General features: G+C 35.5%; 1 protein-coding gene, 1 long non-coding RNA gene and 1 other non-coding gene across 12 annotated transcripts in view; 2 read left to right on the forward strand and 1 right to left on the reverse strand.

The window, feature by feature from the left end:
* Positions 1–32,186: 32,186 nt before the first annotated feature.
* LOC103486160 (uncharacterized) lies at positions 32,187–94,789 on the forward strand. Of its 10 annotated transcripts, XR_007823242.1 has the most exons (26): positions 32,189–32,487; positions 32,573–32,673; positions 32,758–32,974; positions 33,104–33,185; positions 33,462–33,747; positions 43,799–43,901; positions 43,987–44,132; positions 45,039–45,209; positions 48,224–48,426; positions 48,558–48,701; positions 48,799–48,887; positions 50,019–50,166; positions 53,813–53,862; positions 54,299–54,346; positions 59,129–59,196; positions 62,674–62,837; positions 71,126–71,310; positions 75,844–75,892; positions 76,024–76,096; positions 84,033–84,134; positions 84,271–84,367; positions 84,443–84,559; positions 84,629–84,870; positions 84,971–85,114; positions 85,944–86,156; positions 94,370–94,517. XR_007823242.1 is itself a non-coding variant. In XM_051089153.1 (25 exons), the coding sequence occupies exons 1-25, from the start codon at positions 32,313–32,315 to the stop codon at positions 94,550–94,552; spliced, it is 3,369 nt and encodes a 1,122-aa protein (XP_050945110.1). In that variant the 5' UTR covers positions 32,189–32,312; the 3' UTR covers positions 94,553–94,789. The 10 variants fall into 10 exon arrangements, 7 of the variants coding, with proteins under 7 accessions (XP_050945113.1, XP_050945110.1, XP_008442244.1 ...); XM_051089153.1 differs by lacking the exon at positions 85,944–86,156 and having other exon boundaries at positions 84,647–84,870; positions 94,370–94,789; XM_008444022.3 differs by lacking the exon at positions 85,944–86,156 and having other exon boundaries at positions 32,190–32,487; positions 94,370–94,789.
* Positions 94,790–130,110: 35,321 nt separating this feature from the next.
* LOC103486159 (uncharacterized) lies at positions 130,111–134,039 on the forward strand. Its single transcript, XR_001762200.2, has 2 exons — positions 130,111–130,656; positions 133,730–134,039. It is a non-coding gene; the product is annotated as an uncharacterized LOC103486159 (transcript).
* A 7,733-nt stretch (positions 134,040–141,772) lies between these two features.
* Positions 141,773–144,179, reverse strand: part of LOC103486157 (uncharacterized) — a 3,150-nt gene continuing 743 nt past the window's right edge. Inside the window, exons 3-6 of the long non-coding RNA XR_537043.2 lie at positions 143,827–143,921; positions 143,286–143,383; positions 143,066–143,167; positions 141,773–142,214 (exon numbers count right to left, since the gene is read on the reverse strand). This is a non-coding gene — a long non-coding RNA (uncharacterized LOC103486157). The remainder of the gene's footprint in view (positions 142,215–143,065; positions 143,168–143,285; positions 143,384–143,826; positions 143,922–144,179) is intronic.

The following is a 144,179-nucleotide window of genomic DNA, read 5'->3' on the forward strand; positions in this document are numbered from 1 at the left end:
CATTAACTTCTCTCACAAAAACTTTATATTATAACGTATCAAATACATAATATTAATTGTATCATATACAATTTATTCCCTTTAATCAATTTGAACAATTCAAATTAAACCAAAATAAATTTGATTCTCATTTATCTTATTGAGCTAACATGGGAACTTTATGAACCTACAGATTGAAGCTCCAATGATATAGGATTAATTAATTAAACTCTATTAATTAAATTAATCTCTATTCATTAACTATCAGTCATTTTACTAAAGACTAATAATTGCACTCTTCTTACTATAGATATATTTTTGTGTCCATTAGATATAACTAATCAACAGTACAATGACCCTTCACAAATTGCTTGTAAGTACAGCTAGGCCGAAAATTACAGTTTTGTCCCTATAGTTACATCTACCTCCTTAAGTACTACTAATTCCTTTAATGAATAATAAGTTATAGTCCCACTATAGCTGAACTCCTCTCGGGCCAAGAGAGGGTGTGGTGTCATATTGTTCAAGCCTTAGAATCAGCCTTTAAGAAAACAATTTATCTACTTACTCTATCTATAGAGAAGGAGTGAATTCCTTCTTGTGTATTTGTGTTCCCAACTCCCAATCAAACGAATCACCAAAATAGTGGCATACTGAATCGACGATATAAACCACTCTCACCCATACAAATCAAAGGACCGCCTTCATAGGCAAGAGTTCACAACTCACTCAGGATTCAGATCACATCACCTATGGTTGTCTTGGTGAAATGTAGAATCAATTAGTAATGGTGTTAATAAGAGAGACTATTCATTTTATAGTCTAGTCTTATACAAACTCTTTGTATAGAATACCTCCGCTCTAATGTCTCAACATTAACGATTAAGATCAAATCATTTGTAGTACTTTAGAATAATTGTAACAACTATAAAACAGGTCATATTCGTAGTGTCACCAGAATAAGGTATCCAGCCTTATCCATCTACTACAGACCATTTAGGTTATCACTTAAACATGATTCACTTGTATGTCTCCGCATACATGTTTAGGTTATAGAAGATAATCTTGGATATTAGTTTATTGGTTTTATGGGTTAATGCAACCAAATGTCAAATAAAATAAAATACTTTATTTTATTAGATAAATAAAATGTTTGTATTAATATACAATTACAAACTACAAAACCACGAGATTTAGGGCATTGACCCTCATAATACCAAGGTAAATAATCTTAATACACAACTCAAGACTCTTTCTCCCTCTTCAAGCATGAACCAAGAAGAAACCCTCTGTCTTCTTTTTCTTATTTAGTTTCTCTCTCCCACAAAAAATAAATCATCATATGTGAAGCTCTCCAGTCGAAATCCATAAAGCTGTGAAGTTCTCCACTAATTATTCATTAGAAATCCTCATGGTGGAGGATGAAATACTCCAATCGAAATTTGTGAAGTTGTGAAGCTTTTCGTTGTTCATTTGTTCGAAATCATTGCGATGGAGGAAGAAATCGTTCGGTCAAAATTCGTGAAGGCCCTCAAGAACAAACAAAACTTTGAAGATGAATGATAAAATCTCCAAACTCCTCAAAATAAACAATGATAGCCTTCAAAGATGATGGGGTTTCAACTTCATGTGGCTAGTTTAAAAATATAAGATTCTTTTCTCTTTTTTCTTTTTTAAAAAAATAAGCAAATGGCTTGGAAAAAACAGCCAACCAATATATTTTTTAAAATTTACATTATACCAACACACCATCTAAAAATATTTTGTAACTGAATAATCAGATATTAGAAGTAAATTAAAGATGAGATAAAATTGTTATAAAAAATAGTATACACAAAATATGAGAGAGAAGTTGTTAATACAAAAATAATGTAAATTAAAGGGTTGACAAGAATAATGGCAAAATTAGAGGTTTGTTTTGGATAAATAGCATATTTATTTTTAAATTTACAAAACAGCAAAACATAAAATTTTAAAATAAAAATTGGGGGAGCAATGCCTTAAATGCCCCTACTTAAGTGACAAATGTGATTCCTAGATACAGTTGTTTACTAATCTCCAATTACTCTATAATTAAATATTAGCTTAGGTGTTAGGAGGAAGCATTCTAGCTCAGTGAGTGACCCTTCCAAAGAAGAACAAAGATTTCTAAAGCTTTTCTTTCAAAACATGTTAGATTATGTTATGTACAATGAAGTCAATGTTATAATTTTGACTATGATTTATAAGGAAAGCATGATCGTTTGAAAGTTTGTTCCTAAAATCAAAGTATTTATAATTAGTATAAAAGTTTGTTCCTTGTAAGATCAAAGGAAGTATAAGGAAGTTCTAAGTGTTGAGTTCTGCTAAGAGAACATCAAGCAAGAAGAGGAGAACTTAAGTTAACTTAGGTGTTAGGAGGAAGCATTCTAGCTCGGTGAGTGACGCTTCCAAAGAAAAGAACAAAGATTTCTCAAGTTTTTCTTTCAAAAACATGTTATATCATGTTATGTACAATAAAGTCAATGTTATAATTTTGACTATGATTTATGAGGAAAGCATGACCGTTTGAAAGTTTATTCCTAGAATCAAAGTATTTATTTTAGGTTGCTTGAATGAAATGTTTGTATACAAGTAAACCATTAGCTTTGTTCCTATCATGAGTTAGTTGTGATGTGCATATAAGAGTCAAGGCAATCATGTGTTGAGGGGTTTACATGGTGAGAAGGTAATTGGATTCGTTGAGAGGTCCCCATTCGAGTTGACCGCCTGAGCAACTAGAATTGAATGTGAATGCTCTCGGGATACTAGTGGTGAAATGAGAATATCATAATAGTCTATTGCTTGTTTTCGTATGTCTATATTATGTTGGCTTTATATTTGCGACTAGGTTAGGCGATTATGATAGGGTCATGCAATAAAAAAGGTTGATACCTACTTAATCATTGCTAATTCTAAGAAAACATCCTATACGTACAAGTTTCCCTCACTCTTGTCCAAGTGTAAGCAAAAAGCGAGGTTTCCTACATAAGCCAAGGTTGAACACAAGAAATTAATGCACTTAAGATATTAATTATGCGATCTAATTGCATATGGTATCTATACATTTTAATTTTATGAATAGTATTATCTAGCCTATGTATACCTAAACTACGTACATTGGAGAAACAAGAAGGACATGGTTGTAGTGATTTTGTGGAATGCGAACTCAATTGTAAACCCCAAACCCTAAAGAAACTTAAGTCTTTTTTAAGAACTCGGAAGATTAAGTGTTGCTTAGAGTTAAGTAAAGAAAAAAGATTCAAAAGTATCATTGAAGGTATGTCATGTTTATTGGAAAAGAGGAAGTTTGGCTAAGTGTCAAGGAATTGAAGACTAAGCAATCGAGTTATCAACTAAGCATCGATCAAGGAGCTAAACGATTGAGTTGGAAGATAAACGATCGTGTAATAGGGTAAATGATCGTATAGGAAACTAAATGATTGTGTAAGAGGGTAAATGATCGTATAGGAAGCTAAATGACCGTGTAAGAGGGTAAACAATGAAGCTAAATGATCGTGTAAGAGGGTAAACGATCGTATAGAAAGAAAAATGATCGTGTAAGAGGTTGAACGTGTTGGTACTGTTGGAATTTATGTCCTAAAACTTGTACTTTATTATTTAATTCAATAAAGTTTATTATTGAATGCTATAATCTTAAAACCAATAAATATTAAGGTCCCGAGGTTATTTTACTAAGTTTGTCAATATACTTGAACTTTATGTAAAGACATAAACATGGTTTAAGTTCGAGTTAATAGCCCAAATAATCTATAGTGTATGAATAAGGTTGGGCGCCTTATTCTGGAAAAACACTATGGATGCGGCCCGCTCCGTAGTTAGTACAAACGATGTAATCCTGAATCGTTCATGTAGAGACATGGGAGTGAGGGCATCCTATGTAAATGGTTTGCATAAGACTGGAACCACGGAATAGTCACTTTTAGTTATAACATTGTAAATTATAAACTGACTATTTCAAGTATGATGACCTAGGTAACTTGATCTTAATCCTGAGCTAACTATGAACTTCTGTTCATTCGGTAGTATCCTTAGATCTGCATAGGTGAGAGCAGCTCATTGTCACTGGCCCAATAAGCCTTCCATTTCAAGGATAAAACCGAGTGGATAGCTAGGTACATAGGATACAAGACGGAATTCACTGCTACCCACTTCTAGGATAGTAGATAAGTTGTTCCCTTAAGGACTGAATCCAAGTCTTGAACAAACAGGTCCCACCTTCTCATTGGCCCGAGAAAGATTCTGGTTTATAGGTTGGACCTTAAACCAATTGTTCAATGGTGGATCAGTGGGTCTTAAGCAGCAAGATGTAATCTTAGGGGTAAAACGGTATTTTGACCCAGCCAAGATTACTAACAACTTGTGAATGATCGACTTACTCATCATGGTTATATCAGGTGGACAGAAATATATCTATAGTGAGGGGAGTGTAACTATGAGTCTTTAGTGGATGACTCATTAGTTAACGAATGTTGATTAAGCTTGGTCTAAAATAGTTTAGTCAGTTAATCTCGAATCGTTGGAACCCGTGATCTATAGGTCTATTAGGTTTCCCTACTAGCTCATATGGATTTAACTAAGAACAATATGTTGAAATAATTCGAATTGTTCGAATTAGGAAAAAGAGAGACAAGCCGACTAGTATATAAGATATAAGTCAGTAGATATAAACTTTAAGCTTTGTGTTTAAATATGATTTAAATAAATATGAATGTAGATTCATATTTAAAAGCTTAGAAAGTTTTAAAACGGTCAAAGTTGTAAAAGTCAACATGTTGACTTTTGACTTTGAAAAACAAAACTTTGACCGGATTTATATTCAAATATGATTTGAATTTTAGAAAAATGAATGTGGATTCATACTCAGGAGGTTAGAATTAGACAAGATCGGTAAAATAGCAAAAAGTCAATTGACTTTTGACTAAGAAAAGTCAAAGTTTGACTTTGACTTAGTTGGTCAAATGACCAAATTGCCCCTTTGACTAATTTCTTAATTAACTAAAAGTTAGTGGGAAATGTGGCAGCTTATTGTGAATTAGAAGCCGCTAATTTCATTAAATAGTTAATGGATTAATTAGATGTTGAGATTGTATGAAATAATTTGCATGAAAATTTTACATATAAACTTCTCATTACAGAATGAGAAGAGGTTGATGTTTTTCCATAAATTACCTAAATGATTCACCTACCTCCTCCCTTCTCCCTAAACGATTTCTTTCACAAAAAACGAGTCCCACAACTCGGTTCTTGGTCCTGAGATTAGTAGGTCAACTTAGTGATTGTCTGTTGCTCGTGACCTTCAGGCAGAGAAGTTTTTTGGAACGAAGAAGAAGTTGTGAACTATAAAGGTAAGCTCATCGTTTACCTTTTATACTCTTTGTTTAGGTCTATCGTGTAGTAGTTGCATGTTGATTTCTAAATTGTTTAGATGCATATAGAGTAAAGCATGATCTTTTCTTCCGCTGCGGCATGCTCTTTGTTGTTTTTCCCAGCAGGCACTTATGTTCTAAAACTTGTAGTTTGTAGATTAAATTACATTCTATTCAATAAAGTAGTTATTGAGGACTTATTAGTAAAAGTGAATACTATGATCTTGAATCCAATAAACTAAGGTTCTGAGGCTATCTAGTAAGACTTGAACTTTAAATAGAGACATAAACGTGGATCAAGTTCGAGTTTATAGCCCAAATAGTCTATAATGTATTAATAAGGTTGGGCACCTTATTCTAGGAACACTATGGATGAAGCCCGCTTTATAATAAGTACAAACGATGTGATTCTGAATCGTTCATGTAAAAACATAGGAGTGTGGGGCATCCTATGTAAAGATTTTACATAAGACTGGAACCATGAAATAGTCACTTTTAAGTTAAAATATTGGTGATTGTATAAAACTGATTATTTTGATTATTGATGGCGTAGGTAACTTAATTTTACTTCTGAACTAACTATGAACTTCTATTCAATTGAAATTATCTTTACATCTGTATAAGTGAGGGCAGCTCATCAGTGCTGGCCTAATAAGCATCCCACTCGCTGTACAGTTAGTAGATAGGTTGTTCCCTTAAGAATTGAATCCAAGTCTTGAACAAAGGAGTTCATCCTCTCATTAGCTCGAGACAGATTTGGTTTATAGGTTGGACCTTAAACCAACTGTTCAATAGTGGATCAGTGGGACTTCAGGAACAAGATGTAGTCTCTGGGATAAAATAATATTTTAACCCAACCGAGGTTACGAACAATCTGTGAAGGTTTAACTTATTGATGATGGTTATATCAGATTGACAGAAATATATTTGTAGTAAGGGAAGTGCAACTACGGGACTTTATTTAGTGGAATGACCCGTTAGTTAATGAATGTTGATTAGCTCGATTTAAAAGGATTTGACTAGTTAATCTTAGATCGTTGGAGCACATGATCTAAAAGTTCATTATGTTCCCTTGCTAGCTCATATAGAATTAACTTAGAACAATATGTTGGAATAATTCAAATTGTTCAAATTAGGTAAAGAGAGAGAAACCAACGAATATATGTGATATAGTCGTCGGTTATAAGTTTGAGGTACAGATTTATGTTTAAATTTGATTTAAATATGAAAAATATGAATATAGATTCATATTCAAAAACTCGAAATTGATGGAAATGGTCAAAGTTGTAAAGGTCAAAATGTTGACTTTTGACTTTGAAAAGTCAAACTTGACCGACTTTATTTTCAAATGTGATTTGAATTTCGGAAAAATGAATGCAGCTTCATATACGAGAGATCAAAATTAGTCAAAACGGACAAAATGATAAAAAGTGTTGACTTTTGACTTGAAAAGCCAAAGGTTGACTTTGACTAGAATAGTTAAATGACCATTTTGTCCCTTGACTAAAGTAGTTGAAAAAATCCAACATTTTGTTGGAGAATCCCACTAATTCTTAATGGACTAAGTAGAAGTTCATTGTCATAATACCAAGCCCACTAAGAGAAATTGGAATGGTGACTAATTCCACTAATTGTAAGTGGAAAGTGAGGTGTTGAATTTGGGTAAAATAATTACAGGCAATAGTTGCATACAATTAAATTATTTAAAGACCTTTTTTATCTAATTTTTGAAGATTTTTTACCTCCAATTTCCAATCTCTCTCTCTTTATTTCCTTCACTGAACGGCTCCCACAGTCCGGTTTTTATTTCGGAGAATAGCAGGTCAACACTAGTGGTGGTCCAATTCGTGTTTGTGAGGAGATTATCAAGGAATCGGAAAATCTTAAAATGTAAGTTTTCTCTTAACCCTAATTTGTTTTAATTAGGGCTTTTTATGCATGTTAAACTCTAAATTAGTTTAGATGCAATTAGAGTGAAATTTGATCTTTTTCTACTGCGCATGTTTTGTTTTCCATCATGTGGTATCAAATCATGCTAACTTTACTTATTTGCATATGGTAGGTATTTTAATTTATTTGATAAATTGTTGTGGTTGAACTAAAATTGTAATTTATGGTTTTGGCCATAAATTAAGTATTTTATTGTATTAATTATTGTAATTAGCCTAGTTTATGGTTTAATTTATTGTTGCAAGGGTCTGTAATTTTTTATTACAGAGATTAGAATCCAAATTAGGTTGTAATTGCTTCAACTTGGAGAGGGAAAAGTGGAAATTTGAAGAAATTTCTTGGACAGGCCCAAATAAGAGCCTCTAGACCCGAAAACCTGGATAATCTGACCTGAAACCCTGTTCACGACCCGTTTTCCCTAGCTCGGCCCATTTCGTGTTCAACCCAGTTGTCCAGCACATGGCCCACACACAGCCCAACCCCGCGCCTGGTTCTGCCTAACGACCCGCGTGCCTAACCCGGTACTTGACCCGGTCCCAATAGTGCGCAAGCTTGCCACGCGTCAGCTTTGCCTGACCCGTCATTGACCCGGTCTGACCCGATTGGTGACCCGCGCCTAATGGTTGCCTGCTGGGCTAAGCCGGTTCAAGCCCATTTGATGGGTTTTTGAGTCGATCAAGAGAGGTTTTTTAGGTCGATTCAAGCAGTTTTGATGGATTTCTAGCCGATTCGAGTTGTTGGAGAGCAGTTTTATGTACTTCACCAAATTATTATTATAATAATTTAGGTCTTAGCTTAATTTAGGAGCCAAAATCGATCCATTTTAGAGTTTTTTTAATTAATTATGTCTGTGATGTATGTTTTAATTAAATTTAAATTGTATATGCATAATGTTTGCCATATAGTTTTAAAATGCCACCATAAATTACCATGTTCATGCATTCAAAGTATGTTATAATGGTTATAATGTATAGTATGTATGTTAATTAATTAATACGATTAATTAATTTTTTAATTAATTAAATTAATTTTGATTAAATATGATTTAATGAAATTATTTATTTATTTATTTATTTATTTATTTATTTTCATTTAGTTTAATAAGATTTAATTAAATTAGATATGGTTTAATTAAAAGTTATATAAATCAAAAATCCATAAAAATTAGTTTGTTGATATAATGGTTATATATTGTTAGATGTATGTCATAGGTTTGTCTAATTTTTTTATAAGTGTTATAAAATGAATTAGACATTTTAAATCTATAACAAAGATAAGTTGCATGCTCACTTAGGTTAAACATATCAATCGTTTTTCATAGAATTCGGTTGATATCTTATAAAGCTGGTTACAAGAGGCTCACCTAATTCGATCTTATCAATAAGCTAGATAAGATAACTAAGGTTTGAGGTTCTTAATTGACGATTTACGGAACACCTGCTACCTAGAGATCGTAATCAGTTCTTGAGCCTTGTTAACCTAGTTTTATGAGCATGCATGAGAGATGTGAGGTAATAAAATTGGTTTGTCACCTAGACATCGTAGATTAAAATCCAATATAAGGGTTATACTCGGATGTCTCACCTAGACTTAGGATATGTTTAAGTTAGCCTAAATATGATCCCAATTTTCTGAGTACCCTTTAAAAACCATCATATAACACTTTAGCTAGAGAAAGGTAAGGTACTTTGAGCTAAGCATCCTTAAGAGTTCACATCGTGAGGTACATGTAGGGCTTTAGGTCATGCATAGGAGCGGATTCCCTTCGGAGAGTGTTTTCATGGATCAATATAAAGGTAAAGGGAAAGTAGTTCATAGTAAGTGAGTGAAGAAATATGTGACAACACATCCCACGATCTCTTCCATTAGGTCGCACCGTGAGATATCTACAATACGCCCGCTTGTCTAACCTGAAGCGACATTCCCTTCGGAGAGCTGTATTATAGGATTTAGAGCACCGTAAACTCCACATATGGATAGAGTCTCTTTGATCAGTTTTCAAATTGACTTTCCATTTTCGGGAGCATAATGATTCTTATCTCTGAGATTCAAAAATGGAAGGTTACACTTCCAAGAATTACTAAGTTATTAGTATATTCTCGATCAAAGTAGCAGTAACTAAGTGCTATGCGAAGATGAGATATTCAAAAGTTAGCATTTGGTCAAGATTGTCTTGGTTCAAAGGAGGAGTAATCGACTACCCTTCGGAAGGTTTTTCTAAACCTTTGAAATATCATTGCAAAACATAATAATTCAGTCTTTTTATGCATGTTAAACTATAAATTAGTTTAGATGCAATTAAAGTGAAATTTGATCTTTTTATGCTTCGCATGTTTCATTTTCCATTAAAACATTCGTGTAGAAAGCTAAACGATCGTGTATGAGGTTGTAGAAAGAAAAGAAAATTTTAAAGAAGTCTTATGGGTTATGTCAGTTCAAGCATTATAATTATCATATCAATGGAGTTGGATTCTAGGTGTGCAGCCATGCAGAAACTTAAATTTGACAAGTTTGAGGTGTTAAGTGATAACTAGTAGAAATACAAGTTATTATGGACTTTTAGGTAGAATAATGGAGCCAAAACGCATAGTAAATGTGTCAAAACACGTAACTACTATTGCAAATTCATAACTACTAGAGAGTGCAACTTACATAAGCCTCCTCGTCAGTTTTACCCTATTTTTAGTGTCTTATCGCATGATTTGAAATAAAAGAAGACATAGTGAATCATAGAGGAGCACATGCAAAAGCTACGTGATAGGAACCTTGTCTGGCAAAATATCTTTAGGAAAGGAATGACGTCATCACGTGAAAAAGGTTTACTAGAAGACAAGAATGGTAGATGGAGTTGATGCGACTTAATAAAAGGCTACATCGACGTTGACATGATCAGAAAAATAGAAGTTTCCGGCCGAAAGTAGCTTATAAAAGGGCTCTATCTCTACCAAGTGAAGCATCTGGCCTGAATGGGTTAAACTCTAGAGAGTGGGCAGAAAGGATTAGCCTTTCTGCAGTTTATAAAAGATATTCTTTTTCTTCTCCAGTTAGCCTATAAGTGAGAACTTAGAGAAAGAATAAAGAAGACTATGTTATTCTTTTGCTTCCCACCATTTGTAGACAATTGACACATTGTTTCTGTTCACCCAAAAGAAATTACAAGTCAATGCTCATGCATCACGTAAATAAAAGCTTCACCATGGTCGATCGTACCATCTGGTAAGTTTAATAAACTACTAGTCAAATTGTTAGTAATAACTTATTAACATTGTATGTTTTGGTTGACCCTACAGTGCAGAGTTTCCTAAGCGTAGCCCAAGATTGTACGAAGAGATTAAGAGGGGCACTCATCTGATTGATGTTGAGAACACCTGGTCAAAGATGCTATTGTCTTGAAATACATGATGGGTAAGTTACCAGACTATAACAAGGCATGGATGGATGTCGACTACATCTGCAAGCCTCACAACACGGGGGATGTCACTAGATTTTAATTGTGCTAGACATGGTCGAGGGACGAATCGTGGTATGGGATTCATTTATTAATTTGACGTCGAATCTAGACTTGGTAAAAGAACTCGACAAAATGAGGTGTGTAGTCCCAGCTCTACTGTACCACGGTGGCATTTTCATTTTAAAGCCTAATTTGCCTAAGACACGGTGGCCACTATATCGCATTCATGATGCACCACAACAAATGGGTTCGGGTGATTGTGAGATTCATTGTTATAAATATTTCAAGTACGGTGTAACGCACTTCTCTTTTTGAACCCTAACCCCAGATAACATCCCCATATTTCATAGACAATTAACAATAAAACTATGGGTTAATAAAGTCTTCTTGTAATTAAAAAACATTTATTTAATTCTTCAAAGTAAATATTTGTTTTAGCTATTAAATGGAGTGTTTATTGTGTGTATTTATCAATTTATGTGGTAGTCTTAATAAATTAGAATGAGATTGACAAACTCTTGTTTTCTCAAAAGGGTGAAAAGGCCCCAAAGCTATTAAGTATTATACATATTAATGTATGTGGAATGTTGAGCTCACCTGCTAGAAGAGGTTATTAGTACTTTGTCACATTTACTGATGATTTCAGTCGATATGGTTATGTTTACTTAATGAAACATAAATCTGAAACTTTTGAATTGTTCAAAACTTTCAAAATGAAGTACAAAATCAACTTGGCAAGAATAATAAAACACTTCAATCCAATCAAGGGATTGAGTATTTAAGTCAATAATTCACTGACTATCTTAGAGAATGTAGGATTGTCTCACAATTGACTCCATGGGGTATGTCGCAATAGAATGGTGTATCTGAAATGAGGAATCCAATATTATTAGATATGGTTCGATCTATGATGAGTCAAATGGGCCTTCCAATTTCCTTTTCAGGTTATGCATTAGAGACTACAACATTCATATCGAACCGAACTCCGCCAAAATTGGTTCAAAAGACACCATATGACCAATTGACTAAGAGATGTCCCAGATTGTCTTTTCTTGAGATTTGTGGTTGTGAAGCTCATGTGAAATGTCAGATTTCTAAAGCTAGCACCCAAATCTAACAAATGTGAATTTATGGGATATCCTAAGGAGACTAAATAAAAGATATTTCTTTTATCTCCCTTCAGAAAAAGAAAAGTGTTTGTTGCTCAGAATGACACTTTCTTGCAAGGAGAATTTATTTCCAAGAGAGCTAGTGAGAGTAAAGTTCAACTTGAAGAAATTTAAGACTCGCAAATAAATGCTAAACCGAGTGAGATTCTTGAAGAAGTTTAACCAATCTCACAATTGATCGTCGTGAATGAACTAAAGCCGGAACTAATACCAGAATTAGAAACACAAGAGATTTGGAGATCTACTAGATCTCGTCATGAACCTCAGAGATATAGATTTCTCGAAACAGTTGATAATAACGTGAGATTTTTCATGATGATGAAGCCACGTCATATCAAGAGGCCATGGCGAGTTCAGATTCCAAAAATAGCTTGAAGTCATGAAGTCTGAAATGCAATCCATGTATGATAATCAAGTAGGGTCCTTGATTAATGTGTTTAAAGGTATAAAAACCATTGGATTCAAATGGGTTTTCAAGAATAAAACTTATATGGATGGAAATGTGGACACTTACAAAGCATGCTTGGTTGTGAAATGTTTCTAACAAACTCAAGGTGTGGACTATCAGTCATGATGCATAAGTCTTTAAGAATTCTTCTTGCCATAGCTACATACTATGATTATGAAATATGGCAATGAAATCAAAACAACATTTATTAATGGAAATCTCATGGAGGATGTGTACATGACACAACATAAGAGTTTTATTGATCCAAAGAATGCTAATAAAGTGTGCAAACTTCAAAGATTTATTTATGGATTGAAATAGGCTTCAAGGAGCTGGAATCTTCATTTTGATGAAATAGTCAGAGAGTTTGGATTTATAAAAAATGAAGATGAACCTTGTGTTTACAAGAAAGTCAGTAGAAGCGCAATCGTTTTTCTTGTGCTTTACGTCAATGATATATTGCTCATTGGAAATGATATACCTATATTTTAGAATGTGAAGTCTTAGTTAGGTAAATATTTTTAAATGAAATACTTAGGTGAGGATAATTATATTTTAGGCATAAAGATCTACAAAGATAGATCTAGAAGACTTTTAGGCCTGAGTCAGAGTGCTTATATTGAAAAAATACTAAAGAGGTTTAGTATGCAAGATTCCAAGGGAGGATTCTTACCAATGGCACATGGCATGAGTATTTGCAAGAATCAGTGTCCAAAGACACAAGATGAGCGGGAAAGAATGCAAAAGATTTTGTATGCTTCGGCTATAGGTTCTATCATGTATGCCAAGCTATGCACTCGACCAGATGTATCATGCTCATTAAGTTTGACTAGTAGATACAAGTCAGATTTAGGTGAAGCACACTGGACAATAGTAAAACATATCCTTAAGTAATTGAGAAGAACTAAGGATGAATTCTTGGTATATAGAGGATATGAAAATGAGATAGTTGTAAATGGTTACATGGATGAAAGTTTTCAGTCTAACAAAGATGACTATAAATTGCAGTATGGATATGTGTTTTGTTTGAATGGAGGCGTTGTGAGTTGGAAGAGTTCCAAACAAGCAACTCTGCTATTGATTCTACTACAGAAGCTAAGTAAATAGTTGCCTCGGATGTAACTAAGGAAGCTATTGGATAAAAAAGTTCATCGAGGATCTAGGAGTTGTTCCTAGTATTGCAAATCTCGTTGCCTTGTACTGTGACAACAACGGGACAATTGCACAAGCAAAGGAACCTAGATCACATCAACAGTTTAAACACATATTTAGGCGATACCATCTCGTTAGAGAAATTGTTGAAAGAGAAGATGTGAAAATATGCAAAAAAAGCTATTATTCTCATTATTATTCAATTGCATGTTATTGTATAATAATATCCATGAATATGTTATTATATTCTAAATGTCTCTAATCTATTATTATTGTGGGAGCAATAATAAATTAAGATTAGTGTGAGTTATAATTGATAATCATAGAATGATTATATATGTAGAGACAATTATAATCATATTTTCTTATTAGAGAATAAGAATAGGACTGACCCTTGTTTAGATTATTACATGGACATGTGTCATAAATAATCTCAAATAATTGATTCTTTTGATATTATCATAGTGCCAAACATAAGAATTAATCTATTGTAATGCAATCAAACGTTATCTTTAATTGGATAATTATATAGGTTGTACTTGAATACGTTATGAATTATGTAGTGGACAATGATTAATCAAGATGGAATTTATCCCTCTTGTTATGGAGAGATATCTCTGGATCCCTCAATTAAGCTTGACGATGGAAATGCATTGTTGTGCTATAAATGAATTAATAAGGGTATTAATGTCATTTATTATTTTAGTATGCTTATTGATCAAGAAAGCAATTGAATTAGATAAGGTGACTTTGTCCATGCCTTATATTCAATTATAGATATCGCATGATAAAAGAATTAAAGCAATAACTATATTATCTTAAGTTGGATCACCGACTTAATTTACTATAGGTAGCCATAATGCCTTGCTAGACACCAATTATGACTTATAGGCCATAAAACAAGTTATGGGTCCATTGCCATATTATATTTGTTGGCATTTATGTCCTAAAACTTATAGTTTGTAGTTAAAATTATATTTTATTCAATAAAGTGGTTATTGAGGACTTATTAGTGAAAATAGAATACTATAATCTTGCAATAAACTAAGATCCGAAGGCTATCTAGTGTAGACTTAAACTTGACGTAGAGACATAAACGTTGATTAATTTCAAGTATATAGCCCAAACGGTCTATAGTGTATGAATAAGGTAGGGCGCCTTATTCCAGGAACACTATGGATGTAACTTGCTCTGTAGTTAGTACAAACGATGTGATCCTGAATTCTTCATGTAGAGTCATGGGAGTGGGGGCATCCTATGTAAAGAGTTTACATAAGACTGGAACCACGAAATAGTCACTTTTAAGTTAGAACATCGTTGACTGTATAAACTAACTATTTAGATTATGATGACCTAGGTAACTTAATCTTAATCATGTGCTAATTATGAACTTTTGTTCAAACGATATTATCCTTAGATTTGTATAGGTGACGGCAGCTCAACGGCGCTGGCCCAAGAAGCCTCGCATTTCAAGGGTAAGACCGGGTGGATGACTAGGGACATAGGGTGCAAGACGGAATTCACTCCTACCCATTTTAGGGTTAGTAGATAGGTTGTTCCCTTAAGGACTAAACCCAAGTCTTGAACAACAGATCCGACCCTCTCATTGGCCAGAGAGGAATTCGGTTTAAAGGTTGGATCTTAAACCAATTGTTCCACAATGGATCAGTGGGACTTAAGGAACAAGATGTAGTCTCGGGGATAAAACAGTATTTTCACCTAGAGAAGGTTACGAACAACCTATAAATGACTAACTTACTGATCATGGTTATATCAGTGGACACAAATATATCTATAGTGAGGAGAGTGCAACTATGGGACGTTAGTGGAATGACCTGTTAGTTAATGAATATTTATTAACTGAGCCTAAAAGCTTTTTTTTGCTAATTAATCTCGGTTCATTGGAGCCGATGAACTATAGGTCCATTAGGTTCCTTACTAACTCATATGGAATTAACTTAGAACAATAAGTTGGAATAATTCGAATTGTGCGAATTCGGTAAAGAGAGAGAAACATATGAATATATATGATATAGTTGTCCATTATAGAGCTTCATGTTTAATTGTGATTTAAATATTAAAAATATGAATATGGGTTCATATTCGGAAGCTCGAAATTGATGGAAATGGTCAAAGTGTTGACGTTTGACTTTGAAAAGTCAAACATTGACTGAAATTCAAATGTGATTTGAATTTAAAAAAAAATGCAAATTCATGCTCGGGAGGTCGAAATTAGTCGAAACGGATAAAATGGTAAAGAGTCAAAATGTGGACTTTTGTCTTGAAAAATTCAAAGTTTGACTTTGACTTAATTTGTCAAATAATCAAAATGCCCTTGGACAAGGTTAGTGAAAAAATCCAACATTTTGTTAGATAATCTCACTAACACTTAGTGGGATAAGTGGCTACATGAGATGTAGACACCTAGTCAACTAAGTTCCACTAATGCTTAGTGGAATATTAGGTGTTGAGATTTAAGAAACTAATTACATGCAATTTTGAATGTCATTAGCCTACTTAAAGGGTTTCTTTTCTATTTTTTTAGAACTTTTGGAAAAATTTTGTTTTTATGAATTTCAAACTATTTTTCTCTCCCAAATTTCAACAAAATTAGACCTCGTTTTTCCATTCCTCTCTCATTTTTTCTTCACTTAACGGGTTCCACAATCTAGTTCTAAGTTCATGGAATAGTAGGTCAACACTATTGGTAGTCCCGATTCGTGATCGTGAAGAGATTTTGACGGTTGAGATGCTTCGAAGGTAAATATTTCTCTTAACCCTAATTAATGTAATTATGGCTTATTAAGCATGTTAACTTCTAAATTAGTTTAAATGCGTCTAGAGTAATTTTCGATCCATACTTCCGCTATGCATGTCTCGTTTTACCAACATGTGATATTAACGCATGCTAATTTTACTAATTTGCATATGGTGGGTATTTCAATTTATTTCAATTATTGAACTAAAATGGATATATTATGGTTTTGACCCTAAATTAGGTTTAAATTTGTAATAATTATTGTAATTACCCCGGTTTGAGGCTTAACTTATTATTGCAAAGTGTCTGTAATTTTATTTGAGTCACTTTGGAAATCAGGTTGTATTTGCTTCATCTAAGGGAGAGAAAAGCAAAAAATTTGAAGAAATTAGAAGACGGACCCGATTTTACTCCCCAGACCTAGATTTTGACTCAGAACCGACCGATGACCAATCGCGTACTCCTTAAGTGATTGTGTACTCCAAGCCCGACCCACTTCACGCGAAGCACACTCAGCGTGCCCACTAGCCCAGTTTTCAGTTTCGGCCCAAGTTCTGTTTGCAACCCTCATTGTGACTCGTCTGACGACCTACGTGCCTAAGGACTTACCCGACCCGTGCGCATTAACCCGTCCCTGGCCTTTCTCGCATGCGACCTACCATCACGCCTTTGATCCAGATAGCACACACTTGGCCCACAATCCTTTTGGGTAGGGAAAGTAATGTACTTTTAGCCTAAATATGATCCTATTTTTCCTGATTACCCATTTAAAACTGTCTTAAAACACTTCAGGTAAAGAAAAGAAATGTATTTTTAGCTTCAGCTTCCCTAAGAGTTCACACTGTGAGGTCTATGTAGGGCTTTGGGTCGTGCATAGAAGCGAAGTCCCTATAGAGAGTGTTTTCATAGATCAATATCAAGATGAATAGGGCAAGTAGTTCATAGTAAATGAGTTAGAGATATGTGACAACACATCCCATGGTCTCTTCCATGAGTCGCATCGTGAGATTCCTATAATGTGCTTGCTTGTCACACCCCCTCCCAGACTACCTGCTAGCTTAGACCACAAGATGGCGTGAAGCCGACGAACAACGCTTTCCTTTACCTGTATCTGTCGACTCTACTTAAAACTTTAATGTGATGAACTTGCCAATCTAGTATATAAACTATTATACATGCAACAAAACACAGCGGATCCTAGGCTAGTCAAACACATACCTGAAGTGTACCTCGGAATTAACTGATTTCACGAGTAAACCTAAAGACACCTTTATCAAAATATAACCAACAAAAATTTACACAACTGCAGCTCCTAAAGCTTATACAAACTGTGGAGTATCTATAACATACAAGGGTGTATATACATCATAACACAACAGACTCTATGCCCAACACGAAACACGTATTGGCAATCGATAACGGAACTTCAGCAGACTAAGGCAGTCTATCAGGCACCAGGAACTCGATCTCTACCTAGAAAATGGGTAAAACATTTTGGAAAGGGTGAGCTATAAAGCTCAGTGAGTGACTCAGTTTAAAACTATAAATTTAAAGATAAGAGCACGTAAAAACTTTACACATATAAATCTGTTTATACAAGTCGTAAATGTAAACGTGTAGTAGTAAGAATAACTTCCTTAAATACTCAGCATGTTCGTCATTGAAATCTAGCAAGGCATATCAAGTATATCGAAGCATTTTAACTAACATGACAAATCTAAGTTGTGTAGGGTACACCCAGTACAACAACGTTTACAAGCTCTACGATATAATGGGGCCCGTCCAGCACTCCCATCGTCTTTGTCGTAGTGGGGTCCGCCAAGCACTCACGACAGCATCGTTGTTACGGAGTACACTCAACGTCAACAACGGAACCTAACCAGTGTGCACATGGTAATCTCTAGCCTCAGGCTCAAGATCTTAGTCATGTAGTTAATGAAAATTTCATAAATCATCTAAAAATATTAAAACATGCCTGCTTATAAATCTTACACAAAGCTCGAACTTTACTCAGCTCTTTTGTGGAAAACTATAGTTCTTAAAACAAAACTTCTTACTAATTCATGCTTTGCTTAAAACATTGTGGTTTAAATACTTTCCAAACATTTAATATCCACGTGCTAGCATAAATTTCTTTAAGAAATCTAGTCTCCAAATGTATACTTGAAAATAGTCATGAAATTAAAATACTGTTCATGGCTTCGTAAATAAACATTCATCGCATTCAATCATAAATAACAGTTATGGAAAATATTTCAAAATTGGTTTTGACACTCACCTTCTTGGGCTAGATCCTTGGTCTATAAGCTGGGTTTAATTCTTCTCGGCCTGCCAATAACCCAACCGAGTATTAGAACTCTAAACATTCTAGTTTTCTAAAGATATACATAACATGTCGCACTAAAGATGACGCTTACGAAAACAAAACTTAAGAAACAAAATCCTATTTCAACAACTCTCTGAAATTTCCAAATTTCTAACATAAATTTCAAATGATTGTAACTTCCTCAATACTTAACCAAAATGAGTGTTCTTTATATCACAATCTTCATTTCGAGGTCCTTTAAAACTTACCTGAAGACATATAAATCTGATTCCCTATGAATAAACTCAGATAACCCTCGAAACAGAACAGCTTTAAGAATTGCACGCACACGACCTCTTTAAATTGTCCCTACCATTTAACTTATTTTTAGTCATTTTTTGTTCATAATTTCTTCATGAAAGTTGTAGTAGATTGAATAATCTTTCCAACCATACTAAATAGAGATCCTAACTCCACCAGTACACTCTAAAATACAAGAAAAACCAGAGACCTCCTGATTTCGCGTGAAAACCAACGACCCTGTTTTCTTCATCAAAAAGCACCCAATGAATATCCGAATTTTCTCCAACTTTCTTCAAAACATTTGTTTGAAAATGAGTTAACTTTCAGTAAATGTAAACTTCACCTCTTAATTCATTTTGAAGAGTTCAAACCGAATTAAAAACTAGTGATGTGCAGAATGAACCAAGATTCAGCCATGGATACACTTTGCTTGAGTTCTCCTTCTCTTCTTCAACCTCAAATTTCTAGTAAAATTCCTCTTCTTCTTCCTTCCAAACTCTCTTAAATGTTCTCGGTAAATTGAAGAAGGAAAAATGGAAGATGGATGAGAACTTTTTCTTCAAAATATGTGGCGATGAAGGGAAGAGAAGAAGAAGAAGAAAAGAAAAAATGAAATTTTCTTCTCTTTTTTTCCTTTTATCCTTTCTTTTCTTTCTTTTCTTTATTTTACTTAATAAAACCATTAAATATATATATATATATATATATATATATATATATTTACACTTAATTTCCATTTTCTTTTCTTTTCTTTTTCCACATTTAAAGAAATTAAACCAAGAAAATATCGGGTTTACATTGCTTGTCTGCCCTAGAGCGATGTTCCCTTTGAAGGGCTATGTTATAGGATTCGAAACACTACAAACTTCATATATGGATACAGTCTCTTAGATTAGTTTTCATATTGTCTTTCAACTTTCGAGAGCATAATGATTCTTATCCAGGAGATCTAAAAAAAGAGGGTTACACTTACAAGGATTACTAAGTTGTTAGTATATTCTCGATCGAAATAATGGTAACTAAGTGCTAAGTGAATATGAGATATTTATGCGTTAGCATTTGGTCAAGATTGTCTTGGTTCAAAGGAGTAATCGACTACCTTTCGGTAGAGGTTATTCTAAACCTTTGAAATATCGTTGCAACACATAATAATGATAGGTACAGTAATAATATTTGCTAAATGAATTGGTTCTTAAAGAATTATAGTTTTTCATTAAATATAATATGTTTTATTTCTCACCATGAATGACTCAACAGTACAACTCTTAGCTTCTGAAATTCTTAAACGACGATAATTATGCGACTTCGAATTCAAACCTAAATACAATACTAGTCGTAGATGATTTAAGGTTTGTCTTAACTAAGTAAAGTCCTTAAGCTTCAACATCAAATACTAACTGAAATGTTCGGAAAGTATATGATTGATGGGTTAAGGCCAATGAAAAGGCTTCGTATCTATATTCTTGTCAACATATCTGATGTTTTGGCAAAGAAACATGAATCCTTAGCCAAGGCTAGAGAGTTTATGGATTCCTTGAGGGAAATGTTTGGTCAGTCTTCACGGTCCCTAAATTACGAAGCTATTAAGCACATTTACACCAAGTGAATGAAGGAAGAGACTTCTGTTAGAGAACATGTCCTAGACATGATGATGCACTTCAATATCGTTGAAGTAAATGGAAGATATGAAGTTGTTTAGATAGATATTTCATACTTAAAATTGTTTTGTATGCTTCTCAAAATGTTAAGAAATTTAATATCTATCTCTTGTATTTCAGAACGAATGTATAGAAACTTTTTTGAAATCAATGAAAGGTTCATTATTCTAGAAAAAGTATTCAATTTTGTTCGGCCATAATTATGAACAACTTATATAAGTTAAGACCAATTGGAGCAAATTTGTCTTTAATACTGAATTGTTTAGCATAAAAGATAAAGGTTTCTTCTAATACCTATTTATGGTACTTAAGATTCAATCACATAAATCTCAATGAGATTGGGAGATTAGTTAAGAGTAGACTTCTAAATTAGTTAGAAAATAAATTTTTTACCTTCATGTGAGTCTTATATTAAAAGAAATAATGACCAAAAGATTTTTTTTTATCGAAAAAAAGGTCTCAGAACCAAAATACCATCAGAACTCATACATTCGAATCTCTATGGACCAATGCTTGTCAACATTCAAGGATGGTATGAATATTCGATCAATTTTGTTGATGATTATTCAAGGTTTGGTCGTATTTACCTATTGCATCACAAGTTTGATTCTCTTAAAAAGTTTAGAGAATGTAAGGTTAAAATGAAGATTCAATAGGTAAAACTGTAAAAAGATACTTCGATCAGATCGAGGTGGAGAGTATGTGGACTTAAGATTCCAAAGCTATTTGATAAAGCATGGAATCCAGTCACAACTCTCGACATCTAAGCAGAATGGTGTATCAGAAAGAAGAAACTAAGTCTTGTTGGACATGGTTTGCTGTATGATGAGCTTTGCTCTTTAATCCTCAAGGAAAAAGGCATTTGTATCGATAAATACAACATTCTTAGACGAAAACCTCACCATAAATCATCAAATCATATAGTAATTAGTATTAGGATTTCCAAAAATGTTATAGATAAACTTAGTTCATCTATTAAAGTAGTTGATAAAACTAGGGAATCTGGTTAGTCACATCCTTCTAAAGAGTTGAGAGTGTCTTGAAGTATGAGGGTTGTTCATCAGCCTGACCATCACCTGGTTTTATTGAACCAAATCGTCATACTTGATGATGGTTTAGAGGATCCATTGACTTATAAAAAGACGATGAATGATGTAGATTATCCATATGAAGTCTAGAAATGACTAGTTATGCACTTTCAAATAAGAGATTTGGAAATGCACAATGTGTTCTAAGGATCCAAATTATTTAGAGCGACAAAAAAAAAATACTAGCCAGTCTCAAGTATCTTATATAGACAAAATGTTGTCTAGATATAAACTGTAGAATTCCAAAAAGGGATGGATTTTCGGTAAGTATATTCTAAAATAGTTTAGAAATTTAAAAGACTATGTACTCGTGTATTGTGCTAAGGATTTGATCTTTATCGGATACACTAATTCTGATTTCAAAAAATGCTAGAAAGTCTACATTGAAATCCATATTCACTATAAATGAAGGAGCAATAGTGTGAAGAAGTGTAAAGTTGAAGTGTTCTACATTATTTGGGTAATTGTGTATCGTAGTGACATTGTAGTAACCTCAATACTTATTGAGCAATGGTTGTTTGGTTTACGAAGTCCTTCACAGATAAAGTGTTATAAGGTCACCTAAATAGTTTAGGTCTACGAAGTTTGTGCACTAGGACTAAGGGTAATTCTCTCATGATTAAATTTAACATTGTTTTCTTACATTAGGAGTTTTAGTCCAAGAGGGAATTTGTTGAAATTTATATCCTAAAACTTGTAGTTTGTAGCTAAAATTATATTCTATTCAATGAAATGATTATTAAGGACTTATTAGTGAAAATAGAATACTATAACCTAGAATCTAATAAATTAAGTTCCCGAGGTTATCTAGTGTAGACTTGAACTTAATGTGGAGACATAAACGTAGTCCGAGTATATAGCATAAACAGTCTATAGTGTATGAACAAGGTTGGAGCCTTATTCTGGGAACACTATGGATACAACTCGCTCTGTAATTAGTACAAACGATGTGATCATAAATCCTTCATGTAGAGACATGGGAGTGGGGGCATCCTATGTAAAGAGTTTACATAAGATTAGAACCATGAAATAGTCACTTTTAGATTATAACATTGTTAACTATATAAACTGACTATTTCGATTATGATAACATAGGTAACTTAATCTTAATCCTAAGCTAACTATGAACTTCTGTTCAAATGATATTATCATTACATCTACAAAGGTGAGGGCAGCTCAACGGCACTGGCCCAATAAGCCTTCCATTTTAGGGGGTAAGACCGGGTGGATGACTAGGGACATAGGATGCAAGATGAAATTCACTCCTACCCATTTTAGGGTTAGTAGATAGGTTGTTCCCTTAAGGACTGAATCCAAGTCTTGAACAAGGGATTCAACCCTCTCACTGGCCCAAGAGGGATTTAGTTTAAAGGTTGAATCTTAAACCAATTGTTCAATAGTGGACAGTGGGACTTAAGGAACAAGATGTAGTCTCGAAGGAAAAACAGTATTTTGACCTAGCCGAAGTTACGAACAACCTGTGAAGGATTAACTTATTGATCATGGTTATATCCGATGAACACAAATATATCTATAGTGAGAGGAGTGCAACTACGGGACTTCAATTGAATGACCCGTTAGTTAACGAATGTTGATTTGTTCGGTTTAAAAGGTTTTTTTTGCCATTTAATCTTGGTTCGTTGGAGCCATGAACTATAGGTCCATTAGGTTCCTCTGTTAGCTCATATGGAATTAACTTAGAATAATATATTGGAATAATTTGAATTGTTCGAATTAGGTAGAGAGAGAAACTGACGAATATATGTGATATAGTCATTGGTTATAGAGCTTGATGTTTAAATGTGATTTAAATATTAAAAATATGAATATGGGTTCATATTCGAAAGCTCGAAATTGATGGAAATGGTCAAAGTGTTGACTTTAAACTTTGAAAAGTCAAACTTTGACTGGCTTTATATTTAAATGTGATTTGAATTTCAAAAAAAGAATATGGATTCATGCTCGGGAGGTCGAAATAAGTCGAGACGGACAAAATGATAAAAAATTAAAATGTTAACTTTTGACTTGAAAAGATCAAAGTTTGACTTGAAAAGGTCAAAATTTGACTTGAAAACGTTAAAGTTTGACTTTGACTTAATTTATCAAATGACTAAAATGCCCTTTAACTAAGTTAGTGGAAAAATTTAATATTTTATTGGATAATCCTATTAACACTCAGTGGACTAAGTGGCTACATGAGATGTAGACACCTAGTCAATTAAGTTCCACTAATGCTTAGTGGAATATCAGGTGTTGAGATTTAAGAAACTAATTACATGCAATTTTGCATGCCATTAGCTTATTAAAAGGGTTTCCTTTCTATTTTCTTTAGAACTTTTGGAAAACTTTGTTTTTATGAATTTCAAAAAAAAATTCAAACTATTTTTTCTCTCTTAAATCTCAACAAAATTTGACCTTATTTTTCCATTCCTCTCTCATTTTTCCTTCACTTAACGGGTCCCAACACCCGGTTGTAAGTCTAGAGAATAGCGGTCAATACTAGTGGTAGTCCCAGATTTGTGATCGCGAGGAGATTTCGAGGATTGAGATGCTTCAAAGGTAAGTATTTTTCTTAACCTTAATTAATGTAAATAGGGCTTATTAAGCGTGTTAACTTCTAAATTAGTTTAGATGCATCTAGAGTAATTTTTTATCCGTACTTCCGTTGCGCATGTCTCATTTTTTCATCAAAATTAACCTAATTGGTCGAACATGAAAGAACTAGGTCAAATTTATCTTTGGACTGGATAAATAAAAAGCTCAATTCGAGAATTGAAAGCTTATTAGGAATCCTTAAGTTATTAAGAGTCCCTAACTTTTTAGAAAACCTAAGAAACCTATAAATAAGACCATAGGCATCTTATTTTATACACATAGCAAAAGAAAAAAATTTGTTTGTCACAGAGAGAGAATTTTAAGAGTCAAAACTCGCACTATGTGAGGTTCTAACAGACCTAAATTTTAGGAGTTGAATTTTCAGTTCGTGTGTGGATACTGTTAGAGAACGCTAGTGATTTTACAGTGTTTTAGTGATACAATTTTAGAGGATCATCCTTATCAATACAGAGGTAATTTGAACTTCCAGACTTACTCAGTCGACAATAAGGTATGTTTATTCATGATTCAATTGTTTATACACATTTTGTTTACATTCTAAGGGTTTAGGGAAAAAATTTATGTTAATTTCGCTGTATCTAGCCCTAGTTCATTTTCCAATATTTAAGTTACCCCTTTGCTGACGTCATCCCGTTTCTGCGTCAATGTTTCCTTTCACGATACCGCATTCACGGCATGCTTTTCGACATCTATTTCTACATCTGTGTAGCTTTTTTCGATGCATTTTTAATTTCTAACGATGCATGTATACGTCGGCAGAACCCGTACTTCTTGTAGTATTATTAGATCTCGGGCCAAAGTGGCCCCAAGATGCCCCAGGATGAAAAATAAAAGCCTTTAGGTTATTAGTTCTTGAGTCTGATTTGCACCTAGATTCCCTGAGATGAAAAATAGAAGGCCATAGTTGTTTAATCTTGAGCCAAAGTTGCATCGAGTTAGACCAAAATGTAAGGTTAAGAGTTGATTCTTTTAAAATATCGATTTATTTCATGCAAAAGTTTACCCGAGAGTTTAAATAGAAAAAACATGTAAAACGTATTAAATGAGATTTTCGTTGCATTCTTGTCTATCAAAATGAAGTGAAAAAGAGAAAGTGAAGTAATTGTATATCATGTAAACACACATACACGTACCGAATCTAAAAATTTACAAATTCAAAATACAATAAAATGTGCAATTGGTCTACAAGTTTAGCTTTGCATGTCTTCCAATTGTGACCTACAGCCTTGCAATGAGAACATTGGTGAAGTCTTTTTCGATTTTACCACTTGACAGGATTTACACGATTTGACGACGATCAACTTGACCAACTATTTGTGGTGGTAAGATGACTTTAGCAACAAAACCTTTTGTAGTTTTTCATTCTGTAACATGGCATATTGGGAAGATAGGTTTATCGTAACTAGCCAACCAGGACATGATGGTGTAGGCATTGGAGCATAATGTTTATGGGTCGATGTTTCTCACCCTACAAGCAGCAAGTGCATGTGAACACAAGATTTTACAATAACCTGTGACACCCATACCTAGATAAGAAAAATAAAAATTTTGATAAAGTGTTGAATAGGCGTTTTGAGAAGAAGCTTATGATAAGAAGCTATCATTTAAGTTTGGTGTTTAAGTTTGCTATCATTTAAGTTTGGTGTTTAAGTTTAAGTATTGTTAGGTGTTGGGAGCTTTTCGCGAAATGGAGCAAGGCAAGGAAAAGTCCAATCTTGATTTGACAAAAGTTTATGAGGAAGGTTAAAAGTTAAGCATATTTAAGGTAAACATGAAGCTTACACGTGTACCACTGAGAGTATAAGCTAGTGAATTATTAAGAGATTAAGGATGACTAATCAAATTTAGGATTAGTATAAATAGAGGATGAAGTTAGATTAATAAGAAGTTTTTGGTCACTGGAAATCAGGAAAAAAAAAAAAAGAAGAAGTGGACATTAGGTGTTCTATGAGAAGGAAAGACAAGTTATTACGAGTGATTTCACTTCTTAAAAGAGTTCCTTTATGTTTAAAGGGTTTTTCTTAAGATTATTACTGATTTGAAATGATGTTTTATATATGTGAATGTTTTAAATAGGTTTCGAAAGGAAATTTTATGTTATGTTCAAAGTATGTTTTATATGAATGTAAAACGAAATTGTATTTAAACTATTAGTTTTCTCCCTACCAATGAGCTAATTGTTATGTGCACATAAGGAGTAAAGGAATCCATGTAGAAAAGAACTACATGGTGGAGAGAAGTTAGACGATGCATAAAAGATGTGTATCGTGCTTAGCGGCCTGAGCAACAAGAGGTGAATTAGGATATTCTCGGATTTTGTTGATGAAAATGACATCACAATAGTCTAAACGCGAGTTGATGAGTCTTGGCATAGCGAATGATTCATGGTCTTGGCGAAAGGATTGTTTGAGACTCATATATGTTTATGTAAATGATGTATTACGCGATATGATATGAAATGATATTGTTTAAGAAAGGTATTCTAAAAAGGGTTTTCTAAAAATTTCCTCATTAAGTCATTTGACTTATTTATAAGTTTTCACTCCCCAAGTGATCAAGGGTTAAGGCCAAAGTAAGGAAAGAATAAGAAGCTGCTAGGTGAGAAGAGGATACCAGGCGTTTAGTTTAAGTTTAGTGTTATTTTCTTGTATCATGTGAAAATTTGTTGTAAAACGCTTGGTTAAAAGTTAATAAAAGAAATAGTTTACCATTTCCACTGTGTAAAGTTGTTATTTGTCGCCTAAAGTGTAGATTTAAGTTTTTGAAGTCACAAGGAGATTAAGCAAAGCTTAAGAACCTAAATGAGTGTTCTGGTAATTCATCTTAGAGTCGCCAAGACTGCTCTAAGTCGTGTCGTGTATTGTATAACAAGTTAGATGCATGCAGGGCAGGGGTGACAAACTGAATTTTTTGCACATGTAAGTTCTTTCATGTAAATTGACGCAAGGATTTATATGATCATTTACAATCCAACTCGTGGTGGTCAATTAGGTGCACTACGTACCTTCTGGACTTTAAATTAACTAACTTCAGTAAAGACTCGTCGTGGTCAAACAATATAGATTATCGGCTTGACGCTATTTCCCTACGTTTGGCGAACCATTCTTAGTGCATAACTCTAATATGGTCCAAGAAAGCAGTGATTGGTAGTGCCCGTGTCTCCTTTAAAACTTCGTTGATGCACTTCGCAATATTAGTCGTCGTTTGATAGTATCACATGCCACCCAGGTATACACGAACCCATCTCAATAACTCTACTTTGGTCAGATACCTGTGAACTCCCCGGTATGGTGCCAACTTGTTCCATATAGTACGGAAACACGCTCTAATGACATGCTTTGATGCCTAGCATGAAATTCACACACACATTATTATTATTGAGTTGTCAAGTTCAAGCTCAAATAATTGATACACAGTGCGTGGAAATTATCAGGGAAGACTAGTGTAATGGATTTGGCAATACTCACATTACCCCATTTATAGTGTCGATAGTTATTAGTAACCTTTTCATGAACCATGTCCAGGATTCGTCATTTTCGTTATTGCCCAACCCAAAAGCCATTGCATACACTTGCTTATTAGCATCAATAGACACCATTACGAGCATAAGTGTCATATGCACGTACTTGAAATGACTATCGGGATCCAACTCCAAATCGTACTAAGTCGTCGAGTTAGTAATCTTTGACACTTCTTCATATAGAGATAATCAATTGTAAGATTCTTTAAGGGACCTCCTTACCATGGATAGTGCCGCTTCTCGAGCCGTTCAAGCCCTCTCGTACGATAAGTTAATGCCAAATTCCTTTTGAAAATTCTGAATTATTTCTTTGAGCTTATAACCACGACTAATATATCGGTATTTGGTCTGGATTAGTTCGGCTATAACCCAACACTTTGCTTGTTTGTTATCTTGTTTTCGTAGGATTTTTTGGCACGTGTGCATAATCTCATACTTCGAAACTTTCAATTGGTCGAAATCTTTTAGTTTGGTATCCCTTAGTTGCCACAAACAGGTAGAATCAGAGCATCTAAGTACATATAACTTATTGTTCAATCTATAAACACGAAACTAAAAGTTCTTTATGATGGCAAACACAACAAGTTTCTTCGCCAAATCTTTCTTATTTAAAAGTCGACCTGTACAGCTTCGAGGTACGGCCCGGTTGAGATGAAAACAATGTGCTCTAACAATTTTCTGACACATTTTCACTTTTTGGCACTCATTGATGGAGGTACATCACCACTATCCACTAGACCATCTGACTCATCATCGTGCTCAACTAGTTTACTAGACTCACTCAATCGTGGACTAGAAGTGCACTCAACCTCTGTAGCCATCGATATATGATCACTATTTATCGAATTGAAATTCTCTCTAGAATGAGTACTGGCATCTGAATCAAACACATCTAACACATCAACATCATGATCTGATTAGTTATCCATTCTCAATTCAATGTCACTGTCATGGAAAACGTCATCTGAAAACTCTACATCGACCATGCTACCCGATCTATTTGTATTGTCTTCTAACTCTAAAGGACACAGATTGGTAGTTAATGGACTCAAATCTCAGACCTCAGTCAATACAAGTGTGTACTTAGGTTGGTATTAAGGGAGTCCAATTTCTTTTTTTCTTGGGCCATTGGAATATCACACACTTGGGTCGTACTACTTCTAGGGGATGATTTTAATACCTTAGAAACCAAAATAGCAACTTATGACATATTTATTTTATTCTTTATATTAATAGCAATTATAAAATAATATGATTAATAGTTTAGGTCTAAGAGTAATTCTCTCACGATTAAATTCAACATTGTTTTCTCACACTAGGAGTTTTAGTCCAAGTAGGAGTTTGTTGGAATTTTAGGAGTTTTCTCACACTAGAAGTTTAAGTCCAAGTAGGAGTTTGTTGGAATTTATATCCAAAAACTCGTAGTTTGTAGTTAAAATTATATTCTATTCAATAAAATGATTATTGAGGACTTATTAGTGAAAATAGAATACTATAATCTAGAATCTAATAAATTAAGGTCATGAGGTTATCTAGTGTAGACTTGAACTTTATGTAGAGACATAAACATGGATCAAGTTCAAGTATATAGCCCAGCTAGTCTATAGTGTATGAATAAGGTTGGGAATATAGATAGTTTTTTTCTTTTTTTAAATTTAAATAATAACTAATATTTATTTTAAAATATATGATAATGTTGTAAATTTAAAATTTGGCAATGGGTAGAATCGTCCAAAAAAAATGAATCTCCCATAAGCCACTTTTAATATAATAATGATAGTGATTAATTACATGACATTTACTAGAAGAATTAATTAGAAGATAAATTACAAGAATTAATTACCAGATATTTATTGCAAGAGTTAATTATAAACACAATTGTTAATCTAACATAAGTATTTATTACTTAGCTATATACTGTAGTCTAAACAATTTCATATTCTTCTGATCTATACAATCATTTAGAAAATTACATACAAGACACTCAACAAATTTAGCACAAAAAATTGCATGATCCAACGACTTTACATATTGTAGCACTTCTCCGCTTCTATTTACTTGCCATGGGCCATAGTTGAATCATGATCTTGTAGTGTCAAGGCCGATGCTATCATGAGTGAGGGAATGACATGTGCGACTGTTCAAGAACTCTTTTAACAATCAAAGACATGTACCTTGCAATGCTTGATTTCAGCCACAATTGTTAATTGGTTTTATATTCTCTTCTCTCTGTAGATCGATTACAAGATGGAGCATGTGGTTTAGTTACCTTGCACCTCATCCTTTTATAAATAATTTCGTTAATTTGTCATTTAAAGTTCTCTTTCTGTGACTTGCAATTCGAGGAAACAAGCTTATGTAACAAAAGGTGCTAACTTTGCCTCTATGCTAGGATCATGCTATAAAAGGTCCATATCCTACCTATGCTTTGCTACTTCTTATAAGTTTGCATTGAGTACAAGTTTTCCTCTCGCTTGTTCAAGTGTAAGCGAAGCGAGAGGTTTCCTTGATAAGTCAAGGTCGAACACAAGGAATTTCTTATCAATCTTAGTTATAATGTCTACTTCCATTTTTAAATGGTATAAATCTATTATATATATATAAATGTATGCTAATTCTATTGTTTACGCTAAGGGGTTTTGTAGAAGGTGGAATGGAATGGTTATGGAATGCGAACTAACTTGCATTAAAAAAGGTGTATGAAAGTCTACACGTTGTAGACGATTTATGCAATATGAGATGCCTTTATGCGATATAGATCATTTAATCATCTTTTAGTTAAAGCAAGCAACCTCTCGGTGCCCAAACACCACACTTGTTCTTCTTTTGGGACACAAGTGATGAAAATGCGCTACGCGATATATATTTAGGTTCCCTTACTTATAACATTTCCTCTCTAATTAAGGAAGCAACCTTTTGGTGCCTAAACACTACACCTGTTCTTCTTTCGGGACACAAATGATAGAGACAAAACACTAGAATGAAATTTGTCTCCAAATTCCTTTCTGTGCGTGTTTAGCTAGGTCTTCGCTACTTATTATCTCGAGTAGTTGGCGACCAGTGCTTGATTTCTTTTCTCGAAGAAAATCAAGCATTGTGATTAAGCTAAGGCGAAACACGATAAGTCTTATAATTAAAAAACCGTTATCAAGTACATAACACAGACTTAAACTACTTATAACACTTCAATAGGATGAATAGTAAAGAGATGAGAGAATGATAGTGATAATAAATATGCATTGTATTGATTAATGTAGGCCTCTCGGAAATGGGAATAATAATATTCAAACAATACATTAAAAAAATACAAAAATGGAAAGTCAAGAAGGGTGTCAAGCGGCAGAATGCATTTTTGTGCATTCCTTGGCTCTTTTACAACTTAGATGAATGGTTTGTGAGCTTCTCTCTCTAATCTCTTTCTAAGCTCTCACCCAAAAGTTGATCGAAGAAGAGGTGAAGGTAGGGAAACTTTTATAGAAGGTGAAGGGGTTCTCAGTTTATGTACACTTTGCTCCATTTCTTCTCCTTTTCAACCCCATTTACATGGTAGAGTTGGAGATATTTATAGGCATATTTGGGTGACAAAATACTCATGCCTTGCTGACAACCTGTCTTTATCCTCTGCAATTGTCAGCGCAAAAAGCAGTTGTTTCACGTCACATCAACTTCAACTACCACTTTTGTCTTTTAGTGAATCACCACACATTCTCTGATGTATCTTAGTCCAATATTGGGCGAAATCATCCCCGAGGTTACCCCACAAAATGCATGCGAAACTCAACAAATCTCGAGACTCATTCAACGAATCTTAGGGCAATTTCATCGATCTCGATTGAGATTCTTCATTTGCACTAGCCTAGATTGATGAAATTGTCGATATTCATCAAATGAAACCACATGCATTAATTTAAAATTTAGTTCTACATCCAACTATAACAAAAAAAACCAACTACATATTTTCCCATCCGCCTCATATTTCACATAAAACACTATAACACAACCTAAAATCCAACCCTAAACTATGGAATCGTCCAAAGTAATTCATATTCACAGATTTAAGTTCGAGGATGACTTCGTCTTGAAATTTTAGGGAGCAAAAATCAGAGAAATATTTTCAATTACGGGAGCAAACTTGTTTAGTCTTGGTCGAAATGAGCATAGGGTTTAGTGAGAATATCTAACATTCGGGCTTGTTAGGGTATTTTGGTCATTTGAGAATACCTTTTATTTTAGAATTTGAAAATAAAAACCCATAATCTCGGTGGCAATCTTGGGCGAGGCGGATCGAAAAATTATGTTGAAATAGTTTTTAAAAACTTGTGAAGAATCTCAATGTTGAGGTTGGCTGAAATGGACCAAAAACAAATTTACAATTTTTTTTAATGTGTGCTAGTATGTAAGACCAGAAGTATGATACTTCTCAAAAGTTAGGAATAAAATAGACCATTCGTACCAAATTCCCCTCCATTTCCATTTTCGCAAGTCCGTTCTGTTCTACTGCACTCCAATGGAAGAAGACGAAGGAGAACTTCTGCTATGGAAGTCAGACTTAGCACCTGAATCTATGGTTTCAGTCACAGTTGGCCGAGTTATGGCCACCTTACTCGTTGCTCGCCCAAAGAAGCTACACAACGCCGTTTCCGGTCTCTCACCCGACCACCGCCAAGGAGCTTCTTCACTAGGTCCGGCTCTCATTTCACTCGCTCATTGCATTCCTCTTTATTCGTTTCCCTTTCAGTATACACCAATTAATTTCACCGTTTCCAGATTCTATTCACCAATCTCTCTGGTTTCTACACCAATATGTCAAGGACGCTGTTCAAAACCATGTCTCTTTAGATGAAATCCTCATCCCCATGATTGAACACGTAATCTCTTTTCATCTTCTTTTTCTATGTTTGCACATAAGATATGCGAATCCGTTTGTAAAAATTTCAAGTGTAATCTTGCAGGCTCTGAGACTCAAGGATAAGAACTGGAAGCGAGGGGGCCAAGTTCTAGTACTTCTTAACTGGCTGTTCCTTGATGAACTTACTTTCCAAACGCTGATAAAAAATATTGCGGATATTATTGTGAGAAAGGATGATCGCTATGTCGCTCTTGGCTGGTGTATCCTTGTCCGTAGTCTTGTGGAGTTCGAGTCTGTCCCTTGTGAACTTCCATTGAACGGTAGTACTATCATTCTATGCCAAAATTTTTATTTTTGTTCATTCAGTAAAATGCTGATAAGATAATAACGTCCCTCTGTTTCTGGTGTTGTTTTCATTCTTTTTGTTATTTATTTTGGTTTATGGATAGGGTTAAGAGAGAGATTCAATGATATGTTGAAGGTACTCTGTTCGTGCATTCCACGTCTGACATGTATTTTAAGTAAAGGAAGGTAAATTCCTTCTCATAGTCTTGCCCGGATTTTAATTTTTATTGGTTTACATTTTCGAATGTCGTAAAAACTGACTAATGCTACAACGAGTTTCATCTTCTGTTATCAATATGTTTGTCATGCCTCGTTTCCTTTTGTAAAAAAATATGTTTGTCATGCTAATTTTCAAGACAAATCAAATCACCCCTTCACTTCTCATTGTGCAAGTCTGTCATTTACTTCTGTTTATGTCAGCTTTATTGGTTTTTACAGCTCACAAATGACTTGATTTTGCAGTATGCTACAGGAAGGGTTTGAGTTACCTTCTCGCCTTGCAGTTTGCGCTGCTGATTGCATCGTGTCTCTCACTAATGCACTGACCAGAAAGGCTGAGGTTCAAACCAGGCAAAAAAGATCAAATGCAAATTCATCGTATCAGCAAGTTACTATCTTTTCAAATACTGTTGATGACCAGCGAGAGAAACCAATTAGTAATGCTTCAAAAGATTCATACTTGGACATGGAGTATTTACTCTGGGATCAATTGAAGGATCTCGCAAAATTAGTACAGAGGCTTCTTGCAGTATGTTTCTGTGTACATGTTATTCTCTTGTTCTGTTTTGCATGGTACAGTTTTAATTTGTTACATGTTACTTGGAACCTAGGCCAGCATGCTGTTCTATCCCGGTTACTGCTTTTTTTGAAACGGAGACAAACTTCTTTATTAATGATTTTATCTTGGTTACTATTAGCACTTATGGAGTAAAAAAAACAAAACATATGGGAAATGATGTATAATTTTCTAATTGTAGATCATAATTACTGAGCTGAATTCCTATTTATAAAACCACGTTAGTTGCTGTAAGTTGATCCCATGCATCTTTATGTAAATATTATGTTGGAGTTAAAAAATTGAAATTAAAGTGTGGTTAAAATGCCATTTTGATCCTTGTACTTTGAGACTTTATTCTATTTTAGTTCATGTACTTTTAAAGGTCCAAATTTTGTCCCTGTACATTCTATAAATCATAAATCTTCTAAATAATGATTGACAAACATCTCGTAGGATTGTTTTGAAAAAAAGAATCTGTCAAATAATGATTGACAAGAACCACTACCTGATTTTGATCAAGTAATTTTTTCAGTGATTAACTCAACAATAATCTGACTAAATTATTGCATTCTACTAGTAACACGCTTGATTGGACTCCTCTCATGAATCCACTAAGCCACGTTGTAGTTGTACTCAATGAATCTTTACTACATTCTAAAGCTTGATTGCTTTGGATTAATGCAATTAAAACCATTCTTTGTGACCTATGGTTGGAAAGAAGTCAACATATCTTTCATGATTAATACCTTCCAGTTATAGAGTGTTTTCAATTAGCTTGTTTGAATGTATCTACTTGGTGCTCTGTTTCCAGATTATTTTGGGGGGTTTCTTTGTTTTCTTTTGAAAAGGAAATAAGAAATTTCATTGATAAAATGAGAAGAGACTGATACTCAAGGTGATAAAATGAGAAGAGACTAACACTCAAGGTGATAGAATGAGAAGAGACTAATACTCAAGGTATAATGAAACAAAGAAAGCCACTATATCCAATTATCCAAAAAAAAGAAAAAGGAAAAAAAAAAGAAGAAAAAATACAACCATTGCATCCAAACGCTACCGATTAAGAACTTGGAAAAACATTTGCATCCCATTGATCAAATATCGAATCAAGGACTGAATTAGCACAAATTAATTAGCAAGCGTTATTGGAAGATAAGGTAAATATGCTCTCTCCTCTTTTCTCTCTCCTCTTCATCAGTGTCTTTGGTCCATTTGTTACCTTTTGTTGATCAATATTTCCACCTTTTCTGGTCAGCAAGCAACCATCCCTTGAGCTCTTGTTCAAAAGAAAATACTAGAGCTGTAGTATTAACAAGAGAATACTAAATAGTATCATTCATTTCGAACTTTCTGTGAACAACAGATTCTATCCAGTCCGAGTCAGTATATGCCTCAATGGTTTTTCTGCCTATCTTTCTAACAACTAACCCTTTACTAGGTGTTGTTTTTGTTAGGATTTGTGGGTTTGGCTCTTAGGCCATTTATGGAAAGTTTACCATAAATCTTTCTTTTCCTTTTTTCTTTGCCCTTGTGCATTCTATTCAAGTTCCCTCATTGTACATTTGTAAATAATCAGAAAATAATAAAACTAAAAATATCGTGGTTTTTCTCCTGGTTCTCGGGTTTCCACATAAGCCTCGTGTTGGTGTTAATTGCTTTCAATATGGTATTAGAGCAAAGCAATAACGAAACCTTAGAAACCAACCTAGGAGAAACCTAGATCGAACTTGAACCCGCCGTCGCCGCCATAGAATAATTGCTCCAAAACCTTCAGAAATCGCAGATCTACCCAATGGGAGTAGCCGTGCAGCCATACGCGCTACTGTCTGACCAGAAAATGCCTCACAACCATTCTAAGGAAATATTTCAGATTTCTCAAATCCTTGATTTCAAACTCAAACCCCCTCTTCTTCTTTAATTGAATGATCTCATTAGTATCATTTCCAGATAGCACAATGTCATCGACATAGACAATCAATGCTGCAATTTTCCCTGCCTTGGAGATTTTGGTGAACAAGGTATGATCATAGTGCCCCTGATTGTACCCGTGGGACTTGATGAAAGTGGAAAATTTGTCAAACCATGCTCTTGGTGATTGTTTCAACCCGTATAAGGATTTTCGAAGCTTGCAAACCTGATTATTAAATTGAGCTTCAAATCCTGGAGGCGGACTCATATATCATTCCTCTTTAATATCCCTAATCAAGAATGCATTCTTAACAACAAGTTGATATAGGGGCCAATCTTTATACATTGCAACAAACAACAAAACTCTAACAGTGTTCACTTTGCAATAGGAGAAAAAGTATCAGAATATTCAATCTCACAGGTCTGAGCGAACCTGTTGGGACCCTCTCTTATGAAGTAACCAGTAAGCTTGCTTTATTGATATTAATGAAAGAATTACAATATCGAATTCTCTTCCTTGTTATTCTGTCTTCCAAGAATGAACATAGGAACCTTCTCTCATAAAACTTCTCCTCCCTAATGAGTATTCATGTGTTATTTATACTTTTCTGCTAACTAACTTTCTAACTATTTCTGTAACAAACTTCTATAACAGCCTAACTATTTATTTGATTGTTTAGGCTAACTAACTTGCTATCTATTTCTTTCCTCTATGGTTGTATTGATGTATTATAGGAGGTGGTGGTCTATTAGAACCCTTTTGCTTCTAACCTGGCCTTACGTTTGTCAATTGTACCATCTGCCTTGTATTTGAGAGCGAACACCCATTTGCATCCCACAGTTTTATGTCCCTTAGTTAGGGGGCAAATCTCCCTAGTCTTGTTTTTATCAAGGACCTTCATCTCTTCCATGATAGCATTCTTCCCCTCAGGACAATCTAAAGCAATGTGGATATTTTTTGGTATCACAGTAGAGTCAAGGTTGGTTGTGAAGGCTCCGAATTGAGGAGATAGGTTCTCATAACAAATGTAGTTATCAATAGAGTGTTTAGTGCAGGACCTGGAACCCTTTCTTAGTGCAATAGGCAGATTAAGAAAGGGATCAAACTTATTGATATTTTTTGAACGATCGTCCCTCATTTTTTGTAACTCTGACCTCATTATCAACATTACCCTATTCACCTATATTTTTAGGAATAGCTATCTTGGACCCGTCACTTTCACTCATTTTACTGTCAATATGTGAGTCAATAGAATCACTCTACCTTGATCTCGTATAGGTTCGAAATCTTGGATTGGAGTTGGCTGATTAGTAGGAGACCCAGCTTCCTTTCTAAGATTCCTCCTATAGTAGGTTTTCCAAGGAACTTGGTTCATAGGTACGATTGTGTAGTGAGGATTTGGGCTAGGTATGGTAATGAGAGTAGGACGGGTAGACTTTAAGGAAATCACCTAGTTAAAGTTAGACTCTTCACTCTCACTCTTCCCCTGAAGAAGGCTAACAGGAAAGAAGGGACGATCTTCGAGAAAGGTAACATCCATGGAGACAAAGTACTTACAAGAAGATGGGTGAAAGCATTTATAGCCTCGTTGATGCAAAGGGTAACAAACAAAAACACATGCTTGAGCTCGAGGAGTAAACTTAGATGGTTAGGGCCATGGTTATGAATGTAGGCTGTGCACCCGAATACCCGAAGAGGAACATCAGAGATGAGGCGGGTAGAGGGATACGACTCTTTAAGACACTCTAATGGGGTCTGGAGATGTAGGACACGAGAAGGCATTTAGTTGATAAGATGGGTTGCAGTGAGAACACCATCACCCCAGAATAGGAAGTAGAAAACATAAGAGAACGAGCGACTTCCAAAAAGTGACGTTTTTGCGTTTGGCTACCCCATTTTGTTGGGGGGTGTAGGCGCAAGAACTTTGGTGGACAATGCCTTTGGAAGACAAAAACTCATTGAGGGTGTGGTTTTGGAACTCTCGACCATTGTCACTCCGTCAAATAGCAATATTTATGTTGAACTGTGTTTCTACGGTGTTATAGAAGTCTCGGAAGATGTAGGTGACCTTAGATTTGTTGGAGACAAGAAAGACCCAAGTAAGACGGGTGTGGTTGTTATCTTGGATGGTTCTTAGACATCACTATGAACAAGAGTGAAAGGGTGACTTGGTTTGTATGGTTATGAAGGAAAAGAAACCTGGTGTTGTTTAGCCCGAATCATACATCACAAGATAATGTCGACACATTAATTTTAAAGAAGAGATAAGGAAATAAATGTTTCATGCATTGGAAATTAGGGTGGCTTAAACGAAAATGCCACATCAGACAGTCTTGTTCAGAAGTAGTAGAATAGGAAAATAAAAAACTAGTCCTAGAAGTTCTACTAAAAGAGGTGTCATCATCAAGGAGGCATAGTCCCTTATTATGTCGAGCGGTGGCAATCATCTTCCCCGAGCTCAATTCTTGGAAAGAGATGGGATCGGGTAAGAATATTGTTTTGCAGTTTAGCTCATGAGTAATTTTGCTTATAGAAAACAAATTATAAGAAATTCTAGGCATATGCACAGGAAGAAATCTTCCACTTTCTAGAAATGGGGCCAAGGAGCCATATGCAATTCTAATTGTTTCGATGCCAACACAAGGAATATACGACACAAAATGTTCAGAGGACCTAGTCAAATGATTTGTGGTGCCATAATCCAGAATCCAGGGGTTCTCCATCAACACTAATAAGACCGAAAGATTGAGGTATACCTGATTAGACAGTGACACCTGAAATAGGGGGACTGGGATCGGTTTGGTTCTATGTGGATCAGGTGATTGAGAAGGTCCAGCAGACTTACTCACATACGCCACCCTATGTTCTGTTTGTTGTTGGGAGGGCATTTCTTACCTCCCGGGGGACGACCATGTAACTTCTAAAACTGTTCTTTGGTTGCCATTGTCTTTTGCAAAAAACTCACAGACCTATTGGTTTCCATTGTGCTCGTCACTGCCACTAGTAGAGGACCTCACACTAAAAGCATTGGAGTCAATAGTTGGAGTTGTATAAATACTCATAGCACTTGTGCGATCTTCCTTGAGGCGAATTTTAGAAGACTTCCATCAAAGAGGGAATCGGTTTCTAGTCTTGTATACGCCCTCAAATTACATCAAACTTAGGATTAAGACCAGCAAGAAAGTCATAAATCCTGTCAATCTCTTCAATTCTATAGTACTGCAAACCATCACTGGGACTACTCCAGACTAGTTCTCTGTATAGGTCTATTTCCTACCAGATAAGAGAAAGCTTATATTTTTTTGAAAAGGAGACGACCTCTTTATTAATATTAATATAACAATAACGAGACAAAAGCTCATAGTACAAGAGAATTATAAAATAAGCATGTAACCATGGATCAGGAGGTGCACCTGAACATCTTAACTAGGTTGACACCCCTATAGCACCCTCATCATATCCAACCAAGCTAAAATCCATAATGAAGGAGTCATGTTCAAAGGCAAAACAAAAGCAAAAGAAGTACAGAGAAATACAAATTCAAAGACAAGACTAAAACAGATTAAACATCCTTCTAAATAAAAGGCGACCGAATAGGCATAAAACTCGCATTGAGACATACTCGAGATCCTTGGAGAAAGAACAGCACGAGGAGGCTGAAATGTGGTGACTCCACTAGGATCTTATGCTAGGAAGTTTGCTCTGAAAATATCTTTGGAATCTTCCCAAGTCATTATGACTGCTAGAAATTGTCTTGCGAAACTTAATTACCTCCAAAAGAGCATGGCTCCAAAATGAACTTTGATAAAGAAATAAGTTCTAGTAAAAAACACCATTTCTTTATGATCATACAGTCTATATTCAAATGTGATCTAGAAATCTTTTTACAAATGGTTCATAAGCATCAAAAGAGCAAAAGATTTTCACAAGGAATCGAGGAATTTGGAATAAAACTTTACTTGTTGATACTTGTACCCAAAACAAAACCGGGGTGATCTTCATTTGCTTCCTAACTACCATTTTTTTTTAACTCCTAGCTCCCTTTAATTCCAGAAGGACTTTCAATGCACTATCACATCCAAGACTATTTACAATGCTGGAGAAAAAGTTTAAAGAACTCAAATTAAAGATATACCACAAGCTTCGATGATGTCATGCAAGACCCTAGAAATGCTTCTCTTGAGCCTTGACTGAACAAACTCCAAAAGACTCAGAATTGAAAAGAGCAGTCCAAACATTGTTGAAGGTAGTCTTTTTCCTTATAAAATGCTTCAAGAAAAAGTTTGGGGGACAATAGTTCTTTTTAGCTTTATTAAAACGAGCAGACAAGAGAGTAGACGTTCTTTTTTCTTTGATGACCGAGTAGAAGTTCATTTTTCTTTGATGACTGACTTGCTTGATATAGTAATTGGAGAAGGAGCAAGGGTGTCAACTTTTGATTAACCGAGAGGAGAGAGATTGTTAAAGGTTGGATAAAGATGACCTGGTGACGCTGTTATCAATAGGAAAGATACAACTGTTTTTCTTTTCTTTTCTTTTTTTTTTTAGAGTTGGGTGACCTTTGCTCTCCTTTTTTTTTGTCTTTTCACTTGCTATATTTTAAAAAATAGGACACTTTGGAGGATGCCTGGGACTCACTAAATTAATGTCACAGCTGTCTTCTACACCTTTTTCTCTCTTCTTTAAAGTCATCTCCTCGTTTTCTTGCGGTTTAAATGCAACTCCCATCTGAATTTATTATTGGCCTTCGTGGTGGTTAATGTCTTGTTGGCTTTCTTGTTCTTAGAAACAGCATAATTAATATCTTTATTGCTGCAAATATGTGACTGTTGGACTCCTTCAAGTGACTTTTCAAATGGAATACAATTAAAAGAAGTCTCCTTTGGTGGGGAAACTAAGCCTCTCTTGATTGGTGGTTCTGATTTTGAACGTCTTTTGGAATTCTCTGACTTTCGTTTGTCTTCTGCCATCTGTTTACCAACGGAGCTACCAATAGCTGGAGGTTGAGGAGGAGACTTCCCAGAAATTGACGTTGCTTTACATTTCCGGTGCATTGTTGTTGGCCTCTGATGAAGATGATTGAACAGCCTTTTAGACAACTTATTGTTCCTTTGCGTGCTTGGGATGGAGTTAGAAGGAAGAAGAAATTCAAACTTGGAGCTAAATGAAACTTCCTCTATACTTTCATCCTTCATAACTTGGTTTAATCTGACAATATTTAATGAATTTGAGAAATCATGAGTAAATAAATTACCTTATACTTTGCTGGGTGGATTGGAAATAGAAATATCCCCAAAATTCAAAAAAGTAGAAATATCTCAATGGTTGCCGGAATGAGACCACACATATTCTCCTTCGCTTGAATCTTGACTTTTGAGACATTAAAATGAAGTTGATAGTTTCAGTTGCAATATTTTCTAAACTTCCAAAATGAGCTCCAATCACTTCAAAAGTTTTATTACACCAATAATCAAGAGGTAGATTTTGTATTGTAATCCACCCTCCATAGCCTTTCGAATATAGCGGTCTTCCATGGATGTGACTATTTCACTTTTCAAACTTTAAATGAAAGGTTCCAAAATATTGCCATTTGCCTGGATTTTCAATGAACTCCTTCAAAGGACCACATTCCAATTCAATTAGAGCATTTTTTGCAAATAAAGGGTTGATGATAACTTTTGAATCGAAAAAGAGGTCTAATGCTTTATTAATTTTTACCCAACTATCAAATTCAAAAAGTTTTGAAACAACCCAAAGATTATCAAAATCTGCTTTGAAGACTATCGAATTCTTAATCCCCCAATATTTGCTTGAACTCTGTGATGCAATATCGGAGAAAGAGATCTTGGATGTCTCTTTTGATTATGCTATCTCTGCATAGCTTCCTTTCATACTTTTAATCGGCTGCTTCGAAATGGTGTTGAACTTGGTTTGGGAGGAGAACCAGATTTTGTATTCATGGATGTCCTTGAAGTCTCCCAACATTTTTCCAAAGCTTTTCCATTCCTGTTTATCTTCACCAATGGGGATATGAATAAATGATCTCCCTTCCGTACTAGGCCATGCAATGCATCTCAGAACCCATTCATTTTTGGTTCTGAATTTGGAAGTTTCAATCCTTCCACACTCAACTTTTTCTTTCTTATAGATATACTCCTTCAGATTTCTTATTCAAATCTTTCACCATTTCAATGAACCATCTAAGTTGAAAGATTGATAAAGTCATAGTAATTTTAGCTTCAACATCTTCAACATGAAAAACTTCATCTTCATGCTAGATGTAGAAAAACAAATTGTCGATTTTGCAGCTTTTTACTTCCATCTTGTGAGTTAAAAATGGGTGCTAGGAAAATGCTAGAGTACTCGGCGATGTCTAGCAGTGTCTACCGGAGAGGGTAATTGGCAATGAAGTTGAAGGGAAGGAGGAGGAGAGAGAAAAGAGGAGAGAGGGAGGGGAGAAAGGGAGAGAGAACTTACCTTTGCACACTAATTTCATTTCTATAAGAGAAAGCTTCTTAAAAAAGGATGTGACATCCGTGGTTTCTTGCTTGCATTCTTGAACCTGCATCCTCAGCGCGTATAGGTGAGAGGCATTAAGAGGTTGGGGTAAAGTGTCTGGGCCGTGTCCCAAATATCTTTGGCTGTTGTAGCATATAATAACGACTTGCCAATTTGGGGTTCCATACTGTTGATTAATATGGATCGAAGAATAGAGTCCTCTGCTTCCCAGTATCATTTCTATGGGTCGCCTGGTGGAGGATGAGGTATTTCCCTCGTCAAAAAGTCAAATTTATATCATCCTTAAAGGTCCATCACTGATTGAGACCATGAGGAATAGTTTTGCCATTCAATTTTTCCCTTGAAAGGTGATATCCTGTAGACTGAGCCGCTCTATTAGTCATATAAGGAGAGGATAAAGTAGGGAATGAGGTATCAGATTCTCAAAATACATGGATATAGGAGTATTGGATGTCGTCTCTAAGGTAGCCTCAATTGCTATAATATGTTGTTGAAGCCCTTCCAGTTGCTGTTGAGCTATTCTCGAGAAAGCTTGCACATTAAGGTTGGAATGTGCCAAAGATTCACCAACATCAAATGTTGAGTGAATCTGAGGATTCCTAACATCAGGATGATAACTTAGGTTAGTGGGTGGCAGTGCATACAAATTTGACGACAGAAGTGGTGGTGGCCGGTCGGAATTAGGTGGCAGTATATAAATTGGGACGTGGGAAGAAGGGGGTGCATAGATGGGATGGTTGACACTGTTTGAGGAGGAAGGACCGGTGTGTAGCAGTGCGGACGACGACGAAATCAATTGGATCACATTTTCCGATGTTGTCTGGAGGCGGCGTAACCATTCGTTCGTGGTAGCACCGATTTGAGCATCGGCGGCGGCGCTAAAAATAGCGGCCGTCTCCTCTATTTGATTTCCATCACTGGTTGTGTCTTATAGGGTTTCTAGGGTGTGTTAGTGCCCCTCTCTCATACCATATTGAAAGTAGAGACAAAGAACAAACACCGATTTACGTGGAAATCTGAGTACCGGGAGAAAAACCATGATATTTTATTCTTATATTTTCTGATAAATTACAAAGGTACAATGAAGGATATTAAATAGAATACACGAGAGTATAAGAAAAAAAGGAAATAAAAGATTTATGGTAAACCTTCCATAAATAATTTTTCCATAAACACCCTAATAGTCGAGCCCGCAAATTCTAACTAAAACTAACCAGCCTGTGAAGCCTCAGGATGAGTATGAGGTTGAAAATTTTCAAATGCCACAAGGAAATCTCTGATCATTTCCTAGAAAACTAACCACCATTTTTTTTTATCAAATCCATCAGGTTCATGAAGATTTTTTCCTCTCCAGTGGCTGGCCAAATTGCACACTCGAAAAACCAACTAGACTGACTTTGGACTTTGCTAGCTGAATCACCCCACTGTCATTTTTCTCTTTCCTTTGGGAGAATTTCTTAATGGGAGATTGTAGCATCTTCACTATTCTGGCTTCTTTTTCTTTTATTTTTTCCTTAAAAAGACCCAAAACTGTATTTCGATCCAAGAGGCAAGTTGATTTAATTGTACTGATATACTTCCCTTGTACTTCAGTGGAGCAAGAACAGTCGGCCTTTGCATGCAAAAGGTCTAGAGCAAGTGCTTAAGTGGTTGGATGAGATAAATTTGCATTATGGTAACTTCCAAGATGAGGCAGGTCCTACACCTAGTAAATTATTTGAATCATATCTTTTTTGATCAGTTAATGTTGTATGTTAAATTATTTGTTTGTTTTGCCATAGGGAAGGTTAAATCTAAGATTCCTCGAACTGGATCCCTGCTACTTTCTTCTTGTTGGAGGCACTACAGCATCTTATTATTTTTGGAAGATCGCCTATTTTCTCAGCATTACAAAGAATGGTTGAACCAGTACTTGTCGGGCATTCAGGTTAAGTATTTACATCACGATTCATTTAACATTTTGATTTTAGGTAGTTCAGTTTGTTAGTTGTTCAAATATTGAGTTTTCTATCTTTAGAGTAACTGATGGGATCCTCGAATTTGTCCTTTTATTTATTTTTTTGTTTTGCTTTCATCAAATATGCTCTTTTTGTTCTCCAATTATTTTGTATATTTGCCTCGAGTGTTCTTTTTCGTTGTCTACTTGGATTTGTATGTAAGCATCATGCAAGTCTATGAAGTTGTTCTTTAGTTAGGGAAGAAACGTAAATGTTTATTTCTTGGTGGATCAGAACTCATCTGATATTTTCTTAATCTTACCCAGGCGGTTGCCTGGTTTGTCCTTTAGTTCCTACATCTGTTACTAGAAGTAGCTGACATTATGGTGAACATCCCTTTCGGTAATTCTCCTCACTATGTTAGATAGAACAGGAGATTCCTATTACGATTGAGCTTATCAAGTCCCATGTCTTTGGAGAAATTTGAAATCAAAAGCACGAAACCAGGCAATCAATTACCCAAATAAAGTTGACTTACGGTTATGATCCAACTAAAGCTTGGTTCAGGGATTGCACCTTTGTTAAGAATTCTATCCTTCACTACTTTTTGCTGAAGTGTCTGATTTGTTGTTCTATGAGACTATGAGCCATTCTATGCATGCCATCGGACATTACAACGTACTAAACAATGGGGTAGAGGTGTCGTCTTACACTAAAAAGCAAAAAAAAAAAAAAATATTAGTGATGCATCTGTTCTACGTTCTTGAGATGTTAATTTGACTATAATTGCTTGCTTGTGGCTTGAGGTTATCTATTCTAAGAGAATCAAAGATTATAGTATTCATTTAATTTCGAATTATGGCCTTCTGAATTTTATATGTTATTTTCTTTCTCAGTATTATTCAGGCCACCACACTGAGGAAACTATAGGAAATAAGAAAGCTAGAGAGACCATGATTTTTTTCTTGAATTGTTTATGCCTTCTATTGGGACGGCTTGACAGCAAAAAAATTGAAAGCACTGTTTCAGAATATGGAACTCAGATTTCTCAGGTTCTGCTATTGCAGGTAGTTTTTAATGCAAACATTTAAGCTGCTAATTATAATGTCTGAAGAAGATAGTATGGAGACTTTCATCTTTTAGTTAAATACATGTTGTATTGGGAACTCTTTTATGGAAAGTTCTATAGTATTTATTATTTTTGGAGATACAGTATTTTTCTTTTTCCTGAAAGCAACCCAAGAATGGGTAAAGATAAAAAGAATTTTAACTGAGGGAGCTAATTATAAAAGGAAAGGACAGCTAAGAATAATTAAAAGATGAACGATTACGAGTTTGTTTGGTAGGCAACTCAAATTTTGTTTTATGTTCTCAACTTCACTGAGTTTATCGAATATGTGTTCGGTTGAAAGTTTGGATTATGTTTTCAAAAATTGTTTATGAATTTTGTAATCTAGATTTGTTTTTTTTTAAAAAGGAAATGAGTCTCATTTACGAGGCAAAAGCTCAAAGTACAAGAGGATTGTACGAAGAGAAAATAATACTAGGGATCAGCAAACAAACCCGGACATCTTAACTAAGTTGACACCCCTTTGCGTCCTCATCATATCCGAAAAAGGAAAAATAAAACAAAACTATAGGAAGATGTAAAATGATGTCAAATGGAGGCCTCTACAGCAACAAATATCAAGCAAATCAGAACAGAACAAAAACCATGATCAATGTCTAATACACCATAGCTGGACTCATTTATCTTGGAAAATAAAAGCCGGCCAGTTTACTTGAACGCCTTGTGTGGAATAATCCTGGAAACCCTTGGCGGTGGAGCACTATGATGAAGCGTTTAGCCGAGCAAACTCAAAGCAGTCGAATCATCTTGAGGCCTTGTTGTGGAAAACTTGCTGATTTCTTTCAGACCATAATTTTACAAGTAGGGCCTTCACTGCTTTGCACGATAATAGCAAAGAAGTTTTCTTCAAGACTGGGCTAACATAGAGTTTTCTGCACGTTATCTCTTAAGTTGCCATCAAAAACCCAACTGAGGTAGTTTACTGCATAAGGGCAATCGAAGAAGATTTGCTGAAGGTCTTCCTGATTATTACAGCATAGATGGCACATATGGGGTGAGAGACAGTGGGAAGGCAACTTTTTTTGCAGAATAGAGGCACAGACTAAATTGACTTATGTGCAAAGTAGCATCAATGGGAGAGGCAGTTGAGAGATGATTAATCAAAGATTTAACAGTGAAGGAATCTTCTGGTTCTAGGGACCAAACTCTCTTATTTGGGGAGGAGTTTACCACTTTTACATTAAATTCGGGGACTTCCTCTTCTTTCAGTAACCTTTTGAAGTAAACTGACCAAGAGCTGGTTTGACTTTCCCAATGCTCGGCGACTGATCCTTTTGGTGTAAGGGCAATATGGAATAATCTTGGGAACTTACTATTTAGTGGAATAACATCCAGCCATGGATCTGTCCAAAAGAAAACTCTGCTGCCATTGCCCACTCTAAGCCAATGCTTCAACTTGGTGCAATTGTCTAGATATACTGATCCATGGACTTCTTATGCTCAAGTACTCCTTCCCATTTGTGTGCCAATGGAAGGGATGGCTACCGTGTATGCTTTTTACCACTTTACACCACTGGGTATTCTGCTTTGACATAAACCTCCAGGCCCATTTTGATAAGATAGCCAAATTCCTTATTTTCACGTTGCTTAAATCGATCGAGACCGCCATCTCTTTGTGCTTTGGTGAGTTTGTTCCATTTAACCAAGTGATTCAGCTTCTCCCCGCTGTTACCTTCCCAGAAGAACTTTCTCATAATTTTTTTCCAAGGTACTGGATATAAAGCTGGCATGAGGAAAGTGGACATGTAATATGTGGGGAGGTTAGAAAGGACTGATTTGCATACCATTCTTCTTTCTTGAGAGAGATTATTTCTCCTCCACTTGCTTAGTTTTCCTTGGCTTTTGTCTATGATGGGCTGCCAGAATGAGAAACTTTTTGGGTAACCTCCAAGTGGTAGACTGAGGTACATGATGGGGGAGTTCCTCTATCTAGCAACTTAGCCTTGAGGCCATTTCAGCAGTCTTTCTTTTCTCAATATTGATCCCACAAATAGAAGACTTTTCCCAATTAACTTTTTGGCCTGAGCACCATTTGAATAAAGACAAAGTCTTTCGAAGACTTTCCATCATTGCCTCGTCATGTTGATAAGTCAGATAACAACTGAACAGTAGGAAAATAATTTTTTAAGTGATTCAGAGGAGTTTAAAATTCAAAACCTTAGTAGACATTCGATTGGTTAGGAATATAGCTGTAAGGACTTTTGTCACCCCAAAAGTGTCTATTCTTTATCGAAGCAATAACATTCTGCTGAGGACTATCACGACATGTGGCTTGATGAACAATACCCTTTTTGTCTAAGAAATTGGTTAATTGTTCGTTGAAATATTCAGTACTATTATCATAGTGAAAGATGCAGATTTTAGTTTGGAACTGACAGTGTTGTAAAAGGTGCGCGCAAAGTGCAACATGGGCGCGCCTTGGATAGGCGAGGCACATTGAACAAGGGGCGTACCTTTGCTTGCCTTCCACAAAACGCCTATTAGGGTTTTTGCCTTTTTTTTTTTTTTATAAATCCATTAAAATGGTGTAGTTCAAGATACAATATAATATATTTGCACGTAAGCTGGCCTAGACACTCACGGATATATATAAAAAAGATATAACATAATATATTTATAATTTTTAACCTAATTTTATAAATCCATTAAAACGGTGTAGTTTAAGATATAATATAATATATTATATCTTAAACTTCTATTTATTCTTCTACCCGCTCCTTCTTCTTTGTTAGTTTCTGGATGGAGTTCATAGTGGTGCTAAGGGGGCTTTTAAGTTGCCCAGCTGCATCTACTGTTCCATATCCGTATGTTTTTTTGTTTCTCATGTAATTTGACCATTAGTTTCGTCTCATTTTCTTAACGAAGAGAATTGTTTCTTGTTAAAATAACAATACTTTAAGTATGTGTTCATGCTTTCTTGGTTACATTTTTTTTTCTTTTTTCTGTTTTAAGTTCCATAGTACAGATGAAGATGTCATTGACGAGGTGGTTAGCATATTTAAGGCAGTTTTTCTTAATTCAAAATTATCTTCTGGAGGCAGTATCACTGACCACAGGCAACTGGATTCTGTGATGCCATTGTTGCTTAACCTTCTAGATGAGCGGGATGTCACCGCTAGAGCTGTCATCATTCTCATTGCTGAATCTTGTTTGATGTAATCTATGCCAATGCCCCTGTCTCTGTCTCTTTCTGTCTCTTTCTGTCTCTGTCTCTAAAGTTAAGGAATTTATGCTTTTTTTTTTTTTTTTTTTTTTTTGTTTTACTTTGACCTGCTGGGTTTATCAGGAGCAGAGATAATCAGTTCCTTTTGGAAGTCTTTAAGAGATTTGATTCTGATAGTATCATGCAGAGGAGGAATGCTATTGATGTGATATCTGAAATTGTTCAGATGTCATCAAATACAAGAAATTTACTTACTCAGTCAGCATGGTACATATGCACCTTGTCTTTTCATTTTTTTCATTTTCCCGTGATTAAATATTTTTAGCACAGTAATAGCTTTTTCTGACTTTAATTGTTACTGCAGGCAAGATATAGCTAACCAGTTAATTAAGTGCCTGGAAGATGAAGAAATTCTGATTCGTAAACAGGCAGCTGATTTGCTTCCTTGTGTTGGTTAGTTTTGATACCACTAATTGTTCGTATTAATCTTCTCTTTACCCTTATGGCTATGTGCTCTGTGAAGTGAACCATTCTATTACTGGACATTTAAGTCTCCGTATGCATAGAGTGTGATGGGTTTATTACCTTAGAGAAATCAATAGGATTAGAGAAATCATTAAGTAATAGGATTAGAGAAATCACTAAGTAATAGGTCTTTTTTAATTAACCGTGGAGCTTCAATTGACTCAATATCACCGAAATTAAGGGAAAAACTTCCTCTTGGAATGTTCTTTATCTCAATGGTGGCTGGTAGGAACCCACATAAATTCTTTCTCATCTGAATTCTGGCTTTAGAACAATCAATTAAGGTTAAGGGTATCTGGAGCTATTTCTTCCAAACCTCCAAAGTACTCACAAATTGCTTTGAAGACATCTTTCTTCCATAAGTTAAGAGGGAGGTTCTTAACCGAGAGCCACAACTTATGGAAGGTTCTTAACTCAGAGCCACCCTCCAAACCCTGTGATATGTGTTGCTCTGCTATGCTTATCATCATCCCATTTCTCAAATAATAGATGAAATTTTTGGTAGTTAACCTTTCCTTTTGTTACTTTAATAACGGCTTTATCGGCATAGAACGGGTTAATGTTGATATTGATGTTGAACAAGTTTTCAAGATGGGCTTTTATGTCCTTCCTTTCATTGAATGCAAATAAATGTGATAATATCTAAAGATTAGAGAAGTCTTCCTTAATGCAATCGTTTGATTTTCGGACCCAATGTCTTTCACCCAAAAACTTGGAGTGCCTTGTAATAGCTTCCATGAACTATTCAAGTTGGAGATTAGACACTTTGAGAATTTTCTTAAAATCCACACCCTCAATATGGAAATATCCTCTTTCAAACCATATGCAGTAAAACGAATCTCAGAATTTGCAGCTTTTCACCTCCATGTCTGAAGTTAATATCTTTGCCGATTAGGGGATGCCAAAGCCGAGGAGAGAGAGGAGAGAGAGGAGGGATGGGAGAGGGGAGAGAGGAGAGAGGACTTACCTTCGTTATTAAATTTCTCCTAGTCAACTTCTATCATTTTGTTTATCGCTGATCTTTGTTTTCTGTTCTTTTTCATTAATTTTATGCTGCAGAGCCAGCTTTGTTTTTACCTTCCTTAGTACGTCTTGTCTACTTGTCAAATGATGAAGTTCTAGCTTCAGCCAGAGAGGCTCTCATTGGGGTGCTCAAATGTCATAATCAGAACATTGGAGCAATTTTGATGCTACTTGACTGTGTTAGGTATTTTGTTTTTTATCATCTTATCATTAAGATCAAATTGGGTAAAAATAGGAGAATCATTTTCTTTATAGTGCTGTTGTTCTTTTTCTTTTATTTTTGTTTCCTTGTAATTTTGGACATCAGTCTCTTTCCATTATATCAATGAAATGTTTTTCTCCTTTATTAAAAAATAAAACTGATGGAGGTTATTTCTTATGTTTTCTTCTAGAACGGATGCGAGCCTCTTTATTAAATGTATTTACAAGTGTGACTAATGCTCAAAGTACATGAGAATTATACTAAGAGCGGAAAAAGTGATCACGAACAAAACTACAGACAAATTGAACAAACAAAAACAACACAAGTGAAACCTAGAGCAAAAAAGAAGAAAAATAAGAACAAAGCAAACTTAGAACTGTCCACAAGAATCCCAAAAACAGCTGAAGATTGCAGACTAAAAGCTTCAAAATGGATGGGAGGAGAACACCAAGGGAGAGCAAATAGCCAAGCAGCTTGTTGATGAAAAATATGCCTCCTAAGTGTCCTTAAATCTTTGAGTGAGTGACTAGAACCAGAATATTTGAGAAGAACTTTAGAGGGCCAAAATAATAAAAGCATTCATCAAACCTCTCTTGATCCACTAACACAACTCAAACCAAAACAATTCCACTTTTCTCAACAATGGACTTCAAGTGACTGGAATTTAACGGTGCTGAGCTTTTGAAAGAAATAAATAGGCCCGCTTCTTAGCAATTAGATCCTCCTCTGATTGAAACATGGTATTGAGATTAGATTCTAAAGGATCCTTAGTCGGCTGGTGATCCTTCCCTGCTGTCTTTGGCATATTTTCAGCTTCCTCGCTGCTCACACTAAAAGGAGAGTCGAAATCTGACTCTTCTTTTTTAATGAAGCGAATGGAGTTTGGGTAGGAGCACCTCTAAAGGTAGAAGAACCTCTAAAAAATTTTACATTTGAATTAGGCAAATAGAAAACTGAGTATTTAGAATGAGGATGAACCGATCTCTGAGGAGCTGACTTATTTGATTACGAAGGGGCTTGCAAAAGGGCACAATTTGCCTCCAAAAAACCAGGGGTCTAATCCAAAATCTTTTTTTTTTTTTTTGTGAACTTTTTTTTAAAGTTTTCCTTCTAACAAAATGCTTTGGGAAAGTCTTGAAGGAATGTGGGAGAACCCTTGATTTTGGATGTTTAAACTTGGCCTTTGGCCAAGATTTGGCCGGGGGAGAGAGGGAAGAAAAAGAAAAGAGCAGCAAAGGAAGAGTTTGAAGATGGAGCTTTTTCAGAGGGGATTTCAGTTGGCACAGAATCTGCAGTGGGGATGAAAGCAAAAGACCTGCTTTTCCATCTGTACTGACACTTGAAATTCCAATTCGTAATAAAATATGCTTAGCCAAAAAATTCTCTTTCCTCTGTAAAGGCTACTCTTCGACTTTCCCTGCTTTTTTCCTTTCACTTTTGGAGACCTTTTTCTTTTTCTCTCTCCTCTTTAAAAATGGCTCTTTAGTGGCCCGTGACTTTTGGACTTTCTTTTGGGGGCTTACAACTGGCGAATTTTGAGAGGCTTTTTGCGCCTAGTGGATTTGTGACCCTTGGACTACTTTCAAGAACTCCTCGCATTGTCCTAGCTTCTCACTTTCAACAAACATGGGTTTGATCGATACCCCTTGAATCTTCCATCGTCGGCAGGAAGAAAGCGGTCGGGGGGAGTCCATATTTTTAGAATCTAGTGGGATCTGAATCTGGTTTTCTTTTTGAAGTATCAACGAACAAGATGTGAATGGATTTGTTGAAAAATTTTCTGGGTTACAAGGGGTAGCTTTACAAGTCCCTTTTAAAATGGAATGGGAAGAATTTAACTCTTCTTCAACCAAAACTTGCTTTAGACGAGCCAAGTCGATTGGGTTGGAGAATCTTTTATAAATAAAGCACCTTGAACTTTGATCGGAGGTTCCAAACATTCAATATCTCCAAAATTCAGAAAAATGTTACCTATTTTTTCATGTGAGATTTCTATAGTAGATGGCATAAAACCACATAAATTTTTCTGAACTTGAATTTCTGCTTCAGCAACATTAACAATGTTCATTGTTTTTTTTTTTTTTGAATGGAGAAAAAACTTCTTTATTAATAAGAATTCAAAGTACAAGAGAGTTATACAAAGAGAGCAATAAAGAAGATGTAATCGAGGGAGTCCTAAGGGGATTAGGAGGCTCACCCGAACATCTCAACTAACAATGTTCATTGTTTCATTTTCAATAGATACTTACCCGAGCATCTCAACTAACAATGTTCATTTTCAATTAAAATCTTACCCTTAAACAACTGGAGCCGGCAAACCTTGGAAGCTATTGTGTCTTATTTCGGCGGACTAGTATCTATTGAAAATGAAATAATATTCGCCAAAATAAGACACAATAGCTTCAAAGGTTTGCCGGCTCCAGTAGTTTAAGGGTAAGATTTTAATTGAGATACACCCGCCAAAGCCCTTCACTGCTTCCGAATTTAATTGCTTGTTCCACCCTTCTAATTTGAAATGAAAATTGCGACAAACTTGCCATTTCCCCGGATATTCAACAAAGTCTTCCACCTCACCTTGATCCAAATGGAGTGAAGCACTTTTCACAGACAAAGGATTCATAATGACATCAGAACCAAAGAAAAATATTAGAGTGCTAGCTATTTCTGTCCATTCATCAAACTCAAACAGTCTTGTAATAATCCAAAGATTGTTGAAATCAATTTTGCAAACTTCTGGGTTCTTGATAATCCAATAATGGTTCATGCTCTGTTTGTTGGGTGCTAGAACAGGGGAAGGAATGTAACTCATCGGCTTCACCTTTTCTGCATAACTATCCTTCAACACCTTAAAAAATTGCTCCTCAATCTTCTTACTACTTATTGATGACCTTAAATGGGATGCGTACCAATTCATGAATTCATGTTTTGACTTGAAGCCTCCTAACATTTTGACGTACAAAACCCAACCCTGTTTATCTTGACCCGAGGGAATATGAATGAAGGATCTACCATCTGTATGGGGCCAAACAACGCAACTCATTACCCAGCCAAACATAGCTCTGAATTTAGAATCTTCAACCATTCCATTTTCAACTTTTTCATTTTTGAAAAAGAATCTCTCTTTGGTTTTTGGCTCAAAACTGAAATGGCTTCTTGAAACCATATAAGCTGGAGGTTTGATAATGACAGTATTAAGTTGGCTTCTACATCTTCCACTTAAAATGATCCATCCTCTTACCAAATGCGGAAAAACAGGTTATCAATATTTCAACTTCCCACTTTCATCTTTGACTATGATTGAAGTGTTCAATAGGGAAAGAGTCCGAAAACACACTCGCCGGAGAGAAGGTCTTCTTGCTGGAAAACTGATAGATGAGTGGTGTCAGAAAGGGGGGGGGAAGAGGAAGGGGAAGGTAGAGAGGAGAAAGAAGAGAGGAGAGAGGGTAGAGAAGTTACCTTTTGGTTATTTCTTACGCTTGGAAAAGTATTCACCTGACTTTCCTTTTTTTTTTTTTCTTTTTTATAATGGGCTATTTCTCTCTCTCATTTTTTATTCTTTCATTCATATAAAAGTTTGGTTTCGTCATCTGAAAAAACACGATAATGATTCTCTTGTTTACCTGTGCAGCGATTTTTCTCTAAATGCAGCTCTTCCAAGTACCGGGGGTAATGGTCAAGGTATATTTTTAAGTTTGCAGCAGATACATGACATTGCAACTTTTCTTGGTATTGTGTTATGTTCTCTATATACGTACACGACTTACGTGGAAGGTTTTGATTTAGATAATATATGCATCTTTTCATATAAAATTATCAGGTCTCAATAATTTTATGTATAGTGTCTAAGCTACAAAAACTGTAAGATTTAATTTGATTCTGATAGCTGGAAATGTGACATTAAGTTTTCCTCATGTCAAGGATATATGGAAAATATTAGATTCTCCAGGTTGTTTTGTTAAAAAAAGCCAGAAGTCCTTGATCGTTCATTTTCTGTTCAGGCGTCAAAGAGCTGGTTGGGTTCCCTGCTTATTTTTTTTTTTTTAAAAAATTGCCGCAATGAATTAAATTCAAAAGAAGTGCAAAGGTTGATAACCTTGTTGTTTTGTATTGTCAGATTGTATTGATCAGGTGGGAGAATTTAAATCTGGCTTTAATGATAAAGGTAACTCTTTACAATTGGCTAACCCCACCTCTGGAAATTCAATAGACAAATTAGCTGAAGAGTCATTTTTAAATAAGGGAGAAATAATTTGAAGCATGGAATGAATAAAGCCGTAGAAGTTGAAGAGGAGCAATTAAGGAGGAAAGAGAATTCGGCTGAGCCTCCTTTATTGATCATGGAATATCCAAAGGCCAATCATGATTCATTTTCTTCTTCTTCCTTCTCTTCTTCGGCTAGATCAGGGAAAAGAGCAAAGGCTTAAAGGCATTCAAAATCAAAGTCTTTCTCGAACCTCTTTGGAAAAGACTCTTTATGCCATTGCCAAAGCACTTTGTTAGAAGAAAGGGATTGGTCTCTAAAAAGAGATATACAAAGGCAAAGTTGATTTTAGATTTTTTTTTGAAACAGAGACAAAAACTCCTTTATTAATATGAAGTCAAAGTACGATAGATCTTTTATACAAAGAGAGCAATAAAGAAGTTGTAATCAAGGGAGTCCTAGAAGGATCAGGAGGCGCAACTAGGTTGACACTCCCATAGTGCCAAGCATCATATCTCGAGTACAAATATAATCAAACAAACAAAGATACAATAATAAAAGCATCTCGTTTGTTATAAGGTCTAAAAAACAATATGGGACTGGAAAAAACAGCAAGAAACAAATGGGGAGACCCAAAAATACATTCTCAAAATTGAAAGCTAAAACAGGGGCAATCCTTCAAGCCTTCAAAATGCAATAGATGGCTTCAGACTGTAATCTGGAAACATTGAATCTGATGTAGCAACGATTAGGCAGGTTGAGAAAGAAAAGCAGCCCAGTTAAGGTAGATGTCTTGGATGGAATAATTAACGAACTCCTTTTTAAGGGAACACCAAGCTGCACGCATAATTTCTACCCCTAGTATTGCTTTATCGTGGAAGATACGTTGATTTCGTTTGAACCATAATTTTGAAAGTAAAGCTTTTGACAAATTTTCCCATATGATACTTGATTTTTTGGGCAAACTTGGACCCGATAGAAGTTGAGCCATACTAGCGCTTAGTGAACGGTCAAATACCCAAGCTAAATTGAACAAGGAGAAAATCCTTACCTAGCAGAAGGAAGAGACGGGACAGTTCAAGAAAATATGAGGAAGATTCTCACTAGTCTTCAAACATAGAGGACAGATCGAGGGGGAGAGACTTTTATTGGGGGCTTTCTTTTGCAAAATTTCTGAACTATTGAGGGATCACGAAGGCCATAATCCAAATCAAAATGTTAATTCTTAATGGGCTGCTAGATTTTCAAATTGCTGAAAAAAGACGTTTATCCATTAGGGAGGAAGATTTTAAGTGAGCCGAAAGAGACTTAATGGAAAACCGGCCTTGAAGATCGATGGACCATGGTCTATAATTGTCGGAGTTAACCACTTTTTTCAGAAGAGAGGAGGGAAAGTAGTGATTGAAAAACTACAATTTCATCGTCCTTCAAACTTCTTCTAAAGGCCCATGATTAAGAAGTATCATGGTCCCAATGTGCGGGAATTGAACCACTGGGCAAAAGAGCAATCCTAAAGAGCCTAGAAAATTGCTCCTTGATGGGGGCATTACCAACCCAAGGATCTATCCAAAAGCCAATTCTAGGGCTGTTACCAAGATTAAAGCAGGCTAATGAGTCAACCGACCTCCAAACTCTAGCAATGCTAACCCAAGGACTCCTTAGGCTATTACCGGACTTACCTTTAGTGAACCAATCAAGCCGTTTTTCCGTTTTGCCCTATAATCTTCCACTGTCTCGTTAGCAATTAATATTAGGTCAAGAGTCTGCCTACCTTTAATAAAAGCGCTTTGGGTAGGACTTATAGTTGCATTCATAACTTGTTTTAGACGTTCAGAGGGAACCTTTGCAACTACCTTGTTTGTTAAGGTAGTAAGGCTGATTGGGTGGAAATCCTTGACTAGAGACACATTTTCTTTTTTCTGAACTAAACAAATGAAGTTTTCTTGAATGTAAGCATTTAATCTTCCACTTCTGAAGAAATCAGCCATTAAGAATTTGAAGAAATTCTTGAAATTAGACTAGTGTTTGATTAGGAACTCTGCTGTGAATCCATCCGGGCCCGGAGCTTTATTGCTAACAAGTGCCTTTAAAGCTTTAAAAATTTCCTCCACTAAAAACTGGGTAACAAGAGCCACATTCTGAATTCAAGAAACACAAGACCAATCGCTATTAATAGGTATGAATCTGTCCCCTAGAATTCTTGTATAAAGTGTCAAAAAATTCTAGCACAAGCCTTTCAATGTCGCGGAATGAAGTTGAAGCGACCCCATTATCGTCTTTTAACTCTGTTTTGAGGTTCCTTCTTTTCTTTGCATTTAAAATGCGGTCGAAGAAACCCGTATTCTCATCACCTAAAGATAGCCAATTGAGTTTATTCTTCTGGATATAATTACATTCTTCATTTTGGTAAATGCTAAGTAATTCAGCTTGCAAAGCTGTTCTAGAACCCATCTCTTCTTCATTTAACCCAATCAACTCAGCCACGTAATCATATTTTTCTAATTTTAACAGCAAGATTTTCTCTCTTTCTTTTAACTTGGCTTGCGCTGCAATATTCCAAGCTTTTACTGCCACTTTAACTGATCTCAACTGCTCATGAAGAATGAAACTTGACCATCCATGGAAGTTTGAACTACTAACTGTTTCAGCAATAATCAGTTGCATTCACTGGACAGCAACCAACTGTTACAAAACCGAAAAGGAGAGGGACCCCAAAGAAAAGCACCAGCCTCCAAGATTAAAGGAAAGTGATCCGAGAAGATACATGCTTTGTGTGATACCCGAGAATTTTCAAAACAAACATCCGACTCCTGATTTATGAAGAATCTGTCTACTAAATGATCTGGAAGGAGAATTATCATCTCTAGACCAAGTGAACCTTCCATTTTGCAATGGAATTTCGATGAGATTAACCAAACCAATAAACTTATTGAACAATGACATTCCTCTAGTGCTCCTGCCAATTGGAAATCTTTCATGGGCCCGACGAGTGATATTAAAATCCCCACTTACACACCAGGCCACGGTCGAACAAGCAACTAAGGAAGACAATTCGGGCCAAACCAATTTCCTTTCTCTGTATCCACAAGGACCATGGACATTAGTGATCTAGCAAACCTTTTTGCATAAAACATGAGGCATTTGATAGACAGAGAGAAGCATCTTTTAATAACCTCTGCTTCCGAGATTTTACTGCTGTCCCACATGGTAAGAATTCCATCAGAAGATCCAACAGAAGCCACAAAATCCCAGCCAATATCCTTTGAACTCCACAGTGATTTTATAAAACCCGAATTCAAGGTCTCCTTCTTGGACTCTTGAATCATGACTACATCCGGACTGCAATTTTTGATAAACTTTTCAAGTGCTGCATGTTTAGAGGAATCATTCAAACCCCTAGTGTTCCAGGACAATCTTCATAATAGCTAGGAGAAGGAAAAGGTAGTTGCACTTCTAAATTAAGCCAGAATAATATCACAATCACTAACTATAGATGCCAAATCTTTAGGTAAATCCAAGGGAATTATTAGGGGTAAAATCCTCATCATTGAACAAAAGGTTCAGGTGCATCCCTTCAATTTGTGAGTCTAATTTAAGTTCAACCTCGTTGTTGGAATCAACTGACTCTTCATTACTAACAATTATTGGAGAGGAATTCAAGCTGGTTTTTGAGAGAAATCATCTTTGCATGGCAAGCCTTGCAGAAAAGATGCCTTTGAAATAGAGATGGTGGATGGAAAATTGACACTTTGAAGAAGAATCAACATTCACTGACCTGATGCACTATGGGACCTGAATTTTAGAGCTGTACACTTCCAGAAGATCCGGGTTATTGGCAGAAACAGAGTGCTTGCTGGGGTGTCCAAAGAGAGTCCGAAGAGGGAATTTTAAGGTCACAAACCCCATTTAATTCAGATTTTGGAAGGGGAGTCCACACATTGTTGAAGGAAGTTTGTTTGTGGATATAATGCTCGAGTATTTTTGGAACATGAGAAGACATACTACCTTTGGCTTTCTTGAAATGGTTAGAAAAACCGAAATCTGAAGAAACTTGACCCCCTGCACTAACAGAAAGTGAAGAATCAGGTTCTGAAACCTTCTGAGATGTTTTTCTCAATAAAACTGTTGAGTTGTCATCTGAATTACTTGGATAAAATTCGTTATTACTCAAAGAGTTATTGAAGTGGGCCCTTCATTCTTTATTCCCTCATTTGATAATTCACAAAAGGCCTCTTCAACTACCGGAGTAATAAAAACAGGGTCATTGAAAGTGGACCCCGCTGCCTTTTTGCTACAACTGTCTGACTTGGGTTCATCAAAATTAAAGAATTGGGCCTGTAGAACTGTACAGAAAAGGTTAGACATGTAGTAAGCTGAGACCTCCATCTAAAAATGATTGATCGACTGTTTTCCACTTCACTAGATGGTTGATCTTGCTACCTTTATGAGCTCCCCAAAAGAAATTTCGTAGAATTCCTCCCAACTTTGAAATCACTCCTTCGGGCATTAAGAAGGTTAGACATGTAATAAGTTTAGGTTGAGATTATATGAATTGAGTCATTAACAAATGCATATTTCTTCTGCTATCCTGCGGGATGAGCCAACAATTTTCAGTTTAAGTTCTCACTTGCATACTTAGCTACGGATATTTGATTGATGCTTTTTCGCCTGAAACTTTTCCTTTCATATGATGCTTCTTGGCATGAAACTTTTCTGTTCATATGATAATTGTACCTTACGTAGAGCTGTCGCCAGGATCAAGGTTGCAAAGTGACCGAGTGCTCAGCCTAATTCCTCAGTGGTCTCAAAGTGTAAGTTTTATCAAAAGAAACTCAGCGTGTGTGTGTATTGTCTGCTAAACCCTTGTTTACTGGAAAACAGAACAGCTAGTGCTAATTTTATTACTTTCTTATGTCTCCTGCAGCTTGAATTTTCGGGTGTTTGTCTCTTTTTATTTTTTCAATGAAAAGCTTTGTTGGCTGTCGAGAAACTTTTATTATTATTATTTTTAATTTTTTTGGATAAGTATCTTCTAAATTTGATTGGAAGGCGGTGCATGTTGATCTGGGTGTTATTATTATCTATTTGGCCAGAAATGAATCTTTTCTTTATTCAAGTGAAGTGACCAAAGCTCAGAGATACTGTAAGGCCTCCTATTATCCATCAGTATAAAAGAAAGGGTAAGAAAGTAACTGACAGGGGACAGATCTGGGAGAGAGAAATAGAGAAAAGAATGATCCTGGTGGGGTCCACGAATGATGAGGAGCATAAATAGAATAATTTTAGGAATTGGTGAGTTAGGTTTTATATAGGAAAAGACTGTTGTCTTTTAGGGGAGGAGTCGACAACCATATCATAAGGGTGGGCTATTTTGGTGTGTATCTCTTTTCTGTTTCTGTGTTATTTTCTTAATATTTCCTTGTATGAACTTTGTGTTTATTGAATATAAGTAAATCACAGAGTGCCGCCTCTGTTTCTATCCTTTGGTTGGGATTTTTGTTGCTTTTAAGAGGGGAATCCTAACATATTTGGTATAGAACCATAAATCTGGGGTTGTGACAAGATAAATGGTGAATCAACAAATGGAAGAACAGTTGGAAGGTACGGAGAAAGAGGTTCTGGGTCTGAAAGAAATGATGCTCGAGTTGAAGAAGGTAGTGGATCGAATGGTTGACGACATGAGAGAAAATAGTTCATACCAGAGGAGAGATGAATCAGGAAAAGGTTTAGTGGCTGTCTTATCTCAAAACAGGCACCTTATTGCTTTCTTCAGCCAGAAGTTGTCTACTCGTGCTCAAATCTTAAATACAAAGAAAATGTGAACAAAAAGGAAAAGATCAACACTCCCCCTCAAGCTGGTTTGAAGATATCATCTATAGGCAGCTTGTCAATTAAGTTATTGAATTGTCACTTTGGAAGATCTTTAGTTAACACATCTACGATTTGTTCGGTTGTCGAAAGATTAGGGATGCGTATTATTCCTTGAACAATCTTCTCCTTTATGAAGTGTTCATCAATTTCAATATGTCCAGTCCAATCATGAATTACTGGATAGTGGCAATGAAAATTGCTGCCTTGCTATCACAATACATGCACATTGGCATTGTTTGAGAGAATCTCAATTCTTCCGAGAGTCTTCTTGTCCATATGTGCTCACAAATACCATGGGCTAATGCCTTGAATTCTGCTTCTGCATGTCTTCTTGCAACCACACTCTGTTTTTTACTTCTCCAAGTAACTAGAATTCCTCCAATAAAGTAGCAAAGCAATAACTAGTAGTGGATCTTTTATCAATTGTGTTATCTGCCCAATTAGCATCAGTGTACACTTTAAACAATATGGCTTTTCCTAGAATACCTTTCAAATATCTTATAATTCTAGAAACAACGTCAAAGTGAGTTGACCCAGAAATCTGCATGAAATGATTTACTATATTTATTGCAAACGTGATGTCAAGACATGTGTGAAAGAGATATCTAAGTCTCTCACAAGTCTCTGGTACTTAACTTTTTCTTTTATTTCTTTTTATTGGCAACTTCCAATTTCAGGTTTTGTTCAATGGGAGTTTCAGCTACCCTATAACCAAGTAAACCTATTTCTTTTAATAGATCAAGAATATACTTTCTTTGGTTAACAAGAATGCTACTGTTGGACCTAGCAAACTGCATGCCTAGGAAACTTTTTTAAAGTTCCTAGGTCTTTGATTTGAAAATCATTAGCTAATTTTTTCTTTATGAAAGTCAGGCATGTCTCATCATTGCTTGTAAGAAGATATCATGAATGTAAACTATCAAAACCATAACCTTGTCATTTACTGTATGTTTATAGAACGTAGTATGATCGCTTGACTTTGACTGTTTTTTCCAAAACGTTCAAACTAGGCTCTGGGAGACTGTTTAAGATCGTATATTGATTTCTTTAACTTGCACATTTTGTTCATCCTGAGATCTACCTCAAATCCAGGTGGCAAGTCCATAAATAACTCTTTTTTAAGATCTCCGTTGAGAAAGACATTCTAAACAGGTAGCAAAATTTTGATGAAATTGAGCAAATGTTTCTTGATAGTCAACTCCATATGTCTGAGTAAATCCCCTAGCAACCAATCTGGCCTTGTTCCTTTCAATACTACCCTCAACATTACATTTTACAGCAAACACGCACTTGCATCCAACTTTTTCTTGTGTTTCCGTTCTCATCATAACCGTTTTGAAGAAGGAAAGCATTGTCCGGGCCACACAGGAATTTCGAAATCTCCTTTAAGAACCATCTTAGTTGAGAGTCCGATAAAGAACAAATCTCCGTGCTTCGACATCTTCACATAAGGAATCGAACAAGATACAATAAGAAGGGTTCACATCTTTGCAACTTTTAACTTCCATGATCTAGAAACCAGGAAGCGAGTTAACGGCAGGCTAAAAGGAGAAAGGAGAAAGGAAGAAGAAAAAGGAGGCCCAAGCAATTTTCTGAAGCAAAAGAGTGCTGGATGAACAGAGAAAGGGTGAAGAGACGGAAGCTGGAGCTACTGGACGGAGGAAGAAAGAAGGCTGAGGGGAGAAAGGAAGAGAGGAGAGGAGAGAGGGCTTACCTTTCTCCAAACAACCTCTTTCTCGAAGTTGTTTCTAGAAATTGTAGTTGACAAGAATTTAATGTTACAGCTTCTAATGCTGTCTTCGCTAAAGGATAATTTATTCTTCAAAAGATCTACTGATGATTCTTCTCTCTCATATCACGTACAAGAATAAATTTAGGAGCTATATTTCGTAGGACTGAAATTGGAAGGTCAAAATATTCGTGGTTTTTTTAATGGATTAGTTTGATTGGGAGTTGTTCTGGACCAAATGACAATTTTTTCAAGCTCTTAGATGCCATGAGACTGATGAATTTGAGTGATGTTTCAAATGGAAACTGGACAAAACGGGGGAGTAGATAGTCAACCAACCATTATAGTTGCTGATGCTCAAAAACGACGTTTATAAACTCTTATTGTGAGGGAAGAATCTGATAGAGACATTTTCTTTTAGAAAATGGCTCATTGACAACATCCAATACGAAACTAGAAATGACAGTCCAAAAAGAAACCCTCAGTTCTTACTCCCCCCAGGTTTGTGTGATGTATTGTAATGAGGAGACAGCAATGCTCTTTTTCCGGTTCTTGTTTTACAATTTCTTCCTTGTTTGTATGAAAATTAATGTTCAAATTGGTTTTTATTATTTGTTATTAGTAAGTAGTCTGCATCAACTGTCAGAAAAGAAATAATGGGCTGCTCCATTCTTTTGTGATTGCTCAGGTTCAAAATTGGAAGTTCTTGATAGGCCCGTTGATGGATAAGATGTTTGCAGAACCATCTAATGCAATTCTCGTAAGATTCCTGAGTATGATAAACGAGCACTTCGTGAAAGCCACTGATGTGGTCCTAGAGCGTATTTTGTCATATGTGAAAGGACAGAAAGAGTACGTAACCCTTACAAACCTTCATTCATACCCTTTAGTCTTCCACTAAACATTTGTATCTTCTTTTTAACAAGTGACAATCTTCATTTCAAAGATGAAAAGAGAGACTACCCAAAGACAATAGATATTGCTACGAAATTTGCAATGAGATATGTAGTTCAAGTTTTATTACATTTTCTCAAAACAGTAGGGATATCAACAAGATTAGAGGTAACAGAAGGCGTTTTCAATGCTTAGGGAGATTACTAGTGAAATACGAGTGGACAGTTAGTTACTTGAAGTGACAAATTATCCCTTGGAGTTTTAGATTGGATTTGTGACGAGTCAGCTACTTGGTCCTTACTCACTAAATTATGCCGTCTTCTAGTAGAAACTTTGTACTCAGGATTTAGATTAATAAGATCCTTTTGCTGTAGTTCTCCCTGGCCCAAACCAGCAATATTAAAACAAACAATATTTGGAAGTAGGACAATTACATCAAAAAAAGTTATCATCCTTCAAATTTTGTTTATGATTTAACCCTTGAAGATAATTTTGGTAAAAAAAGCTTGGTTTTCCAAAAATGTCATGTCCATTCTCACATCACTTTGAATGGCTAGAATCTAGATGATCTCTCTTTTGGCTAGAAGCATGGCCTGAAGTATACGTTTAATGGCTTGATGATCTAACTTCAGTAGCAAAGAACTAGAAACATGCACATAACTAGTACCCCCAAAATCTTTGATGGGTAAATTTGAGTACAAACATGTAGTTGGGAAAAGCATCTTTCGAAACAGCAAGTAAGAGTGTTAAAATCTAGATCTTTAGACGTTATTTTATTTATTAGGTAGAGACACTGTGTGGCCCCAAGTATTTAGGATTGTTCATAGAAAACATTATGGCCTGAGCAACTTCTTGTAAATGCCTATTTTTACGTTTTGCAATACCCTTTATTTCTTACAAAACTCGCTAAAGTTTTCAATGAAATATTGGTACCTATTTTTGTTGAATTTTGAGTTCAATCATATTGAAAAATCATTTAAATACATTATTCGTTCGTGACTTTTTTGTTAATACATAATCCCACGACAAGTGAGTATGCACACCAATGAAAGTCACGACCACAAATATATAGATATTGAAAGCAATAAACCAATGAAACACACCGAATTACATTGAAACCCAAGTATCGGGAGAAAAACCACGATATTTTTATTCTTATTATTTTCTGATAATTACAATAGGTACAAGAGAGGAGAATAAATAGTGTACTCAAGAATTTAGAGAAAAGTGTATATGTTTTCATTCATTTAGAATCAGGATAAAGCTACATATATATAGAGAACAAAGAAACCCTAAGCTGTATGTTCAATTACGATAATGGACATATAATATAAATACATGAAGTGACAATTACGATAATGAACAAAGAAACCCTCAAGTTGGAGCAAATATGTTGATCATGTCTAGCTTGTTGCGGATATGACTTATTCTTACTTCATTTACAGGTTTGGTTATATCTCCCAATTGTTCTCCAGTCTTCACATATCCGGTGAACACCGACCCTTCTTGGATTTACTCACGAATAAAGTGACAATCCATCTCAATATGTTTCGTTGGTTCATGAAATGTTGGATTAGATGTAATGTTTAGTGCAACTTGATTATCACACCATAATTTAGCTGACACTGTAATACTGAAGCTTATCTCATATCATATTTGTTGAAACCATACTATTTCACACACAGATTGTGCCATAGCTCTATATTCTGACTCAACACTCGAACGAGAAACAACATTTTGTTTGTTACTCTTCTATGATACCAAGTTTCCGTCTATAAAGACACAATATCCAGAAGTCAATCTCCTATCCTCTTGAGATTCAGTCCAATCAACATCAGAAAAACATTCACCTCTCGTATGTCCGTGATCTTTATATAAGATCCTAGGTCTATGAGCAACTTTCAAATAACACATAATCTGCTCTACTGCATCTCAATGATCCACTGTAGGGGAAGACATGAATTGACTTACAACACTTACATAATATGCAATGTCTAGTCGAGTCACTATTAAGTAGTTCAACTTCCCAACTACTCTCCTATATCTCTCAAGATTTTTACATAATTCTCCTTTATTAACACGTTGCTGATTCGGCATCATCGGAGTACCACTTGGTTTGGCTACTAAATTTCCTGTATTAGACAACAAATCAAGTACATATTTTCGTTGAGACAAATAAATACCTATCTTGTTTCTCATCACTTCAATGCCCAAAAAATATTTCAATTGGCCCGAATCTTTCGTATAAAACTGATCCTGAAGAAAAGTTTTGAGAGACGAAATACCCGATGCATCATTTCCAGTAATAACAATATCATCAATATATACAACTAGTAGAACTATACTATTATCAGATTGGGATAGAAAACAGAATGATCAGATGTACTCTTTTGCGTACCAAAGCGTACAAGGGCTTGACTAAACTTACCAAACCATACATATGGACTCTGTTTCAAATCATACAAAGATTTTCGAAGGAGACATACTTTATTATTCTCCTCTTGAGCAACAAATCCAGGTGGTTGCTCCGTATAAACTTCCTCTTGAAGATCACCATCTAAAAAAGCATTCTTTATGTCAAGTTGATGGAAAGACTATTTATGAATAGCAGCCATGGAAGGAAATAGGCGGATGGAAGTTAATTTGGCAATAGAAGAAAATGTATATGAATAATCAGTTCCGTAGATTTGTGCATAACCTGTAGTAACAAGACAAGCTTTCAATCGGGCCACTGTTCCATCAAGATTCACCTTGATAGCAAACACCCATTTACAACTAATGGTCTTCTTTCTTGCAGGACGAGATACCAAATCCCAAGTATCATTAATCATTATCATCTGAAGCAGTCATCTTAATCATTGTATTTCGCCAACTAGGATGAGATAAAGCTTCGTGAACAGTGTTAGGAATAGATGTGGAATCAAGAGACGTAATAAAAACATGTGTGGGAGGAGACAACTGGTGATAGGAAACAAAGGAAGAAACAGGGTAAGAACACTTGCGTTTACCTTTGCGAAGAGCAATGGGAAGATTATCACTTGATCCCGGATTACATGATGATGGAGGACATGAATCTGAAGGTTGTGGTGGAGGTTGTCGGGAGTAGACTTGAGAAAGCAATGGGCAGGAAGGAGGCGCAACAGAGGAAGAGGTTGGTGTGGGAGAGGTAATCTCATATATAAAAAGATTATCATCCTCCCCCTGACATGAACTCGATGGTTATGAAGTAAAGGGTGTATCCTCAAAAAATGCAACATCAGGAAAAACAAGGTACCTTTTAAGGGTTGGACAATAACAACGATACCTCTTTCAAACATGCGAATAACCCAAGAAGATACATTTCAAGGATTTGGGATCTAACTTGGTATGATGAGGACGAACATCTCGAGCAAAACAAACACAACCAAATATCTTAGGAGCAATAGGAAATAAAAACTTGGTAGGAAAAAGAATACGATAAGGAATCTCACCATTAATAATAAAGGAAGACATTCTATTAATCAAGAAACAAGTTGTGGAAACAGCATCCGCCCAAAAAGTTTTCGAAACATGCATTTAAAACGTAAAGCACATGTAGTTTCAAGTAAATGTCTTTCCGTTCTGCAACACCATTTTGAGATGAAGTGTCAAGCACATGAAGACTGATGAACAATGCTGTTTAAGACACATCTAGACATTGACCCCAAATATTCGAAGGAACTAACTCAAATGGATCACTTACTCGTTTATTGACTCGGGGACTCGGACTAAGATGATGAAATTTTGCAAATGGACGAATCACAATTCAAAGAGGACAAAAAACCTAAATTTGGGATAAAGCTTCTTCAACACAAACAAAGATGGATGACCTAAACAACAATGGACTTCAAACGATCCAACCAGGAAAGAACAAGACAACACAATTAAGGTCATGAGTAAGTTGACTAATAGAAATTAAATTAAAGGTTAGGTTAGACAAATGTAATGCAGAAGATGAAGAAAAGGATGTGGTAAGGGGAATAGTGCCAGAGCCAAGAACAGAGGATGTGGAGCCATTTGCCAATGTGACAGATGGAAAAGGGACGGGGGACAATAGTCTAGAAAATTGGTGAGAATTATCTGTCATATGGGCTGTGGTTCCAGAGTCTATGACCTATTTGGTAGATGATGTAAGAAGACACTTTGTATTACTTGGCAATAGATGCAATAAGAGTAGAGGAAGATGACGCTTGTAATGAATCTTGGTATTTCTGAAACTTAGTAAACTCATATGCAGAAATAGTAATTGACGCCTCTGGCATATCACTGTGGAAACTATTTGAGCATGTTGAGATCGTTGACTATTCTTATATAACAATTTTCGACAATCATGTTTCATATGGCTTGGCTTACGACAGTAGTTATAAACAATCTTTGCAGAATCTGGTTTTTGATGATCATAACTATTCCTTTGAAAATTGCTATCCATCGCCCGAGGTGCCTGGGGGTTATTGTTCTTGCTAATGAGAGCATTGCAGGATTGAACATTGTTCTTGCTAATGAGAGCATTGCTAATGACACACCAGTCGGAGGTACAGGATTATTAACAATATTCTTTGAATCATTATTAGAAGAAGAAACATTAGAAAGAGAGGGGTTAGTTTGTACCTTCTTTTCTTCTTTGGCATTTGAATCAACATTTTCTAAGTTAGGATCATTTTGAGACAAAGAGACATCATCATTCTTATTCAAAATTTTGCCACTTCTTAAAGTAATAGCACTCACATTTGCATGGTTGGGTTGGGCGGGAAGTTTGTCTTTCCCTTCCGTTTTAAGAACGTGTGTTGTTAATTGATTAAGCTTATCTCCTCTCTCGGAAATGGATGCTTTCATGGTTTCTATATCATTTTTCATGGCTCCAGTTGAATTAACAGTTTGCTCACTCAACTTAACTAAGTTTTTCTCAAAATCAGTTTTAAAACTATTTGAGCTAAGAGCTAACTTAGAGATGATCTCCTCTAAGTACGTACCTTGTGATGATGATGAGGAAGAAGAAGTGTTGGTGGGTTTTGGTTCTTGAGAGCCCCACGTAAGATTTGGATGGTTCCTCTAATCAGAGTTGTAGGTGTTACACTGTGAATCATTTCTTTTGAAACCTCCCATGGCACTTTACTTCTTTTATCTCCGGAGATTGATCATTATAATGACCTATCATGCCACAAACTCTGCAAGAGACAACTCGAGAAACCTCCCCCTTGACAAAAGAAGCAAAAAGTTTAATTAGTAAATTTACTTGTTCTTTAACAAAATTATCACAAGATGACAAAGAATTATTCTACTAGAAAAATTTTGAGAATTTTCGTCCATTCTAGAGACTAACTTCCTTGCTTCAGAGGTGGTTTTATCTACCAAGGCCCCTCCTGAAGCCGCATCTATTGAGTCCCTAACCGATGGCAACAATCCCGAGTACAAATATTGCACAATGTCCCTCTCGGTTAATTGATTATAAGGCAACCTAGCACACAGTTCATTATACCTCTCCCAATATTCAAATAATGTTTCATTATGAGATTGCCTAACACCATAGATTTCTTTTAAAACCGTTGAGCTCTGATAGTTAGGAAGATTTTTTCTAAGAATCTCTTCTTCAGTTGTTTCCAAGTGGTTATGATTTGAGGCTCTAGGGTTATAAGCCATCTTTTTTGGCATTATCAGCAAGGAAAAAAGGAAATGCCCTAAGGTTCAATTGTTCCTCGGTTACCCCATGAGGTCGAAGGAGATAACATGTCCAAGAAAAGTCTCTAAGGTGTTTATGTGGGTCTTCTCCATTGGATCCTCTAAAGATAGGTAAATTTGAGATCAAATCCGACCTAAGGTGAAAGTTGGTTGTGGTAGGTGGAGTCACTATACTTATTGACCTTTGATGGACATCGAGCTCATATAGTTCTCTAAGGAAGGCTCTAAAGGTTCTTCAAAGGATGGTTCAAATGTGTAAATGTGAGATTCTAAAGATAAACTAACTTTTTCTTTTCTTAGTCTTCTTTCATCCAAGGTTATGTCTTCAACAAATTCTAATCTAGATGCATTGGACAACCTAGTCATGCACTAAAGAAAGCAATGAAAAAGAAAATAGCATGCAATTTTTTTTTTTTTTTTTTTTTTTTTTTTTTATATATATCAAAGAAAGACAAAATCTAATATGAATTTCTAAAAATACTAACAAAAAATATGTAAGTAAAGATTCAAAAAATATGCTATGCTATGCCACTCCTTGGCAACGACGTCACTTTTGACAAAGGCGATTTTGTATGCATAAAGAATTATGCAATGTAGGTAAGGTTGTTATTAAACACAAGTATGTTCGAAGATTAAAATTGTTGAAAAAGGGTGCTTACCTATATTCGCTTTGACAAAAAAATATTTTTCGTTTACCCGTTACTCTTACCGTAAATACCAGCAAGCACGGGTGTCGAACCCAAGAGAGTGAGGCTAACTAAAATTTCTTGAATAAAAGCTTAAAAAAGAAATTAAAGATTGAAACTCAATAAGAGAAGTGAGGAATGGATTTAGCCTATTAATTTATTTTTATCATTGAATCATGTTTAATTAAGAATTGAATCATGCTTAATTAAGAATTGAATCATGCTTAATTAAGAAGGGTTCTTGATTCAAGATTCTTCACAAGCTTGGAAGAATTTTGATAAGACAAGAAAAGAGATGATTTACATAGAGAATTAGCTTAATTCTTGCAAATTAACTAATGTCCTTAACTTGTTCTTTAAAGAAGAGTGAAATTTCCTCCACAATTTTGGCAAATCAAGAATTAATTGGGAACTATTTTTGCACTAAAAAAAATGCAATTAATTTCAATAAAAAATGCCTCATCAAGATCATTCGATTTCAAGAATTGATGAGAAACAATAAAAAATCAAGTAAATTATTGTGGAGGGAAAAAGTAATCCAATTAGTTTTGCATTAATTGTCATACCTAAGTATCTTGCATACAAAGATTGAATCAAAATTGAAATCAAGAATGAATTTGACCAGAACTATTGAAATTGAGACATGGGTTTAATTTTTGATACAAAAAATAAATTAGGGATTCCAACAAAAATTTACATCAAAATCAAAGATCGAATCAAACCCTAATTACATAAAAAAAATTAAAGAAAGAGAAATTCTCAAAGAAAGGATTAGTCTTAAACCCATTTACCTCAAGAATTTATCCCTCCATCATTAAGAAATTTGGAAATTAATTTGAAGAGAGAAAAAATGATAGAATGATAGATATGATTTAAGAAATTGAGAGAGTTTTGAGGAAATTTGGGGAAAAATAGTGGATTAATGGTTTTTTTTCTTCTTCAGATTAGGGTTAATACGGCCTTATATAAAAAATAATGGAAGTAACCGTCAAGTGGGCTCGAACTCATCACCTCTAGGCCCAGGCGCACGTGATTTTAATGGAAAAATGGCAAAATTTCGGAAAGTTGGCAAATAATTACAATAATGCCACTCAAAAAATGCGGAAAAAATTGTTTACGTCAGTTGGGTTTCAAACTGCGGATGAGGGAGAGGCGCGTGCGACCAGAGCTCGAGAAGTGGCAGAGGAATACGCGCGTGGATGGATTTGAATAAATTCAATTTTATTTTGCATTTGGTGGGATTCGAACCCATGACGTCTAAGGTACGCGAAGGGAAGGATCAAAATAGTGTCATTTTGGCTTTGAAAAATCCAAAACACATGCTTTGCTTGGGGTTCGAACTTGTGACGTCTGGGTTGTTCGCACGTGTGGATGGCTGACGCGTGTCGCAGGTTTTTGAATATTTACCAATTTGGTCCTAAACATCAAATTGACTGTTCTCCTTCGTTTGAACTCCGTTTTAAGTGATTTTCGTTACGTTGAGTTCGTATCAGAGTTTTCTTTCATATTAAGTATAAAAATGTCAAAATAATGATCATATGCATGATATGGATTAAGAATAAGCTATCTTTAAACGGGTCAATATTTGTCCCAACAAAAGATAAAAAGTGAAAGGTTCCCGCATCCATAAGGAACCGGTACAAAGTCAAATATTGTTTGAACCAGGTAAAAGGGTTTTGGTGGAAAAGAGGAGCGGTGATTTTTTTAAATATGCCAATCAATTCCTTTACAGAGACTGGAAAATGATTTTGAGATTGAAAAAACTCGAATATGTATTTTTACACCAATACATGGCATTAAATAAAATCAACCAATGGAGTACAGCCATGAAATATTGAGTAAATTTACTATATTTTCTTGTGGCAGGATAGATGAGTGCTTCTACTCTAAACAGGATAACCAAGACGAAGATATGTCCCTGAGTGTGCAACAATCTCTATTTGAGCGTCTTTGTCCACTACTTGTTATTAGGATGCTTCCCTTAGAAGTTTTTAATGACCTGAGTATGTCGGTCATGTATGGTCAGCTTCCTAACCGAGCAATTGTGCATGGTATATTCTTGTATTTATATTGGTTCTTTTTTCTATTCCCTCGTGTACTAGTTGACTTTATTGCTGCTTTGTTAAATGTTGATTGTTTACTCGTTCATTATTTATTCTTTCTGTTTCCTAAAATGCCAAATAATTATCTGGATGATTCTTAGTCTGATGTTGGCTATTTAAATTTCATATTTCGCATCTTTAGTTTACTGTTGAAAGTTACAAAAATGAGAGAATAATTCAGAACAATTTTTCATTTAATATAACTAAGTTACATGAGAATAGTCATTAACAAAGGTAACAAAATACCGAAACCTCGTTTTAGACTCAATTAGACACAAACCTCAAACATCATAATGGACTTATTCAAATGGTGCACTTGCTCGTTTATTGACTTGAAGACAAACTCAAATGATGAAATTTAGCTAACGATATGACTCAATCTAAAGATGACAAATGCTGAAATTGGGGATAAAGACTTTTAACACGAAGATCGATGGATGACCTAAACGAAAATGTTCTTCAAAAGGAGACGACATGCTAGAATATGTGAAGAGTAACCCTGGAAAATGCAGTTTTGACTGAAATTGACTAGAGATATGAACATATGCATCATACCCAAAAACTTTGAGAGGTAATTCAGAATATATCCGGGATGTGGGAAAAATAGTTTTAAGGCAGTCGATGAGAGTTTTAAAATTTAAGATCTTACTAGGCATTCTACCTAGATCTTAATAGGCATTCTATTTATTAGGTAGGTAGCCGTAAGAATTGGTTTTTACCATAAATAGAAGCATGTGTCACTTCAGTAAATGCCTATTTTTTCAGCAATCCCATTCTGTTGAAGAGTATCCCGACATGTAGATTGATGAACTATTCCTTTATCTTTAAAACATTTACTAAAAAATTCATTAAATCACTCGAATTCATGTTACAGTGTAAAACACAAATTTTGGTTTGAAATTGGCTTTCAATCCTGTTGTAAAAATGCATTGAAACAAGGAGAAAGTGATATCCCTATAACTAAGGTAAGTTCTTTCTCCTCTCTCCTCTCTCTCCTCTCTCATCTCCCTCCCCTTTCGTTCCAGCCACAGATTTCATTGGCAAACTTTAGGTGCCTTGAACGGACTGAGAAATGGAAGTGAAGAGTTTCAAAATTGTAGATTCCTACTACTGCATTTGGTTCGAAAAGGGGTTGTTCCACATCAAAGAGGTAGATTTTCAAAAAATTCTCAGTTTATCCAGCACCAACTAGAATGATTTGTTGATTCAATTTTGGGTCTAGTCAAAGAACCGAATTGGAAGTTCTTCAATAAAAACAGAAATTATGGGAATGAAGCAACAAGGCTGACTAGATTTTGAACCCCATTAGGATGGTTTCTGAGGTGTGTTGCTCGAAGTGCCTCTAGAATCCAGTCATTTATTCACATTTTCCTAGGAGACTCAAAGTAAGAATGGTTTTGCTTCTTGAATATGATAAAAAATTTTGTGAAGAATTTCGACTACATGTTATTGCAATCTACACTATACTTAGACCCTGATCAGTTAGGGTTGCAGACATCCCACCTCCCAAAATCAGGTTCAAGCTCTGTGGATAAAGCCAAGTCCTCTAGCAATGAAATACACTCATTGAGCAGATATATAAATTATTTCCTAGGCATGAAGTTTGCTAGGTCCAAAAGTGGCATTCTTGTCGACCAAAGGAAGTATATTCTTGATCTATTGAAAGAAACAGGTTTACTTGGTTGTAGAGTAGCTGAAACTCCTATTGAGCTGAACCTGAAATTGGAAGCTTTCGCTAAAAAAGAAATAAAAGAAAAAGAGAAGTACCTGAGACTTGTGGGGAGACTTATATATCTCTCTTGCACACGTCTTGACATCGCGTTTGTAGTGAGTTTGGTAAGTCAGTTCATGCATGCTTCTGGATCAACTCATTTTGATGTTGTTTGTAGAATTCTAAGATATTTGAAAGGTACTCTAGGAAAAGGCATATTGTTTAAAAAACATCACCACATAAATGTCGAAGTGTACACTGATTTTGATTGTGCATGTAGCACAACTAATAGAAGACCCACTTTTGGTTATTGCTACTTTGTTGAAGGATATCTAGTTACTTGGTGATGTAAAAAACATAGTGTTGTTGCAAGAAGTAATGCAGAAGCATAATTCAGGGCATTAGCCCATGGTACTTCTGAGGTCATATGGATAAGAAGACTTTGGGAAGAATTGAGATTCTCTCATACAATGCCTATGTATAGTTATTGTAATAACAAGGCTGCAATTTTCATTGCCCACAATCCAGTCATTCATGATAGGACCGGACATATTGTAGTTGATGAACATTTTCATAAAGGAGAAGATTGTTTAAGGAATAATATGCAACCCTTATCTTCCGACAAGAGAACAAATTGCAGATATGTTAACTAAAGGTCTTTCAAAGTGGCAATTCAATAACTTAATTGACAAGATGGTTATGGATGATATCTTCAAACCAGCTTTCGATGGGATCATTCAAGATTTACTCTCATGACCAGTACATGGAATGTAAGACACAAAACATTCAAAGAAACCTGTCAAATGATCTATTGCACTAGAGTCCAAGATCTAGGGTTTCTTCTCATCAACACTAATAAAGCTGAAGGACTGAGGTATACCTTATTGGGTTGTAGCTCCTAGTGTAGTCGGGCTGTGATCCCCAGGTGGCTGAGAAGGGCTGGTAGACTCACTCACATAAGCTCGCCCCTAGTTTTCTTTGTCGTTGGATGAGTCTCTTACCTTCTGGGGGATGACCACGTAAATTCTAACACTGTTCTTTGGCATGCCACTGTTTCTTGGGGATTGGTTTCCCGTTATGCCTCACTGTCATGACTAGGGGACCTCACATTGCTTGCCAGATAAGGTAGAGGGTTAAAAGATGTCACATCCATTGTCCCGTGTTTGAATTCGTGATTTTTTTTTTTTTTTTGCAGTGTATAAACGAGAGGTATTCTAACGCTTGTAATATAATTTTTGAGCCATCTCCCAAATATCCTTAGGAGTTGTAGCATACAGTAAGGGCTTTTGCCGATTTGTGGTTCCATACTGTTGATTAATGTGGGCTGAATAAGAGAATCCTCCCCTTTCCAGTAGTATTCCTGTAGGCCTCCTGATGGAGGACGAGGTATTTCATTTGTAAGAAAGCTATACTCGTGGTGCCCTTCAAGAATCATTTTGATAGATTGAGACCACGAAAATGGTCGTTTAGTTTCTCCCCTGGAAAATATCCTGTAGATTGTGCCATTGTATTAGACCGAGCAGAGGCGCGTTCGTTGACCGGGCAAAACTCGGAGATGCTGCGTACGAGGAACGTGCTGGTGCAGAAGGATTCACGTGGATGCTTGGCTGTAGGGTGAGCAGCAATGTGTACGATGGCTGCAGCTGGACGGGTGGCGTGCATGGTTTTTGTGTGGCTTGATGTGGCTGGACAGGTGGCGCATGTGGCTAGGAAACCATTCTGGTTGGATGATAGAACTATTATTTTACAACATGGTAGAAGGGGAAAGAAAGGGAAGGCACATGTGAAGGAAAACTTAGGCAATTGGAAGGGGGACCACAGTGGGGCACAGAGTCAGTTGGAGAATATATGTTTGTTATAAGAAGGAAATCGGGGAGAGAGAGAAGGTGTGGATCATTTTGTGTAAGATTTCTGTTTCATCCTTGAGAGAGGTTAACGGAAAGGGAGAGAGTGATTTCTTTTACTTGTCTACGAGTTCTTATACGAATTGATCATTGAATGATTCGATATTGTAATCGGTTGCTATTATCAATTTGAATAAGAATACTCTTACTTGGTGTTCTATTATCAGACTTATCTAGAGTTGCCGAAGCAATCTGTCCATGGTGGCGGCAATGCTAGTATCCATGGCTTGGATTACGACATTGACAGGGGCAGTAGGCTCACGCTCACCGATGGTCTGATCCTCCACGAGTTGCTCAGTTTGGGTTCCATCAAGTGTGTTTTCTAGCGCTTTGTTGTCACCTAGCTTTGATACCATATTGAAAGTAACAATAAAGAACGAACACAGGATTTACGTGGAAACCCTAGTGCTGGGAGAAAAACCACAGGAGAGAGAGTTTCTTATTATTTTATGATGATAATAAAAGTACAAGGGGGGAAATATCTATAGGCAACACAAGCCTCATTAAAAGAATCAAAATTTGGTAAAGTAAATTACAATTGCCCTTGGGCTTTCAACATGACTCAAGCCCACTATTTTTAACCGTTTGTATTTAAAAATTAATTTAACATTAAGACCTACAATTCACGATACGCTAGCTTTCAATTTTGAAACTCTTACCGAATTATGAGTTACTAAGATTATATTTGGTGATTTTATATTTCCTTATTTATTATGGCTGTCAATGTTATTGAAGAAACCCTTTCCCTCCTAAAGAAAATAAGACAGAAATTAGTACTTCTATCACATTTCCTATTTTAAAATGTCCCCAAACATGCGAAATATAATGTTAAAAATTGAATTACTTAGAAAGTTTGATCGTCTGCAGATATGGAGATGGTTGATCATAAGTGTGTTGCGGCTCTCTTATTAAACAGGTTAATTAGGAGAAGATAGATCTCTTGTTCTTTCTTCTTTTTTTTTCTTTCTTTATTTATTTTTAATTATTTTTGGGGGGGTGGTTTAGGGTAGCTTTGTGCCTCATGTTTATTTTTTCCTGATTTTACAGGGCATTTTCCAAGCACGAATTTGATGATGTACGGAAGCTTGCTGCTGAGTTGTCTGGGCGCATTCATCCCCAGGTATGTGTTAGGATTCTAATAATACAAACACAATAAATCCTAACCAAACGGGCTAACACAGAGACAATACACTGTCATTTATATTACTTTGAGCCAAAATATGAGATAACAAGTAGTTGAAAGATGGAATAATAAAGAAAACAGCAAACGTACAAGCACCTTTACATGGAGGTTGGGGAAAATCCTCTCAAAAAGCTAACAGCAGCCTTTACACAAAAGGATAACCTAGCTACCCAATTCCATAAAGATACATTTATAGCTTTCCCTCTGTTTCCTCCCCGTGGGCCCCATTAGTCACGTTCTTTTCCTGCAACATTCCCTCATCATTGGATTGCTGCACAATTACCTTTCTACCCTTCATTTTATAAGTATGGATAATTGGAGGCCTTACTACACCCCTTTGTTCCAAGTTCACCTTGTCCTCAAGGTGAAACATAGGGAATAACTGATTCATTTGATACACAGATTCCCATGTAGCCTTAATGATAAACAATTAGATGGAGTGGGTCTTGGAGTCGAGCAAGGCTGTTTAGGTGCTTTGGAATGAAGTCGAGAGGGATTGGGAATGTCTGGTTCCTTCGAGAATCAGCCAAAACATGAAGCCACAAGGGAATGTTGTGTTGTCTTTACAACCCAATTTTTGGATTTTCTCCTTGAGGACAAGATGACTCTTCACCACGGGGGTATTGTTAGGCCTCCTATTAAGCAAGAGTCTAAGAAAAGGGGCAAAAATGGTTTTACACCCTCGACCAAAGGGTAGTTGGCTGTGGTCCCGAGGAATTTGTTAGGATCCCTCCTAACAAGGATTATCTCAAGAACAAAAGATGATGATGTAAGTAAAGTAATTAGAATAATACAGCCATTAAAACAGCCTGCTGTTAAAAGACTGTTAAGAAAGCTGTTAGAAAAACTGTTAAGAAAGTTGTTAGAAAGATTGTTATAATCTGTTCAGCTGTAACTGATTAAGCTGCCTAACCACTTGTAACTACTTAAAAATTTATCTATAAATACATACACTCTCAGCAGGTAAAGGCAGAGAGTTCTTTTGATAAAAATTACCATTTGGAATTACACCAAATTTGGTATCAGAGCAGCCTTGATCTTCGGACGGATGGCTGGCCGGATAGGAGGAATCCCTGTCGCGGGGGACAACCGTGAGCAAGAAGAGGTGGAAGACAACGCCACCCTCTCTCCAAGGACATCCACGGTGCGCTTGCTGGCCGTTGAGGACTACCTTGGGAGATTTACACGAGAAGTTTGATCGAGTAATGGATACTTTGGAGACACTATCCCGAAAGATGGACGAACTACCAGCCTCGGTAAGAAATGAAGCCATCGTAAATAATGACCGGAATGATGGAAACAGAGGAGGCCGACGAGCTCGAAAGAATTTTAGAAACTTGCCCAATCAAAGAAATGACCAAAGAAGGAGGCCAATGTTGAACCCGCTGCGTTATGCCGATGATGATTCAATGGAGGAATATGAAGCTTGGCAAAATGGGCAAGAATGTGATTCTTCCCGCAGTGATGAATAAGGAAATATTTGGAACGAAAATGGAGATATTCGAATGAGACAAGTTTATAGAGGATATGAAGCACGACGGGAAGTTCATCATGATTATAAGATGAAAATTGATCTTCCAACCTATAACGGTAAGCATGATATTGAATCTTTTTTAGATTGTATTAAAAATACTGAAAATTTCTTCAATTACATGGATACTCCCGAAAGAAAGAAAGTGCATCTAGTGGCTCTAAAGTTACGTGGCAGAGCCTCAGCAGGGTAGGATCAACTTGAAATAAACATACAAAGGTATGGTAAGCCACCTATTTGTTCATGGGAGAATATGAAGAAACTATAAAAAGCACGCTTCCTACCTCCGAATTATGAACAAACCTTGTATAACCAGTATCAGAACTGCCGCCAAGGAAGCAAATCAGTAGCAGAATATATGGAAGAGTTTCATAGACTGAGTGCTAGAACTAATCTAAGTGAGAATGAACAGCATCAGATTGCACGGTTCATCGGTGGCTTAAGATTTGATATAAAGGAAAAGGTAAAATTGCAGCCATTTCGTTTTTTTCTAAAGCTATTTCTTTTGTAGAAACTGTAGAAGAAATGATGGTTGCAAGATTGAAGAATATTAATGGAAAGAATATATGGGAAACGAATCTTTCCAAGAAGCAATCTTACACTAATAATGCAAATGAGCAACCTTCAACATCTATTGGAGAAAAAGGCAAAGATGTTGAAACATCGGAGGCAACCAAGAAGAAAGAAAATGCAGTCAAAGGAAGGGCTCGGAATAATTACAATCGGCCATCATTAGGCAAGTGTTTTAGGTGTGGCCAAATTGGTCACTTATCTAATACTTGTCCCCAACGAAAAATGATAGCTTTGGCTGATGAAGAGTATGATTCTGCAAGTGATGGCAGCAAAACAGTGGAAGAAGAAACCGAATTGATTGAAGCTGATGATGGTGAGAGGGTATCTTGTATTATACAGAGAGTCCTAATTGCCCCTAACGAAGAAACCAATCCTCAACGCCACTGTTTATTTAAAACTAGATGCACGATCAATGGAAAGGTGTGTGACTTGATTATTGATAGCGGAAGCAGTGAGAATTTCATAGCAAAGAGGCCTGTAGCTGCTCTAAATCTGAAGGTAGAAACACATCCTAATCCCTACAAGATTGGTTGGGTAAAAAAGGGTGGAGAAACTTTAGTGAGTGCGATTTGCACCGTGCCACTTTCCATTGGAAGCGAATACAAAGATCAAATTATTTGTGATGTAATCGACATGGACGTATGTCATTTGCTCCTAGGAAGACCGTGGCAACACGACACTCAAACCTTGCATGAGGGGAGAGAAAATACCTATGAGTTCTGCTGGTTGGGGAGGAAGATTGTTCTACTTCCTCTATAAAAAAATAACGAACGAGCAAAGCAAATGAAGACTAAGGGGCAGCTATTTACCACTGTCAATGGAAAGAGATTGATCAGTGAAAGAGAAAGAGACATCTTGGGGCTAGTTGTTGTTGATAAGTCCACGAGAGAACAAACAGAAATTATGGAACCTGAGTTACAGCAATTACTTGCTGAATTTCCTCACTTGAGAAAAGAACCACATGGCTTACCACCTTTACGAGATATTCAACATCAAATAGACTTGATTCCAGGAGCATCTTTGCCGAATCTGGCCCACTATCGAATGAGTCCTCATGAATATCAAATTCTTCATGAACATATTGAAGAACGGTTGAAGAAGGGACACATTCAACCAAGTCTAAGCTCCTGCAGTACCAGCTCTACTCACACCTAAGAAAGATGGAAGTCGGAGAATGTGTGTAGACAGCCGAGCAATTAATCGAATAACTGTAAAATACAGGTTCTCTATTCCTCAAATTGATGATCTTTTAGATCAATTGGGCAAGGGTAATATCTTTTCAAAGATTGATCTAAAAAGTGGCTACCATCAGATACGAATTAGACCGGGAGATGAATGGAAAACATCATTTAAAACTAATGCGGGCTTGTTTGAATGGATGGTTATGCCATTTGGATTATCCAATGCACCTAGCACCTTCATGAGATTGATGAATTAGGTGCTCCACCCTTTCCTCAATAAATTTATAGTAGTTTACTTTGATGATATACTTGTTTACAGCAGTAGAAAGGATCAACACATGCTACATCTCATAAAACTGTTTCAAGTGCTAACTGAAACAGAATTATATATCAATCAGAAAAAATGCACCTTTCTAAGAGAAGAAATTTCTTTCCTTGGGTTCGTCATCAAAGAAGGGAAGATTAGTATGGAGCCTAAGAAAATTGAAGCAATTAGAACTTGGCCAATTCCGGCTTCTATCAAAGAAATCCAAGCCTTTCTTCAATTAGCTTCTTTTTACAGGAAGTTCATAAAAAATTTCAGTTCTATTGTTGCTCCACTTACCGATTGCTTGAAGAAGGGAAAATTTAAGTAGACTTTACAACAACAAGAAAGCTTTGAAAACATCAAGAAGAGACTAACTTCTAGTCCCATTTTACAACTTCCAGACTTGACTTCACCTTTTGAAGTTGCAGTTGATGCTTGTGGCATGGGAATAGGAGCTGTTCTATCTCAAAAAGGACACCCGATTGAATATTTTAGAGAAAATCTTAGCACATCTAGACCAGCGTGGAGCACATATGAGCAGGAATTGAATGCCCTTATCCGAGCATTGAAACAGTGGGAGCATTACCTACTATCTATAGAATTTGTCTTCTTAACTGATCACTTTTCACTAAAGTATCTTCATTCCCAGAAAAGCATTAGCAGGATGCACGCTCGGTCGATCTCCTTCCTAGAGAGATTTGATTTTGTTATCAAACATCAGGCCGGAAAAGAAAACAAGGTGGCTGACGCCCTTAGTAGAAAGAATTCCCTCCTTACATTGCTATCTTCAGAAATCACAGCCTTTAAGCATCTCCCTGATCTCTATAAAGAAGACTTTGACTTTACAGAAATTTGATACAAATGCAATAACTATCTAAAGGCTGATGATTACCATATTGTAGAGGGATTTCTCTTTAAGGGGGAACAATTGTGCATTCCGCACACCTTCCTACGAGAGGCATTACTTAAAGAAGCTCATTCAGGAGGCTTATTCGGCCACTTTGGCCAAGACAAGACATATGATTTAGTATCTAAAAGATACTATTGGCCATAACTAAGAAGGGATTCTAATAATTTTGTCAAGAGATGCTCCATTTGTCAAAAAGCAAAGGGATCAAGCACTAATGCCGGCCTAAACTGCCCGTTACCTATCCTAGAATCCATATGGGAAGATCTTTCCATTGATTTCGTGCTTGGCCTCCCTAAGACTCAAAGAAACTATGACTCTGTGATGGTTGTAGTAGATCGGTTCAGTAAAATGACCCATTTTGTTGCTTGTAAAAAAACGAATGATGCTATATATATTGCTAATCTCTTCTTTAGAGAGATAGTACGATTACATGGGATCCCTAAGACAATCGTTTCGATAGAGATGTAAAATTCCTAAGTCATTTTTTGAGAACCTTATGAAAGAAACTTGACACAACACTTAAATATAGCACCACAGCTCATCCTCAAACAGACGGCCAGACAGAGGTGACTAACAGAACATTAGGGAATCTCATAAGATACCTTAGTGGATTTAAGCCTAAATAGTGGGATTTATCCTTAGCACAAGCAGAGTTCGCGTTTAACAACATGAGAAACCGGTCAACAAACAAATGCCCCTTTGAAATAGTCTATACTAAACAGCCAAGGTTGACTTTTGACCTTCCTTCCCTCCCTACAGCCGTAAACATTAATCAAGAAGCTGAAAACATGGTAGAGAAGCTTGAACAACAGGAAGTCACCGATCACCTCATGAAAACTACAGTTCCTACAAGAAGGCAGCTGATGTGAAAAGAAGACAAGCCAAATTTGCTAAAGGAGACTTGGTAATGATGCACTTAAAGAAGAGTATATTCCCATCCGACACTTACAACAAATTGAAAGATACACAGATCGGCCCAGTACGAATCCTAGAAAAATATGGCGAAAACGCTTTTAAAGTAGAACTCTCACTAGAGATGAATACACCCAGTATTCAACGTTGCGTATTTAAAGCCTTACTATGCACCAGACGAGTTTGAGCTTGCACGCTAATGGACTTCGGGGCAAGTCCATTCCAAGGAGGGTGGAATGATGCAAAAGTAATTAGAATAATACAGCCATTAAAACAGTTTGCTATTAGAAAGACTGTTAAGAAAGCTGTTAGAAAGACTGTTATAATATGTTCAGCTGTAACTGATTAAGCTGCCTAACCACTTGTAACTACTTAAAAATTCATCTATAAATACATACACTCTTAGCAGATAAAGATAGAGAGTTCTTTTGATAAAAGTTATTGTTTGGAATTACACCAGATGAATTCATGAACAATTAAAAGAACAATCAAATATGAAATATATACTGGAAGATCATGAAAACAAGAAACAAAGTAACCCTAGCCTTTTCGAGAGGGCTAGACTCACCCAAGATTCCCTTACTAGGAAATTTTTCTACAAAATTCTTCACACTTCTCCCTAACCCCTCTCTTATGTTTTAAAACAAAAAGACCTAACTAACTTACTGACTACTCACTAATACGCCCCCACTAATAACCATCCTCATTTTCTACTAATAATCCTCTATTTTCCTATCTAGGGTCCTTACATTACACCCCCCTTTGAAGTCACTTTGTCCTCAAGGCGTGCTTACAAAATATGAACTTTGTACTCTCTACTGGACCCTTGCCTTCTCGGAAGAAATTTCCTTCAATTTAGCCTTCAAATTCCATTGGGTTGGAATTATTTGACCTGCATCCAACCTCTTAGACAGCCACAGACTCCAAGAACTCCCCCAATCTTCATTCTTCTCACACGGCAAGCGACCCCAATTAACCAGCTGCAATTCCTTGAGCCTCTTTCCATGTCACTGGTATTGGCATTTTAATTTGAAGCTCTTCTTCTCTAATGGGCTAAACCCGCAACCAACTTTATGATCCCATCCTCAATTCAATTTCATGGCCCATACACCATCTTCCCTAGAATTACCAATGAGGTTCAGGCAATTTCATGGCCTATACACCACCGATGACCATCTCAGTTTCTCTCCTGTGCCACAGCTTCTGTTCATCACTACCTCGATTTCCATCATGACCCAAAACAATTCCATTCGCCCGTCTCTTTGTGATCCCTCTACTAATTCTAGCGCCACTTTTTTCCTTCTTGTCACCCCTTCTATCTTCCTCCGATGATCTTGACCGTTGAGATTCATTTGTTCATCTTCTTCGCTGCATAACTTCCTCGTGCCTTCCCTAATTTGATTGAATGCCACAAAAGAAAAGCACTGTACCTCAAGAAACTCATGGCCCATGTATACGATCAACCTCCCAACGCGCCACTCCAATGAGTTGTTTCTTCTATTTTCATCGGTTGTATCTTGGTCGACTTGTTCCACATAGTTATCGTTTTGACTCTTCTTTTTGTTTCCTTCACTACCACTGACTGTCAACGATAGCTTCCTCGATCGTTTCTTTGTCTTTCGGCCTCCTCCCCTTCTCGTCAATAATGTTTGTCTCCTCTCATATGCTTTTGCCTCCTTTGTTCAGCGTTTTCGTTTCTACCATGTATTTGTCTCTGACCACCTCACCCTTCATCGTCGACCATGGGAATGCACGATTAGATTTGGCTTCCTCTTCCCTCCATATTTTTCATGGCCGTTCTCCCTGCCAATCTCACGATTTTTGTAGTATTCGCTTTCCCTCCCTCCCATCTTCCCAATCAATTTCCTCTCAACGGAGCTTATTGGAATAAACCCCATCCCTTCTCCCACGATGCTTTTGGACATTTGGAAGCCTTCTTTCACAAATGAACTCCTCAATGGAAGCTCACCTATCTTTCTGATATTTTCTTTGCTGATTCTTCTTCTCCAGCCTTGATTTCTGCTAGTTTCTTCTCCTCTCTTTCTTCATTTTTTTGCAGCCATTCTGAAAGCTTTTGATGCGTTGATCTAGCATTTCTCTGTATTCTTTTCGCCTTGCAATCCACATTCCATTTCTGCATCTGCTCCCATGTCCATGGAGTCTCTCCTCTCTCAGCCACTTCATGTTTGCAATCGGCATCCTTCCTTTCATTTTCAACACTGATCTTTCGATGCACTAGATTCTTTCCGTCGGCAACTAACATTGTTTTCTCTCAAACAGACGGCCAGACACGTTTTAACGAATCTAGTTAAACGTAAGTTGTATCTGTAAAAGGCCACAATAAATAAGAAAGTATTCTTCTTCTTAAAAGTGCATAAACTATATTTGTTGTTATAATGCTGTATCTTATCTATCGTCACTTTTGTTCTAATCTTCCTGATGTCCTTTGTTTTCCGTAGGTGCTTTATCCTTTTGTTAACTCCGTACTAGAAGATGCTGCCATTTCTCATAATATACCAAGAATAAAAGCCTGCCTTTTCTCGATGTGCACATCCCTCGTGGTAAATCAACCTTCTGTCGATATTTTTCATGTCTATGGCATCATCCTTTGAAAACTGTTACACTCTGTTTTTCATGACGTCCCATAATCAACTATTTGGACAGCAACCAATGCATAGAATTTACTGTTGTTTGTAGGTAAGAGGTGAGCATAACTTCTCACATTTTGACATGTTTAAAATTGTAAAAACCTTGGAAATAATTCTATCGTGGCCGTCACAGAATGGAGATGAAGGTTTGCGATATTATCGATTTTGCTTCTTTGTTACTCCAGAGTAATCCTGGTCTCTGATTATTTACTTTTTATCAGTTTCCAAATCACAACATGGATGCATTGATTGCATTGCGTTGATGATATGTAATGAACTACAAGCTCCGAACTCATGCAGTGCCTCCAATTTTGTGAAAATTGACATTAATAAAAAAGGTGACTGATTTTTCAATGTAAGGTATATTAGTTCTTACCGACTTTTGATTTTACGAGCTGAATGTACAGGGCATGCCTCCTTAAAAGGTTCTATCCTGGATTATGTGGTCGGTCGATTAATAAGTGGTACAAAAGAACAAGGTGCAGCCCATGACTTGGACAATAATGACAACACATCCGATAATTCAACTCCTTTATCTTTATACCTTTGCATGGCAAATGTGCTCACCAGTGCCTGCCAAAAGCTTTCTGATTCAAGAAAGAAACAATTTGCTCGGAAAGTTCTTCCACGTCTCATTAGTTTTGTTGAGGTAACTTCATCTTCCAGATACCATTCATAAGATTTTGATTGATGTTTTATCTCTCCGGGTTTATTTTTTGTGATTCTCTTGATAGTGTCAAATGTTGTAGGTAACAAGTACACCGGTAGATATTAGAACTGCATGTATTGCAGTCATCTTTTCAGCCGTATATCATCTGAAGTCGGCTATTTTACCTTATTCCAAAGATGTTTTCAGTGTCTCCTTAAATGCTCTAAAAAACGGTCAAGAACAGGTATAAAATTATACTTATGTGAGACATGATGCATAGTTATTTCTATTTCATTTTAATCAGTAAATGAATAGAACTGAGCCCATTCCTAACTTGTAATCATCGTCACCATTGCACAATTAAACTTAAGTTTCCTTGTAAATATGATATTCTAGACGAGATATACAATGCGGATTTTTTTTATCTCTACAATTTCATATGTCAACTGCTAATCTACTTGATGATGAATTCTCTGCAACGGGAATTTAGCCGACATTTTCAATGCAGTTCTATATAAATATATTTCCAAAGAATGTAATTTTCCGTGTATTTCACCAAGAGAGAAGGGATTTCATAAATAAAAGAACAACCCATTACAAATAAGGAAACAAATATAATAAAAAATGGAGATCAACATTTCCCCTCAAACTTTTTTGAAGATATCAATCATCGCCAGCTTGTCTGGTTTGTTGAATTGCCACTTTGGAAAGCCTTTAGTTAATGCATTTGCAATTTGTTCTGTTGTCGGAAGGTAGAATATGCATATTACTCCATCGATCTTTTCCTTTATAAAGTGTTTATTGACTTTAATATGTTTCGTTTTGTGAAGAAGTTGGACTGTTGGCAATGGAAATTGTTGCCTTTTTATCATAGTAAATGTGCATGGGCATTGTTTGAATGAATGTCACTTCTTCCAACTATCTTCTTATCCGTATACCCTTATAAATACCATGGACAAAAGCTCTAAATTCTGCTTCTGCACTACTTGTAACCACACTCTGTTTTTTACTTTACCAAGTAACAAAATTTCCTCCAACAAAGGAGCAGTAACTAAACGTAGATCTTCTCTCAGTTGTGCTACCTGCCCAATAAGCATTAGTATGAACTTCAACATTTAGATGATGATGATGCCTTTTTAAACAATGTCTTTGCCTGGAGTACCTTTCAAATATCTAAGGATTCTATTAATTGCATCAAAGTGGGCTGGCTCAGAAGCATGCATAAACTAACTTACCATACTAACTGCAAAAGCGATGTTAGGATGTGTGGGAAAGACAAATCTCTGGTACTTTTCTCTTTCTTTGTCTCATTTTTTGTTACAGTTTCCGATTTCAGATTTTACTCATTGGGTGTTTTTGCTACCTTGCAACCAAGTGAATCTTTCTCTTCTAGCAGATCAAGTGTTAGTGATATATAATTAAATTTACTTTCAATTACCAGCTTAAGATTTTGAGTGAATTGGCTACTTAAGGTGGTATCAAAGTAGGTGATCTAGGGAGGTCTTGAGTTCAAGCCTCTGCATTGTTTGTTTTCTCCCCAAAAATTGATGTTCACTCATTAGGCCTTTCAAATATTTCAAGCCCACAAGCGAGGGGGAGTGTTAGTGATATATGTTAGAATTAGTTGGCTTGGCCTATAAGGGTATATGAAAAGATTGTTTATGGAAAGTTTTACCGTATTCCTTTTCTTTCCTTTTTTATGTCTTTGTGTATTCTATTTATTCACCCTCATCGCACCTTTGTAAATCATTAGAAAATAATAAGAACTAAACATCGTGGGTTCTCTTTGTACTCGGGTTACCACGTATCTCGGTCTTCTTGTTTTTATACTTTTAATATTACTGTAGAGCGAAGACGATACCCTAGACACTATTGTTGATGAAACCAAAAAGAGAAAGAAGAGACAGTTGGCGTACAGTGCTAATCGTCCTCCCCGAATTGAAGTCGGGAAAGCTTAGGCATATGCAAACATTTTGGATAGATAACAAATTGTCAGAAAGCTTAGGCATATGCAAAATATTTTGGAGAGAGAAACTGTGAAAGAGAATTATTTGTCCTTTTGCCAGCATTAGGGGCGCTAAAGAGCCATCAGCTATCTAGATTTTTTCATTATCGGCAAAGGGGGTATAAGAGACAAAGTGCTCCGAAAAACCTATCAAGTGATATGTGGGCCCCCAAGTCCAAAATCCAGGGATTCTTCCCCTCAACACTAATAAGACCAAGGGACTGAGGCATACCTGATTGAGCAATGGTGCCTAGTGTAGAACGGTTGGTTTGGCTAGTCGTAGGGTCAGTTGACTGAGAGTTGCTAGCAGTCTCCTTAACATCAGTACACCCTAAGTTCTATTGCACTTTGGAGGAACATTTGTTACCTCTTGGGGACTGACTGTGGAGTTTCCAACATTGATCCTTGGTGTGCCATTGATTTTTGCAGTGCTCACATACGAGGATTGGTTTCCCACTATTCTTCTCATTGTCGTGGGTCAAGAATCGAGCACTATAGGCAGTAAGGTTAGTTACATAATTCGAAGCTACATTAGGGAGCAAAGTTACCAGGTTCTTTGAATACATGGTAGATCGGTTGATTTAGACAGTGCCAAGGATGCACCAACTTCAAAAACAGATCTACTGTAGGTTTGGTTAATCCTAGGACCACTAACATATGGCTACTGTAAAGGGTCAAATGACATCGGTGCATGGAGAGAAAAGTTTGATGGCTATCCATAATCGGAGGGTGTTAGCAGTGCGTGGGGTTGTGGATGACCGAAAGGGTGACACAGTTGGATAGTGTTAGACTTCCTGTCAAGTTTGTATATAGTAGAAGGAAGAATAAAAAAAAATAACTTACACTGGTGGCGAGAGAGTAGAAAGTTGGTTAGTCTGTTAGTATAAAAGGTCTTCTATTTTAGCGGGAAATCTTTATGAAAATTCTTTAGAGAGAGAAGTACAATAGTGATTGTAAGAAGAATTGAGATCTTCTCAATTCTTCCCTTCTGTAATTGCATACGAAAGTTATAAGGAGGAATATTCAGATTTAGAAGTAGTGTTCTAACATTTGGTATCAGAGCATCACGATCCGTAGCAGAAAACCGAAAATGGTCCAGACAAGAATTGAAGAACGATTGGAACTTATCGATCAAGAAATCGCCGGAATGAAGAAAGAATTAAGTAAAATGTCGGTGATAGAGTCTAATCTCAGCGATATCGCGAAGAATCTTGAGTTGATGTGAATTCACTCGGAGAAGCAACAGCAGATGTTAATGACGATGATCGAATCCAGTGCGAAAGAACGCTCTGTAGTAAGTGAACAAGTTACAGAGTCGGCCGCATGCGATTCTGCGACTAGGAAAGGAAAAGAAAATGAAGCGACGTCGAGTATGGCTGCCGAATCGGACCGAAATATCGGAGTTATCCAAGACGAAAAGAAGAACGATAGCGAAGAAAATTCCGGCGACCGAAATAAATTCAAGAAGGTTGAAATGCCGGTGTTTACTGGTGAAGATTCAGACTCGTGGTTGTTCCACGCCGAGAGGTATTTCCAAATTCATAAATTAAACGAGTCGGAAAAGATGCTGGTGTCCATGATTAGTTTTGACGGACCAGCTTTGAACTGGTACCGCAAGAGGAGAGGGATAAATTTCTTAGCTAGATAGATGTGAAGGAGAGATCGTTGGTTCGTTTTAGATCAAGTAGAGATGGAACAATCTGTGGAAAGCTTTTACAAATAAAACAAGAGTCGACAGTTGAAGAGTATAGAAACCTGTTTGATAAACTTGTAGCGCCTCTGTCCGATTTACAAGAGAGTAATAAAAGATACTTTTGTGAATGGCTTGTTGCCATGGATTAGAGCAGAAGTAGCATTTTGTCGATCGAAAGGATTGGCTGAAATGATGCAAGTAGCGCAATTGGTGGAAAACAGAGAGATTATTCGAGGAGAAGCGAATATGTCTGGATTTTCTGGCAGGAAATATCTTGTTCAGAATTGTGCGACTAGTAAGTATGGAACAAACAATGTAGTAGGTGAAAATAAGGGAAATACAATCTTTCCTATCAGGACAATCACTTTAAGAAGCACTAATTCCAATGAGACTCGAAAAGAAGGAACATACAAACGGTTTTCTGATGCTGAATTTCAAGCTAGGAAAGAAAAGGGCCTATGCTTTAGATGCAATGAGAAGTATTCAGCTGAACATAAATGTAAGATGAAAGAACAACGGGAATTACGTATGTTCACGGTAGTTAATGAGTCTGAAGAGTATGAAATTGTTGAGGAAACTGAAATAGAAAGAAACGAATTGAATAGGTTGGAAGTCCAGACGAATCAGACATCCTATGTGGAGTTATCAATTAATTTTGTAGTTGGCTTGAATGATCTCGATACAATGAAAGTGAGGGGTAAATTACACGGAGAGGATGTTATAATCTTGATTGATTGTGGGGCAACTCATAATTTCATTTCAGAAAAATTGGTCAAGAAGATGAGCATACTAAGGAAGGAGACAACTCATTATGAAGTGATATTAGGCTCTGGGTCTGCTATTTAGGACAAAGGCGTATGTGAAGCTTTGGTAGTGCAGTTGCAAGATTGGTTAGTCAAAGAGGATTTCTTGCCTCTGGAACTTGGCGGTGTAGATGTAATTTTCGGAATGCAATGGCTTTACTCTTTGAGAGTACCAGTAGATTGGAAGAACTTATCATTGTCATTCTCTTGTGAAGGAAAACAAATAAACATTAAGGGAGATCCCAACTTGACTAAGGCCAGGGTTAGTTTGAAAAACATGATTCGCTCATGGGGAGAGAAAGATGAAGGATTTTTGATGGAATGTTGTGCAATAACAGTGGAAGGATTAAATAAAAGTGACTGTCTTGTAACTAATCTTGCGATGAATAAGGATAGATACTTGCTGTGTTGGAGCAATTTGCTGATGTGTTTGATTGGCCGGAGAGATTACCTCCTAGAAGGGAGATTGAGCACCAAATTCACTTGAAAAAGGGAACATATCCTATTAATGTACGCCTTTACCGATATGGATATCATCAAAAGGAGGAAATGGAAAAGCTGGTGGAGGAAAGTTGGCTTTAGGTGTGGTGTGTCCTAGTACCAGCCCATTCTCTAGTCCTGTGCTGTTGGTTAAAAAAAAAAGATGGCTGCTGACGATTTTGTATTGATTACAGAGCTGTTAACAACTCTACTATTCCAGATAAGTCTCCAATCTCGGTAGTAGAACTATTTGATGAACTTTGTGGTGCATCATTATTTTCCAAGACTGATTTGAAATTCGGGTACCATCAAATTAGAATGGCGGATGAGGATATTGAAAAAACCGCTTTTAGAACTCACGAGGGTCACTACGAGTTTGTGGTCATGCCGTTTGGCTTAACCAATGCTCCGGCTACTTTTCAAGCATTAATGAATGCAATCTTTAAACCATATCTGAGAAAATTTGTGCTGGTATTTTTCGATGACATATTGGTTTACAGTAGGACAGAGGATGAACATGTAGAACATATGGGAGTGGTCTTATCTGTTTTGAGGAAGCATGAACTGTATGCAAACTGAAAAAAGTGTAGTTTTGCTTAGTATAAGATAGAATATTTGGGTCATGTCATATTGAAAGAAGGGGTAGAAGTCGATCCTGAAAAGATTAGGTCTGTAGCTGGTTGGCCGTTACCTACGAATATTTGAGAAGTCAGGGGTTTTCTTGGGTTGACAGGCTATTACAGGCGTTTTGTGCCAGGGTATGGATCGATTGCAGCACCATCGACACAACTTCTGAAGAATGGTGCATTTAAGTGGACAAATGGCGCTTCCTAATTTCCAACAGCCATTTGAAATTGAAACAGATGCCTCTGGTTATAGTGTTGGTGCGGTATTAATCCAGTCCAATCGACCCATTGCGTATTACAGTCATACCTTGGCCTTGAGAGATAGAGCTCGTCTTATATATGAAAGGGAGCTAATGGTGGTTGTGTTGGCTGTGCAGCGCTGGGGACCTTATTTGTTGGGCAGTAACTTCTTAGTTAAAACCGATAAAAAATCATTGACATTTTTGTTGGAATAGTGGGTTATTCAACCCTAATACCAGAAGTGGACAGCGAAGCTTTTGGGATACTCTTTTGAAGTGATTTATAAACCCGGCCTGGAGAATAGGGCAGCGGATGCTCTCTCTAGAAAACCAGCAGAAATACAACTCTTTGGGTTGTCTATGTCTATGACAGTTGATGTAGAAATTGTCAAAGAAGAGGTAACAACAGACCCAAAGTTTCAGAAAATAATGGCAAAGTTAAAGGAGTCAGTTGATCAACAGGGAAGTCAATACTCCTTACAGAATAATATGTTGAAGTTTAAAGATCGGCTAGTCCTTACAAAGAATTCTACTTTGATTCCAGTCATTTTGAATGCTTATCATGATTCGGCCATTGGGGGACATTCTGGGCTTTTAAGAACCTATAAAAGAATCGCCGGAGAGCTGTTTTGGGAAGGTATGAAATCAGACATAAAGAAGCACTATGACGAGTGTTTAATATGTCAAACGAATAAATCCTTGGCACTTTCTCCGGCTGGTTTATTAGTTCCTTTGGAGATTCCGAAATCCATATGGAGTGACATTTCCATGGATTTTGTGGAAGGATTACCAAAAGTCAATGGGTTCGATGTTATTTTGGTGGTGGTAGATCGTTTGAGTGAATACGGTCACTTTCTTCCTCTTAAACATCCTTATACGGCTAGGTGGTTGCAGAATTATTTGTGAAAGATATTGTTCCACTTCATGGTTTTCCCCTATCCATTGTTTCAGATCTTGAGAAAGTTTTCCTCAACCATTTTTGGCAGAAGCTCTTTCGTTTGTCTGGTACCAAGCTTAATAAAAGCACAACCTACCATCCTCAATCGGACGGCCTCTCGTTAACAGGGGCGTCGAGACGTACTTACGTTGTTTTTGTAGTGAAAAACCTAAAGAATGGATTAAATGGCTGTCTTGGGCGGAATATTGGTATAACTAACATGGGTGGCACGTGAGAGTGAGTAGAAAGTCGGTTAGTCTGTTACTATAAAAGGTCTTTTGTTTTAGCGGGAAATCTTTATGAAAATTCAGTGAGTGAGAATTGGCCCTTAACAGTCGATCTTCTTCTTTCTATATCGGATTATGAGCCATTCTTACATAATCCATTTCATATTTGTATTCATCGCACGTTCGCATCTTCAAATTCATTGAATAGCCGATCAGGCTGAATGAATTGGGAAGGGACTGGGAAGGTGCGAAGGAGCTCGACTAAGAAGGAGAGGCACAAAGTAAGCTACGAAGGCCCGAAGCGAAGTGACTTCCAAGGTGCGAAGGAGAAGGAGAGGCAGAAAGAATTTGCGAGGAGAGGCACAAAGAATTTGTGGCGGGCGAAGAAATCTACCATATTCATCTTCTAGATAATATACCTCGATAGGCACGGAAGGAAAGTCAAGGCCGATAGGCAGTGGGCTTTCCCTTTTTCCTTAAATCCGAGGAGCTGGGGGGAATCTTCTCAAAGGCCGAGAGGCCAGATTCTGAATCTGGTAGAGTAGTTTTTCAATAGCGGCATCCACGGCGACGACAACGACGACTTCTTTTTGGTCTGAGTTTTTCCTAAACTATTTTTTAGGGTTTTGTTGTTGCTTTGCTCTGATACCATATTAAACCACTAATTCACCCAAAAGCTTAAGCTAGTGGTTGAAGGCAATCTTAATTATATATCACTAACATATACATATATATCAAGAACATAGAAACCCTAGACTATGTACAATTACGATTGATGACACATATAATATAAATTTATACTATAACACTCCCCCTCAAGCTGGAGCAAATATGTCAATCATGTGTTGCTTGTTGCATAGATAGCTTATTTTTGCTCCCTTTACTGCTATGGGAAGAATATCTCCCAATTGTTCTCGCGATTAAAGTGGCAATCCACCTCAATATGTTTAGTTCATTCATGACACACTAGGTTAGATGCAATGTGGAGTGCAGGTTGATTATCATACCGTAATTTAGCTGGGTAACGCTAATGCCTATCTCAGATACATATGATTGATTCCCCAAATCAGAGTACATTTGTGTCACACTATCCTACAATTCCTTGGCCATAGAGTAGCACATGTAGTTACAACTGATGTCTTCAATCTTGGAGTTTACAAGCCAAGTCATAATCGTGGAGTTTTCAGCAGCAGCAAACAAGTATCGTGTGCTCTTGCGGTATTTTTCTTTTTGGTAATTTAGCGAATTTTCCCTTGTCCACTAATATACCGTATAACACTTCGTGACGAACAAAGAAAGTCGTTTCCTTTAAATTGAATTGTGGTGATTTGGATAGTGTGGCTATTGGAATGGATAGGATTGTTGACTTTAGTCCTAGGTAACTTAGTATCGAACATGGCAAAAGCAACAAAAATGAAAAAATGGAGAGAATTGATTTGAAAATGCCAACCAAATTCGACATTGGTGGGGGACGACTCATGAAGGGATGACCGGCAAGGACCTGGATGAGCAACTACGAAGACAAAACAAGAACACCAACTTACAGCCAAAAGACGCAAGAAGATGCGGCCGCTGACGATGTCTGGCGAGTGGTGGTCAGCAGTGGCGATTGGTTGTAGTAGATCGTCGGCGATAACCCTCGAGGTGGCAGCAGTGGTGGACTGTAAGAATTTTGGGGTATTTTAGGTTTTCAAAAATTTAGGGTATTTTTTTGGGTTTCAAAAACCTTATACAATGACAAAAAAAATGTAATTTTTGGTGTATTTCACAGAGAGAATTTTTTTTTTTTTTATAGAACAACCCATTACATATAAGGAAAAAATAATTTAGGCAATATAATACAACCAATACAAAAAAGGGGGAGGGGGAAGAATCAACATATATGTACACTATTTTCTTTTTAGCAACAATATACTAGACGTCTGTCTTCACTACTGTTTAAAAGTTGTGTTTATTGTTCATAATATGAAGGTCGTTTGCTGCATTACGAAAAGATCGTCAACTGTTTCAGAAATAGGTCATCCATAATACATAATTAAAGAAAAGAAAGGGAAAAAAAACTTCAAAAGAGAAATATTCTTGAACACATATCTTTCTTGAAATTACATTTCCTAAGCCCTAAACTAATTGAAAAGGTGTTCGACTTTCTCATTCACCACCCTAGGTGTAAACTAGCATAATTACATCTCTAGCCCAATATTATACACCCTTCAAAAGATGAGAGTACTGCTTGCTGTTTATATTCCATCCATTATAACCATGACACCGATTGTATGTTTCCACATAATAATGCTTAATAGAAGGTGAAAGAACAACCTGGCTTGAGGTAGAGATAATTGATAATCCCCTTTCAAAGCAATGGCTAAAGGATTACTACAAAAGTAGAGTTTGACTATAGTTTCATAAGATATTTGGATGTTTACTGATTGTTGTATCAAGGATAAATATTTTTTTTTAACTTGTGGTTGCTTTGTTGACCTGTTGATCAGGAACGGATTGCTGGGGCTAAGTTGATGGTATCCCTTATGTCAAGTGAAGATCCAATTTTGGAATGTATTTCTGGAGGATTACTAGAAGCGAGAGATGTGCTCTCAAGTGTATCTTCTTTTGATCCTTCCATTGAAGTCCAACAAATTTGCCAGAAGATGCTCCAATGTTTGATTTCTCCCTGAGTACATGTGAGCTGTTCATCATCATAAGTGGACAATGATGTTCATGTCTTAAATTTTTAACTATAGAAGTCCTTGTAAATAGTAGTAATTGGTAAACTACGGTATATTTGGAGGATTATTTTGGTATACTATGGTATATTTGGAGGATTATTTTGGTATACTATGGTATATCTGTAAATAGTAGTAATTGTAGTGATTTGAAATACATGGTACATCAGTTGAAGGATTCTTTTAGCACGGGCCTCGCATATCAGTTAGATTTTTTTAAAAACTTTTTATTTTTATTTTTATTTTTATTTTTTGTCCTAGGGGATTTTAACAGCTCTTGGCCGTTGACATGTCTTAATTAGTTGAGTGCTCAAATTGAACACAGTTCAAAACATCTCTCAGACGAATAGTTACTCTTTTAGTATATTGCTGTTCAATTATAATCTCTATTAGATATGGAAAATGTCCAAGTTTAAAACGTGGTGGAGAAAAAGCTGTTTGGAGTTGTTTCTTATATAAATGAAGAGGTAAGCTTCTTCCAATACAAAATCAATGTTCACTTGCTTTTTTATAGGCCAAAGTTCCAACTTATCGATCGTTTAGTATAACCCAATCGGTGAATGACGTGGCTTTTTAAAATCTAGTGTAGACATGTAACAATTGGTGTCTTGAATGTCATTTGTCCATTGTGTGTGCTTGAGTACAAGGAATCAATTTGTCCTAAGGGTGTTCACGGGTTTGGTGGGATAGAGAGGGTTTTGTGGACCAACTAAAAATTTTGGGTTGGTCTCGACTTTCACAATAGGTCTCCAACCCAATCCTACCCTTAAATTTGAGGTTCGAGTGGGTTGTTGGGTTATTTTTTTTTTCTTCTATTATAATGTTTTAAGTACATTTAAAAAGCACTCAGATGGAAGGAAGGAGAAATTGCAAATGAGTGAAAAATGAAGGAAAGATTGAAAAGTGAAGGTGAACAAAAGATTGAGAGAGGGAGAAGTAAACATCGAAAGAAACCATAGAGATCGAGGTATTGAGTGGGTGAGGCTTGAGCAAGTTGGCAGAACGATCGAATTAAAGCATAGATGGACTAAAGTAAAGTTCAACGGATTGTGTACTGATCTAAACTCCGATCTAAACTGGAGGTTGGAGCCAATGAACGACTAAATTGAAAGAGGGAGAGTTGGAGATGAGAGATAGGTGAAATCAAAACATGAATGAAGGAGAGCTTGAGAGGTTGACAACATGGTAGATCACAAACCCAAAGAGAATAATAATAATAAAAGAAACCTAGAAACTTAAAATTCATAAAATCTTAAAAAGTCTGGTTAGGTTGAAAATCCTTGATTTGTAAAAAATGTAAATTGAAACTCAACCCAATCCCAAAAATTATAAAAATTTAAACCAATTATATCTCTATAATTTGGATTGGGTAGTTTGGGTTATTCAAGTTGTCGGTGTTGAATAAGAAATTTTGGAAACAATCACAAATTGCCACGTCATTTACTAAAGCAATCACAAATTGGCATAACCTTTAACAAGGTTCTAACTTCTTGAGATTTGTTATAAACACTTGTGCTAGACAACCAATGATCCTGTGCTAGACAACCAATGATCCTGAAGTGACTTAAACTAGGTTTACATCCTTTCTATAACTTGAAAGGTGTTTCAGGAACACTCTTCAACGAACATTGTTAAAGATATGAATTGCAGTCTCTATTGCATGTACCTCCAAAACGAGCTAGGCAATTGAGTATAGCTCATCATTGAACAAACCATGTCTAACAGGATTCTATTTCTCCTTTCCGATATACCATTTTGTTGAGGTGTACCAAGTGTTGAGAATTGGGATTGGATTTCATTCTCTCTCATATATTCATGGAATCTCAAATCCATGTACTCTCTACCTCGATTAGTATTGAAGTATTTTAATTTTTTTACTTGATAAATTTTCAACTTCAGTCTTATATTCCTTGACTTTTTCAAGAGCTTCAGACTTCTGCTCCATTAATTATAAACAACCATACTTTTAATAATCATCTATAAAAGAGATGAGGTATTCAAAACCTCAACGAGCTTTTACATTCATAGGACCACGGAGATCTAAATGTACAAGTTTGAATCTTTGGCTCTATATAATCTTTTCTAGTAAAATCTAGTCATTTTTCCTTCAAGAAAAGATTCACATGGAGGTAATGAATCATGTTTTTATTCATTTAGAAGTCTATTATTTACAAATCTCCCACTATATGATTCCTTTTAATATTAGGAACTATATACAGATTTTTTAAGATTAAATATATATTTCTAGAAAACAACCTCACCTCCCACTGCACAAGCTAAAATTATGTCTCCTGATAAAACCTTGAACATCATCTCACCTTTCTCGAGCTGCCGGAAGGAACTAGTGTCTTGTAATGGATAACAAACATGGTTAGTTGCTTATAAACCAAGTATTTAGGCCTTGTTCATTCTACACTAAACAACTTTCTAGAACAAGTAAATCATATTTACCTTCTTTTTTCTTCTTCTCAGCAAGGTGCTTGAAGAGATAAAACTTGGAAGAACCCTATGCAGCGAAATAAATTAAAAGAACCCTAACACTACAAGAAAATGGATTATTTCCGACGTAGAACACGACGTCGGCATAAGAAACGTCGGGAATAAGGGTTTTCCCCACGCTGTGAACACCGCACAGCATCAGGCAAAGCATCGGGAAAACACTCTTTCCCGACGCACCAAGAAAGCGTCGACAAGAACTCGTCGGGAGAAGGGTAAATTAAATTTAGAAAACAAACTATTCTCGACGCCGTGCACAGTGTGTCGGAAACGGCGTCGGGGAAAAGGGGTTTTTTCCCGACGTATTATGAAGCGTCGGGAAAACCTTTTAATGAGCGTCGGGAATGCCACTTTTCCGACGCTTTTAGGAGGATTTCCCGACGTCCCGGCACTACGTTGGGAAATCCCCTTTTTAATCGTTTCAGTTTTGTAATTTACAGAACCGAAACCGAGAGGGAAAACGAGAGGAGAAGCCGAGAGGGGAGAAGAGAGAATCGTCGTCGCCGTTCCGTTTTCCGCCGCCGTCCCTTGCTGCCGTCCTTGCCGCCATTCAGCCACCGTCTGCCACTTTAGGTAAGTGGAAAATTAAATTTTATTTAGTTTAAATTTATGTTTTAGGGTTTTTTTTAGGAAAATTATTTTAGGATTTTATTTTGGAATAGATTTTTGTTTGTTAAATGTATTTTTGTATAGAATGTGTGTAATTTGTGGTTGAATTGAAATTTGAATGGTTTAGGGTTTAGGGTTATTTAGAAAATTGAATTGAGGGGAGAGTTTATAGTTAAATGAAAATTGAATGGGGGTTGAATTGGGGGAGGGGGTTTATTGTTAAATTGAAAATTGAATTGGGAGGGGGAGGGGGGATTTATAGTTGAATTTAAAATTGAAATTGGAGGGGAGGGGGGGGGGGGATTTATAGTTAGGGGGGATCTATAGTTAAATTTAAAATTGAATTGGGGAGAGGGAGGTTTATGTTAAATTGAAAATTAAAATTGGAGGGGAGGGGGGCTAATAGTTAAATTGAAGCCGGGGTGGGGGGGAGGGGATTTCTAGTTTATGTTTTGAATTGAAAATGTAAAATGTGTGTTAAGATTTGTTTTTGGCTATCCTGTTTGTGTTCAATATTTGTATTGTTGATTTGAGATGGCTATCCTGCAGTTATGATAGCTTTTTTGTTTTGAATTTGTTTATGTTTTGGATAGCTATCCTGCAGTTATGGTAGCCTTTTTTGTTTTGAATTTGCTGGTTTGAATGGGTGGTAGTAGGATAGTTTGAAGTATTTTGTTGTTAATAATTAGTTTGGAGGGGTTTGTAGGATGTGAAGATATGTTGTTAATATTTTGAAGTAGTAGTTTGTTTTCTATGTCCATAGCCATTATGTCATATCGACGATCAAATTTTATGGAGACGGACGATATGTTCCTCCAGTTTGAGGACGATTTAGATAATAACATCGCGGGAGGGTCGTCATCTGTGGGCGACAATACGGGTGAGTCTAAGAATTTTCTTCATTTTAACTTACAAATATTTCATGTTCTTTTTTCTAACTTTATATGTTATTATCGATTTATTGAGCAGAGTCTTCTTCTCAACAAGCGACTCTGACTCCAAGGAGACGTGCGCAGTCTCGACTCTTGGAGTTAGAGCGCCACGTTGCAATAAATGGGCGCATTCCGATGACAATCGCCCCTGGAGCGGAGAAGCCTATTTCTCCACACGTCGTTCGCTTCAGCCAGGCGATAGGCGTGTGCGTGCGAAAGACATTTTCCGTCCGCTGTCTTAAGTGGGCAGACGTTGGGAGAGAATACATTTAGGTCGTTAAGGGCGACCTCTAGGTAATTAAATGCACTACACATTTATATATGATTTCATTTGAAACATATCTAACTTTAACCAATCTAATGTGTTATGTTTGTAATGTGTAGCGATTGTTTGTGCTTGATTTCTATGATCAAGCGATGAATAGGTTTGTTGAGCATCAGATGCTCACGACCTTTAAAAAGTTTCGGGCCAACTGTCATAGACATTTCAAAAAGTACAGCGACCTGGAGGATGCTCGTACCAACCCACCAAACGCATTGGTTGGACGTGATGAGGATTGACACTTCCTCTGCGACCATTATATCAGCCGTGCATTCCAGGTATTTGTCATGATTAATTATGATAACAAGTTTTAATATGTATACGAAATAAAAAATATAATTTTTTTAATGCAGGAGCAATCACGAACGAACAAGGCTGCTAAACAGAAGCAGTCTTACAATCATAGTAGCGGATCCAAGTCGTTTCTACAACGACAGTATGAGTTTGCTGAAAGAAAAGGAGAGCCGGTCGATCGTGTGGAATTGTTTCGGGAAACACACGTTCGAGCTGGGACATTCGTGTTGCAGGCCGCCGAGGATGCGCATGTAAGTTATGCCCTTATTAATTATCCACTTTCATTATATATTTTTGCACGTTACCTAACATAGTTTTTAAATTTGTTGCAGAATCAAATGCTGGAACTCCAATCCCAGCCTACCCCAGAGGGTAGTTAGCAACTCTCTGAGGATGAGATATGCGATCAGGTGTTGGGTAGACGACCAGGCTACTTAAAAGGCCTTGGTTGGGGACCCAAGCCGAAGGCCCGCTAACGGCGAGTGCAAGCAGTTCGTCGACATTTTGTTCGCCGTCTACAGAAAAAGAGATTGAATTACAAGCTAAACTTCATGAAGCTTTGGAACGGATTGAAGGACAAGATAGAAATCACCAAGCATTAGCTTCACAAGTGGAAAGTATGAAAAAGATGATAGAAGAACTAACTCGTGCACAACAGGAACCACCACATGATCCCTAGCTCTGCGGTACGTATATGTCTCTATTATTCTTAAGTTTTTGCAATATATGATTATGTACTAAACTTAGTTATTTTTATACCATTTTTAGGACTGAAGGTGCAGAATGACGCGCATACGCACCTCGTTGGGAGACTTTTCATTATGTTTATGTTTTTTCTATTTAAAGCACAATTCATTGTGGTTAGAAAATTAAGAATTCCTTCATGCCATGCGTAGAACTGAGTTCATTGTCCTTCTAATTTCATCGCCATGCTCACCTTGCACCGCCAAAGTACCTTAACGTAAATAATTAGGATAAATTACACTATGCATACCTTTATACCATATGATTTTAGTTGCAAGATAAGATCTTTAAGAGCATTAACTCCCTATGTTTGACCTTGGACTTACCAGGAAACCTCTCTTCAATTGCACTTGGGGGGTAGAAAGGAAAACTTACACTACATGTATATCATTAGAGTTTTGCAAGGCATGAATAAGATTGCACCTTTTATCGTATAACCCTATTTCAGTCGTCTAATAGTCTCTCAATTACAGCCTAAACTTAATATAACCACGAGAAATTGCATATGCTTATAAAATAACAAGCACAACACCAACATACCTTTCAAACAAATAAAAAATAAAAAAAGATAAAGGACAAAGGATCCCTCTACAGGTTCCTCTACCTAAGGTGAACTCCTATTGCGTGATACCATTAATCAACACCAAAAAGCTGACGGAGGTCTCACACAACTCATGATTAATTGGATTAAATAATGAGTAAAGCCAAGAGAGGTTAGCACAACTTAAATAAATGGTCATTTAATTTTATCTTAAGCCTTGCTCATATCCAGCTTAAGAGCCACCCATCCCTTCTTACATTTTGGTTAAACTTTGATAACATGAGTACATTGAAAACTCAAAATGGCATTATCAGTAATGATTATAGTGGAAACAAAAGTTGATTGAACATGGAAAATTACCAAAATTAAGAACTTCTGTTTGTTAATCAAAACCTTCGAAATGATTTTATAACTAACATTGCCAAGGTTGATAGGACAGAACTCATCCATATGTTTATATTTTGGAACCATGGAGATAAGAGTGATGTAGGTTTTATTTATGCACGCCCTCCCCATGATTCAAAACCTTCATTTACATGTTTCTAGAATCGATACACCCACAATTTCCCAAAATATTTGGCAGAAATTAGCATGAATACCTCCCGACTGAGCCCGTGCATTCTTAGGTTCAATCCTTCTAATGGCCTTGAATATATTCTCTTTAGAGAATGACCTATCCAACTCCCTTCTATCATTCTTTGATAGACACTCAGTCAAGCAATCAGTGATGTTAATGGAGTCAAAATCACCTTTTGGGCATGATCGGAACAACTTCTTAAAGAAGTTGATAACCACAACACTAATCTTATCTTCATTTCATACCTAAGTTCCATAGTATTCTATAATCCCGTCAACCATTTTTACTTTTCCTGAAAAAGGCTTTGGCATGGAACCATTTGGTTTTTCTGTCCCTCTATTTAAGCCAATTCACATAAGGCCTACTTTTCCAATACTATTCTTATTCATCCAACAAAATCTTGAGGTCCTTTTTAGCGTTAGAAAGATTGAGGCCTCAGCCTCTGGTTAAGGAGCCCCATGTCACTCCATGGATCACTAAGGTAACACTCGTTCTTATCTTCATGAAAATGATGCATCTCACTTGGCTTCTATGTACTCCACCAATCTTTTCATTAGCTTCAATAATTTCATTGAAATTACTCTAAGAATCGAAGGGAGATTGGAGGACCGACATAATCTTTGAAACCTCAAATTTCTATGACCTTTAGGATCATGTAAGAGAGTAAACGAGCGTATAGAAAGCTAAACGTTTGCGTTAGAGGGTAAAGGATTGCATATAAAGCTAAACGATCGTGTAAGAAGTAAACAATCATTTGAAGGTAGACAATTGCATATAAAGTTAAATGATTGCATATGAAGCTAAACAAACGCATAAGAGGGTAAACGATCATATAGAAAGCTAAACGATCGTGTAAGAGGTTGAGTGATTGTATAGAAAGCTAAACGATCGTGTATGAGGTTCTAGGGTAAACAATCGTGATAAAATAGAAAACTAAACGATTGTATGGTGCAAACATTTAATAGTATAACTGCATCTTCATTAGGAAAGAGTTAACTATAACTCTTTGTGGTCAAACTTTGCACGAGAAGAAGATGAATGTTTGTTTATTGTATGCTTTACACTTTTTTTTTTGTTTTGTAGAAAATTAGTTTGAATTCACGAATGTTTGAAACTTTAAATTTATGAATGTTGAACAGGTATAACAATTTTAAACTTAACTAACATTAGGAATGAAAAAAAAAAAGTAATTCAAACCAACAACCCAATCCAACTCGAAAATATAGGTTGTGTTGAGAATGTCTTCCAACCCAACCTAACTCATTTACACCCTTACATTACAAAGGATGCCCCCACTTTCATATCTCTACATGAACAATTCAGGATCACATCGTTTGTACTAACTACAAAGAAAGTCACATCTATAGTGTCCCTAGAAAAGGTGTCCAACCTTATTCATATACTATAGACCATTTTAGGCTATATACTTGAACTTGATCCAAGTTTATGTCTATACATAAAGTTCAAGTCTACGCTAGATAGCCTCAGGACCTTAGTTTATTGGATTTAAGATTATAGTATTCAATTTCACTAATAAGTCCCCATAACCACTTTATTGAATAAATAAAATAAAATATGATTTAAAATTACAAAGTACATCTTTTAGGACTTAAAATCCAACATCTTATTCTCCTTCAAACTTTGTCCCATTAAGTGTTACTTCATTCTCACCACAATTTATATTGAGTTTATCACACCCCATCCTGGAGCACCTCTTCACTAAGCCCGAGATATGGCGTGGAGTCGATCGACATCGTTCTTCTTCTAATAATGCATGTCAACCTTGCTTAACATATAACTCTTATCTATCTCTTTTTAATTAAACTTAGACATAAAATGCAAAAAAAAAAAAAGTTGAACTTGAAAACAATAGTTTAAAGCTTTACAAAACAATTTTAGGTTTACCCAACCATTGAAGCACTTGTTTACAGTCTTATATAGACAAAACTATGTTCTGAGTTCCAACCATGTAACACCAAAACAAAGCTCACCAAATTAAAACCCTTATACTAGTCTATTATAGACAACGACAACTAAGTCTTCTATTAGCTTATTACAAAATATCATGTATGCATAGAATGAGGCGTACAAAAATCTAATCAAATTGCTAGCAGAGTAGGCGGATGCTTTAACAGGTGTCGGAACCTACTATGACAACTTTTAAAATAAAGCATGACAATGAAAACTTTGAGCAAAATAATATATGTAAACTTAGCAAAGCAATTTTCTCTTCAAACTTTTAGGGAATTATTGGCAGATGACCTCTATCTATAAGGGAATTAAACATTGAAAGGACGAGCTGTAAATTCTCGTGAGTGACAATGTAACGCCCCGAATTTTCGAGGTAAACTTTTACCGTTTTATGTAATTTTTCGGGAATTTTAAATTTTGGATTTATTTCTGAAATTCTGAAATTAATATTTGTAAATTTATATAATAATAATATAATAGTAATTATATTATTATTATCATTAATATTTATTATAATCTATATATATAATTTAATATTAATATTATTTATTATTATTATTATTATAATTTATTATTGTTATTATTACTATTATTTAATATTATTATTATTGTTATTTAACATTATTATTACATTACTATTAATTAATATTATTATTTATATTATTATTATTATTATCATTATTATTATTATTATTATTAAATAGTATTATTATTATTATTTATTTAACTTAATATATATATATATATTTAAAAAAAAAAAAAGGAGGAAACCCTACTTACCGCGCGCGCCGTCCCCCCCCCTGGAATTTTTCTTCTCCTTCTTCTTCTCCCTTCCTCGCCCGACGCCGCCGTTCTTCTCCTTCTTCTTCTTCTTCTTCTTCTTCTTCTCTTCGGCTTCTTCACCCGGCGAACACAGACGTCGTCCGCACGCTTTCGTCGACCGCCCCTTTCTGTGTCCGCACATCACCGGCGGGAAGCACCCAGCGACAGCCGTCCCCGACCGCTCTTCTTCTCGGTTCCGCGTGCACGGCCAGCCATCGGCCGTTTCTGCCTCGGTGGTACAGCGTCAGCCGTCGTATTACTATCGTCAACGAAAGAAACCGGGCAAGCCATTTCTGCCATCGCCGCCGCGTGTTCCGCCGCCTGGTGGTGTGGAAATTAAATCGGCTCCAAGCCGGCTGTGTGGAGCCGAGCTAGCCGAGCCACGATCCTTGTCCGAGCCGAGCCGCCATCCTTATCCAAGCCGAGCCGAGAACCAAGCCGAGCCGAGAACCAAGCCGAGCCGAGAACCAAGCCGAGCCGAGCCGAGAACCAAGCCGAGCCGAGCCGAGCCGAGCCAAGAACCAAGCCGAGCCGAGCCGAGAACCAAGCCGAGTTAAGCCGAGCCGAGCCGAGCCGAGCCACCTAAGCCTTCCTTCCTCCACTTCGGTTCACGGTGAGTCTTCGGTAAGGTTTTGTTTGATGAATTCCCTAATGTTGCCATATCCGATTCGAGTTGATTATTGGAATAAGTTTTGATCCTATCTTTCACCCCTTAAAGGTAGTAAGGAATTGACGTTTAAGCCCTCGGGTTCTGCGGCAGGCTTGTTTGGAGATAGCTTTCCTTTCCTTGGGTAAGTCAACGGGTGTCGTTTCGGACCTTTCAAAACGACTTCTAGTAGAGTCATCAACTAAAACCTTTGTGTTTTCGTTTAGGTTGATTCGTTGAGCGTGGATTCGATCGAGGGGCATAACCGAGTATCAGGTAAGGGTTTTCCTACTACTGGACCCCGAATCCAGGTTGAAAACGTAGTAATCCACAGGGGATTACACGTTAGTGACTGTACTGAATAACTGTATGGTGTTGACTGTTAAGCACTGTTATTATATTTTGTCTGATGTAAAGATACTGTGACTGCTAATTGTAGATTGAGATTTTATGTTGATGGACCTTGAAGTTACGGTTCAGTATGTAGTAAAGCATTGGTCTGGATGTTGATCATGGAGTTTGGACGGGGAAGGACAATGAGTCCGGTTTTGGTTGGTTTGTTGATTGGGTCTAAGGTTTTCCCTAATGGTGTGCGAATTGGTGATGCGTATAGCAACTGAGGGCGTAGTTGTTTAAACCTATACTATCTGACTGACAAAGCCTATGGCGGAACTGTAATATGAATGCCGTTGGGGTATGGCTGATGTAGACGGTTTAGTATGGACTGAGGGGTAACGGTTAGCTTCATCTATGGGGTAGTGTGCCTTACGGATAGGTGCATCCTTCGGGAGCACTAGACTGATAGGTGCATCCTTCGGGAGCACTAGACTGATGTGTGCATCCTTCGGGAGCACCAGACTGATACGTGCATCCTTCGGGAGCACCAGACTGATATGTGCATCCTTCGGGAGCACCAGACTGATATGTGCATCCTTCGGGAGCACTAGACTGATATGTGCATCCTTCGAGAGCACTAGACTGATATGTGCGTTCTACGGAACCACTAGACTGTTATGTAGGGCACCCCCGAATAGGAAGTAAACTGTTGTCCCCTAACGGGCCCAGTAGTGGGTCCCTTACTGGGTATGTTTATACTCACCCTTTTCTCTTCTTTAACTTTTCAGGTAAGGGCACAGCGAAGGGCAGACCGACGAGAGGCAGGAAGGACGCGTGAAGGCCATATGGACGCGTCTGGTTTTCTTATCGCTTCCGCTATGTATTTTTTCAGAATATTTGACTTGTGATTTTGAACTGGTGACTTGAGTTTTTTATTTGTGACTTTTTTTGATTGATTTAAAATAGGGCCCGAAACTGTCTTTTTGTAAGGTTTCTAATGCTTTAATGAATCGTAACTGGTCCGTTTTAAATTTTATGTTGAATGGTCGAGTTTTGGTATTTGGTAGTGACCTCAGCTTAGTCCGGAAAGTTGGGTCGTTACAGACAACTTTTAGAACAAAGCATGATAATGAAAACATTGAGCAAAATAATATACATAAACTTAGCAAAACCAATTTTCTGTTCAAACTTAACTTTTAGCTTTCTCTTTTCTTTATTTCTTGCTATACCTTGAACTCTTCATATCTACGGGACGAAACTCTAGGTGTGGAAACTCTATCCTAGAGTTTTGAGTTCTATCCTAGAGTTTATCCAACCAATGAAGCACCTGTTCACAATCTTATATAAACAAACGAAGTTTAGAGTTCCAACCATGCAACACCAAAACGAAGCTCAACAAATTCAAACCCTTATACTAGTCTATTATAGACAACAACAACTAAGAAAGGAATGCATGGAATGAGACGTACAAAAATTTAATCAAACTTCTAGTACAGTTGGCAGATGCTTTAACAGGCGCTGGAACCTACTGTGACAACTTTTAAAACAAAGTATGAAAATGAAAACTTTAGGCAAAATAATATACCGAAACTTAGAAAGCAAATTTTCTTTTCAAACTTTTAGGAAATTATCGGTGGATGATCTCTACCTATAAGGGAATTAAACAGCAAAAGGATGAGCTACAAAGCCCCGTGAATGGCAACTTTTAGAACAAAGCATGATAATGAAAACTTAGAGCAAAATAATATACATAAACTTAACAAAGTAATTTTCTCTCCGAACTTAGCTTTTAACTTTCTCTTTTCTTTATTTCTTGTTATACCTTGAACTCTTCGTATCTACAGTTCGAAACTCTAGTCGTGGAAGCCCTATCCATCGAAATAATACCTACGAGACAAAATTCTAGGTGCCAGTAGCATCCTATCTCGCTATAGCTATCATGAGATCGAAATAATACCTACGAGAAAAAATTCTAGGCGCCAGTAGCATCCTATCTCGCTATAGCTAGCATGAGATGGAAAATCTAGACGTCCTAGGGGCCCCATCTCTTACCTTGTCTATGTGATGGAAACTCTTGGAATCTACTAGATACCCTCATTACACGACCTTTGTGCACAAGACAATCTCCCCCATAAGGTTGCTATCAGATCAAGACATCTCGGTATAGACTTATGCATATTCAGAAATCTCGTGCTAAAACTTTAACTTACTTAAGTTAACATGCTTATGAAAAACTCTTGCATTAAGCAAGTCTCAAGTCTAGCTTTACTTTCAATAATCTCTTTGCTTAAATATTTGCAGAAACTTAGCATTCAAACACATTCTCATAAATCTCATGTTTTAAGAAACATTTCTCAAATTGAATGCTTTAGAAACAAAACTCAATTATGCTTTCTCATGACTCATTTCTAACTTGAAACTCATGCTTTGTAATAATTTCATACATCTATCATATTCAAATGCTTAAACTCAACGCATGCTTTAAAACACAAATTCTTAAATCAAGCTTTAAAATTCATTTTAAATGCATTTTAGTCACTCGCAATTTTTTGCTAGGTTTTTGGTGTATGGATTTTTCCTATTTCCTCTTACCTTAATCATAAGAAAACTCATGTAAATCTTGGGTTCCAACTAAAGAAAACTTCTTCAACTTCTTATCTTTAACCTTTCCCTCTCAAGAGAACTTTTTTCTTACTAACCTTGACTTCTTTGAACTCTTTAGATGGTCTTAGCATGCTCAAGACCATTCCCTCAAGCTTGTCCTAGCTCAACACGAGCTCCAACATATTTAGAGCATAAAATAACAAGTCCTAGCTTAGCAAACTTGCTCTTAAACTTCTTAAGCAAGAAAGAAGAAACTTGGACTTACTTGGATCTAACCTCAAGCTCTATTCTTCCTCTTTAGCTCAAACTTGTCAACACTCTTTCCTTCTCGGATGTCTCTCGACTGAACACCCAATTAAAGCTTGGCATTGAACTACCCTCTTACCTTGACTTCACTCTTGCAAGAAAACTCAATTTCTCTCTTGAAGTGAAAATGGTAAGAAATGAAAGAAACGGGGGTCTTTTACACTTAAAATTCTCTTATTGTTTGAAAAATGCTTGCCTTCGTGGGATAGAAATTTTTGGAAAATCTGTCTGTCATGTGTTTTTAAGTGATCTCGACTGAGATTGGCCCTAGATTGGTTCGAGATCTTCACTCTTCTTTATAAAAAAAGACTAAGTCTTAGTACCTCTGCCTTGAGATTCCTGTACGAGTACTTGCTTCGTTTCAATCAACCTTGGGATGTTATCCTAAGATCCTTGACTTAGCCTGAGACTCTTAGGCAAACTATTAGCTTATCTTCTCAACTTTCAAGCAAAAAAAGTTGGATAGAAGATACAGGTATTATAGAGTCAATACACATCTACAAAAAGATTAACATTTTTATTAATTTTATGATCTCTTGAGTTTTTCAACCACCCACGAAATTCTAAAAGAATAAAGAAATTGTGGCCATAGAATTTTGACTTATTGTTAAAAGAAGAATTTTTACCAATACATGAAACACTGTTACTCATGAAACAACAAGTTGTTGATTAGTTAATGCAACGTCTATTTAAATGAAATAATAACACAACAGCTACATACTGACACCCAAGTCACATAAGACTTACGAATTATTATCGGTTGCATAGCTTGCAAATAGGTGCTTACATGAGAAATGATATGAAAACACATCATAAAAAGTATATTAGAACAAAAGACAATATTGTAAAAAAATAAGGAAGAAACATGGTATTCTTAACCTACTTCGTGATTGATAGCCATAAGTTATGGACGTTAAAAAACGCGAATGTGTGGCTTTAATGACATAAGATATGGACGTTAAAAAATGCGAATGTGTGGCTTTAATGACTCTTTTTTCTCTCTCCTCTCCAAATTCATTACTATTTGTATGTCATGGAATACCTATTTTGTTGTAGTGAATACTATCCTACATTTTTACTTGTTGGAAATTTGCACTTGCACTTAGTTGATAAATTATAGAAATACAAAGTTAGAGTCCTCTTCATTTAAGATAAATCAAGAAAAATATGAGGAAACACATTAAAGATACTTAGAAATTCTGTAATTTGCTTTCAATGCATGTACATGTTTACAATCCATCAAAGATACTTTGAAATTCTATAATTTGGATATTATGACATCGGGGTATTTGCAGGATTTTACTGAAAAAATAAGCACTTATGTAAGCCCTAAACCTCATTGTTCTTAAGAATTTCTAAGTATTTAAGAAAGTCAAAGTTTATTGTTGCTTTGTTGTTTGTGTTGATTTGGTAAGTTTGTTGAAAAAAGTCTAAGTGTTAGAGGACTAGGCGTGTTTTGGGCAAGCTAGGTGGCTAAGGGATGCTGAAAACATCTAAGAGCATGTTTAGGTTTGAAGGCATGGTGTTAGGCTTGTTGCACATGAGAACCTCCAAGAAGGATATCCTAGGCAACCAAGACACACCTAGGATATGAGACTAGGCATTGAGGACAAGCATGCTAAGTATTAGAGATAAGCCAAGGAGATATACACACGAAGTTCTATGCAGCCAAGAGCATCCGAGGAAGGACTTGTAGCCAAGAGGTTAGCAAGGCCACATGGTTTGGTTGAAAGGCTTTAGGTGAGAAGCTTTGATATTAGGCATTTTTGTAAGACTCTTAGGCGTTCAAGGTAATCAGTTGAGTGGAGAACCGGTGCCCACAGCATGCAAAGCTTGGTTTTTGCAATAAGCAGGAGGTGGAAAAGTTGCCTTGCATAGAGAAATATTTTAAGCTGAGTGTCTTAGGTAAGATAGTTAAGACAATTCTAAGCAAGTTTGAAGAAAGAACTTTTTTATTTCGATGGCTATATTAAAAGCTATAAGTGATTGAAGTTGGAAGAGATATTTAGGAAATTTCTAGATTCTAGGTAACCTTGTATGTAAACCCGAGATTCCCCTTGGATTCTTTACTATTGTCATATAATAAGTTGTTGAATAAGAAAATGGCAAAGCTCTTGGTTCAAGTTATGCTAATCAATTGGGAAATATAAAAATGAAAAGGAAGCAGAGGAAAAAAAATAAAGATGGAAATATATATATATATATATATATATATATATATATATTTGTTTTAAGAATGGAATAAAGAAAATAAAGAGGAAAGGGGAAGAAAAGAGAAATCCATGTGGTCTTTGTTTTCTTCTTTCTCTCATTATTCTTCTCCACCGCTAAAAGGGTTATTCCCCATTTTTCATCACCTTTTAACTCTTCAACTTTAGCTTTATGTTCAGAGAAGATTTTTAGAGATTGGAAGCAAATATGCTGCAATTTAAAGGTTAAAGAGGATGGGGAACATCAAGCTCAATTCAATTTCAGGACAGATTGAATTCACAAAGATATCTTCTGGTTTTTACGTCAGTTTGAACTCTTAAGAAAGAACTAAAAGGCGTGGTTTGTTTTTTGGAAAGTTCATTCAATTTCTAACATGTTTTACAAAGAAAGCATAAGCAAATTCTGATTTTAGATTGGTGTTTTTCGAAGAGGCATTCAGGTCTGAAATTTGGGTGCAAATTCGTAAATGCTCTAGTTTTTTAAGTTTTCCAGATCATACAGAGGGTGTTAGAAGCTCCGATAGGTATTGTTGAAAAGCCTAAGAAATTTCATACAACTTTTATGGAGAAAGTGTGAGCTAAAAATGACTGAAAGTAAGCTTAATTTCAGAAGAAGGTCAGGAGATAGCAGAAGACTCAATTTTTTACTCTTTCTGATTCGGGCTATTTCTGTAGCAGTTTGTTGGGAATCTCATTTTTCTTCCTTCAAGTAAGTTGTAGAGGAGTTACAATGAAGAGTTTGATATAAAGCAAATTAATGTAAGTGAAGTATTGAGAAAGTTATAAGTATTTAAAGTTAAGTTGTTAAATCTAGAAAATTCTGGAGAAATAGATGAAATACTCTTTTATGCCTAAGTTTAAAATAGTTGAATGTCATCGTTTGTGCGTCATCAAAAGTTAGTATAAAGATAGCAAACTATATAAGATTTTGACACTCAGTTTTGGTTTGTTTGACAAGAAAAGAGGAAATAAGTCGAGTCTAAACGTCGGGGAACTAACCTAAGGCGGTGAGTGACAAAACAGATTTCAAAAAATATTTCTAAACTGTTATCTATAATTATATTTCTAGGAGTAGTACATGATTTCTATGAACGGTTTCAAGCATAAGTTTTATGATGAAATTTATATATGAGCACTTATTACCGACTTTCTAAAAAGCAGCTGAAACCATATCATTTCAAGCAATTATTGTTTTTAGATTTTTCGTTTTTCACGAACAATCTAAATAACCTTGAGCTTTACAAAAGATAAAGATAGCAAACATGTTTTAATATTTTCGTATGATTTTTTGATGTTTTTGTTGACTGCATGATTGAGATGTTGAGCCCGAGGCTTTATAGTACCACGTGCATACATGTTAGATTATGTTGTTGACGTGAGTGTCCTCTATAACAACGATGCTGTTATGAGTATTGGGTAGGCCCCACTACGAAAAAGATGATAGGAGTGTTGGGCAGGCCGCACTACATCGTAGATCTTGTAAACGTTGGTTGTACTGGGCATGTTTTACACAACGTAGATTTGTCATGTTAATTAAAATGTTTTGATATACTTGATATGCCTTGCTAGATTTCAATGGCGTACATGCTATGTATTTGAGAAAACTATTCTTATTATTATACGTTTATATTTATGACTTGATTAAACAAATTTATATGTGTAAAATTTTCAAGTGTTATTATCTTTAAAGTTATAGTTTTAAACTGAGTCACTCATCGAGCTTTATAACTTATCCTTTCAAAATGTTTTTCCCACTTTCCAGGTAGAGATCGTGCTTCCGGTGCCTGATAGAATGCCTTAGTCTACTGAAGCTCCAATATTGATTGCCAGTACGTGGTTAGAGTTATACATAGAGTCTGTTGTATTATGTTGTATAGGCCTTTGTACGATATAGATACTCTACAGTTTGTGTAAGCTCTAGGAGTTGCAGTTGTTCAAACCTTTGTTGGTTATGTTTTTGATTAAAGTGTCTCCATTAAGGTTTACTTGTTAAATCAGTTATTTCTAGGCTGTACTTCATGTATATTTATGATCAGTCTAGGTTCCGCTTTGTTGTATTGCATGTATAATAGTTTATATACTAGATTAGGAAGTTTATCACATTCAAGAGTTCAACAGAGTCGACAGATATTGTTTAAGGAGAGCGATGTCGGTCGGCTTCACACTGTCTTTTGATCTAAGCTAGCAAGTAATCCAGGAAGGGGTGTGACAACTTGGTATTAGAGCAGTTAGCACCATGGGAAATGAGACAGAGCAGTTAGCCTAAGAAGAAGCTATGAAGAAAAAGTTAGATGTCAAGTTAGTTCAGGTGGAATTTTCAAAGCATCGTCCAAGTACGGATAAAAGTAAGTCGAGTTAGGAATAGAATGTGAGTTCAAGTTCAGTATTGTGCATCTATGATAAGTATTTATAACATGTATGATGTACCGATATGTTATAAGAGTCATGCCACCACGTACTCGCAAATGATACATACAGGATCAGGATGGCATACAGGATCTTACCAAGGGTCAATTAGAAAGAGGATCCAGTACCCTAAGAGTTCATACTAGGGTCAGAAACGAGAAGTTTACTAGTTCTACACAAGAGATAGGTAGGCCAGAGAGAGCAAGACTTAGTAATCTAGAAAAGATGTATGGAATAGAACAACTGAAGAAATTAGGGCCATAGTGTTTGAGGGCTCCACAGATCCAGCTGATGCTGAGGTTTGGTTAAATATGCCTGAGAAATGTTTTGATATGATGAGCTGTCTTGAGGAACGAAAAGGTAGATTGGCCACATTCCTGCTGCAAAAAGAGGCATAGGGATGATGGAAATCCATATTAGCTAGACGCAGTGATGCATGTACTTTAAACTAGCAAACTTTTAGAGCCATATTCGAAGACAAGTATTATCCCAGCACATCCTACGAGGCAAAGAGGGATGAGTTTCTAGGTTGAAGCAAGGATTACTTTCGATGGCCGAGTATGAGGGAGTATTCTATGCTTTCACGGTATGTTAATGTTATTATGGCATCTGAGAGTGACACGTGCCGAAGGTTTGAAAGAGGGTTGCGTTTTGAGATACGTACTCCAGTTACAGCCATAGTGGACAAAATTTCTAAGTCAGTGGAGACTGCCCTCCTTATAGAGCAGAGTATAACATAAGAGAAGTCAATAGTGGAGATTAGTTATGGGGCTTCAACAACTAGCAGTTTTAGAGGTCGTAAGTAATGGAGGTTCACACCTGGGGTAAATGTTTCAGGCCGTTAAGACTTTAAGAGTCGATCTGGAGGCCAAGCATCGAGACATATGAGTTCTAGTAGTGCTTGTCAGAGGCAAAGCTAGAGAATACCTAGTCAGTTTACTAGATCAGTAGTAAGACGGCAAATAGGTCAAGAGTCTGTTCCTAGTATTATTAGGCAAACTCTATGTACGAGTTGTGGCAGGAACCATCGGGGTCAGTGTCTTATTGGTGCTGGTGTGTGTTACCAGTATGGATAGTCCAGGCATTTCAAGAGAGATCGCCCACAGTTGATAGCAACGGTTCAGAAGGACCAAGGAGTTGAGTCTCAAACATTTAAGTAACCTAGAGTTTCATTAGCTGCAGGAGAGGGCGCCAGTGGTGCAAGGCAGAGAGAAGTTATTGGAAGATCTAGACATTAGGGAAAAGTCTATGTTATAACTCAACAAGAAGCATAGAATGCACCATACGTTATTATTGGTATAGTTTTATTTGTAATGTGCCTGCACGTGCTTTATTAGATCCAGATGCTACGCATTCCTTAGTTTCTAGTATATTTCTGACTAAGTTGAATAGAATGTTAGAGCCTTTACCTGAGAGGTTGCTATATACACTCTAGTTGGCGATGTTTTACTTGTCAATGAAGTGTTACGCAATTGTGAGGTTTTAGTAGAAGCTCTCAGTATATTAGTAGATCTTCTTCCACTACAATTACAGATGTTGGATGTAATTTTGGGAATGGATTTCTTATATACTCATTGTGCTTTTATGGATTGCCATAAGATGGAAGTAATTTTCAGAAAACCAGGTTTGGTTGAAATGGTTTTCAGAGGTGAAAGAAAGATTGTCCCTACAAGTTTGATTTCAGCTTTGGAAGCTGAGAAGTTGCTAAGAAATGGTTGCATAGCGTTTCTTGCACATGTAGTAGAAGTGCAAGAAGAGAATTTGAAACCAGAAGATGTTCCGATAGTGAACGAATATCTCGATGTTTTTCCAACTGATCTATTAGGCTTGCCACCTGATAGAGAGGTGGAGTTCACTATTGAATTGTTACCAAGAACATCACCTATTTCACAGGCGCTGTATAGAATGGCAAAGAGCGAACTTAAGGAGTTGAAAGTACAGTTACAAGAACTAGTTGACAAGGGATATGTCAAGCCAAGTGTATCACCTTGGGGAGATTCAGTGTTTTTTGTAAAGAAGAAAGATGGTACCCTCAGATTATGCATTGATTAAGGGCAGTTAAACAAGGTTACGATACATAACAAGTATCCTTTACCACGCATCGATGACTTATTTGATCAACTAAGGGGAGCAACATTGGTCTCTAAGATTGATTTGAATTTGAGGTCAGGATACCAAGAAGTTAAAGGTTAGGGAATCAGATATTCCTAAGACAGAATTTAGAACAAGGTATGGATACTATGAGTTTTTAGTGATGCCATTCGGTTTAATGAATGCACCAACAATTTTTCTGGACTGTTTTTATGTCATTCGGTAGAACATGATTTTTTTTATCAATATTTAGATCAGTTTGTGATAGTGTTCGTCGATGATATACTAGTTTACTCAATTGATAGACAAGCCCACGAGGAACATTTGAGGATTGTTCTACAGGCATTGCGTGGTAGACAATTGTATGCCAAGTTCAACAAATGTGAGTTTTTGCTGAAACAGGTAGAGTTCTTAGGGCATGTAGTTTCAGCAGACGGAGTTCGTGTTAATCCACAGAAAGTGGAAGCTATTGTCGACTAAGAGAGATCAGCTAGTGCGACAGAAGTACATAGTTTCCTAGGCCTGGCAGGATACTACAGACGTTTTATTCAGGATTTCTTTCGATTAGCATTACCCTTGAAAGCTTTGACAAGGAAGAATGCTAAGTTTGAATGGTTGAATAAATGCAAATAGAGTTTGCAGGAGCTGAAAAAGAGATTTGTCACAACAGTTATCCTGACACTTCCTAAAACAGGGAAGGAGTATGTAATTTACTGTGACGCCTCGAGGCAAGGATTAAGTTGTGTGCTTATGCAGGAAGGTATAGTAATAGCTTATGCTTCAAGGCAGTTAAATAAACATGAGTGTAATTATCCTACTCATAATCTTGAATTAACAGCAATACTTTCAGCATTGAAAATCTAGAGACATTATTTGTTCGGTGAGAAATGCCACATTTTTACAGATCATAAGAGTCTGAAGTATATTTTTTATAAGAAAGAGCTGAATTAGAGACAGACGCAATGTCTAGAACTGATTAAAGACTATAATTGTACAATAGAATGGCATCCAGGTAAAGCTAATGTAGTAGCAGATGCATTAAATAGGAAGTCGAGACATCCAAAGAGTGCCTTATATGTGGTATTCAGGTATGCTTGCTAAGTGAGTTAAAAGGCTTCAGGGCGGTTGTGACTATAGAGAGTTCAAGGAGTCTTTTAGCTAAATTTGAAGTTCGATCTTCTCTAGTAGCAGAGATTATGAGACGACAACAAGAGGATAGTAACTTATAGAAGATGCTTGGAAAGTCAAAGAAAAGTCGAGATGCTGAATTTGAGTTGAGAACAGACGAAGTCATAGTTAAGCAGGGAAGACTATGTGTTCTATGGATTAGTGAGCTTAAGGATGCTATATAGAGGAAGCTCATAGTTCCGCTTATGCTATACATCCTAGAAGCACTAAGATGTACAAAACTCTAAAGAAGACTTACTGGTGGCCTTGTATGAAGCGAGAGATAGTCGAATATGTTGATAAATGTTTGATTTGCCAACAGGTTAAACTAGTGACACAGAGACAAGGAGGACTCCTTAACCCTTTGCCAGTGCTAGAGTGGAAGTGGGAGCACATTACTATGGATTTTCTATTTGGGTTACCTCGTACTTCTAGTGGACATCGTAGTAGGCAGACTCACCAAGACATCATGGTTTATACCGGTTAAAGTGATGTCTACACTAGATCAACTAGCTAAGCCATAGGTCGACAAGATTGTGAGTCAATATGGAGTGCCAGTGTTCATAATTTAAGACAGTGATCCCAGGTTTACTTCTAAGTTTTGGCCCAGTTTACAGAAGGAATTGGGAACAAAGTTGAAGTTTAGTACAGCTTTCCATCCCCATACAGATGGTCAGTCAGAGAGGACCATATAGATCTTAGAGGACATGTTGAGAGCATGTGTCCTTCAATTTAAAGGAAGTGGGGATACCCACTTATCATTTATAGAGTTCGCTTACAATAACAACTATTAGTTTAGTATCGGCAGAACTCCCGTTTGCTGGAATGAAGTGGGAGAGTGAAAGCTAGTTGGTTATGAGTTAGTACAGATCATGACAAACAATATTAAAATGATTAGAGAAAACCTGAAAATAGATCAAGATCGCCAGAAGAGTTATGTACATAGCAACGAAGAGACTTGGAATTCCAGGTTGGATATCAAGTTTTCTTGAAGTTATCTCCGTGGAAAAGGTGTTCTTCGTTTTGGAAGGAAAGGAAAGTTAAGTCTTAGATATATTGATCCATACAAAATAACAGAAACGAGTTTGGCCAACAGCCTTTAAACTTGGGTTGCTAGCAGAATTTTCTCGAATACATGATGGGTTTCATGTATCCATGATGAGGAAATATATTCTAGATCTGTCATATGTGTTGCAAGCGCAACCGATGGAGCTTAAAGAAGACTTGAGTTATGAGGAGGAAGAAGTTCAGATCGTAGACAAAAAAAGAGCAAGTTTTGAGAAACAAGACGAGCACACTTGTGAAAGTTCTTTGGACACATCGCGGAATAGGGGAGACAACCTAGGAGTCAGAAGACAAGATGAAGAGGAGTTCCTGATACTCTTCAACTAAGTACTTCCAAATTTCGAGCATGAAATTTTTCAAGGGGGAGGTAAGTTGTAAACCCGAGATTCTCTTTGGATTTTTTGCTATTGTCATATAATATAAGAAGTTGAATTTGAGTTGTTGAATAAAAAAATGGTAAAGCTCTTGGTTCAAGTCGTGTAATTATATATGTATGTATGTATGAGAGGGAGGAGAAGACAAATCTATTTGGTCTTTGTTTTCTTCTTTGTCTCATTATTCTTCTCCATCGCTAAAAGGGTTCTTCCCCCATTTTTCATCATCTTTTGATTCTTCAACTTCAACTCTATGTTGAGAGAAGATTTGTAAAGATTAGAAGCAAATATTCTATAATTTGAAGGTTGAAGAGAATGGGGAACATCAAGCTCAATTCAATTTATGGACAGATTGAATTTACAGAGACATCTTCTGGTTTTTGCACATTCCATTTCTAACAAATTTTTTGAAGGAAGCATGGGCAAATTATGATTTTAGATTGGTGTTTTTCAAAGAGGCATTCAGGTCTTAAATTTGGGTGCGAATTTGTGAATGCTCTGATTTTTTAAGTTTTGCAAATCATACAGAGGGATTTATAAGCTCTATTAGGTATAGTTGAAAAGCTTAAGCAATTTTCTACAACTTTTATGCAGAAAGTGTGAGCTAAAAATGACTGCAAGTAAGCTTAATTTTAGGAACAAGTCAAGGAATAGTAGAAGACTCGATTTTTTACTCCTTTGTTTTGGACCATTTCTATAGCAATCTGTTGGGAATTTCACTTTCCCTCCATCAAGTAAGTTATTGAGGAGATAAAAAAGAAGAGTCATATATAGAGTACATTAATTTTGATAAAGTATTGAGAAAGTTATGAGTATTTGAAGTTAAATTGTTAAATCTGGAAAATTCTGGGAAAATAGAGGAAATACTCTTTTATGCTTAAGTTTAGAATAGTTGAATGTCATCGTTTGTGCGTTATCAAAAGTTAGTATAAAGATATCAAACTATATAAGGTTTTGAGTCTCAGTTTTGGTTTGTTTGACAGGCAAAGAGAAATTAAGTCGAGTCTACACACTAGGGAACTAACCTAAGGCTGTGAGTGATAAAACAGACTTCAAAACAGATTTCTAAACTGTTATTTATAATTATATTTCTATGAATAGTACACGATTTTTATGAACGGTTTCATGCATAAGTTAAAACTTAAGTTTTATGATGAAATTTATATATGAGCACTTATTATCGACTTTCTGAAAATCAACTGAAACCATATAATTTTGAGCAATTATTGTTTTTAGATTTTAAGTTTTCCATGAACAATCTAAGTAAGCTTGAGCTTTACGAAATATAAAGATAGCAAGCATATTTTAATGTTTTCATATGATTTTTTGATGTTTCTATTAACTACATGATTGAGATGTTGAGCCTGAGGCTATATGGTACCGTGTGCATACAGGTTAAATTCTGTTGTTGATGTTGAGTGTCCTCCGTAACAACGATGCTATTGTGAGTGTTGGACATGCCCCACTACGACAAAGATGATGGGAGTGTTGGGTGGGCCCCACTACATCGTAGAGCTTGTAAACGTTGGTTGTACTGGGTGTGTCCTACACAACGTAGATTTATCGTGTTAGTTAAAATGTTTTGATATACTTGATATGCTTTGCTAGATTTTAATGACGTATATACTGAGTGTTTGAGAAAACTATTCTTATTATTATACGTTTATATTTACGGCTTGATTAAACAAATTTATATGTGTAAAGTTTTCACGTCCTCTTATCTTTAAAGTTATAATTTTAAACTGAGTCACTCACTGAGCTTTATAGCTTATCCTTTCAAAATATTTTTCCCACTTTCCAGATAGAGATCGAGCTCTCGGTGCCTGATAGATTGCCTTAGTATGCTGAAGCTCCAATATCGATTGCGAGTACGTGGTTAGAGTTGTACATAGAGTTTGTTGTGTTATGTTATATATGTCTTTGTACGATATAGATACTCTACAATTTGTGTAAGTTCTAGGAGTTGTAGTTGTTTAAACCTTTGTTGGTTATGTTTTTTGTTAAGGTATCACAATTAAGGTCACGTTCAAGAGTTTAGTAGAGTCGACAAATATCGTTTGAGGAGAGCGATGTAGGTCGACTTCACATCGTCTTTCGGTCTAAGCTAGCAGGTAGTCTGGAATGGGGTGTACCATTGTAGGTGGTCGGAGCATTAGGTCGCAAGGTGCTAGGCAGGAGCAAATTTCAAATGTAAATAGGTTTTATGGCTTAAAAGTGGGTGGCAACACGACTAATGCATATCTAAGCTGCATGGAGTTTGCGCCCAGCCCATTCAAATTAAGTTATTCGGAGACGCGCGTGGAAACACGCGAAGCTATGTCACGTGGCCAAGGCGTACGACATGCTGAGTGCAAGCCGAACAATGGGGCCAGACATCTTAAGGGCCTTTGTACGCGTACTTGCTACCTACCGCCAATTCCTAGAGTGTCACACCCTACCCCGAGCACGACTTTACTCAGCCTGGGATGTGACGTGAAGTCAACCGACATCATTCTCCTTCTGAACAATACCAGTTGACCCAAACTTCTGAAACCTTTTAACATGTTAAACAAGACTGATGCAGCGGTCTAACAACAAAGTTCATAACATAAATTAGCCCAACTTCTTTACATGGGTTAGCTATACAGCACAAGGCTAGTTGCCATTATACGCAGATGGCATTTTAGACTAACAAAATATTTACAACTAAAAATAAACCTTGAACTTATGCACAGAAGTAAACCTAAGTACTAACCAATAACAGAAAAACTAATTACTAATTTACACAGTAGTCTAGGAGACACGGTTAGGCTCTCGGTTCACGATCTTTACCTGGAAAGTGGGAAAACATTTCGAAAGAGTGAGCTAAATAGCCCAATAAGTGATGATTTTGAAAAAAAAAACCTTAAAACATATACACTTTTCTCTTTCACGACATTCATTCATAAAATTTAACATAAGTATAAAATCTAAAAGTACTTCTTTATGCTAAACGCCCTCTATATTTCAAATGCTCTTTTATCTCTATATATTCTATACCAAAGAAACTCGATCAAGATAGCATAGCACCTTTGGTCTTACTATTCTCTAATAATATTGGTCAAGATAGCAGAGCACCTTTGGTTTTACTATCCTTCCAAATCTTGGTCAAGATAGCATAGCACCTTCGTTCTTACTATCCTGTCAAATCTCGATAGTAGGTGACTAAATGGTCAGCAAAGCCCCATACCCCAGACTGTGCACATTGACCATCGAGAACGCGATATATAGAATACCATGGTTTTCTTACTTCAAACTATTTTCATGAAACACATGCTTTTCAAACATCTTTCTAAAACAGTAAACAATTTTATCTCAGAAGCTCTAGTTTGCTCATAAATCATTGCTTGCAAATCTAATCAATAAATACATGCTTTATTAAAACCTTTCAAATTAAGCATACTCAAGTACTTTTCATAAACATGCTTGCAAATCAAGATATCATAATTAGTATAGCTTAGTAATTCAAAGCATATTTAAATGGTAGCTTTAAATCATTTTTAAAATCGTCATTTAGAAATCATGTTGTCACTCACTAATGGTAGCTTAGACCCTCAGTTTGTAAATCTATGGAAAAAATCCATTTAATTTCCTTTAATCATAAAAATAATGAAACTCTGATTAAAAATTCCCAGAACATCAAAAACAGCAGAAAAACACCTATTTGGCATGGTTGTCGCGCAGGGGTTGGGCGGCAAGGCTAGCATGTGCGCGCATGGTCTAGGCAAGCCAGCCACGTGCTAACCTCGCAAGGGGCCTTGCCCATGCGCTCCTCACACTCTCCACATAGCCATGTCGTGCGTGCAAGGCTTGTCGTGCGCTTGCCTGACCGCCCACTCATGCGCATCACTTGTCTTGCACGCAGGCTATGCATCCAACACATGCATAATACACCCATGCTAACCTTTTTTACCCCAAAATGCAAGCCCATCTCGTCCAATAACTCATGACACTCGACCAACCACCCATATTACCCAGAACTCACTTTTTCGACTGAAACCTTACCTTCACTTTAGAGCTTAATATCTTAAAATCCAGAACTCAAATGAAAATGTGTCCTATAACGTTGCTAAAAAATGCCTTAACTTTCTTACCTTAAAATATTAGCCAAAAACTTGCTCCCTTGTTTCAACTCAAAGTACACCTTCCTCTCTTCAAATTTAACCAAAAGCCCCAAATTAGAAAATATACTCGATTTTTAAACTTTTGAAACCAATATCAGCAAAAACACATTAGTAATCTGGGAGAAATTTCAATTTGAAGTGATCTATTTATACTGAGCTTTGCATGAAAAGTTCTTGACATACTTTTCAAAATTTAACCTAAGCATGCACATGACACCTGTAAAGCACTTCACCGACTCCACCTCTCCATCATCTCGTCTAGTCAAAATGCCAAAGTACTAAACATCAAGCAAAATGCCTTGCTAACTTCACTTGACATGCTCGCCAACCTCATCTCACATAGTCATGCCAAACTAACCTCTAAAGAAAGCCTTCTCGCCATATCAAAATGCCCCAACTAACCTCCAAGACTTATCTTTGGTTGCCTAGTGCCATCCTTCTCGACCATACACACCACCAAGCTGCCTAACGCCATCACCTTGCCCAAATAACCTCTTTGGAGGTTATTTCATCATCCTTTGACTACTCACCATGCCAAAAACGCCTAGGCCATGGACTTCGCCAATTTTTTCCTTTTTTCAACTAACTTCCCTTTAATTTTTTTAAACCATTCCTTCTTAACTCTCCTTCTTCCTACCTACTTACAATGACACTACTCAAGTCTTCTTTTCCATCTTTACTTCATTTAAAATCATCCTCTCAAACTATTTGAAAAATCCAAGTTCCTTAGGGTTCAGGGTTTACAATTTCTCTTCCGCTTAAGAAATTTCGTCCTAAAAATTTCAAACAACTTCAACACATAACATTTTACTTAACTATAATTAAACAAACTCAAATAAATAACCTACCAGTGATGATGTTTGGTGTCTCTTCTGCTTCTTGCTGACCTAGGACATACATCATTCCCTGTTGTCGTAGTCTACCCACAACTCCTTTTTGCTTGACATCACTTATTCCTTCTCCAGCGGTGGTAACTCTTGGTTGATTAACAATCTGTGATTTAACTTGTGAATCCATTTTCCCTTTAAACTTCAATTGAGGACACAATCCTTTCTGAAATGTCCAGGTTGCTTACACTAATAACAAATATCTACTCCAACTAAACATTAACCTTGGTGAAATCTCCTACAGCGATGACATAGAGATTTATTACTGTGCTCACTACAGATTCTTGTCTGAATTTTGTTTCTGTAATGAACCTTGCTGTTGACTAAAACTTCTTGGTCCTAATCTTGAGTAAGCATTCCCTATGCTTATTTCTCGTGATAGGTGTCCAGCAGAATGAGTCTTGAAATCCTTTTTTCCCAACACTCTGTGAACAAAATGATCTCGTCTCTATTATTTCTTGGAGAAAGTGTCTTACCTCTGCTCTTCTTCCGATTCCTCCTATTCCAAGCTCTGCTCAACCCGTAAAGTTGTATCAATTTACTGAGAAAAATCTGCTCTTGTTGCTACTATCGTCACCGAGGTATGAATCTCCTTTCGTAAACCCTTTTCAAATTTTCTACACATTTCTTCTTCAGTTTCTATCATAGATCCAACATACTTTGATAATTCAGTAAATATCCTTTCATACTCTGCTACTAATATCGAGCCTTGAACCAACTTCATGAATTCCTCTCGTTTGTTCTCACATATTTTGGACAATACAAAGATTCAAGGAATAGCAAATGAAAGAGAAATGTTTTAGACCGATTTAAAGTTTAAAAGTTATAGGTTCACTTTGCTTTGCTTAAATGTATTTGCTTAAGCTATTTATTACTCCTGACTTATTAAGCATGTTTGATTTTGAAACTAGTACTCATTGAGCTTTAGCTCACGCTTTCCAAAAATGTTTTCTTGCTTTCTAGGTAAAGATCATAGACCTAACGTCTGACTTCATCTACCTATCTGCTAGTGTTTTTCTTGAGTTTAAGAACTAGTATGTGTCGTACAATTGTAATTCTCTTGTCTGTACATGAGTTTGCTTCAGTAGTATTAGGTGTGGGTTGTACATGGTTGTTTTTCTAGATGTATCAACTTTGATTTATAGTTATTGTGTCTATGTCAATTATTGTCATGTCCCACCCCAAGAATCACTCTATGTGACCCTGTCGAGGCGTTACTGTAACATCTTGAGTTTAGGAGGGGGACATGAATGAACCGATATCACATCTGAATGAGAGGGATCCTGAGGACATGTAATGAGGACATGAAAGTAAGGTTAAGAAAGACTTATAAAAACTAAAAGTTATACCAACAAGGTGCACCTTCCTTTTAGGTGGCTCGATCATAGGAACTCCAAAGTTAAGTGTGCTTAGCTTGGTGCAATTCTATGTTGGGTGACCTTTTGAGAATTTTCCTAGGATGCATGAGAGTGAGGACAAAGCATACTGAAAAAACTATTACAGTTATCACATTGAATGCCTAGTAAGTGGAGCTCTACGCACTTAACACTAGATGTCCTCCTTTACTACCTTGGAGGATGAGGGGAATAAAACAAAACATTTGAAGGATTAGACCAAAAGAGTCTAGTGAGTGAGATTTTTATCCACACACTTAATAAACACATCAAGTTTTTTTCTTAGTACTCATGTGATTTAAGTAAACATACATGTTGAAGTCAAAACATGTTTCAATGTGCTAGGCAATTTATACATACAAACTTCTTGACCTACGTTTATAAACCATATAGAAATTATTTACTAGTAAATCATTCATTATAAATCATATAGCATATAAAGGTATTTCGTATAATGCACTTTACAATTCATAACACCAAATTATTCTATATTAAATTTCGTCTTTTGTACCCTCCTCAACTCAAGCATTTACGACACTCTTTTGTCAAGTTGCGGCCATGCGGAGTAGTCTCAATGAAACAACAATTATTTCCATCAATTCCAATATGTATAACGAGTCTTCCAATGCCAAAACACACAGCAAGCAAACACATCTTATACCATAACACAAAGCAAGTATAAGGCATCTCATACCAGAATTCAAAGCAAGTATGAGACATCCTATTCCAGAGCACATGGCATGAATAGGGCATCCCACACTGATACACAAAGCAAGTGTGAAGAATCTCATCATAGAAGATACCAAAATCATTTTGCAACAATTCAAATTCATTTTCAAATCCAATTCATTTGTAAGCAATCCACTTTCAAGAGGTTGAGAAACTTAATAGAAATCAGTAAACTCAGAAATTCACAAGAGAAATTTATAAAGGTTTCAACATAATGAAAATTCAATTGTTTTGAAATCTATTAAGGAGAAACTAGTCACAATTAAGTAACCTTCTCGTAGAGTCCTTAGCCGAGAATCCCTTGTATTTCTTTGCAAGTTCTTGTCGAACCTCAAGTTTATGGTTTCTTACTAAAAAATTTACAAACTTTTTCAATTCTCTTAAGTGGACACCAAATAGGAAAATGAACCCTTAAACTTGTTGAACCTCTCTTATTTATAAGACTCTTTCTGGTGAATTTTCCCATGACAAAATGATGGCTTTTGTCCGACGGTGAGACTCAACCAATATCAAAATGCCACATGTTACTATCACCACTTATCCTGAACTCAGTTGGGCGGTAAGGTCAAATCAGCTCATCGGCCTTCTTACACAAGGATGATGTCAACTTTTTCACAGTAAAGGAAGCTCATATTGCCCCCATCTCATCGTATAGCTTTTTCTTATCGCATAATTGAAAACACCTTTACAGTTTCCTTGCAACACTTCCAGTCGCCAACTCCAACCACGTACAATCTCAACACATACAATTTCCATCGAGGAGGGTCTTAAACCCATATCTAAGAATGTGTTAGAGTCTCATAAATTCAAACTTGTGGTTCAATCGTAAGTTTGGGCTTCACTATATGATTATATATGAAGTTTGTTCTTATTTTTGTTGTGTTGTATGTTTGAAGTTTAGTTTAGAGTTTTAGTTCTAGTAGGGTCAGCGGTTATCATTAGAAAGAGAACAGTATATGTTGGCTTCTCGTCGTCTATTGCGCTAAGTCTAGGTAGTCTGGGAGGTGTGTGACAACTTAGGCGAACGCCAAAGGTGAAGGACTATCAACACATGCTCAGAAAAAATTCTAGGAAGAGTAGGTGGTTCTTCTTTATTCTTTACATGAGTTGCTAAATATCTAAGGGGTTAAAGAGGTAGATTCAATCCATAAGAATGAACAAAGATGTACTCAGTTTGTTTGATCTGTGTTATGACGCCATGCTTAATGCATCGAAAGATTAAGTTAGGCAAAGTTAGTTAACTACTTGAAAAAGTGACGAAAACTCAGTAAAATGGAGTTAGGAATTAAACTTAGAAATAAGAACAAGCCTATCACGTTGTGTACATCATTTGCATCTAGAAATCGAGTGTTTATGGCATTTTGACGTTGAAAGTATGTCCGCCTTAATTAGTATGTGAACGCATAAGTAAAGTCTAAGTTCATTAATTGATTGGAGAGACTTCTTGGCCTTGCTTTACCACATACTTGTAATCAATTAGATAAAGCTCTAGGTCACTTTCAACTCATCCATCGAATACCACTCGGGCAGCATAATTAGCACAATTCATCACCAACCTCATATCGTTGAGCACTATTTCCTTGACGGGGAAGTATTAATTAAGTTCAAAATCAATAACAAAGTTTTTCTTGTGTTCGATTATGGACTTTCCAAAAGCTAGTCTAATTTACTCATGGACAAAATTAGGAAAGCTTGTATCACATATATATCTCATATCAACGTATACATCCACCGCATAATTACAGTAACCCAACACGTACATTTACGCACACCACAACATTAGTCATTGACTATTCTTTGCTCATTTTTAACCAAATCGATCCATACTTAATAGTATCCTTTTTCAACCTAGAACTAAGCTATTTTCTTCATAAAAAAAATTGATTTTCTCATTATTAGATGAAAATGATGGATAGCCTAAATATTTTATTCACATTCTCCTTCACGTAGACTTGAAGAATATGGGCTACATAAATCTTAATATATCATGCATAATTGTCGAAAGCAATAACGAACTAATTAACTTTATTATAATAATTTAATACATTATTTTATTTGAGGTCTTCATATCACTTCATGGTCGATTGAGATTATTTAAATATATCCCATAATTTGATTACAAAGGATAAGATACTACAGGTTCATATGCAAAATAAGATATAACCCATCTCTTCTTTTAATTAATTCAACTTTAACAACATCTAGATACTTCACCAACCCAACATAAGGAATATATAAATAGTCGGAGATGGGGCTCTCTCCTTTTGTGGAAGAGTTGGGTAACAATTTAGTCCATGAACTATACTGTTGATAATAATTTAAATTTTAAATTTTTAAATCTATAATAGTTATATTTTTGTAGCAATTTTAATTTTTTACCATGATAAATCTCATCAAAATTAAATGGGATTTTTTAAAAAATATAACAAACAAGTAAAATATTTTCACTGTATAGAAAATTTTTGAAAACAGAAAAAGCCCACAAGCCGATAATATGAAATACCAAAATACCTCAGTCAACACGAAATTAATCAACCATGCATACGAGCGTAAATTTCTTCTAAACGATGGCTTAGATCACGATACACGATCATTTACCATAACGACACAATCGTTTTAGATATATTATAAGGATAGACAATCATGCAATGAAATAATATACTTTTAACGATCGTGTTTACCATGGTCTACGATCGTGTTAATCACGGTAAATGATCATGTTGATTATTTTAAGCAATAGTGTTGGTTATGGTAAGCAATCGTGTAATCCAATGTAAATGATCATTAAAAACTTCAAATCTAACAATCGTTTAGCCATGGTACACGATCATCTTGATCATTTACGATCTTGATATTCTCAAATATGAGGAAGATCATTTACAATCTTGAAGATAAAATAGGAGATTTAAACAATTGAATATTGTACTCTAAATGTCGAAGAAAAAAATTTGGAGGAGGAGATGAAAAAATCGCAAAGATGAATAAATTGGAAAGAAGAAGAAGAAAAAGAAGTGAATAATCGTCTCGCAATATTAACGGACAAATCTAGAATTTATGAAAATATAATGGCAGTTTCATGGGCTTTTATTTTTTTGTTACACGAACCGTAAATGTTTTTGGGTATTGTTCTGCATATGTAAATTAACAAAATTAAATTTTTATTTTTATTACATGATAATTTATTATCTATAGTTTTATAAAAAAAAAATGATCTCATTTTAGGTTATTGGTCTAAAAACTTTCTATCATAGGCACCACATAATTACAAAATATAAGGTATATAGATTTTATTGTTACAAATTTGAAAATATAAGTATTAAATTGTGTTGACAAATAAATTGGTCCCAATAATAAATTAAAATATAAGTATTAAATTGTGTTAACAAATAAATTGGTCCCAATAATAAATTGTTGCTTGATGAAAGTTTAAGGACCAAAAGTATATTTTAACCTATGTTTAAAAACTTTACGTGGATTCCTTGATTAATAAAGTAGGAAATGAAATTCACTTGATACACATCTTTCTCATATATGAAAAGATTTATGACTTTATTGTATAACTACTCTAATTCAAATAATTATTGTAAGACTTTGATCACAACCACCAAAACGATGAAGGCCCTACAATAAGGATAACGTGCGAAGAGACTTATGTTGGTAAAACGCATTTCGTGGAAGGATTATACGATGAAAAGACTTCTATAGGGAGAGAGTTACGCAACGGACGAATGGGCAAGTTAAGTTACTTCACCTAGAAATAGTGATATAACCCAAATGTCAGTATGTCAGTAATTGATTGGACTCAGCCACCCAATCTAAATTCAGGATAAGGGGTTGATAGAGGCACATGCCATTTTGAGATTGGACCACTTCTTGCTGTCGACAAGATAATTCATTCCACCATTGAAAAACTCGATGGAGAGATTTTAAAATAGAGGAACTCGGGTCATTTGAAGTTGCTTTTACCTTGAATTTATCAAGAAAGAACTGGGAAAGTATCCAATGATTCAAGATGTGAAAAGAACTCACTTACAACAAAGATTCCGCGAAGTGTAAGAGAGACTTTTAGTCGAGGAAGCTAGGTTAAGAGCTAGTCGACGGTGACTGTAAGCGGCTCTTCTTATTAAAGAATTTCTCAAATGTATTTAAATCCTTAAACCTATTTCTATGAAAACCATGACAATATGAAATTGCTCTTGCTTTCAAATTGCAAAATGGGTGACGGTGAATGAACTAAGAAACTAGAATAAGGAAACAAACTACTCGTATGGAATAGTGCGTGAACTCCCAACAAAAAGAAATGTTTTGAAAACCAATTTCTCTGGACCTTATATGGTAGATATGTCGTAATATGTGACATGTAACCTAGGATATTTATGATGTTGGTATTATTCAGAAGATGGAAATGCTTATTTGATGTTAAAAAGCTAAAATGAGAATATTTTTATACCCTATGTGATATAATGTTTTATCCTTGCTATGTGATCTAGAATAAGATGCTCTACTCTTGTTGTGTGATCTAGAATAAAATTCAATATCCATATTGTTTGATCTTGAATAGGATGTCTTATACTTGTCGTGTAATCTAGTATAGGATGTCCTTTTGCTTGTTGTGTGATATGGCATTGGAAGATGCGTTATGCGTGAGAAATTGACGGTGCTTGCCAGTGCATTGAGATTTCACCGTATGGCTATAACTTGCCAAAAATGTGTGGTAAATGCTTGAGCCAAGGAGAGGGTACACAAAAACGTAATTAAATATGCAGAATGAATCTGCAGGATAAACATCTAGTATACGAAAAGGCATATGACACAATAAACTTTGAAATATATAGTTGATTTACATTCTGTTAGAATGCTTGTTTGGTAAATGATTATGTGGCAATGAGGCAAGCTTGATTTATTTAAAGTGTTTGATAAAAGATCCCACTCATTAGGCATTTTTATCTAACCTTCCAAATGTTTTGTTCTATCCTCCTCCTCCTCATTTTAGTAGTGGCCACTGTTATCTCGTATAGAGAAGTTAGACGAGAAAAGTCAAGCTGTTGTGTTTGAGTCTGTATTTCGTTTCTTTTAAAAGACTTTTGTACTAAGAATCAAATATACCCTTGCAATTTATTATCGACGAAGTTTTCTTGTACTATTCAAATTCTGCATTTTAATTTTGTAGTTTAAGAAGTTGTTCTGCTTACTAGTCATTTAGGGTGCTATCTCATGGAGAGATACGCATTAAGTGACTAGGCAGCACACCTCCCTTAATTGCATGAAGTGGCATTTGGAGCGGGGTGTAATAATTATAGCATAGCAAATGGTGTGATGTTTGTCCAAACATATTGATCAGCCACCATTGTATACATTATGATATTTGATATTTATGGTGCTTATACATGAACGAATACCTCATCTGGCGTGAAACCACATTGACTCGAATAGTTAAAATGAAGGACAAAATATGAAATATAGAAAATTGCCAAATTAAATGGACTAAAATTCTGCCCTCATATCCTCTCATGCATATAAAATAAATATAAATATTTTAGAGAATTGTGGTTAAATTTAAACTTAATCCAAGTAATTAAGTTTTAAGACTGACAAAAAAGTTGTGTAGTACATCAAAAAAAAATCTAAGTTTCAAGATAAGTTTATGGTCAAACTCTAAACAGAACTTACCTTAATTGATATCTATTTGTGCTAAAATTAATAGGTCTATGATTCAAATCCCAAACTAATTTTTACTCGAGAGATAAAAAAGTAACGTCAAAGTTTTGACACTTTGACATTTTATTCCTTAATCTGCCTATTGAAAGATGGTATACGTGTATATATGTATGTACATTTTTGAGAGAGGAGTATTCTTGAAAAAAGAAGAAAGTATTCTTGGAGAACAAGGTGTGATAATTGGGTGTGATAAAATTACAAAAAAGAATAGACTTTAAATTACAAAAACTGCCCAATTGACCTTCGTTTTATATGTAAAACAAAACAACTAGAGAAGAGAACCAAAAATCATTTCCAATGGGCTCTCATAGTAATCCTTTCAATTCTCCTCTTCAATTTTCCCACTGATTTCAATTTCTTTTCATCCCTTATCTTCTCCCCTCAATTCTCTATTTATATTAATCCAATTTCCACATCTTCCTTCTTCATTTACATCTTCCTTCTTCATCTCTGATCCAACCAAAGCTCCAATGCTTCAGCTGTTCTTCGCCGTCGCTTTCTCGGCCGTGCCATTAACGCTCTATGTGCCGCCGATTCGTAGCCTTAGTTTGTTCGTTGAAACCCTAGAAGATCTTCTCCATCACACCGCCATTCATACCATCAGAGCTTATCCTCGCTTTCGCCTTGCCTTCTCTCGCCTCTTCGCCTCCTTTTTCCGCGTTTCTTATTCCAGGTAGTTTCGATTCGATTTGTAACAAGCACTTGAGATTCTTATTTTGCTACTACTGCTGGTGCTGTTGTTTGATTTTGGAGATTCGATCCTTGTCTTGATTTTGTGTTTAGGGATCTTGGATCTTGGATATTGACTGTTGAATCTCTCTTCGTTGTTGTATATGGAAGTAATATTTTTGTTTGGAATCATTTCTGATGATGGACTTTCGTTTCGTTTCGTTTCGTTCTTCTTTGATTCTGTTTCCGATCTGCTCAAAGCTTTGGATTGTTTAGATTCTCTGTTTTTGTTCTTCTTTTCTCTTATAATAAGAACATCTAGATGCTATTTCTTATGCAGATTTATGAAATTGATTCAATTTTGTTCAAATTCACTTCGTTAACTCTGGATTTTCAGTTTTTACCAAACGCGGAAGAAGCAAGAACATAATACCTCTACTCTCTGTCGCTCTCTACCTTTCAACCTCTTTTCTTCTTCTTTGAAAAACACACAAAAAAAGGTCAAGTCATTTTTCTTCGTAATTGTTTTGAAATCTTGATTTCATTATATAATTCTAATGCATATTTTTTAAGACTATTGAAAACTATTTATTTATTTACTTACTTTTGTTGATATAAGATAAGAATAAGGTCGGAATCTCATATGAGTTTGAATAATTCAAGACTAGACATTATTACAGGGCCCGTAAGATTATCACAATTTTGTTTTTAAATTTTTTTTTTCATTTTCATTTTGAATATGACAAAAAAAAAAAAAAATTGAAACCATTTAACAAATGTAGCAAAATCTTTCCTTTAAATAGTTCAATTATTACTATGATAATTCCAATGAAGAAACTCATTCCTTTGGACATTCTCAAACTCATTCCTTTCGACATTCTCAAACATAAATGTAAGAAATCTTAATAAATGAACAAACATACAAGGATGTAAGGGCATTAATGTAGTCTTTTAAAAGTTTTTAAAACGAGTTATTAACGATTTCAGCCTAGCAGTAGTTAAAAACTAGAAACAAGGGTATTAATAAACTTTTAAAAGCTCATGGATTTTTTTGAAAGGATGAACAAAATTTATTTACCATCTTATAATTTGACCATGCTATTATTCTGTTTTCTCTTTACACGTCTACGATCCAAGTAGTGGTTTTTTTAAAGGGCAATGAAATCTGATCTCATTCCTCCCTTCCAGGGTGAATTTATTAAGGGCCGGTGGCTTAATACAAGTGTCCCCCCACATTGTTAATATTAATTTTGAAGTGTCGAATTACAATATATATTAAATAATATTTTATATTTATTAAAATTTAGTTTTGGTGTAGTGGCTATCTCCTCCCTCTGAAACGATCAAGTTATGAGTTTAGATCTTGTTTCTTTCAATTATTTTTATAAAATAATTTTCATTCCAAATACCAATAGTTTTGTTTTTCAAATATCAAATTTGTTTCTAAATTTGCATCGAATATATTTTATTCCAAGCATCATTAGTTTTCTTTTCCCAAATGTCAAATATCTTTCCAAATTTTAATAATTTTATTTCTTCAAAATATGGTTCTTATTCCAAATATCAATAATTTTCTTTCCTCAAATGTCAAATTTCTTCCTAAATTGTCACAAATTATATTTTAGTTCAAACATCATTAATTTTTTTCCAAAATATCAAATATCTGTCCAAATTTCAATAATATTATTTATTCAAATGTCAATTTTATCGACAAATTTCAATAATGTCATAAAAGGAAAACAATTTATTAATAAGAGAAAAAAACCTAACTAAGATAAAACTCTAACTTATTTTCTAACGGTGTCATTTGTTATCTAACAAAAATTTAGAAAAAAATAATGCAACAAAATCGGTGATCTAAACTTTCAGTCTTTCAACAATATTCTATGAAAAATATATTATTCTTTCTTTTTTCTTTTCTTTTTCTGATGTAATTTTTAAATTTACATTTACATTACTTATCTATATATTTATTTAGTTTAATTTTAAAATTAAAGGCTACAAGATTTTTTTTTTCTATTCATCATTAGAATATAAGTGCCACATCAATTTGTCAATAAGTTCAAATTCTTCTTAGTATTTTTAGTTTTAATACATTTTCAATCTATATGATAAATCATAATACTTATACTAATTTTGTAGAGTTAACATATCAATATGGAGAGATATTTTAAAAGAAAAACAACAATAGAAACTATAGAATCATCATCCTAAAAAAAGATACATATTCCTGATTCTGATAAATCTTATACAGAAATCAATTTAGGAGAACTACTTGCAAATCCTCGTCTAAGAATTAGGATTCCTGAATATAATGGTGAAATATCAATTGGACGAGGATTAAATCAAGAGATAATGATTAAAAGACCAAGAGATACTCTATGGGATCATATTACAACACTTTAACGAGTTTAGTTACAATGAACTCTTTAGTAATTGATGTGCTTGAGACAATTGTGAACAATGGATCAAATTCAGGACAAAAATATGAAGCATAGATTCGATTCTAATGAATTCAATCTTGTTATTTGACCTTGTTTTCAATATGCATCTCATGAAAAATATATTGAGAATCACAAATGACTTTTCTCAAGTCTTACAAAGAAAATATTATGATATTTTGAATGCAATGAATTTAGTCAACTTTTGTAAAGGTAGATTGCAAGCAATGAGAGAATCTGGTCGGGATTCATTATTGGAAAGAGTTTCTAATTTCTGCAACAGTCATGACATTGAATTTTTTAAAATGGATGCTTTATTTTTAGTTCGAGGATGAAAAAGTCGAAAATTTCAACCAATTACAAATTTGCATCATTATCGTGTTGAAGTCTTCTATGTTGTCATTGATATGCAACTTCAAAAGTTGAATAATCGTTTTACTGAATCAAGTACTGAATTGCTTCTCTGTATGACTTATTTGGATTCAAGTAATTCATTTGTTGCTTTGTCAACTTGTTCACTTTTATCCAAGAGACTTTTCAGCTATTGAACTCTCTATGCTTGAGAATCAACTTCAAAATTGCATTATTGATATGCGTTCAGATTTGTTGAACTAAAAAACATTGGTGATTTTGTAGTGAAAATGGTCTTTAGATAAAGAGATAAAGATCTACCCATTAGTTCATCAGTTGCTCACATTGGCATTGATTTTACCGGTTGCAACAGCTATTGTAGAGAGAACATTTTCTACTATGAATATTGTAAAGACTCGACTGCACGATCGATTGAGAGATTAATTGATGAATGATTGTCTTATAGCTTATATTGAGAAAGATTTATTAGATAAGTTAGATAATAAACTTATCATGGATCGATTTCAAAACTCTCGTAAAGGACAATTGTACGTATTAAATTAATTAATCTTTGAAGCTATTGATTTGTTTTTTACATTATTTAGTGTGTTTATTATATAGTGCCCCACTATACAAAATTTCTGGATCCGCCATTGCTTCCATTTCTCACTATATATATATATATATATATATATATATATATATATATATATATATATATATATATATATATATCTGTGTGTGTATGTATGTATGTATATATGTATGTATATATGTATATATATGTATGTATATATGTATGTATATATATATATATATTGTATGTATGTATGTATATATGTATGTATGTATGTATGTATGTATGTATGTATATATGTATATATGTATGTATCTATATATATATACAATTAAATCTAAGACAAAAAAGAAAAATATTAGTGGTTTTGTTTCATGGAGTGTAAATAATTCTTTTATATATTTTTTAAAGATCCTATTTTCATTCTACTAAACATATTATATTTTATAAATTTAAAGTGTAGTTATTTTATCAAAATGAGTTTGGTTTGATAGTATTGACATAACCTCATCTTTAAAAGTTAAAGGTTTAAATTCTCACCAAAGTGAAATTTGAATCCTACATGGTAGATTCCGAAAAAGTATTTCTTTAATAAAAGACATATTTTTAGATAAAATTAATTATTTTTAAATTGTAATATTTAAAAAATTATCAACATAAATAGTCAAGTACATCTTTTTTTACTCATTTTAGATTTTAACTTTTTAAAAAATAAACTTAATAAATATAAGAATTTGAAATTTTGGTTTTATTTTTTAAGAAAACTTTGAAAGGTGTACGGTAGACATTCCAAAAGTGAGATAATATGTCATATGAAAAAAAACAGCAATTTTAATTTATATGTGTTGTAATCAATAAAATAAAATTTAATGTGGTATAATTAAGAAAAGTTATCATTTCGACGTTAAAAGTGGAGATGATCTTTTAACCCTACCGAGGATAATTTATATAAATGTAACAAAGCTAAAAAATATTTATAGCCTGCGTAGTAAAAAATTAAAAGCTCATTAGACCACCATTATTTTTTCATAAATCCTAAATTTACTCTTCGTTGGTTTCAATATTAAGGGTCCATTTTTTGTTTTACTTTTTTTCTTTTTCTTTGCAATTTATTCTTCTTCTCTTCGTATTATTAATTTCTTTGTTAACATGAGCTCAACTCAATTAACACCGGTTTGTATTTGAGGACAAGAGGTCTTGGGTTTAAATCCCCTACCCCATGTGTATTATAATACCATAAAAAAAAAAAACAATTAATTTCTCATTCTTCATATTTCCACTTCTTCTTGTGTGCGATTTCTTCATTTTTTATTCCCGAATTTCTTACTTCTTCTGCATCTCTCATCTTCTTTTTTTCTTATTGGTACAAGATTTAAGGTATATTATCTAAACAATTGTATACTAATATATAAATGATCAGTTGTCTGTCCCAGATAAATAAAGACATATCACTATTACTTATATAGATTGTTTAAATTTGGTACAAGAAGTTCGTTTAGACTGAGTATAAGAATACAAGATCGTGTAGCAAGATCGTTTAAATTTGATATAATTTCGTTTAGACTAGATATAAGGTTACAAGATTGTTTAGACTAGGTACAAAATCGTTTTTCACGCATGTGTGACCGATTAATCGCGATGTATTTTTGGCATTTTACATTGTGGGCTTGTGGTTTTTTTTCAAAATTGTTCTATACGGTGTAAATATTTTTATGTTTTGTTCTATTTTTTAGAAATTCCTAAAGGAAAAAAAATGTTTATTCTCATTTAATAAAACCTCTATCCATGTGTTTAACCAATTGAATTTGTACTTTGTATTAAGTTTTAACCAATATCGAATTATGTAATATATTTTTAAATACAATTATACCAAGGGGTCTTTTTAAAAATATAAAAAACGGCAAAATATTTACACTATATACAACAATTTAAAAAACGGAAAAAGCACATAAGCCCACCGTGGCAAATACCAAAAATGCCTTGTCAACCACACCGTCAATAATGCGCGCGTAATATATTTGCAATTGTTTAGATATGGCTACAATTTATACGCGATCGTTTAGATATGGCTACAATTTATCTTTTGATTTCAATTCCATCGTTTAATTTTGTTATATGATTGTTTAATTTGGTTACACAATCATTTAAATTTGATCTTTAGATTTAGGGACCTAAATCTAAATGAATTTTTTTTTTCAAAATTTGGTACACGATTTTTAAATTTTTTTGGTACACGACCATTTAGATTTCTTTACACGATCATTTACATTTTTTACACAATCATTTATTTTTTTTACACGATTGTTTCATTTGGCTACTCCGATCCAAATGATTTTTTTTTTTGAAAACGATCGTTTACATTTGGCTACTCTAATCTAAATAATTTTTTTCAAGATTCTTTATACACAATCTTTTATTTTTTTACACAATCATTTACATTTGGCTACTCAAATCTAAGTAATTTTTTTTCAAGATTCTTTATACACGGTCTTTAATTTTTTTTTCAAGATTGTTTACTTTTTTGCACGATAGTTTACTTTTGGCTACTCCAATCTAAATGATTTTTTTCAAGATTCTTTATACACGACCTTTTAGATTTTGTTATTTTTTGTACACGACGTAAAAAAAAAAGAAAAGAAGAAAGACAATGGAAAGAAATTGCAGCAAAAAAAAAGAAGAGGAAAAGTAGAAAGATGATGGAAAAGCGAAAAAAAAAGAAAGAGAAAAAAAAGAAAAACAATGAAAAGATTAAACAACCTAAATAAATAATTGAAAAATAAAAAAGATGGTGGAAATAAATTGCAGAAAAAAAATAGGAAAGAAGAAAGATGAAATCGCAAGAGGAAGATGAATCGCAAAAGAAAGATGGAAGGACAAACTTGAAATATTTAAAAAATGGCTCTTTATGGACTTTGTTATATGGGCCGTAAATATTTTGGTGTTTTGTTACATTTATGTAAGTTTCTTTTATACCAATATATTTTATGAAAACTTTGTGATATTTTTTCAGTTCATATCTAGAAAAAGAACGTATTAACAAATAAAATAAGACAAAAGCATCCAATGTCCACATGTAAGTGTATCACATTGTCAGTTGGAGTCAAGCCTCCTAAAAGATAACGATTATATATCATTATTCCATCATAGAAAATGATCTATACATGTATATTGTTATGATATTTGAAAAAGATATGTACTATTATTAGTGAATCATATGTTGTTACGAAAATATATACATAGGTTATAAGTTTTTTTATGGGGATTTTCAACCTTGAATTTAAGGGAAAAATCAGTATATTTAGGTTGATCAGGTCATATTGTATTTCTAATAATAACAAGGTTAAAGGGTTATTTTGTAAATAACAATGATTTGTTTTGTATTAGTTTATTTATACTATATTTTAAATTTGGCTGTCTCTGCTATTTCATTTGGAAAATTAAGAAAATATCGAATTATGATAAGTATAAGTAGTGAAACTTATTACAGTTAATGAAACTCGTTACATGGCTACTATATTTTATATCAAAAAAATACAAAGCAATTAAATCTTTAATCTCACAAAAATAAATAGTATATGCCAGTTATTGTCAATAAAAGATAATAAAACAAAATAATAAAGGTTCACATCCTTGCAATGACACGAGTTTCTAAGAGTCAGTGAAGGAGGTTTTTGTGGATTCATTTGTTCTTAGATAGAATAATTCTGCATTTGTTCCACATAAAATAAAATAATATTAAGCATATAGAAGAATGCACGAGGCACAAAGTCAGGAGAGAGTGAAAATCGACCCAAAGCATTGAACGAGAAAGTAAAGCGCTCAACTGCCTCAACAAAGGGACTCCGGCCTTCATATCTTAAGCCGATTCTAGGCCACGAACTTAGACCTAAACTTGCAACTACCACTTACTGTTATGTGGGCATGGAACTATCACTGACACAATCTAGTATTTTCGTCTCTAGACAGGATTTCGAGGACGAGGGTTCAGATTTTCCGCATCAGTCTATGAGAAAGAATGGAGGATCAGACGCGAATCGAGTGAGCTTATTCGCTTTGATCTTCTCTGGAAGAGTTACTATTATATATAGTTTATACGTCAAATATATACCATTATAGTTTCGATCAAACATATAATTAAAAATATATATACAAATACATAGCTGGCTTAAAAAGTTGGCTATAAAATGTGAATAGTGGAAGAAAATAAATAAATTGAAAAGCACAAGTTTTTAATAAATTCTAATGAAAATTCTAAATTATTTCACTAATAGAAGACAATTTAGGCATATTATAAAGTCAATAAAATTATTAGTTTGAATTTTTAAATGAAACAGGTCTTAAGCTAAGGGTTATGAATTCGTTTTGTGTACAAATTGTTTGTTTTCTTAAAAAAAAAAAAAAAAAAACAAAAACAAAAACAAAAACGAGAGAGAGAGAAGAAAACATTGGAATAGTACATATAACCTTTGAGATAGAAAAATGTTTTAAATGGCTACCATGATCAAATATTAAAATAATTTATCATAGCACTTTTTTCTCCATTCTAAAGTGCTTTTAGTGAAGAGCTTTTGTTGTTTCTTTTTCATTGGAAAAACGCTTTTCTCAAAAAGTGCTCTTTGAAAAGGAGTTCTAGGTTTTTATCCATCTGATATCTCTTTCTAACTCTCACCATCTCATTTATGAAAAGATTGAGACCAAATGCCAGCTCAAAGCCTAACATGACATTGCAGTTAAGAAGTTGAGACAAATAATAAATTGTTGATGGCCATTGTTTCAATTAATGGTCATGTTTTTAATAGTGAAATTAATATATTATTCTTCCAAAGGGAAAAGACTTACCTTGAAGCTTCAATCTAAATTATTATCCAAAAAATAATGTTTACGTTGACATAAATTATAATTTTTTATTTTTAAAAATAAAATAAACATTAACAAAGTACAAAATTACATCAAGAGAAAAAAGAGGTCCAAACCCTTCAAAGTCAGAAGAAACGAGGAAATATGCTCTTCCAATGCATTTGAGCCGAGGAATGAGCCAAAACATTATTCCAACAACGTACATGGGTGAAAGAAACATCACCCACCAATTCGTGAATACAACTAAACCTTCTAAATGAAACAGGAATTTAGATTCTTTAGGATGAATGGACAAGAGGTTAATCAGATTTCATAACAACCGGTCGAATATTGTGAGAAATAATGTTAAGAATGCCTTCATAGATAGTAATAGTTTTAACAACTTTAGCATTAATGCATCTTTCTGTTGGAATATCCTAAAACTCGTAATTTGTGGTTAAAATTATATTATATTCAATAAAGTAGTTATTAAGTATTTACTAGTAAAAATAGAATACTATAATCTTGAATTCAATTAACTAAGGTCCCAAGACTATCTAATGTAGACTTGAACTTTATGTGGAGACATAAATGTGGATCAAGTGCGAGTTTATAGCCCAAACGGTTTATAGTGTACAAATAAGGTTGGACACCTTATTCTGTGAACACTATGGATGCAGCCAACTCTGTAGTTAGTACAACGATGTGATCTTGAATCGTTCGTGTAGAGACATAGAAGTGGGTGCATCCAATGTAAAGATTTTACATAAGACTGGAACCATGAAATAATCACTTTTAAGTTATAACACCATTGACTTTATAAATTGACTATTTCTATTATGATAACCATATAACTTAATATTAATCCTGAACTAACTATAAACTTCTGTTCAAACGATATTATCCTTAGATCTACATAGGTGATGGCAACTCAACGGCTCTGGTCCAGTAAGCCTCTCATTTCTGGGGTAAGACCAGATGGATAGCTAGGGACATAGGGTGCAAGACGAAATTCATTTCTACCCATTTTAGAGTTAGTATATAGGTTGTTCCCTTAAAAACTAAATCCAAGTCTTAAACAAGGGATCCTATACCCTCTCATTGACCCAAGAGGAATTTGGTTTATAGGTTGGATCTTGAACCAATTGTTCAATAGTGGATTGGTGGGACTTAAGGAACAAGATGTAGTCTCAGGTGTAAAACGGTATTTTGATCCAATCAAGGTTACGAACAACCTGTGAAGAATTGAAAACCTTCTTCAACCTTCAGACGCGAATTTTTTTTTCACTTCGTTTTCCATACAGAATCGAAAAATTCCTCGTTGATGGACTTTCGATTGTCCGTTTTGGACGAATTTGGTGTCGAAAAACTCAGAAAAACACCCCAAATCCAAAAACTGGGCTCTAAATTACAGATTTACAACACAAAATGCCCAAAAACGCAGGGGCCATTTAATCAAATAAAAAAAGCTGTAACGATGGCCAAATTACAGTAAACATTCAATTGCAAAACTGACATTCATAATGCAAGAAATCTCACGTAACCAATGCAAAATTTTTAAAATTCTCCATTAAAATTGAGATGACTCTGATACGAATTGAAGGGATGAAAGTGCCCTTAGCACAACGGAACAATTACAGAGACCTTAACCCAATTTTAATTGGAACCTAAAAATACCAATATATTGGTAAAATTTAAATTAATTATGGCTAAACACATATTCAAGAAAAAAATACATAGAAGAAGAAAGAAAAGGAAACTTACGATCGTTGAGGTGTTTGTATCTATAAAACTCCAAATTAGGGAACACCACCACTTGGAAACCTTCCTATTATCTGATTGAGATGGTTTGTGGAAACCAATTGGGAGGAATCTTTTTTTTACAGAGAAAAAATTCTTCAGAGAGAATTGGAGAGTCTTCAGAATCACTGAACTCACATAATCACATACACATTAAATTTTAACCTATAGTTTTAATATGTATCTAATTCACATTAAACTAATATTTGAACTCATTCAAATATTTTATTCTTTCATAATTTAATTTTTGAATCCATAATTTAATTTTTGATGATTCAAAAATTAAATTTATGTAATAAAGTCTAATTAAAAAATAAACTTTATATTATAATGTATCACCATGCATTATATTAATTCTCAAACTAAATTTGAACATTTCAAATTACAACCAATATAAATAAATCTCATTACCCTTTACGAGCTAGGAAGGGGATCTAATGGACCTACAGATGAGAAGCTACAACGATATGAGATTAATTGGCTAAACTCATTAACCACATTAATCAATATTCGTTAACTGTGTGTACACTCCACTAAAGACTCACAACTAAACTCTTCTCACCGTAGATATATTTCTGTGTCCATGGATATAGACCAACTATCAGTAAGTTAGTCCTTCACAAGTGTTCGTAACATCAGCTGGGTCAACAGTACTACAAAACTTGGTTTACTTAACGCTTTTTACCTGTCAAGTATTGGTTTACTTGACGCTTTTCAACGTGTCAAGTAATCCAGTGTCAAGAATAAGGGAGGTTTACTTGACAGTTTTTAAGCGTCAAGTATAATTATACTTGACAGGTAAAAAGCGTCAAGTATACAACTATACTTGACAGCTTTTATGCGTCAAGTAATCCAGTGTCAAGAATAAGTAGGTTTTGTTTTTGACAGTTTTTACGCGTCAAGTGAAATTATACTTGACAGTTTTTGGGTATCAAGTATATAAGGTTTTTTGACATTTTCGACATGTCAAGAATTTGTTTACTATCAATTTTTTTTTAAATGAAAAATTGTATATTTTAAAATATTCATATATAATTTATCCTACACCTATTTTGAAGTCCAACAACAATAAAATACACATTAATTGAACAATTGAAAACAACTCAAACTTTCCATCAAAGAAATTGCATATATATCAATGAACCGTACATATATTAGTTGGTCATTACATATTTCATTACAACATATATATGTGCACGCCAAACTTCTAACAATAGCCTAAACATTCCATCTATATGTCGATATAAACAAAGTATATGTGTAGCCTAAAGGTATACTATATCAAAACTTGTCTTTTAATTTACCTATATCCACTATCAATAAAATATCAACAAAACTAGTTCACTTATATCTAGTATAAAAAAAACTTGTTTATCTAACCCAAAAGATCAATGGTGGGTTTGGACTCCAAGAAGAACTCGTTTCTAATAAATCTCGAAAGAATGTTGAACTTTCCAACATCGGAATCTCCAATCAGAACAATCTTGAACAAATAGTCATACTCGTGGTCTACCTTATGAGCCATAGTAGTCTTTGCCCTAGATTTCTCGAACAAAACTGATCCAAAAACATCAAATTCAACAATTTCGTAAACAAAATTGAAAGAATCAAAATCATTTGCAGTAGATAGCTGAAACGAAAACGTTAGAGGAGCAAGAGAATCCCTGAATTGAAAATTACCTTAAGATCTCTATGTAGTACTCGTTTAGAGTGCAATATCTTAAATTATAATCTTCCATCTTCCATAATTTACCCTCTGAGTTAACTACCAATTCATTTGTAGTTGACAAATTTTAAAGGCAGAACAGAGTCAATTTGATCATATCTTGGGAATAATGAGCAGTATTTCAAACAGTTAAATAGTTGATATAGGTTCTAAATAAACTAACCGCTTAGTTGGTAGTGTCTTTGAACTTCTCTGTTTGCTTTGCCATAAGAGCAAAAATTTGTTTCATTTCTAGACTTAGAAAAAAAAGTATAAATCTTAAATGAGCCATTTTAGCTATAAAGATTAGAGTTCCATTAGCAACAGAGAACAATAGAAAACTAACCATGATCATTTTCTTGAGTACATATCTATTTAGAAAGAAGGTAAATATTGAGAGAAGCACGAAAATAAGTCGAACAATTGTGTAATGCCACAAGACCAAAAATTTGTTTCATTTCTACGCCTAGAAAAAAAAGCGTATAAATCTATAAATCTTAATGGGCCATTTTAGTTATGAAGATTAGGGTTCCATTAGCAACAGAGAACAATAGAAAACTAACTATGATCTCTCAACTTAATAGACAGCTAAGCATCAGCACATTTTTTACAATAATTACAAGGAAGTGTGAACATTAAGGTTTTCATTTAAAGGACTTAAAAGCAGTTGCTGAAAGAACATAAGTTCAAAAATATTTCTTACTTTTTCTTCTCAGTCTTGTGATAAACAAGAAAAACCAATCCAAATGCTCCCTTCCCAATATGCTCAATAACTACATAGTCTTCCAATTTTTTACACGGCAACCTGCAGAAGAAACATTTATTTTATAAGAATGATATTTTTTTTTCATTATTGAGATAGAAAGTGATATCCACGTGTTGTGATATGACAACACATAAAAGTTGAAAATGTTAGAAATCACCTCGAAACATGTAGTAATATACCATTGTTTTTCCTAATAAGTCTTCAACCCGCTTGAATGTTACATTAATAGACTCTAACAACATATCCAATTCAAACCTGCAAGCATAAACAGAAAACATAGCTAATTATTTGTTGGGATAAAACTTCCAAAAGGAAGAGAAAATAATGAAAATACTTCATAATATAAGTTAGGATACTTAATACAATGGAGAATAGATTAATGGAGATGAATAAAAAATTCAACTTGATGACAAATTTAATGACAGAACGTCAAGCGGCTTAAGCATTAACATGAAATAATGAATGCAAAGAACTGCCTATATTCATGTTAGTATAATAAACCCTCAAACTTTGATTCCATCTGTTAACTCAACAGATATAAATTGTGAAGAAAATAAATAAACCAATCTCATTGTAATGCTTTTCTAACAGATATGCTGATGACAATAAAAGTCCAATTTTTCATGCTCTGATGAAGAAGACTTTTTTTTTCATTCAGAAATAGTATATTGAAAGCAAATACAAAAGTATAAACTTACTTCACAAGAATGAAATACAGTACCACAATAGTCGAAATGTTCCATTAACAAAAGTCAAGTACAAAGCAACAAGATGGAGGCTTCTAAAAACTGACCTGTGAGATCATTCCAATGACAATTAGTCATCCATAGATAGCCAATGCATTCAAACACAAACTAAACATATAGTCTCCAACTGATTCACAGATGATATCAATGCCATTAGGATACTTTGTCTTTAGGACATGAAAAATAAAAAACTATAAATATTCCCCTACCGAACTACTTACTATCGAACTTAAAAGCTATAGAGGAGGAAATTAGAGATGCCATAATGAATTTTAGGAGTAGAAGTTGCAGTAGCAACATAAAGA

This window comes from Cucumis melo, chromosome 8 (assembly GCF_025177605.1).
Source record: "Cucumis melo cultivar AY chromosome 8, USDA_Cmelo_AY_1.0, whole genome shotgun sequence".
Taxonomy (NCBI): Eukaryota; Viridiplantae; Streptophyta; class Magnoliopsida; order Cucurbitales; family Cucurbitaceae; genus Cucumis; species Cucumis melo.

Coding starts and splice junctions, on each gene's coding strand:
- LOC103486160 (XM_008444022.3), top strand. CDS start 32,313: ATGGAAGAAGACGAAGGAGAACTTCTGCTATGGAAGTCAGACTTAGCA. Junction 48,427..48,557: donor ATTGCTGAATCTTGTTTGAT/GTAATCTATGCC, acceptor TGGGTTTATCAG/GAGCAGAGATAATCAGTTCC. Junction 76,097..84,032: donor CTGGGCGCATTCATCCCCAG/GTATGTGTTAGG, acceptor TGTTTTCCGTAG/GTGCTTTATCCTTTTGTTAA.